This window comes from Lynx rufus, unplaced genomic scaffold (assembly GCF_022079265.1).
Source record: "Lynx rufus isolate CCGP_SWC_20201006 ecotype Redwood Valley unplaced genomic scaffold, mLynRuf1.p SCAF_55, whole genome shotgun sequence".
NCBI classification, from domain to species: Eukaryota; Metazoa; Chordata; class Mammalia; order Carnivora; family Felidae; genus Lynx; species Lynx rufus.
The window spans coordinates 567,407-705,474 of NW_025814873.1; the positions used below are offsets into that span (position 1 = coordinate 567,407).

The 138,068-nt window shown below is 64.9% G+C and overlaps 2 protein-coding genes across 16 annotated transcripts; both read right to left on the bottom strand.

Annotated features, from left to right (window-relative positions):
- Nucleotides 1–8,544: 8,544 nt before the first annotated feature.
- Nucleotides 8,545–87,482, bottom strand: FBRSL1 (fibrosin like 1). 15 transcript variants are annotated; one of them, XM_047101027.1, is made up of 21 exons: nt 87,122–87,480; nt 70,622–70,822; nt 56,536–56,640; nt 54,520–54,555; nt 39,856–39,885; nt 22,090–22,135; nt 19,272–19,593; nt 18,973–19,190; nt 18,212–18,280; nt 17,827–18,041; nt 16,999–17,049; nt 16,712–16,807; nt 16,109–16,177; nt 15,911–15,940; nt 15,636–15,707; nt 14,773–14,937; nt 14,567–14,699; nt 12,479–12,556; nt 12,192–12,275; nt 11,732–11,936; nt 8,545–10,856 (listed from the first exon to the last, which is right to left on the bottom strand). In XM_047101027.1, exons 1-21 carry the CDS (start codon nt 87,398–87,400, stop codon nt 9,884–9,886), a joined length of 3,477 nt encoding a protein of 1,158 aa, XP_046956983.1. In that variant the 5' UTR covers nt 87,401–87,480; the 3' UTR covers nt 8,545–9,883. The 15 variants fall into 15 exon arrangements, with proteins under 15 accessions (XP_046956983.1, XP_046956982.1, XP_046956981.1 ...); XM_047101026.1 differs by having other exon boundaries at nt 14,567–14,696; nt 18,973–19,193; XM_047101025.1 differs by having other exon boundaries at nt 18,973–19,193.
- A 19,586-nt stretch (nt 87,483–107,068) lies between these two features.
- On the bottom strand, nt 107,069–108,004 carry LOC124527808 (basic salivary proline-rich protein 3-like). Its single transcript, XM_047101049.1, has one exon. The coding sequence runs from the start codon at nt 108,002–108,004 to the stop codon at nt 107,069–107,071; it is 936 nt and encodes a 311-aa protein (XP_046957005.1).
- Nucleotides 108,005–138,068: the final 30,064 nt, after the last annotated feature.

Below are 138,068 nucleotides of genomic sequence, written 5' to 3' on the forward strand. Positions count from 1 at the left end.
CAGAGCATGAAGGGAGAGGGCCAGAGAGAGAGGGAGACACAGAATCCGAAGCAGGCTCCAGGCTTGAGCTGTCAGCACAGAGCCCGACGCGGGGCTCGAACTCACCGACAGTGAGATCAAGACCTGAGCGGAAGTGGGAGGCTTAACCGACTGAGACACCCAGGCGCCCCTGGAATTTAAAAATATCTTAAATGTATCAAACAACAGCAACAACAAAAAGGCACTGGTGGCGAAGACAATCAGTCTCAGCACTGTTTGTCCCCAAACCCACCAGACTTCAGGGGGCACGTGACACTGGTGCAGGTCAGGGCTTGGCCTTAGGTAGATTCGGGTCCACACAAGCCCGCTACCGTGTCCCGACCTCGCCCCACGCGGCCCTGCTCCCCCCACCCCTACCCGCACCCCCACCCGTGAGGCTCACACATGCACGGTACTCACCCCGTCCGTCCGCCCGCCGCCTTGGGAGCCAGGGCCCACCTCCCCCCACCTCTGCGTTGCGTCAATTGCGTCAAACACGGAGGGAGCCCGCCCACCTCTGAAACCGCTTTGCGGGCGGCCCGGAAGTGGGTGAGAGGCAGTCCCCAGGTGAGCTCGCTGTTCGCTGTTCGGAAGTCCCGGGTCTCTGCAGCGAACAAGGCTCCCAGGTGCCTGTCGTGGAGGGGTACCACGGTGCGCGCGCTGGCCTCGGTGCTTGCGAGGCTTCCAGATCCCTCCGCTCTGGCCTCCGGCAGAAGGGAGCCACGCCTTCGTGCGGACTGGCGCTTGCAAACAGGCAGGTGCCACGTCCCCCACCGGGCCATCCCTGCGAGCCGGCCTCTCCAGACCCTCGCCTGTGCGGCTGGAGCCTGCTCAGTAGGCGCCCCGTCGGCCCGCGGAGGGCAGCTGGGGGTATCGGTCTGTGGAGCGCGGGGGGGTCTGGGGCCACATGCACGGCCTGCAGGCTGGAGGGGCCACCACCCACACCTCTCTCTTGGATGCCCCTCTCAAGCGGCCAAGCGCAGTCCCAGCTTGGAACGGCCGCCTGAGGCTCCGGGCTTACCCTCCTCAAGGCTCCCAGGTGTGTCTTATCAAAGGACAGCACCGTCCGGGGGCTCAGGGCCACCCGGGCCAGACAGTCCCAGTTCCTCCAGCTCCGGCTGAAAGGGTAGCACACCCAGCTAGGCAGGTTGCACCCACCTGGGGCGCAAGCATGTAGGGCACGTGGACCCCCTACGGCCGAGCCTGGAGACGCGGCCACACCCCACCCTCGCCGCGCCCGCTGTCCTGGGCTCCCCTGACCCGGGCAGGGGCAGCTCGTGCAAGCGGGATACACACCCCGGCAGCCAGGGGAGCCCTGGCCCCCGGTGGAAATCCGGAAGAGCCGGAATCACCCAGCAGCCTCCACGATGAAAACGGGCACCCCCTCCACCCAAACGCTTTCTCAGGCGACGAAACGCCGCAGTCCGTGTCCCCTGCACCTGGCTGCCTGCCTGGGGGGTCCCGGGGTTACCAGGAATCGAGGCTCCCGGGCGTCTCTGGCTGGAAACCAGCCACCCCGGCCCCTCCGACCGAGGCAGCGCGCTCCCCCCCCCCCCCCGCCTTTACCTTTGGGGTGAAACAGGCACAACTGTGGAGCGGAGGGCGCGGAATCAGGCAGAGGCCTGGGACAGCCGGGCGCCCCTCCCCTCCCCAGACCTCTCCGCACGTTCGCTCCGTTCTAGGCACCCGCGGGGCTCGCACCTGCGCACCAGGCCCCCCTCCCGCGTGTGTGGAGCCGGGGCCCTCTGCCTGTGGAGCTCCGTCCGCACCAGAACCACCCGGACGGCCTTCCGGGGCCGGAGCCCTCCCCCCACAACATGTTTCTGAGGGGGCACTGAGCCCCCACGGTGGCGGCTGCCTGCCTGAAGGGGCCCGGGCTCCACCTCCTGCCCCCGCTTTGGGGCCCGGGACCCCCGCGCCTCCCGGCAGCCGGAACAAGTGTAGCGGGTCCCCAGTGGGCCTTCGGCTGAGCGTGCCCAGGGGGCCCCTCTCTCTCCTGCCGTGTCCCCCGCCCGCCTCCCGGCCTGTCGGGCTCAGGTCGGCCCCCAGGTTGTAGAGGGGTCACACCCCCAAATCCTGTCAGAGGCAGAGCTGGAAGCTGGGGACGGCCAGTCCCCTTTACGCTGGATGCCCGGTGGGCCCCGGGGCCTCCCAGATCACTGGAGCGCTATCCGGCCCGGGTTGGGGTCAGTCGGGGCCCGGGCTCTCCCTGCGAGTCCCCCGGTTCGGGTCCACGCCTCCCCCGTGGCCGGCGGTCCGCGCACACACAGCCGGCCCCCCGGTGTCGCGGCCCCTGCAGGCCTCTGTCCGCCAGCTCCCTCCCGGCCTGTCGTCTCGGGCAGAATTCAGGTTGGAGGGAGCCCGCTGCGCACCCCCTTCTGAGGCAGCAGCCCTCAGCTGCCCGCGGGCCCCCGGCCTTTCCTCGGGAGGCCCGATGGGCTCCCGGGTGTCCGTTCGCCGCCTGCCCGCAGCAGCCGGGCCTGGTCTGCGGGGCGATCCGAGTCCTCGCCCGGCTCCCCGCCCGCGTGCCCACTCGCGCGGCCGTCCTCACTGAGTCTGCCCTCCCTTGGTGCAGGCCCAGGCTCGGACACAGGCGGATGCTGCCACGAGCCCCCCAGCCGTTCCCACCGTCCCCCAGCCTGGCTGGACACGCCCTGTTCTGGGGCCTGGCTCCCCGACCCCCCTCCCCGGGCCCGCCCCCGCACAGTCAGCACCCTGGGAGCTGGCCCCGGGCCCAGCGGGGTCTGGCTTAACCTCCAGGACGCAGGGCCCACACCCCGAACGGCCTTCTGGGCTTCCTCGGACACCAAGGCCTGTCGGTCCCTGTGGGGACTGGGTCCCTCTGCGGGGTCTGGGCGCTTCTTCAGCGGTCGAGGCCTCCGGGAGTCTCTTCTCGGAGGGGACCCCCGACCTCCCATGGGGCCGTGCCACGGCCGTCCAGATTCCTCCAGGCGTGCCTTCAGGGCGGACACACACGTTTGTGGAGTTGGAGGCTGGAGCTGGGCAGAAGCCAGCGGCACCCACCTGCCCCCTCCTGGGTCCGGCGCCCCTGCAGCCGCCCCCTCGCAGGTGTCTGGGTCTGCCGGTCCCTGCGGGGCTCTGTCGGGCGGCCTGGGGAGCCTGGGCGGTCCGGGCCTGTGGAGCTAGGGCCCGGCCCCACACCCCCAGAGCCTCAAGCGTGCAGTGACCACACGCGGCTGGCATCTTTCGGGGGGGGGGGGCAAGCTCTCCACCGACGACCGTCACCCCCCACATGCACAGGCTGCCCGAAGGGGTGGACGTCTGTTACGGAGCTCGAGGCTCCCTGTGTCTCCTGGGGCCGGCCGCCCAGGCGCTGAGCCAGCGGGACACTCAAGTCCCCTTGCTCTGCCCTCGGGGGTGACGGGCCTGGCCGTGCTACCAAGGCCCCGGAAGAAGGCAGAGGCTGGTCCCCCCTCACCTGCTTGGGTCTGGCTCCCGACCCCGGCCCCACACCGTCCTCTCCCAGCTCCCGGCTGCCCAGACCGTCCACACCCCATCATCTGGCGTGGCCTTAGGAAACCCCGCACGCCCGTGGAAACAGGCCTTAACCCAAACGCCTGCACGGCCGAGACCGCACCAGCCAAGCCACGCGAGCACGTGCCACATCTGGCGAAGCCACGTCGACCTCGACAACACGGACTGAGGCCGCGAGCCGCCACCAGGGGGACCGAGGCCACGTCAGCCAGCTCCACGAGTACCGAGGCCACCCCGCTCTGGCCTCCGGACCCGGCTGCCCTATTCGGTTTAGACGGAGAGCCCCTCGGAGGAGGGGACCCGCCAGGATCCACCGACACCCGGGCCCGGCCGCGAGCGGGAGGCGCTGGGTGGGACGTGTGGGCGTGGGCGAGGGGCTTTGCGGGGAAGGTGGGGCGCGGCCCCCAGCCCCCGTGAGGAGAAGGGGACGGGGAAAGCCGGCCGCCCTCCGCACAGTGCTGCTGACAGAGGTCGCGCTGGCACGTTCGCGTTTCCGTGCTCAACAGCTCCGGCTTGAGCCAAGCGGATCCCACGACAGACATTCCCACAGGATGTGAGGCCAGGATGGAAGAGATGGAGGCGGGGGGCGGGCAGGAAGGGACCGCTCTGCTGAGACCGAGACCCCGGCTTGGGGAAGACGTCCCGCTTCTGGGAAGCCGGCGCTAGGGGGGCACAGGGTGTCCCCTCCTCTGCGAGCGCAGGATGGGCGGGGCGGGGTTGGGGGCGCGGGCGCTTCCGGGAACTTACCCCGCACGGTCTCTCCCCCCAGAATAAACCACTGAGGATTAACGAGAGGCATCAGCCCCCTGGTTCGCGTCCCCCAGCGCGGCTATCCCGAGGCGTCCGCTCTGGACCAGCTTGATATGACGCGGCGGGGGGCCCGGACGCTCCGGACACGGGGTGTCGCATCGGGAAAGAGAAGGGAACCAGAGCTCAGCAGAACCTCCTGGTCCTGCGGGACCCCCACCGGCCCTCGCCAGTGACCCCCCTCGCTCTGCAGCCCGGGCTCCTGACGGAGCAGAGGGGACGCTGGGCGGTGAACACGGGGCGACGACAGAGGAGCCTGGGACCAGGGCCTGACCCCCAGGAGACTGGTTCCTGTCGAAACCAGGGCCAGTGCCCGGCCGCACTCGCCCTGCCCTGCTCTCGGCTCTCGGCCTCCTGGGCTTTCGCCAGAGCACACGGCAAGCAGGGGGGCGTCCCCGCGTGTCAAGGCCAGGCCAGGGGAGAACGGCACAGACAGGCTGGCCGCCAGTGTCGGGGGCAAAAGTGCGCAGTCCTCAGAAAGGTTGCCAAACAGGCATCGTGTTAAGTAGCCATGTCGACACGGGAGAACTGAGTCCCAGTTTCCCCCTCTGGATTCAGAGACGTGGAGTAACTTGTTTGCTTAAAGTGGTCACGTGCACAACTTTTAAAACCATTTCTTTTTTTTTTTTAACGTTTATTTATTTTTGAGACAGAGAGACAGAGCATGAACGGGGGAGGGGCAGAGAGAGAGGGAGACACAGGATCCGAAGCAGGCTCCAGGCTCTGAGCTGTCCGCACAGAGCCCAACGCAGGGCTCGAACTCATGAACCGTGAGATCATGACCTGAGCCGAAGTCGGACGCTCAACGACTGAGCCACCCAGGCGCCCCTTAAAACCATTTTTTTTTTAATTTTTTTTTTCAACGTTTATTTATTTTTGGGACAGAGAGAGACAGAGCATGAACGGGGGAGGGACAGAGAGAGAGGGAGACACAGAATCGGAAACAGGCTCCAGGCTCTGAGCCATCAGCCCAGAGCCCGACGCGAGACTCGAACTCCCGGACCGCGAGATCGTGACCTGGCTGAAGTCGGACGCTTAACCGACTGCGCCACCCAGGCGCCCCCCTTAAAACCATTTCTAAAGTAAGAGTGCCTGAATCAAGGCAGTGATGTGGTGCCCGAGTGCACCCGAGGTCACTGTGACCGGTGTGGGTCATTTCATAAAAACGTGGACCAGTGAATCCAAGATGGACCGTGTTAGAAGGCCCACGTGTGGGGTCTCAAGTGCTCCCAGACTGAAGGAGGAACGTGCTCCAGCCCCGGACGTCAAAAATGCCGTGAGGCTACGCACCCGTGACTGATTTAAGCCTTTAAAAGGAAGCCAAAAGAAAAGAAAAGCTAGTAATTGGGTATCAAGCTCCAGCCACATCTGAACAGCGAATACCACCCTTGACCGTGGAGCTGGTCACTGCCCGCTGCCAGTGCTGTCCCGGAGGCCCCGGCTCACACGGCAGCACGGCGAGCACAGCGAGAAGCAGGCGCGGGGCTGTCCCTGTCCGAAGGTGACCTCTTCCCGGGAAGTAAGGAACCGGTAGGAGGGTTAGTAAACGGGAAAGGTCAGGAGAGGTCAGCTGTGCCGCCCCAATGGAAACCCCAGCCACAGGGGCTCCTGACGGCCAAGGTCACTTCCCGGCCACGCTGCACGCCCAGCGTGGCTCAGCCAATGCTGGGCTGTGCTCCCCTCGCCCACAGCGGCCACCCGTACGGCCCTGGCTGCAGAGGCAGGGGACCCACGCCGGTGGCTCGGTGCCTACTTCCACGGCAGGTGCACTGACCGGGGTGAGTCCCGCCCCTGGCTGCGAAGGGCCAGGAGTATCGTGCACCCAAAGGACCGGGGAGCTAGTGCTGATCCGCCACAGCAAGGCGTACCACAAATGTATGTGGCCAGGAGCAGTTCGGTGCAATCGCGAAAGCCAGTGCAAACCCACAACTTTATTAGAAGCCTAAAGAACACAGGACTACACGTGGCAAGAAGGTGCAAAACTTGGGGATTTAAAACCTTTACCAAACAACAGAAAAGGAAACCCAGTGAGTTGCGTGGTGGCTTGGGAGGAATCGACATTTAAAGGTGTCTGTTCTCCCCCCAAATTAATCTACGAATCCAGTGCTCTTCCAAAATAAAGTTCACAGGGAAAAAAACGAACAAAACCCCGAGAAGCTAACCCTAGAGTTCACGCGGAGAAGGGCCAGCAAGGAGGACGAAGTGCTCGCGGCACGCAGGTTCCCCCAAGACCGTCCGGGCCAGAGCGCTCCTGCACCTGCCATGCAGATGTCATCCTGGGTCTCCCCCCCGCTGCCCTCCTGACCTGCGGCCTTTCTGTCGGTTTACGGCCTTTCTCCCACCTGAGTTTTTCTCTAGTAGCTTCCAAAGAAAAGGCACGGGAATAAACAGCATGTCTGAAGATGCCTTTGTTCTTGACTGGCATTTGGCTGGGGTGTTCTTCCTACCACTTGTTTTCAATGCCCCAAGTCGTTAGGCCTTTTTTCCTGAACATTCTAAGAGTCGGGGATGGGCATCCCGGGAAAGCCTCTGTCTTATTTTTCCTCAATTTTTCAACTCACTGTCTTTTTGTTTTACCTTCTCGGAGATTTTACAAATTTTATAAACTCTTTTAACTCTTAGAGAGAACGTTTATCTGAAAACATTTATTTTTATGTTAAACACACTTCCTAGGAAGTGATGCTCCAGTGTGGACCCTGGGTCCCTGGAGTCTGGTGCTGCGTTACAGAGGACAGTCCCTTGTGGGTCACTCAAAGGATTACGGCCTTTGGTGGGGAGTGCTCCCCCAGGAGGTACCCACCAGAGTGCTCCCCAAGAGGTGCCCACCAGAGTGCTCCCAATGGGATGCTTCACCAGAGTGTTCCCAGGAAGTACCCACCACAGTGCTCCCAATGGGATGCTTCATCAGTGTTCCCAGGAGGTACCCACCACAGTGCTCCTGGGGGGTGCTTCATCAGTGTTCCCAGGAAATACCCACCAGTGCTCCAGGGGGATGCTTAATCAGAGTGCTCCCAGGAGGTATCCACCTCCCAGGGGGATGCTTCCCAGGGGTGCTCCCAGGGGGATGCTTCACCAGAGTGTTCCCAGGAGGTATCCACCACGGTGCTCCCAGGAAGTACCCACCACAGTGCTCCCAGGGGGATGCTTCACCAGAGTGCTCCCAGAGTGTATCCACCAGTGCTCCCCAGGGAGCAGAACCTCACTATGGATTTTGCTCCATCATGAGTCACCCTCCTCAAGGATAACACACCGTTAGAGAAAGTGACCCCTTGACGATGACATCCCTCAGGGCTGTTACATCCTGCCCCGGTGCAGATACCAACTCTCTCCCGCGGGTGCCATTCCACCAGGGGACCTTACCTGGGACGGGGTGAGCACCGGCCTACTCCCCTCACCCTACGGTTCAGTGCAGACTGTTTTGGCTTCTCACGCAAATGCTGCCATTTACGTGCCGTCCCGGGACCCGCAGGTGGTCCTAGTCAAGGGAAGAGCCTGAAACGCATCTCTGCTCAGACCCACCCATGAGTACGTCCCCAGAGCCCTGGGGGCCGGCGGGCCGGCCGCCCTGTGCATCTTCTCACTGCGCTGCTCGGCCTTGGCGGCGGTGTGGTTTAGCCCGGGCCGCTGGGCACAGCGGGCTCCGTGTGAGGCACCCCTGACTCTCCATGGCGGGGGGGGGGGGGGGGGGCGCCTCTTAGGCTCAGGGCACTTCCGGTCCTGGCTGCTCACCTAACAGGCAAATCCACTCAGGGGGCTCCGTCGGGGCCCCCACTTCTGGACCATGGACAGAGCAGGGGAAATGGCCCCCTGCCGTTCTCCCCCAGGGGGTGGAGGTGGCCAGTTCTGCCTCTGCCCCCTCCCTCCCTGAGCCCTCATTTCTCCACAGAAGGGTCACTCGGCTCTGAATGGTGCCGGGGCAGCGGGGACAAGGCCGGCCCTCCACGGAGGTGAGCCGCCACCCGGTGCGCAGAGAAGACTGAGCAGGCAGACGGGGCGGGACGGGACAAGGGACAGGTCCCAGGCAAAGGCCGGGAGGGCATCCCACAGCAGGAGTGGCCCTGGGGGAGCCAGTCCAGGTGAAGCCGGAGACGGGAAGGTCTAGAAGCCCACGAGGCGCTCCGCCCCTAGGCAGGGGTGACCGGCAATCCCGGGGCTCCGCCCAACGCACCCGGCAAAGACCCCCTACCTTCTCCAATGCCACACAAAACACCCAACCACCTCGTGATCGAAATCAAGACTGTATTTATCTTCATTGATTGACACGAGAACTGAATGTTTAAAGCAACCACAGTCCACAGTGGAAACGGGCTGAAAGTACAGAACGGAGCAAATGGCTGCGGACGTCGAACCGACAGGGCTCAAAAGTGCGGCGGACACACGTGTGGCCGCCGGGGAACAGAAAAGGGCGCTGAGGGCAGGGCGAGGCGGCGTTCGAGAGGTTATGAAAGCAAACCCGAAAGCAAAAGGAAATCATGCCAAGGCCTCGGTCGGGGCAGGGCCACGCTGAGAAACGTTTGCTGACGGCCTTTGCGCAGGAGAGAAAACACCAGTTACCGTTTCGTTTTATGATGAACCTTTTACTCTTCACTCCTAAAAGTCTGCTTGTCAGGTACAGATTCCGAAAACGCTGCGCAAACGAAACCAGGATCCACAGAAGTGTCCTGCGGCCAGAGCCGGCCAGTCCCAGGGAGGGCAGGGCCCCGGGGCTGGGGACCGGGGAGGCCGGCGTGGCGGCTCCGAGCCTCGTTCCCCGGACGGCGGCCCAGCCCCACCTCAGAGCGCTTGCATAGTTGAAGGGTCGGTGCTGCAGTTAAACTTGCGCGCGTTTCCAACCGACAGCGAGGGTTTTTTTTTTTTTGTGACCGTGTTAAACAAATAACCAGAGAGGTTTCTAGAAACTTTTTATAAAGTCTACCCAGGTTAAGAATTTAATAACGCCATATATTTATATTAACAGACTATTTACATATTTCATTTTTTTTTAAAAACCGAAAAAAATCCTCTTACGCTTCTGCATAATAAGGCAAAAAAAGTTTTGTACATTATTATTATCATTTTAATATATATCTGTAAGTTCGGTTCCCAGTACCAAGGGAGGGCCAGGGCCGGCCCTGAGTGGGGGGCCTCACAGTGCGCTGGACAAAATGACCGTGTTTTCTCCATAAATAAGACAAGATCCTGGGGCTCTAGAGAGGGGTCTGAGGCCTTTACATTGCAAATCCGAACTGAAGGTAAAAAAGCAAAAGTTTCCTGTTTTAAGTGTCTAAAGAGCACAAAATTGAAAAAAATACAAATCTATTAAAAACGCTTCTCACCTGTGGGAAAAGATGTACAAACTCGAATTCTCTTCCAGTGGCCTAACCTCAAGCTCGGAAAACGAAAGATCACCCCCAGCAAGGCTGTGGATGAAACTCCCCGACTCCGCGGGCTTCGAGCGGAAAGCGAATGTCACCCCAGGACTGACGGCGCTGTGCTTAGCTTCTAGAAACGTCCACGTAGAAAAGTTTACAGCAGTGCATTTGTGGGAGGGTCTCTGTACAGGCGGCGCGGGGTCCCGCGGGGACTACCGCGCCTCCACCTCCTGGGGGTTGCGGGACGGGGAGTAGTCGCGCGCCTCGGGCCCGTGGCCCCCCAGCGGCGTAGTCCTGCTCCGCGGCGGCGGCCCCGGGGGCGTGGGGGGCCCGCCCGCGGCCACCAGCGGGGGCGGCGCGCCGAGCGCGGCGGCGGCGGCGGCGGCGGCGGGCGGGGTCCGCGCCAGGAGCCCGTTGTGCAGCGCGGCGGCGGCGGGCCCGAGGCGCGGGTAGTGCAGGGCGCCCAGCGCGGGCAGCAGCGCGGCGCCGTCGGGCAGGTGCGGCGCGGCGCCCAGGTGCGCGGCCCGCGCGCGCTCCAGCTCCTCGCGGCGCGCCTCCCGCAGGCGCTCGGGGCTGTAGTCGTGCGGCTCGCGGTCGCGGTAGGGGCGCTCGGGGGGCTCGAACAGGGCGGTCGGGGCCGGGGCGGGGGCGGCGGCGGCGGCGGCGGCGGGCAGGGCGCGCCGGGGCAGCTCCAGGCCGCGGTAGGCGTCGCGCAGGGGCTCCCACGCGAAGCCCAGGCGCTCGCGGCCCGCGGGGCCGGGGCCGAGCTGCAGGGGCGCGGGGGCGGCGCGCGGGCGCTCGGGCGCGGGGTGCGGGCCGGCCCCGGGGGGCTCGGGCGCGTCGCCGTCTTCCCTGCGTTCCTCCTTGACTTTCACGTCGCCCTGGGGCCGCTCGGCCGGCGCCTCGGGCGGCTTCCCCGGCTCGCGGCCCAGGAGGCCGGCCAGGCGCAGGCTGTCGCCCAGGGCCGCCTTGCTGTAGGGAGACGGCGGGCGCGCGGCCGGCTTGGCGCCGTCCTCCCTGGCCGGTGAGCGGCTCTCCTTGACGCGGGGCTCGGCCTCGCGCTCGGCAGGGACCCCGGGCCGGCACGGCTCGCCCTGGCCGCGGAGCAGGAAGCTGCTGACCGGGTAGCCCACGGGAGCTGCGGGCGAGGCCCGGCTCAGCAGGCGCGTCTTCTCCAGGAGGTCCCTGGGAGTGAGGAGACAGACACCTCACTCAGGCTCGGCCCAGGAGGCGCTTTCAAGCTGTTTGCTCCCAGTTCCCACCCTCTAGGACCTCAAGATCCCTCGGGGTGAGTGTGTGGGGGTGGGAGGTCCCTTCAGCACCCTGTCAACACGTGGTAACAAACCCACACCCTCACGGAGGACACCCAACACCCCACGCCTCCCTCCCCTCGATAAACTGCTGGGAAGCCGGCTTTGCAGAGCTCTTCCCGCATACCCAGGCCGCTAGGCCCGCAGGGAGACCCTCAGTGAGGAAGTCGGGCCCAACCAAAGTCACTGGAAGGGTAGGACCCTGGAGTTCCGTCTTGGCCACGGCTGACCCTAGTTCTCCCTCACGAGGCCGAGTCCGGGGACAGGGAAGAGGTCACGGCTCTCAGGACTGGTGTATGAACTGTGGCCTTGGCTGGGGACGCTTCTCTGCTCTTGTCCCCTCGGCCAGCCGGCCACAGCTCAAAACCCCTCAGATTCCAGACTCTGCTGCTGACTCTGGACTAGGACCCCAGCCTAGTCCTGCTGCCCAGGGGCATCCTCCCGGCCAGAGGGTTCCCCCATGGGTGCTCCTCCCAGACCTGGCCCCCACGTGGATGATGCAAGTGCTTCCGTGGCCCTGCTAACCCGAGCTCCCTGCAGAGGGCCTACCGTGGTCAACAAGCCAAGTGTCCCGGCTGCTCCTTCCAGGGGTGGACCCTCCCCCCTCTGGACGGCCCCTGCCCACATCCTGCCCCATCTGGGGCTCTCCCCTGGCCCTGCCCAGCCCTGAGGGTGCAGCGAGGGGGGTCATCAGGGCAGAGCCCTGCAAAGCCGGCAGGAGGCCACAGGAGCCGGCTGGGTGCCACTCACCGCTCCCGCTCCTCCCTGCCCTTGTCTGGCTCCCGGTCGTGGTTGGTCAGGGCTGAGACCCGATCGGGGTCCACAGGCTTAGGCCACGGGGGCGGTGTGGGGAAGGAGGGAGGCGCCCGGTGCAGCCGGTTCCAGGCCTCGTGGGGGCTGGGCAGGCCGTGCAGTGCGGAGCTCTCCTTGGGGGCGAAGATGCCGCTGCCCTGAGCTGGAGGGGGGCGGGGTATGAGGCCGGGATAGCACTGCACCTCTGCCCAAGGAGCCCCATCCCTGCCCAGGGCACCCCGTGGAACCTCAGGGCTGCTGGGGGGGGGGGAAGCACTCCATTCCCACGTGCTGAAGGTGCACCCCAGGGGGACAGCCAGAGGGGACCAGTCAGCCAGGGGTCAGGGTGTGGCCCAAACCCACGAGGAGCTCCGGCGTGCACGCAAGTGAATGGGAAGCAAGCACGGGGGTCACTCACTCAGTGCGTGGCTCCCCAGGCCTCCGAAGGCATTGCTGCCCAGGCTCCCCAGGCCCCCGAAGGTGCCTGACCTGCCGAACGGGTCTGTGGGGACAGCGGGGCTCAGGCTTCTGCGTGGCTCATGCCAGAGCTCCCATGTGACTCATGTGCACCAGGGCCTGTGCTGTGAGTCCAGCAACTGCTACCTATACAATCTGAGGGTCACCTCCCCACCCACCGACATCCCCTGCCCCAGCCCTGAGGTCTGCAAAGACCCAGGCTGACTTCAGGGACCCGAGAGCACCTACCTGTCAGGTGACCAGAGGTCAGGAAGCTGCCGGGATGGGCCGAGGGTCCGAATGGGTTGGTGGTGGGGTGGGCTGCACCTGTGGGGCGGGATGGTGGAAACCTGATGTACCGGGGCCTGTTTGTGGCTCGTTCCCAAGGCGGGGCCACCCCAGCTTCCTCTGGGGATGTCCACACCTCCCACCGGAAGCACGCCGAAGGGGGCAGGTGGCAGTGGAGCCCCTGGGGAAAGGGGCACAGAGAGCCTTCAAGGCTGCCCCTGAAAACGCAGACGGGAACCTCCAACTAGGAGCTAATGTGTCATCGTAGCCACGCAAGTGTCCTGGTGCACAGCGGCCGGTGTCACGGCTGAAGACAGCAGCTCCTCCCGTGGGGTCCCCCGCCACAGCCCACAGGTGTCTGCTCTGCCACTCATCCGTGGCCCTGCCCTGGCTCTCCTGAGACCCCCTGACCCCACCCCAAGGGCAGCAAGTGGGGCGCGGGCCCCGAGAAGGGGCACTGGGTCAAGGGGCCCGGCCTTGCCGCTAGGGTGGGACACACGGCCTCTTTCTCGAGGGTGGGTTTCCGGCGAAGGCCAGTGATGAGGCCACGGGTCTCTCCGGCGTCCCCCGTCTTGGGAGACCCCCACAGGGGAGTGTTTATGTTTTTGCTGGGCTGCCGCAGGCACGGAGCTCCCCCACCAGAAAGCTAAACCCAGTCCTGAATGGCCCCCGGGCCAAAGAAACCAAACAGGAAATCAGGAAACGAGAAGTGGCTGGCCCAGGGCTAACGAAGACGAACACCAGCGTGGGGGTGAACCGTCGCCTGGAAAGAGCACGGGCAGCGAGAAAAGGCCACCAAGTCAACGGGCAGGCTTCCAACTCATGCTGTTTGGCGGGGGGCGGGGGGCGGGCAGAGGCAGAGAGGGAATCCCCCAGCCATAGCCTCCGGACGGCGCCCCTTGTGGGGGGCGTGTCCTGGGCATGTGGACCGCATAGCAGGGCTGCGGCGGGGCCGAATGGGGAGCCCAGGCTCCTGAGTACACCCAGCTCGCGTCCCGGGGGCTCCAGGGACTGAAGCCCAGACGGGGTCTGCAGAACACTAGTGCGTTGGAGCCAGGGGCCGAGACGAGCCACCATGCTTGTGCGGCCAGCCCGGGGGACCCTGCCGCGCCCGTCCACCCAGCCTGCTGACGGGCCCACCCTCACTGTCCACGCGTGTCCCGTGCGACCTGGCTGCGGGTGGAGGTGGGCCTGCGTGAAGACGGGGAGGGGGGAGGGGGTGGAGGAGGGTGGTCAGGGCGGACTCTCTGGACCGGCTGCCCGTCCCTGAGGAGGCACGAGAACCGCGTGGGAGCGCACACAGCCTGGGCCGAGGCAGCCGACCTGGGAAAGGCCTGCTCGTGAGGCCGGGAGCTCGGGTCTCAGGAGGGAGGTTTCTCTCCTTTCTCGGACAGGAGTCCCTCCTGAACCTCGCTCACTCGTGCAGACCCCGATTCACACGGAGCACTGCCCTCCTGGGAGTGTGGTTTGGGTGTGTGCGGGCCAAGGTGCCCACAAACACCCTGGGCTCTGGGTCCGTGGGCTCCCCTGTGAAGCACGTGTTGTCCCGGGACCCCACAGGACAGCGAGCCCTGCGCCTGGCTTCCGCTGATCTCGCCCCACATGCCTCTCCCCTTTGCCCACGTGCTGCGTCCCTCCCCTGTGACACGTGCTAGCTGTGGGGGTGACCTCTACTGAGGTGGAAGGGCTCCTCGTGACCCTCGAACCTAGGGGTGCTCCTGGGGCCCCAGCACAGCAGGCCAGTGCAAGGCGGACGCGGGAATTCTCGGGGCAGGGTCCTGCCGTTCTGAGGAAGGCGGTAGCCCTTCCTGAGAGGGAGGCGGGGCTGGGGGAGGGGCAGTCTGGGTGCCGGGAGGACCCCTGGCCCTCCTGGCCTCAGCAGGGACGAGGGAGAGCCTGGGCAAGCGGCAGAGACCGACGGACGGCAGGGTGGGGCAGACTTGCAGCGTCTAGAGGGGTCCTGCTCCGAGACCGGCCAGAGGGAACAGGCAAAAGCGCCCCTGCCCGCCGGACACCCCCTTTCCTCGTGCTCTGGACGGGGCGCCTTACCCGAGCCGGAGAAGAGGGGCCGGGCCAGCTCCTGCGGGTACTGCAATCCGGCAAACACGCCCGGGGCGGGGGGTCTGCTGGACAAGTCCAGCTTGGCGCCCACCTCCAGCTTGTGGGGCTCCAGCTGCACCTGCTGAAAGGGACAGAGCGTGTGCTGGGCCTGTGGCCTGGTCAGCCCCTGACCACCACCAAGCGTGTGACGCTACCTGGGCACTGGTCCCAGTGAGGCCTCGTGACTCAGCACGGAGTGCGGCCGTGACAACGCGTGCCGGGCGCAGGAGGTGTTTCGTGAACTGCTCTTTGGAAGCTGTGTGTTTTACGCTAAAGCGGATCTCGATTTGGATGTTGCCTTTTCGTTGGAAATACTTTACCTGGGTTAAGATTTTGCAAAGCTGAGCTGAAACGTACCTACGTTGTTTTAAATATGCTTAAAAGCTGCCCCGTGACTGAATTTGGCATCACTAGTAACATTTAAATTTATCTAAGTTAAACAAACCGAGAAAGCCCGCGCCTCAGCGCTGAAGGCCACACTAGGCACGGGGCCGGGTGAGCGCTTCCTGGTTCCGCTGTGGTCCCGCAGCCCCTGCGGCCCTGCCAGCCTCCGGCTCCCCATCGGGGCAGCGGGGGCACGCTCCGTGTGACGAGGGAGGGAACCCCAGCCCAGGCGGGGGCACCCCCACAGTGCTGCTGCGTGTGGAGGCCGCCCCGCCCCTTCCCCGCCCCTTCCCCGCCCCCAGGGTGACGCCAGGACACCTGCGGAGGGCAGCACCCGCGTCTGGTGGCAAGCTCCCGCCGACTTCTCGTAGCCCCCGGGACGTGATGGTTTTTGAAAGCCGTGCATGGAGGTGGCGTGTGTGACCAGAGATGTGTGGAGGTGGGGTGGGGATGGGGCGAGGCCCTTGGCTGCCCCCCTGCCCCGGTCTGGGTGGGGGCGGGTCCCCCAGCTGGCACCACCCACCCCTCCCTAACCGCAGCCTGGGGTCCTCCTGCGTGGTCCCCAGCCAGACAAGGGCGCATCAGGGACGCCCTGGCGCTCTGCCCGTCGGCAGCAGGGGCAGCTGGCGCTCACCTTCATCTTCTGCTGATGGCGATATATCTGCCAGGCGATCTGCACGTGCATGGCACACCACTTGCCGGGTTTCTGTGACGGGGCGGGCCACACACTCAGCTGCACAGCGGGGACCTCTTCACCCTGCCCCCCCCCACCCCCAGAGTCCTGCCGGCACAGGCACCCCTGTGGCCATGCAGGCGGAACCCAGGATCCTCCCCAGCTGCGAGCCTCCCCGAGACCCCTTCCTCCCAAGGAGGCGTGCACGTCCACGCAGACGTGTGCCACACACTCACCCTGACTGCCGTCCGGTACGGGTCAGACACCTACCGTCGAGAGAGAACAAAGAGTTAGGTCCAGGCTCTGGGGGTGGCCGGGTCCCAGGGCTGGCGGTGGGGGACGGACATGCCCCACAGCAGCCACCCCCTCCCCCAGCGAGGGGCACCGGGCCGGCTGGGGTGACCGCAGGGAGGGTCGGGCACTGCCGCACCTACCCCGGGGGCTTTCTGGAGGAGGGTGTGAACAGCACTGGCTCGACCCGTTACCTCGATTGGGTTTGAAGTCTGAAGGGAGAGAACGGGGTGTGAGACAGCTGCAGACCCCAGGTGCCCAAGTCCACCTTCCACACTGCCCGCCCCCCCCCCACCCCACAAGGGGAGGCCTGGGTTCCTACATCCTCAGCCCAAGGGCTTCTGCAAAGGTGGGAAGGGGATCCCGACACAGCCATGCCTGGGTTGGGGGGCTGAAACAGCCCGGCTTCAGGGAGGGTCAGAGAAGCGAGCCCAGTCCTGCCCGGGGCCTCCTGTGGCACGGACAGCCCCGTAGCGGCCACCCCACACGACCTCACCTCACGGTCCTCCTCACCCTGACCTTGAGCATGCCCAGCTGAGGAGTAAGCATGCGTGAAGCATGGCTCCCGCCGTCCCCTGGTGCCCCACCCTGCTGCCGTCTAGACCGGGGGTCCCGCCGCGGGGCTGCACAGACGCATCCCACCCGGAACGCTGGCTCACCCCCACACTAGGATCGCAGCATGTGACTGCGTGGCGGGGCCTCCCGCTGTGCCCTGAACCCTGTCCCACCCCAGGAGCAGCTGGTACCTTGGGCTGAAAAGCACCCTGTAGGGACCCAAAGGGGCCTGGGTGTGGGAGCAGGGTGGGCAGTCCGGGGATGGCAGAAGAGAAGGATGGGAAAAACTGCAAGAGAAAGACGGGAGCGTTCCGGGGGCCCCGCTAGGAGCACGCACATCCCGGGTGGGGGCTGTGGGGCCCGGCCCCCTGCACCCGGCAGAAGGTGCCCTGACAAGGCCTCTGGGTAGGCGTGGCTCCACCCTTCGCCCGCCCCCTCCAGCCCACGGACCAGTGCAGTGACCACGAAGGACACTCACGTTGGAATGTCGGAAGTAGGGGCTGTCCAGCTTGGGCGCGTATTTGTCAAACTGGAAGGGAAAGAGGTGGACGTGAGGCCTCCCGAGCCTGCCCTCACCCTCCACGGGGCCCAGCACCCGCGCCCCCGTGGGCCAGGCAGTGGCCCGGATGGCTGTCCTGCCTCCTGCAGCTGGTAGTCTGCGGCCAGCTGTCTCCCTGAGGGCATTTCCAACGGCCTTGAACTGGCCTCGGGCTCAGGTTCTCAAACCGGGTGGATCTAAGTAAGGGGCCCCTGTTCTAATGGTCCCACTGTGGGAGTTGCAAACTGGCCGGTCTGGACAGTCTGAATCTATTCCTGAAGCCCAGGAGGTGCTGCAGCCATGACGGGGGTCGGGGGGGGGGGCAGGGCCAGTGGTCAAGCAGTGAGACGCCCCCAGGCCCCCAGCAGAGCCTGGTGGGGGTAGACTCTGCCCCACACAGCAGCTGGCTCAAGAGAGGAGGCCCCAGGCCCCACGGGAGGGCATCCTGGTTCCCCGGCCCCTCAGCCCTCAGTCTCTGGACCTGCTGCAAACTGAGACTTGCAGACCCTGCGTGGGCACAACTGGCCCCAAGGCCACGTCACCTGTGTGGATGTGGGGCACCCGCCCAAGCCCAGGACAGGGAACCTCATGACATGACGTCACCCAGAGGGGGGCCAGAGGGAGGGGCCAGAGGCACAGATGGACGGCAAAGGCCGGCGTCGGCCCGCGTGCGTGCGGAGAGCGTCTGCGTGTGCCTGCTGTGTGTCCCGCCGCCCGGGCCGCCCCCGCCCGCCCGCCCGCGCGCGCGGGGGGGGGGGGCCTACGCACCGGCGGGGGTGCGGCGGGCTGCAGGAGCGGCGTCGGGGGCAGCCCCGCGGGGAAGGGGGCAAATGTGTGTTGGTGCTGGTGTGTGTGCTGGTGTGTGTGTTGGTGCTGGTGGAACTCCGCCCGCAGCAGAGCCCCCGGGCCCAGGGGGGCGCCGGGCCGCTCAGCGCTCTGGACCAGAAAACGCGCGTTCAGCTCTTGCCTGAGCAGCTCGTGATCTACAAGAGAAAAAGAGAGAGAGACGGAGAGGCACGTCGGCCGCGGGCTCCCGGCGGGGCGAGGCGGATAGTCACCTGGCACTCCCGGTTTCGGCAGGCCAAGCCGTGGTGGCCGCTCGCTAGGTGCGGGCCCCAGGGTGGAGGTAAGAGAGGTGCCTGTGACCAAGTACCAATCAGAATCCCCGAATGAGGCTGGCAATACATGATTGGCTGGCTGAATGAGATCAACAGGCTGGCATCTAAAGGCAAGAAAGAACACCGTGAGCCGCCGGGGGGGCCCCCAGAGCCGGCCACAGGGGAGCCCTGCCCCGCCGCCCCCACCCCCACCCCCCAGCCCAGCATCCTGGTCCCATTCCAGGGCACGGAGCTGCCCCAGACCTGAGTTGGGCCGCTCAGAATCATAAAAAGAACTTGGAAACAAGACCCATGGGAAAAGAAGTCTTCAATGACCCAAGGTTCGGCCTTGAAGGGGCGCCCTGCCGGAACCAAACGGGGAAGAGAGGCCAGAAGGCCGCGGTTCACCTGGAGACCCTCCTACTCCAGGACGCGCTCTACACGCCCCCCACAGACCCTGCCACACGAGGGACGAGCAGGTCCTGGAAGTCTCTATTGGCAGTGGAGCAGCTCCAGGCGCCCCTCCCCTTGACCGGGCCTGGCCAGGGCTCGGGGCGGAGCCGGGGGCTCCGGTGTGGCCGCGTGCACGACCCAGGTGCAGGCAGGACGCCGCGTCTGTACTGGGCGGTGGGGCCCCCTTGGGAAAGGCAGCCTGCGGGGCCCAGAGCCCTGCCATCTGTCCATGGGGTCCTTCAGCAGGTGCGGGGTGGGGCCTCAGGAGACGGCACCCGTTCCCCGGGGCGAGGCCTCCCCACCTGCCCAGAGGCCAGGATCAGAGTGGAGGGGGACAGCGACCCCGGCCCCGGCCAGCACCTACCGGCAGGGTGTCCTGGGATGACCAGGCTGTTGGCCGGCAGCGCCGGGGGCGGGGGCAGTGTCGGGGGGGCGGCGAACATGGCCGCCGCGTGGTGCTGGTGCTGGGCCTGCGAGCGGAGCGCCAAGTGTGAGGTAGACAGGTGGGGGCCCGGCCCGAGAGGCGACAGGGACGCGTGCTTCGCGAGCCCGAGGCTGGCGCTGCTGCTGGCGCTGCTGCTCCTGCTGCGGGGACGAGGGCTCAGTGGCTGCGCGCGGGGGGCCGCGCGACCCCGCCCCCGGCCCGCCCCCGGCCCCGCCCACCTGAGGCTGTGCAGGCCGTTGTGCGCGGCCTGGCCGGGGCCCGCGAAGGCGCCCAGGGGCAGAGGCACGTGCGTCGGGAGCGGGGCGCGGGGCTGCGGGGGCGCTGGCGGCGGCTGCGGGGTGAGGCGGGGCAGGGCGGGGGCTTCCTTCTTGACCGGCGGGCTGGCCGGGGCGTCCGGCGCGGGGCCGGCGCGGGGCGCGGGGCTGCGCACGGCAGGCAGGAAGGGCGGCGGCTCCGCGCTCAGCTCACGGCTGCGCTCCAGGCCTGAGACCTTGGGCGGCGCCCCGGCCTTGGCCTCGGCCTCCTCGCCCAGCGCGGGGCCTGCGGGAGAGAGGGCGGAGTGAGCTGGGCCCTCGCCCCGGCGCGCGGGGCTGCGGCTGGGGAGCTGGGGAGGAGGAGGGCTGCCCGCGCAGAGGGCCCGCAGCAATCCCTGCGCGGGCCTCACGACCCCACTTCACGGAAGGGAGACGAAGGGCAGCACAGGATCGGCCCCAGCAGAGCTCCGGCCCCGAACCTGTGCTTCCTGCCTCGGCTGCACCTTCACTTGTTGCCCTTGCGACCGAGCGACACGCATGCTAGTGGCCTTTTTTCTGGAACCACCCGGGTGACCCATAGCCTGAGCCCTCTCTAGGCCCATGACCTGGGGGGAGGAAGCTGCTGCACCCCCCCCCTCCCCAAACATCCGCTGTCCCTCATCACCTACCCGGGCAGGTCCACCTGAGTCCGCTCCCTGGGAACCCAGCGTTTGTGCTCAGGTGTGCTCATGACCTTGAACTGCCGCCTACTCACTCCAAACCCTCCTTTCCAGGCAGTGTCTCAGGTTACATGCCCCGGGGGCCCAGTAGGTTAAGAAATACCCTAAGCAGGTTAGACAGAGGGCATGTGTCCAGGCCAGAGGAGGCTCTGCCTCGAGGGGATGGCAGCCCAGTTTCCCAGGAGTGGAAATCAGGTCGCTGAGTGTGGTCACCCTGTTTGGGCTGCTGGCGGACCTCACGACCTCCAGGGGCCCATCCCCCCCGCAGCCACACGGCTGTGGGACCCAGGCCAGCAGCAAGACCCGAGGACTCTGCTGGAACTGCTGGGAAGTCTCTTCCCCGGCAGAAACAGGCGGCAGCAGGAAATGGCTCCTCCTGCATCTCCCTCCGGAGCCACCACCTCATCTGTTTGCTCAGGGGCAGAACCAGGGGGAGGCCACCGCCGCTAGCACTGCCATGAGAACGGGGAGGGAGCACTGCTGGCTTCAGCCCCATGGGTCACGGCACGGCCTCTGCCCACGCACAACAGCCTGCGGGGGCCGGCCCCTTGCACAGTGAGAGCAGCCACCGAAGAGGCAGGTGTGGGCCATGCAGACTGGCGGCCCCAACCCTCTGGCCCTCCTGGAGCCTCTCCCCTCGCTGGGAAAGCATGAGCAACTCTTGACCACCCCTGGTGTGCACCTGCCGAGGCCCCTCAAGGCCTCGACTGGTTTCCTGAGCTCTGCCTGCAGCAGTGAGGGACCTGGCAGTGGGCTGAACTGTGCCAAAAAGCTGTGTCCAAGCTGTAATCCCTACTACCTGTTGATGTGACTGAATTTGGAAAAAGGGTCTTTGCAGATGTCACCAAGCTAAGAATTCTGAGATGACATCAGTCTGGAATGGGGTGGGCTCTAAATCCAGGGATGAGGGCCCTTGTTAAGAGAAAAGGAGGCGGCAGCCAGGGAGGTGGGAGGGATACGGCCACAAGACCAGAGGACCCCCAGAAGTCGAAGAGGCAGGAAGGAACCTCAGAGTTTTCAGAGTGTGGCCTTGCCAACACCTTCACCTCAGACTTCTGGTCTCCAAACCTGTTGAGAGGGTAAGTGTCCGTCCATCTTGAGCCGCCCAGTTTGTGATCGTTTGTTGAAAAGGAGACAGTTCTGTGTTACCCCCCCCCCCCCCGTGTGAAATGCCAGCAGAGTGCCTTTCTCTCCCTGGACCTGTCTGGCATCCCCGACCCTGGATGCTTGGCTGAAATGCTCTGACTCGAGGACGAGCCTTCTCCACTTGAAAGCACGTGGAGGCTGTGCCGTGCTGCATGGGACCTGTTGCTGAGGACGCCCGTCTGCATGTGCCGCAAAGCCCGTCCTGTGCAGTCACATCTGGAGGCAGTCTTCCAAGCAAAAGGGCCCCCTCTCCGTGCTGGGTCCAGTGATTCCCCCCTGGGCCACAGCTGGTACTGGCAGGCTGGATTACACAGGCCCCTCCTGGCCTTGAATGGCTGGATGCTGGGGCGTTCACTCTCCGGAGCAGTGCTGCCCAGGACAGCTTTGGGGCACCATGAAATGCTGTGCACCTGTGCCACCCGCATGGGGGCTACCGGCCAGAGGAAGGGCTGCTGTGCAGGGAATCTAGTCACTTCATGTCAGTGTGAGTCACGTACACAGTGGTGGCGCTGGTGGCCAGCCTACACTGTGGCAGGGGTGCCTCAGCAGGCCCCAAACCGTGACCTGCCAGTTGTCCCCAGAACACCTGACCCCATGAGCCTGGGGGAGGGTCTGGGAACGTGCACTACTAACAGTCCCGGGGAAAGGGCAGGAACCCCACTTTGGGAACCACTCTTCCAGTGCTGGCCCTGATCCTGACTTCTGCTTTCCTTGTGGCTTTCGCTGGGGGGGCTGTAAATCATAGCACCTAACTCCTGCCTCAGGCTCTGCATCCCCAGAATCCGACCCACAATAGCGCCTAACCTGGAGCCCACTCTCTTGCCCTGAGGGGCCCACTGCCCCCTCCAATGAGGACTTCGGGAGTGTGTCCTGTCCCTTCCTAGAGGCCAGGAGGTGAAGCTAAGGAACGTGCTTACCTTTATCGGCTGCTGGGGCAAAGAGCTTCTCGGAGCCCACAGATGCCTGGAAGACAGAGAGGAGGATCAGAAACTAGAGGGGACTGAGGGCCCGGGGTGAACTAGGCTCCTACCCCTGCCCCCAGGAAACAGGCCTGGGCAGGTTTTGTGCCTGCGAGGGCTGGGAAGAACGTGTCCTCCTGTGTCCACAGCTTCCAGGTAGGAGGGCGAGTATGCCCAGGCCCAGCTTTGAGCAAGTGGGCACACAGGTCACTCAGCCTGTGAGCCAAGGACGCCCTGCTCAGCAGAGACGTGGGGGCTCAGGGTGGCCCTGCCAGTGGGGGGCTGGGACCTGGGACCTGGGCGTCTCTCGGCAGCGTTAGACCCAGGAACCCGATGACTCCGCCGGGCCTGGGCCTGGAGGAGGGAGCAGAGCCTGGGACCGAACGGGCCGCGGGACAAAATGCGGTCACAGTGTGGCCCAAGTCGCAGGTCTGGGGACCATGGCTGTGACGAGGTATCGGCTGTCCAGGGAGGAGCATTCCACTCCAAGTGGTTTCTGATGGACCCCGCCTATGAGCTTCTCCTCCTGGGGAGACACCCACATGCACGCAGGGTTGCAGGATATTGGGGTGAGGACGCGGTCCTGTGTGGAGAACTTTGCCACGGCTCATGGGAAGGAGCTCCGTTAAGACTGCCCTGACTAGGGGCGCCTGGGTGGCTCAGTCGGTTAAGCGTCCGACTTCGGCCCAGGTCACGATCTCGCGGTCCGTGAGCTCGAGCCCCGCGTCGGGCTCTGTGCTGACGGCTCGGAGCCTGGAGCCCGTTTCGGATTCTGTGTCTCCCTCTCTCTGACCCTCCCCCGCTCATGCTCCGTCTCTCTCTGTCTCAAAAATAAATAAACGTTAAAAAAAATTTTTTTTTAAAAAAGACTGCCCTGACTAGACCTTTTTTTGCTACTTGACTTTTTTTACAGATTTTATTTTTTTAAATCACGGATTTATTTATTTTGAGAGAGAGCGAGTGGGGGAGGGGAGAGAGAAAGAATCCCAAACAGGATTCAGCACAGAGCCTGACGCGGGGCTCAAACTCCCGAACCGTGAGGTCGAGACCCGAGCCGAAATCAAGAGTCAGATGCTTAACTGGCTGAGCCGCCCAGGCGCCCCTATCGACTTTATTTCGAAGTACTCTCTACACCCAACGTGGGACTCGAATTCACAACCCCGAGATCACCAGGAGTCGCATGCTCTTTCAACCAACTAGCCAGGCACCCCACTAGTCGCCTTTTTTAAAAAAAGCTTCACTGGTGGCGCGTCTGGCTGGCTCAGTTGGTTAAATGTCCGCCTCTTGATCTCATCTCGAGTCCCGATTTCAGAGTCAAAAATTAAGAAACAGCTTCACTGAGCTAAAACTCACGTGCCATACAATTTACCTGTCAAAGGTGACAATTCAGCGGTTTCAGTGTATTCACAGCACCGTCCCCTCGGTGAGGCTTAGGACATTTTCATCAGCCCAAAAGGAAACCTTGAGGTCTTCAGCCACCGCCCCAACCCGCGTGCCCCCTGGCTGCAGGACCACTGCCTCTCCAGCGTGCGCAGAGGCCCCGGGCCGCACTCCCACCGGCTGCTGTGGGTGGGTGTGGCCGGGCGGTGACACCGGAGGGCACGAGGCCAGCCGCTATGACAACCAGGGAACACCTGGTGCCGGGGAGCATGTAGAGAAACCAGGATCCCCGCACACACACTGCTGGGGGGGAAAGGAAAAGGTGCAGCCACCGTAGAGGACGGGACAGAGGCTCCTCGGGACGTGGAGCACGGAATTAGCACAGGGTACCGCGATCCCACTTCTGGATACGTACTCCCCCAAACCGAGAGCAGAGTCTTTCACAAATACTTGCACACGAGTATTCACAGCAGCCGACAAACGGCCCGGTGTCCATCAGCAGATGTATGGACACACGGAATGTGGGCCATTTGTGCACCAGCCCTAAAAAGGCAGGCAGTTCTAACACGTGCAGCAACAGCACGAACACCGTGGGATCTGCTCAGAGGACGCCAGATCCCGCTTATCCGAGGGGTCAGAGCCGCATGGAGTAACGGGGTTGCCGGGGGGGCCGGGGAGTCAACGTTTAGGAGAGACAGTGTCCGCTTTAAAGGTGACGAGAGTCCTGAGGTGGACGGTGGTGGAGGCCGTGCGGCAGCGTGAATGTGCTTTTAATGCCTCTGAACTGTGCACTTAAAAATGGTGAAGATGCCAAATTTTGTTATGTGTAATAAACACAAAATTTAAAAACCCACTAAGGGAGCTTTCTGGACCGATGAAAACGTTCTCTATCTCGCTGTGGTGGTGGAAACATAAACACGTGTATCTGTCAAAGTGCATTAAACCGTACATTTAAAATAGGAGTGCTTTGGGGCGCGTGCGGGGCTCAATCAGTTACGCACCCAACTTCAGCTCAGATCACGATCTCACGGTGTGTGGGTTTGAGACCCGCAACAGGCCCTGTGCCGACAGCTCAGAGCCTGGAGCCTGCTTCGGTTTGCGTCTCCCTCTCTCTCTGCCCCCTCCCCAACTCGTGCTCTCTCTCTTAAAGAGAAATAAACTTTAAAACATTTTTTATAACGTTTATTTTTGAGAGAGAGACAGAGCATGAGCAGGGGAGGGGCAGAGAAAGGGGGAGACACAGAATCCGAAGCAGGTTCCAGACTCTGAGCTGTCAGTACAGATCCCGATGCGGGGCTTGAACTCACGGACCGCAAGCCAAAGTTGGGACGCTCAGCCGACTGAGCCACCCAGGCGCCCCTCTTTCTTTTTCTTTTTCTTTTGAGAGAGACAGAGTGCAAGTGGGGAAGGGGCAGACAGAGGGAGAGAAAGGATCCCAAGCTGGCTCTGTGCTGCTGGAGCCCCACACGGGGCCTGACCTCACGAACCGCGAGATCACGACCTGAGCCAAAATCAAGAGTCGGACGCTCAACCGACTGAGCCACCCGGGCGCCCAAAGAGAAATAAACTTTTCAAAAAAATAAGAGCACCTCATGGCAGGTGAATTATGGTGCCGGACAGTCACAAGATGTGGCACTGACCCGAGAATAGGCCCACTGGTGGACAGAACAGAGACAAGAATCCAAAACAGACCCAGGCCCATGTGGGACCCAGGCCGGACGCTGCTCGTCTGTGGGGAAAGGGCACGTCGTTCAAACGGACGGTGTGTGACGGGAGCTTGCTGCTTGGGAAAAGGGGAAGCCGAGACCCCCGTCTCGCGCCCCCCCCCCCCCCGCCCAGACTGATCAGGGATGTAAACGTGAAACACGGAACGACAGATGCGAGATGAAACGTGTCGGCGCGACACTTCACGAGCACACCGGAAGGAGGTTAGCCCTTTCTAATCGTGTCCCGGTACCAGGAAGAAAAGAGAGCGGTGAGTGCAGCCCCCACAACACAGGCTGGCGTGCCAGGAGCTGGGCCCCTGCACCAGGACGCCTCACACCATGCACTGTCACGGAGCTCGCGGTGGCCAGGGAGAAGGCCCCCTGGCAGGTGGGCCCCCAAGGCAGCAGAGTCCCAGACGAGGAAGGTGGGTGCGGCCAGCAGTGCTGGGAAGGGTCCTTCCTGCCCGGCCCGCCAGACCACGGAGGCCGCGTGTGACCTCCTGACCCACTGCCAGCCCGGCGGGACGCGCCGCACTCACGCACGGGGGCACCATAGCCGTGACCTCCTTCCAAGTTTGTTTCCTTGCCAGCGTGCTTTTTCTAGCACATTCTACCTGGTGAGGCGTCCCCATGGGGGTGGGGAGTCCACCAGAGCTGGGGGGGCTGCAGGGGCAAGATGCTGCAGGCCGTCAGCCCTGGTGGGGAGGGGGCAGTGCAGCCCAGGAGACCGGCGGCGCCGGCCCCCAGCCCACCTGGGTCCTGGGACGGCTGCAAAGTGACGACGCCCCGGGACCAGGGCGAGGGCGGCTCACGCCAGGCCGCTTTATGGCAGGTGTGGCCCCACCTCTGCGCGTGCAGGCGTGAGGCCAGGTGCCCGATGCAGGGCCGGCCCAAAGACCCCCATTCGTCCTGAACCACGACCCAAGGAGGAGGTCCTGTAGGGCCACACAGCAGTGCTGGAGCGACAGCCGTCCCGCTGTGGCCCTTACCAGGGCCTGGGAACATGCTCACAAGCTGATTCCTCACCAAGCTAAGAGCACCTTCTATCATCAAGTCAGCCAGCACAAGTCACTCCCAGACTTCAACACTCGAGCGTCTGCCCCGAGACCTCACCCCGGGCCCCCTCCCTGATCTGGGACCCAACTGGCTGCACGGCCTGTTCTCTTCAGGCTCCGGCGGCGCCCCCTCCGCGGTGCCCAGAGCCAGCACAGGCCGGCTGACCAGGGGTCCCAGCCCGGGGTGGGGGTGGGGGGGTGGAGGAGAGCAAGTTCACTTAAGGCCGCACAGGTTCAGTTCAAGGCCTGGGGCTCGAGTACCCACCCCCAGGGCCAGGAGGTGGCGCACAGGCTCTGGGAAATTCAAGGGGAGCAGAGGCGAGGGGGCGGGGGGAGGGGGGAGGGCCTTCCCCACCACTCCCAACCCTGGATGCCAGCCTGGCAGAGGCAGGAAGGGAGGCCGCTGTCCTAGGTCCATCCGGTCCCCACACCCCCAACTGCCACAACGGACCCAAGTCAAAGTTTGCTGGGGGAAGTTGCGGGAACGGAGTCCCTGCAGGGATCCTGGGAAGGGGCCTGGACATCTGGCCAGGCACAGCCCTGCCCATCTGGGAAGGCTCTAAACAGACACGGCAGGCACGCTGGGCGCTCACAACCTCTGCAGGGCCGCGCGTGGCCCAGGTTCCAGCCCCCTTCCCAGGGCAGGCAAACAGGCGCGCGCTCCTGCCGGATCCCACCCAGCACACACTCCCTCCGTTCCTTCCCTTCCAGGAGGAGGGGGCTGGAGCTGGCCGGCTGACCCGAGGCGGGTGGGCAGCCCCCAGAGCCGTGCAAATAACTTCCCAAGGATTATCTACTGGGACGTGACCCAGGCAGCCACATCTTCTCCAAACCTGGCACTGAGCCAGTGTGGGGGTGGAAGGAAGGGGTCACTCAGGGCCACAATACAGGTGGGAGGTCTCCGGGTTGCAGGTTCAGGGTCTCGGCGGAGGGGGCACGCCCGTTAGGGTGAGTATCAAAACCCGGCACTAACTCCCCCTGGGTGCACAATCCCGGCCGCAGGCGGAGGTCACGGCGCGCTTTGTCTGCGAGGACCCGACCCCGCGGGGCAGCCTCGGCTCAGACACGCGGCACAGCCTCCGCCGGCCGCGCCCCGCCCCAGACAAAGAACTCCAACTCCGGGCAGGTGAGCGCGGAGGGCGCCGGGAACCGGGGTGGCCGGGACCCCGCCGGAGCGCAGACAAAAGCGCGCGTCCCCCACGACGCCCGGCCCCGCCTCCGCCGCGGGCCCCACCAGCCCCCCGCCAGCCAAGGCCCAGGACCCTCTGCGGGGATGCACCCCCTGCCCGCCTGCCGCCACGTGGGCCGCGGGGGCGCCGCCGGAGAGACACGGGGTCTCCGCGCGCCTGGCTCGCGGGAGAGACGGGGTGGGCAGAGCGCCGAGGGCCTCTCCTGGGCCCCCGCGCCTCTAGAGGGGGCGGTCGCTCTCCTGTCCCTGGCCCCCAAAGTCCAGAATCCCTCCCCGGAGCCACCAGCGCGCACTCACCGCGCGGGCGCCCCGGGTCAGAAGCGCTGTGCTGGCAGCTGCCGCTAGTCCTCAGGCCGGAGCCGGAGCCGGAGCCGGGCGGCATGGACGCGGGCGGCGGAGCGCGGGCCCCCGCCGCCTCTGCCCGTCGAGGTGGCCCCTCTCCCGGCGCGCCCTGCCTAGCCGGAGCCCGCGCCGGGGACGCGCATGTCCGCCGCGCCGCCTCGGCGCGCTCCGGGCGGCTCTCGGGGCGCGCTGGGCCCCCGGCGCCGTCGGGCGCGGCGCGGGCCGGAGAAGGCGGCGTTGGCGGCGTTGGCGGCGGGCGCACTGCTGGCGGGCGCGCAGGCGGCGGCGAGAGCGCGGGCGGGCGGGCGGGCGGGCGGGGCGGGACGGGGGCGGGGCTCGGGCAGGCCCGACTAATCCAGCCCCGAGGCGCGGATCTGCCCGCGCCGGGCCGTAGACCCGTCGGGGCCTCGCCGCTCCCTCTCCGCTTCTGGGTCCGCGCGCGCCGCGCCCGCTTTGCTGCGCACTTTATGGGCCCGACCCCTCCTACCCGCGGCAAGTTTTGCACGGCTTCTAAGCCCAGTTTACAAAGGGGGAAACTGAGTCACTGAGCCGCGAGGAAAGAGGACACAACGCGCACGGCCGTCCACGTGAGCCCCGCCGTCGCTGGGGCTCGGTTTCACCATCCTGCGAAACGGGGATGCACCGCGGGGAAGGATCCAAGCAGTTGCTTTACGTGCAAACGTCTGCTGCGCAGCACGCGCCGCCGGAGCCGCCTGGCCCCTCGGTGGGAGGAAGCCCACCTGTGATCAAGGCAGAACCACCGCTCCTGGCGACGCCCAGTAGGCGTGGGCCCTGACCCGGGCGCACCGGCGGGGTACAGCTTCCCAGCGCGAAGAGCGCTGTGAGGGAATCCACGCAAACCCACACGCTCGGGGACACCAGGAGATCAGCTCTGGTGGGACGTCCAAGGACGCCAAGATGCGGCTCAGAACTCGCAAACACCCGGCCCAGGCTGTGAGAATCAGCGTCTGAGTCCCGTGAGGGGGAGTGCTGCGTAGCCACTGGGAGACACCCTCGGTCACCAGCTCCAGGATCCTATGCGCTGGGGCCCGAGCTTTCCTTTCAGGAAGCGGCTAAATATCCACAGCGTGCACATTTAAATAGTGCGCGGGAAAGCTCCAAGGGTACAGAATAAATGGCTAACGGTGACACTCAGGTGGGGGCCGTAAGTCCTTTTGTTCTGTTTGGATTATTTACCAAATACATGTATTCCCTTCTCCCCGCAAATTAACGCCATTCCCCCGAAGTCCTGCTGGTTCCTGCCATAAAGCCAGCAAACACTGCTGCGGGTCAGACAGCGCGCTAAGTGCCTCGCAACTACGAAATCGCCAGGCCCTCATGCCTATACCCGTTAAGGACACCCCGTCATCCCCATTTTACCGATGAGAAAACCGGGGTAGAGACGTGAGGTGACCCACCCGAAGTCATGCTGCTGTTCGGGGGCAGAGCTGGGGTCTGGACCCCAGCAGTCTGCTTTCCATGGGTGTAGCCAAGACATTCTTTTCCTCTGGGAAGGCAGCAGGGGCCAGACCTGGTGGGAGAGTCAGGGGCGGGGCTCTGCCTCCCAGGTGGGGGTCTGCGGGCTTGTGTGCCTCTCGCCGGCCACACCGTGCCCCAGAGGGTTATGGGCCCCCGCTCAGCCCTGGCTCCAAGGCCTCTGGCAGTGGAGTGTCCCAATTTGCCTCTCCGTGTTCAGCAGCTAAAGAGCCCTGAGAGATGCCATGCCCTAACCCCATGAATCTGTGAACAGGTACCCACGTGACAGGGTGCAATTAAGGTTGCTAACCAGCTGACCTTGAGATGGGCAGATGATTTGGGGGTGGCGGTGTAATCACAGGGTCCTCACAAGTGGAGGGAGATGGGAAGATGCCACCCCAGTGGCTGTGAAGACTGAGGCAGGGCCAGGAGCCGGGAGTGTGGGTGCCATCCGCGGCCAGAAGAGGCAGGGAAGGGATCCTCCCCTGGAGCCGGAGGGACAAGCCCAGCCACACCTTGACTTAACCCCGTGACGTGTGTTGGAGCTCTGGTTTCCAGAACTGTGAGATAACCAGTCTGTGGGGTGTTCAGCCCCCAAGTGCAGGTAGCTTGTCCCTGCAGCCACAGGAAACCCTTAGGTTTGCGACCGAGACCCCGATGAGGGGATGGAATGCAGAAAGACGGGCCCTTGGGCCACAGAGAGCTGGTGCCCCCCGCAAGTCTGCATGTAAATGCCCATCGGCAGGCCTGGGTCCTGCTTACAGCCTAGCGGGAGCAGCTGGCAACGCTCAGGGAAATAGGCAAGATGATGCACACAGGGTGGGCAGGAAGGGCAAACGGGGCGGGGAGATAGATGGGTGTCCTCCTCCGAGTGGCTGTCAGGGAAGCCCCTGCAATCAGGGGCCTCTGAGCAGAGATGCGGGGGACCAAGCTGAGGGGAACCCTGGGGAAGAGCTCTTCTCGGGCAGCTAACAGCCAGTACTAAGGTCCTGAGGCAGGAACCACCTGGCAGGGCCTTGAGGGAGCAAGAGGAAGTGGTTCCAGGTTTTAGCGGGGGAGAGGGGGACGGGTGGAGGGGGAGCAAGGAGCCCAGCTGGGAGCTGCTGTGACAAGCCAGGTGGTATGGCGGCCGAAGGGAGTGGGTGGTGACGGGACTGTTCCATCAGAGGTGACGGGTGGCAGTGGTGACAGGAGCGTGGACCTCCGTGGGGCGAGGTTGGCCAGGGGCCTGCGTGGGGCCCTGCCCTGCCATCACTCTTGTCCACCAGGGGCTTGCTGCCGAGGCCCAGAGAGGCCTGCGTGGAAGCAGGAGGGGGAGGGGACGACAGCGCACACAGGCCTGCGTGGAGTCCCGGCTGCATCATTTCCTCGGGACCCTGGACAGGCCCCACCCTCCTGGAGGCAGACATATGCCAAGTCGGGTACTCCTCGCAGTCTGAGCACGAACCCTCGGGGCCCCCAGAGGTGTGTTCTGCCCTTGTGCCTCCTACAGCGGAGGGACCCAGGTGGCCGGACACCTTACCGCTGGTGGAGTCAGTGGGGGTGCAGAGAGCAGGTGGGGACCACGTGGCACTGTGGGGCCGGTTCAGGCACTGGCAGGAGAGCCGGGAGATGCGCTGTCCGAGGGGGAGCCCCGGGGTCTGGCCATCCGGCCGCTGCTGAGGTCTCAACAAGGTCCCCGCTCCTCTGTCCGGCCTGCCCAGCACAGCCCCAGGCCCCAGGCCCCAGGCCCCAGGAGAAGCCTGTCTTCCTATAAAATGTGGTCTTCGTTTCAAACATCGCCCCCCAGGCCGCCTCGGGCACTGAGTTATTCTTGAGAGCCGCCGCCCCCCCCCCCTCCAGTCTGGAGGTACAAGTGGCCTGAGAACCCAGGGCAGGTCTGGGTTCAGGAAGGAAGGCAGCTGCGACATGAAAGGTCTGACAAGGGGGGAAACCTAGAAGGAAACAGAGCGGCAGGTGACGGAGAGGCAGGGAGGCAGCGGCCAGACCTAATCAGACGTGACCCCCTCAGGGCTCACCCCGGGTTCAACAAGCAGCATCACACCCGCAGCTGTCGTCACAGGCAGCTCCAGGCAGTTCCTGGAGGGGGCACTGGGAGCCACATCAGCCCCGTGCAGGTGACAGCCACCACCACCCCTCCCCCCGCCCCCAGGCCACCTCCTGGGGGTAAGTGGCTGCTGAGGCTGCAGATAAAAAGGCGTGGGGCCCGTGACAGGGAGACCAATGACAGGGCCCTGGCTGGGGGGGGGGGGGGGGCCTCAGGGAGGGGGACAGGCTGGCCGGGCCTGAGTGCCCTCTCCTCCCTCCCTGGTCGTCCTGGCCATGTTGGGAGTGTGGCCTGGCACGGGAGAACCCCTGGGGGAGGACTGGAAGACCCCGCTGGGGGCGGGGGTGGCGTCCGGCGTTGGGAGAGAAAAGCCCACAAATCTCACCGACGGGCTGACAGAGGCTGAAATCAGACCCCGCTCAAACAGCGAGCTCTGCCTCCTTACTGACCGGGAGCTACCAGTCCAGTGCCAACAGCCACGGGGGAGTCCAGACGGTGCCAGCGACACGGCGTTTCAAAGAACCGAGACAACGCCCTCGGAAGGCCATGGAGGGCCTGCCAGCACCAGGAGAACGGCCTCCGGGACGCTGCCCGGAGCCACAAGGCTGTGAAGGCGCCCGGCCTGGGCGCAGGGGGCCCGGGCCGTCCGCCGTCCGAACACGGTGGCCGTGGCAGCCCTGTGGCTTGTGCTGTTCAGGAGGTGGACGCGAGGGACGGGGCAGCCCGCCGCACTGGCTGGACAGTGGCCCCACACGATACGCCCACCCAGAGCCTCAGAATGTGACCACGGTGGCATCAGGGTCTCTGCAGGGGTGATTAACATAAGGGTATCGAGATGAACTCTGGATCAGGGTGGCCCTAAATCCAAGGCCTCTGTCCCTCCAAGAGGAGAGACAAGGAGAAGCCATGTGACGACGGAGGCAGAGACGGGAGGGTGGAGCGGAGACCCCCGAGGCCGGAGGAGGCAGGAGGGACCCTCCCCTGGAGCCCCGAGGGTGCACATGCCCTGCCCACACCTGGATTCTGGACTTCTGGCCCCAGACCCGTGGGAGAGGGGCTGTTCACTGTCCCCCCACCCCCTCCGCTCCTGCACTGGCCACTGCCCTCGTCACCAGATGGCAGGGAGGCCTGGCTCTTCAGGCCTTCCCCTCTGGGGTTAGGGGGCTACAGGTCCCCGGGGGGGGGTGGGGCTGGGGGACCCCCAAGGGGCAGAGGACTGTGGTGGGGCCAGGGTGGGCGTGGGAGCTCCGACCACCCGAGGCCCCAGCAGGCGCAGGGCTCGATCCCCCGCTAACCCCTGCCTCATCTACCCCTCGGTCTGCAAGCTCTCCCTGCCTCTTCCAGAGCCCGGCCGGCTGACTTGCGCCCAGCCCACACCTGGCCAGGAAAGACCCTGGGGTTCCCACCGTGCCCCCACCTGAACTGGAGGTGAGCACCACCCACCCTAAAGCCTTCACCAGGCCTGTGAGGTCAGTGGGGCAGGTGGGGTGTGGAGGGACTCTGATCCCTCTGGGCACAGAGGGGAGCAGACCCACGGGCAGCGGCCAAACAGACAGATGGCCCCTCTCTCGGCCCCCCACCCCAGGCAGGCCCGGTATGACCCCCGGGATGGGGGGACGTGGGGGGTGCCCCAGGCCCCACACCTCCACGTCCTGCTTAGCTAGTTCTGGACGGGACAGAGGGACACACAGCCCCCACCATCTGGGCCTGTCACTCCACTGAGTTGGAAGGGGACAGGTTCCAGGCCGGCTCTGCACGCAAGCTGCGTGACCTCAGTACCTCTGCTCTCTGCTGAACACCGTGGGTCCCGGGGTCAGTGCTCGCCCCCACTTTCTGTCCCCGGAGAGCGGCTCCACACCCGCTGTGTCCTGCCGGCTCCAGCCGGGACCGTGTGTGCACCCACGGAGGGGCCCGGCGGGGCTGTGGGGGCGCGCTCCCTAGCGCTGGGGCCAGGCTGGCCCCGGTGGGGCGGCCCAGGGCGGCTGTCCCAGACCAGCAGGGCCCTGAGGCATCATCTGGCTGCAGGGGAAACCCGTCCTCCTCCCCAGCCTGTTCCCCCAGACCCTGTGTCACTCAGGCTCCTGTGAGGTGAGTGTTCATCACTTGCAACCCAAGGCATCCTGGTCTCCCTCACCTCCCTCACCCTGCCCTGCTTCTTCTGGGCCCCTGGTCGTAAAAGCACTGTCCACCCTGTGCTGTGGCCTGAGACCTGGGCATCGTACCCCAGTAGTAGGAGGAGAACGGCGGTCTCTATGACACCCGTGTCCTAATCCTCGGAGCCTGTGAACATGTCGGTCACCCTACAAGGCCACGGGGCTTTACACCCTGGGTTAAGGAGGATGCAAGCCCGGAGGACCCTGGCGAACCCAACCTGGTCACAAGGGTCCTTACAAGAGGGAGGAAGAGGAGGAGGAGGAGGAGGAGGAGGAGGAGGAGCGTCAGATCCGAGAAGACGTGACAACAGAGGTGGAGACCTGATGTGAGGAGCCGGCGGGGAGGCCACACGGCTGGAAAGGAGTCGTGTGCTCCCTGGAGCCTCCAGAAGGAGCCGCCTAGGCTGACGCTTCCGTTCTGGCCTTGTGAAACCCATTTCACACTCACTACCTCCACGACTATAAAGCTTGAGCTGTTTGAAGCCACCGAGTTTGTGACAAGTTGTCACAGCAGGTGCTAAGGTGACCCCCACCCCTGCAGCCAGAGCCCAGGCCACACCACCTCTGCCAGGACACCATGGCCTGACCACCCCGGGGGGGCCTCCGGTCCTGGTGGATCCTCACTCTGGGGGACCCGGGGCATATCACTGAGGCTTTCTGTCCCTCAGATGCCCTGCTCAGAACGGGTAACAGAGGGTTATCTGGGGCCAGGTGAGCTGATGGTCCTTGCTGGGACCTACACGCCACACCCAGTGCCTGCCTGGACCCTCAGTAAGCAAACGGCCCGAGACCCTGCCTTGGACAGACCCAGGAAAGACACTGTGGGCACAGCTCAGAGTAGGGGTTGGCTTCACTGCCCCCGCCCCCACCGCCACGGCATTCCCAGCACCCACACGGGGTGCAGGGGAGCACAGGCTCCCTGCACCGTCATCCCCACGGCAGCTGGCTGGGAGGCAGGACGGCAGCTGAGGGGGACAGGAGGGCCTCCTACGGACTCCTGGGCAGGTGTTCCCGGGAGCGGGTCTAGGAGAGCCACGTGGGGAAGCAGGGAGCTCCGAGGGCCAGGAGGCTTCCTGTAGGAGGGGCTGCAGGTGCTAGTTCGGGAGGCAGCTGGCCTGGGGGGCAAGTACAAGCGCCCCCGCCCCCGCCCCCACCAGAGGGGGGTGATCCCAGGACACGAGCGGGTGCCGCTCTGAGCACGGGCCCTCCTCCTCCCAGGATCCTTCGGGTTACGGGCCGGAGGGCAGGGGCCCCGCTATTTGGTCCACGGTGCCCTCTCCCTGCAGTTCACGGGGGCCCGGGAGGTGGACTTTGTGAGGCTCATCGCAGAGATGAAGCAGAGGTTCAGAGAGGACCCCAGTCAGCCACAGAGGAGCCTGGTCCAGAGCGTGTGCTCCCTGCAGACAGCACAGAAGGAGCGAGGCTGGCCCAGGGGCACAGATGCCCGCTTGGCTCATTTGGGGCAGCCCCCAACGTGCTGTGTACGGGCCAGATGCTCGCACCTATGCCTGGAACGCTCGCCTTCACCCGCCCCACACCACTGGCACCCACTTAGCAGAGAGGAAGTGAAGCCCGGAGGGTGCGGGCCGGCCGTACAGGTGCCGGCGGCCGCAGACGGCCCCTGCCCCCACCGGCCGGCCGGCCAGCTGCTCGGAGGCAGGCAGGGCCTGGCGCTGGGGGTGTGTCCTCACAGGGGATCTGGCAGGCCAGACAGACAGCCTGCCTACGAGGGAGCGCGCGGCCGCGGCCACCTGGGGGGGCCACTTGGGCAGACGGCAGCCAGTCCGGGCCCAGGAGGCTGCCTGGTGAGCCCCACGCAGTTTTTCACCCCATACTTTTCCAATAAAAAAGCGGTTAGACACCACCCACGGCCTTCTTCCCTGCCAGCAGCCGGCGCCCGCAGTAGGGCCGGGATGGGGTGCTCAGGGGCAGAGCCTGGCCTGTCAGGAGGGGTGGGGGTGGCCACCCGCAGGGGGAGGCGACGGGGAGGCCTTCCTCCAGGGATGCTGTTGGGCGGACACAGAGCCCAAGGCCAGGGGTGAAGCGGGGGATGGGTTGGCAGCAGCCCAGGGGACCAGTGAGGGAGGGGTGGCGGGGCCGACGGAAGGTGCGGGTGCATCTGACCTCAGACCCCGGCAGGTCTAGGAGGAGCAAACAGGCCGGCAGAGAGGGAGCCTGGCCCCGCTCGCTGCCCCGGCCGGGGGGTGACCTCCCTGGGTGCTGCCCACCGGCCACGCTTTCCTGGGCCCAGTGCGCGCATCCTGCCAGCGCGGACAGATCCAGGGCCCGAGCCGCACACTGTCGCCCTCCTGCCCAGGCTGCACGTGCAGCTGCCCCCCCCCCCAGCCCCAGAGCCGCGTCGGCGTCTTCTGCCCGCCACACGGCAAGCAGAGTGACAAGTGGAGCCCGTTCCGACGCTGTGTGGTACACGAGTGCCCCGGGGCTGAGCGAGTGTCTGGGAGGCACCCCGCGGCCAGGCCCCAGGTGGATGGCTCTGTCTCTCACTCCCGTGCTCTTACAGTCCTCTAAGATCAGGGCTCTGCCCTTCCAGATATACTGTGGGGACACCTGACCTTCCTCCCCTGACCAGCTCCTCCTGGAAGGGGCGAATGACCTCACCCTGCCGTGCGCCTGGAGACAGGTCGGGGCTGCAGAGGCAGGTGAGCTGGATTGGGGGGGGGGGTGGCGGGGGGGGGAGGAGCTGAGTGTGCAGGTGAGCTGGACCAGGGGGTGGGTGGGGGAGGAGCGTGCACCACACCCTCTGAGCTGCACCTGCCTCTTGACGGGCTGGGAGGAAGTTACCCATCACCCAGAAACCCAGCCTGGGTCAGCAAAGGAAGGCAGAAGGAAGTCGGGTCTCTCTTGCTACCCGAACTCACTACTCACCCCCCTAAACTCCAGAAGCAAGCGGTTTTGAGTAAGGGGGTGTCCTTGCCGTGGGGGAAACTAAGGGGTCTGCGCCGCAGGCAACACCCACCGGGCACGGTATCCCCGTGCAGCCCGGAGGGACAGGGACCTCTTGGGACAGTGGTTCCCCCTCAGCTTCCCACTATGATCTACACAACGGGCCCCTGTGAACTCACGCGCTCTCCCTCCCTCTCTCCCTCTGCTCCAGCCCCACCGGACATTCCGCACCAACACTCCCCGCCTCACCACGCAGGAGGCGATCAGTGCGGTGGGAGGCGAGCTGCGGGAGACGTGGCACCGCGGCCTTCACGGGCAAGGGGTCACTGTGAGGGGGAAAGCCGTATGTGAAGTCTGGCCAGGCCGACAGACAGTAGCCTGCTGAGCGCGGACAGCCCACGGCAGCCTGAGGGCCCAGCCTGCACTTTCAGGTGAGAGAGACCAAGTCCTCTACCAAATCGCTGTTAACTCCCGTTTCCACCACGGCAGCCACACGCGGGCCCTAACCAACGTGGGCCGTGTGGCTGAGCTGGCATGTGCACCTTGAGCGCCAGGACCGAGGGCTGGGAGGCTCCGGTGTGCGGGCGGTATGGGTCTCTGCGTCGGATGAGGGCAGACTTGGGAGGGGACCAAAGGGCCTGTGCTCTGTCCAGATGCGAGGCAGTGAGGGCGGGGGGAGGCGGGGCTGGACCTCTGCAGCACAGGTACAGTGGCCCAGCCGGTGCCGACCGGGCACGGCCCGCCCCAGGGGCAGAGAGGCAGAGATGCAGACACGCATCGGCGGTGGATGGCGAACCATTCCTCGGGGAGCCCTCGCTCCAGGCAGCCTCTCTGGGAAGCGATCCTGCAGCTTTAGGGCCCCGTCCGGGCCCTCACCCGCCCAGCCCGTGCAGAACCAGGGTCAGCTGTGTGGAGTCTCAGCCCTGGCTTGGGCCTCCCTCCCAAGCTGCGCGGGGACGCGGCCTACTGTCACAGACGATCCAGACACTCATGGGAGCGGCGAACCCGGGTGACCAGGGACCAACCTGAGCCCTTTCCCGGGCCCTCCAGCCGAGGGCTTGCTGAAACACGGTGGCTCACTCACTCTGAGTTAACGGACTCAGAGCTTGCCGTGGCCCAAGACAGGTGTCTCTACGACCCTGACACGGGCGGGGATGCTGGGGCGGGAGACGGGGGAGGCGGGGGGGGGGGGGGGCGGCCCTGCTTCCTCCTCTGGCCCCAGCCTCCCTGAAGCTGGGGACAAGGGGAGGCATGGCCCGCCACCTGACCTGCGATGGAGCCAGAGGCCGTCACACGCCGGGGCGGGATGTGTGGTCACATCACCCGTGCAGACCACGGCCATGGCTGGGGCCCAGCACGCAGCGGTGGGGGAGGCTGGCCCTGCCCATGGCCGCCATCCCCCTTCCTTCCCAGGACCCGCAGCTACGGGCCCCGGTCACAGCCCGAGGCGGGTCTGGGCCAAGTGACCACACCTCACACGGCAGAGACACGGGCCCCAACACAGACGCCAGCCAGCCCCTCCAGGCAGGGGGCCCTGGAACCCAGACTCTGGCCGTCCTGACACCCTCTAAGGGCAGCAGTTTACGAGGGGATCCGCAGGAAGACAAGAACCGTCAGCTCTGAGCCCTGCCCTGCTCCCGTCCGCGGTGCACCCCACTGCCCGCCCCGCACCTGCTCTCCCCCGCTCCCCGGCCGGGACCGGCCTGTGGGCTCCCTGCTGGATGTGAGTGCGGAGGAGGCCAAAGCTCCGGCCGCCTGCTACCCTCGGCCGTGGCCTGCCACCCGCTCCAGGGCACCGGCGGCCACGTCAGCAGTGACCTCTCATTCCTGGGGCGCGGTCTCCACCTCTTGTAGCAGGGCTGGACTCACAAGCAGAGAACAGGCAGGACCGGGCACGGCCAAGGGGCCAGGCCGAGCTCTGGAGGCCCCTAGGGGGCCAGGGTCGGCCCTGTGCTGCCGGAGGGAAGGAGGCAGCGGTTCTAGGAGGCGGGGTACCAACCGCAGCAGCGTCAGGGCTTGGACAGACGGAAGGAACCAGCGTGGGGGTAGCGGTTCGGTTTCTTCTGTGGAAACAGGCCAGGGGCCCTAATGGCGGCGGCCGGCGGCCTCTGGAACCCCCTCGAGCAGGCCCTGGCCTCAGAGAGAGCTGCCTGCAAGGTGTTTTTAGATCAAGGACAGGCCGAGGGCGACGTGGTGGCCCAGGCGCATAATCTAACTCAGGAGGTCTCGGAACGACTGTTCCCGTGGACGCACGCCCGTCCCAGGGCCCATGACAGCCACGGAAGTGCCTCAGGGGACCCCGACGGCGATGGCGTTCTTTCCCAGCTGCCCGGCCTCCGGCCACCTTCCCCCAACCATCCAGACCGCAGGGACAAGCCCACGTGGGACCTCCAGGCTGACTTGCCTCGGATGGCATGCCCTGGGACTCGGCCCTCACCCGTCCGCACCATTCCTCTCTCCACCCCCGCCCCCACCGCCGTGGTGACTCCTGGCCCTTGCTGTCCCCCTCCCAGGCTCCAAGGCTGGTCAGGGGTCCCCTGCAGGCCTGTCCTGCCAGGCGGCTTTCCAGTCCTTTGCACACTTGCTCACGTATTTGTCTCCCGAGAGGGGCCGTCTGGCTGTCCCCCCGGGACAGGCGGGGACACACCAGGTAAGCGGGAACCAAGGTCACACAGCACACAGACGTCCCGTGGGACTTTACCCCGTGTCATACAACTTGCCTCAGAGCCGGTGTTCAGGGGGCCCTTCGGCCCACCTGCCGAAAAGAGCGCTTGATCGCACCGTCCCGTGGCCTGGACGTCCGTCCCCCTTACCCGCTCAGCCCCTTGCTGCAGCCTGGTGCACGGCCATCACCTGCAGCCTCATCACCAGCTACGACTCTTCCCAGGTGGGCCGTTCACGTGTCCGGGAGGACTATGCACCCGGCCTGCCTGGGGTCCAGGCGTGTGACCCTTACCCTCCCTCTGCCTCGGTGTCCCCGGGTATCCGTCAGGGAGGCTCGGTGCCCTCTCCCTCTCCCGGGGCTGGGGGAGAGGCCCGCAGCGAGTGCAGGAGCCTGGGCCGGTGGGGGCCGGGGAGCATCTCTGCCCATAAGGCGCCCAGCTGCTGAGCTCAGGGCTCTGGGCGGCCTCTTTCCCTGCTGCCCACAAAACACCCCAGGGCCGGTAGATGACCAGGACCGAGGGCCCTAAGGAGGCCTGCGCTGTGGTTTCTCCAGCTGCATAAATCCTGAGTTAATGGGAATTTCATTGTTCCTGAAAAGGAGGGTAATTATGAGGTGCTAGCACACTGCTATTAACGGAAGTCTCTATTTTCTGGTGACGTTTACAGCCCCCAGCCTGGAAAGCTGGCCTCCCACCCTGCTCTGCCGCTGGCGGTCTCCATCCCAGGGAGCCCTGGGGGAGCCGGGGCCCGGACCTGTGTCCTCTGCACCCCTGTGGGTGGAGGTCTCAGGAGGGGGGGGGGGGCTTACCTTGTCGTCCCCTTCACTCTCGCTGTCACACTGCGGGGAGAGAGACAGAGGAGAGTCAGAGCCCCGCAGCACCCCTAGGCAGGGCGGGGGGGGGGGCTTGTGGGGAGAGGGGGCCTCGGTCAAGGGCTCTGCGGGGCCGGCCAGGCAGACCCCGGGGCCCAGAGTGAGCCGTGAACCCCCGGCCACACCTGGAGGAGCATCACCCCGTCCTGGGACAGAGCTGCTACCCTGCGACCCCCTCAGGCCTCCGCCCACATGCTGGTCTCCAGGCGGGAAGAGCTTGGTCTCCTGGGTGGCGGGCACAGGCCACACCCCACACGCCTCACGAGGCCCACGGACGGGGGTGGGGGCCCGGGGAAGGGATCGGGGGTGTCCTCCGGGCAAGGACACGGGAGCCTGGCCCGGCTTGAAGGGGCGGCAGGGAGGGCGAGGGGCTAGCGAGCCCGGACCCCTGGGACAGACAAGGGGGTCAGGACAGGCTGTGGCCACAGCACGGCCTGCGGGAGAGCCGCCGCAGACTGGGCATAAACCACTCCACGTGTCAGCTTGGCTGCTTTAAAGGAAGGCTGGCAATCATGCGAACAAGTCTTTGTTTTCCGTTTTCAGTACGCAGAGCTTTAAAAAGAAAGACTGCTCCTCTAGAAACCACAGCAATGCCCCCCTGCAAGAACATAAAGAAAAATAATCCCTTTCCAGCAACTGCAATTACGACACGTCCCGTCAGATGAATTATCCCGCTGAAGAGAAATCTCCGGGGGCCACGCAGGAGGGTGGGAGGGAGTCAGGGGTACGCACTGCTCGCGCGGTGCCCTCCACTTGGTTAGTGCAGGGAGGGGGCCGGGGTGAGGGCAGGGGTGCGCTCCACGACAAAGCTCACAGAGTTGCGCACGTGTGCCACTCGCTGCAGCCTAAAGTGACCCTGGGGGCTGGGCACGTTGGGGGGGATCTTCTGAGGCCACGAGCTTCCCACCCTCAGCCCCACGGACCCCCCCCCCCCCGCAGGGCCTGGACAGAGGCCCCCCGGCCCCCGGCATCGGGGGGAGGTCCTTTCACAGAAGGCACCGGTGGGCCCACAGTGTGCTGGCCACATGGCTACTAGAGGCCAGGGCAATCCTGCGTGGCCGGGTCCGGGGGTAGGGAGAGGGGAGAGGGGCTGAAACTCAGGAGGCATATGGGAAGGCGAGGAGGGGCTGGAACATTCCAGAACACGTGGAGTGTCACTGTGCAGTCCCAGTGAGCTGGGACTGAACTCTGCTGTGGGAGCCCTGGCCTAGAGACAGGGAAGGCCAGGGTCTCTGTGCTGGTAGAGAAGGGGTGGGGGCCAGAGGGTCGTGGCCTGTGGGAGGGGGCCCTGGAAGGGGGCCCGTGCACAGCTGGCGCAGAACAGCCACGCTGCTGGCAGAGCTGTGGGAGGCCCCCCGCCGGGCCTCTTCCTTCTCCGTTAGTGGCACCAAGCCCTTGGGCTGGACACCGCGGGCCCTTCACCCTGCCGGGAGGGCTGGGCCTCGTGTGCGGCCAGACCGCGTTGGGGCGCCCGGAACCCCCCAGGCCGGGCCGCCTCACACCTCTCCCCACGGCTTTTGGTGTCGCGATGAGAGCTTAATGGCCCGACAATCAAGGCGGGGTGAGGGTGCGTTGCGGCGAGTGCACGGATCCTATAATTAACCAAACAGCACACCCCTGTCAGCCAGCACAGGCCACGTCGTAAATGAATTCGCGTTATTAAGTCCTACTGAATTAATGTTTAACTGCAATAGAGTCGGAACTGAATGAGGCAATTAATCAGGGCAAGGAGGGAAAAAGAGCCACATCCGTCTTACAGGGGCCGCTTGAGCGAGGTGACCTTCACAGGGTTGGGCCGGGTGGCCCCAGCGTGGGTGGGGGTCGAGGCGGGGAGTCCACGGAGCACAGGACAGACTCCAGGCCCCGAGGAGACGTGCTGGCTATGGCTGGGAGGCCACAACACGGGCTCCGGAGCAGACGCCCGCTGGGACGCTGTACCACCACCTATGCTGTGCAGGCCTGGGCAAGTCCCTTGACCTGTGCCTCAGTCTGTGCTTCTGCAAAACACAGACAACGGCGCACCTACAGGGCTGTTGCGCAGGTTCCGTGAGTGAATCCGTGCAGAGCACTAGAACAGTGCTGGGTACGAAGCCAGCACGACATACGGCACGATGGTATCTTTATCACCATCACCACCATCGTCGCATCGTCACCACCAGCATCTTTGCCATCGCTATCATCCGCCTCAACCTCTTCCCTCACATCACCTGAACAGCCCTTGGAGGCGTCTAGCCCCCCAGAGGGTCTGGGCACAGACACCTGTCACCTGACAGTGCCCTGCTCCCCTACGAGCACCTGCTCAGGAGGTCTGGAGAACCTGGCCTCCATCACCAGGCCTTTCTTCCAGAAACCCGGGCAGTCGCTTGCTCGGGTGGGGCGGCTTGTCACCCTCCAGAATTGGGAGACGCAAATCAACACGGTCACTCGACAGGAACAGAAATGTGCCTTTTTCTCGTCTCAGTGCGAACGTAATTACCGCTTCACGGCGGAGCTTAGGGGAAGGCCGCTGGCCTTCCATTTCTCAAACAAAGGCACGAAAAATTCATGGGCGGGGAAACTTGACGCTGAGCCCCCGGCTCCCATCAGCTGCTCCAGCACCTGGGCCTGGCCCAGAGGTGCCCACGGGGAGTGGAGAGGAGAGAGGCGGGGAGCCGGGGCAGGGTCCCTCCTGCTCACGTGGGGCCCAGAGGCTGTCCTGGGCCCTGTCCTGGATGAGGATGCTGAAAGGCCTCCCCGCTCCAGCTTCCCACTCGGTGCCCCACTCTATCTTGCGAAGCAGGAGGCGTGTGGTGTGGTCCACGGTCTGGGGTACCGCCTCTGGAGGTCCAGCTTGCAGAGCTGCCCGGGGGCAAAGGAGAACCTTACTTCTCACCAGTCTGGGACTCACTCCGGAAGGGCACTGTCGCTCGCAAAGGCCCAAGCAGCTGCAAACCAGAAAAATCAGCAGGGTCCATGGTCTACGTGGGGGTGGAAGGCAACGGAACATTCTATGTAGCTCACTTGAGCGTGGAGGCAGAAACTCAAGACTGAGCTGCTGGACAGTTAGTGCTGACCCCACCTGGACCGGACCCATGCGCCCTGAGGTGTGCCCATGCACTTTCCATGTGCCCTGGGGACACCCGAGGAATCCTTGCTGTGGTCGTTCTCCTTGGGCGCGCCATCGTGGCTCACGCGTGCGTGTGCATGTTGCGACGCGTGTCAGGGTGTGCTCTGGGCCTCTGTCACATGAGCGCCTGGGCATCCTGTCCAATGGGTGTCCCACCGCACGCCACGTGTGCACCCAGGGGACCTGACAGAGCCACCTGTCCCCATGCGTGTGGCCGTGCCGACAGCTCGTCTGTGCTTAGGGCTCTCACCCTCCCGTAGCCCCTCACGGGTCTCACTGTGCCTGCTGGCACTGCTTCTGAAGAACCTGGGGGAGGGAGCGGCTGCCTTTCCGCCTGCGTGGGTGTCCCTCCTCCGTGGAGAAGGACATGAGGGTACTCCCTTCCATCGTGCTGCACGCACTCCACGGGGGTTCAGAACGCACGCCCAGTAAGCAGGGCAAGCTAAACAAGGGGCCGTGGACAGGTTGGGCACTGGGGCTGGGGCGCCCCAGTCATGTGAGTGAGCACCACCAATGCAGGGCCATGCCTCGGGACCCCATGGGCAGGCAAGGGTGCCAGGAGTGGGGTGGGGGCCGCAGTCTCCTCCGGGGCGGCCACAGGACCAGCTGGGTGACCGTCTCAAGTGCTGAATGGCACCGCAAGTGTGGGTCACACGACACAAGGTGGGAGCTGTCCAACCAGTGCTTGCCGTGGTATTAGCCTATTACACGGACAAGAAAGTGGAGGCTCAGAAGCTAAAGGGACTTGCTTGCAGTCGTGTGGCCCAGAGGCGGGAGCCAAGCACTAGGACCTGGGGGTCCGCTGGGCCGGCAGGACAGAGGCGGCCCTGCATCCCAGCAGCGGGAGGCCTGGGACGGTGTGGGGGGTGAGGTTGACGGCACATTTGCTCACTGAGGTCACTTCTGTACAACTCAAGCGCCACCACAGCCCCACCTGCGTACAGATGGGGAAACTGAGGCAGAGTAGGCGAGTGGGTGAGGGGGCTCTGGAACCCATGGTCTCCATCTGACCCCTCTGGTCAGGACCCCAAGCCGGGGACGCCCTCATGGCAGCTGGGACAGGGCTGGGTATCACACAGTATCACCCTGCAAAGGGCTCCGGGCCACTCTGGCCCAGAAAGTCACAGTGAGCCTGATTAATTATGCACGATAGCTGGATGGGGACCCTGAAAATCCCATTCTTGTTTACTCAGCTAATTCACTTTTATGAGTATTTAGGCTTTAAAGCAAAACAAAGCACTAATTACCCAATTAACGAGCAATTAAGTTACTGCAGCCTAATAGCCCGAGCGCGGACGGCCTCCACGGGCTGATGCTGAGCGAGACCCACTTAGCGGAGACGCGCGGCTGGAGCTGCGCAGGCGCGCGTGGGAGGGGGGAGGCGGGGCCACGTTCCCTGAGCAGGGGGGTCATCGAGGGCGGGGCTGCCTCCCCTGGGCCGCACCCCTAGGCAGCCCCGCGGCCCCTCACAGACAGGAGCAGTGGGAGGGAGCCCCAGGCTGTTCCCACCCAGGGAGTCTGCGTCTCGGGTGCAATGGGGAGCTCCGGGCGGCCTCCCATCTGGAGGCCTCCTCACGGGCAGCGGCGGGCAGTGGGCTCTTTGGGGCCCTGAGAGACAAGTGGGCTGGCGTTCTGTCTCCTGCTCCCAGGCCTCCTTGGAGACCTGGCTGGGAGCAGTCACCAAGGTGACAAGTGTGGGGCCTGGTGGCAGCCTGGGACCATCCCTGAGCCCCAAGTCTGAGCTGAGGCGGGAAACGCGGCAGCTTCTGAGTAGCCGACTGCACGAGCCCACATCAGCGAGGAAAGTCCGGGCCACAGGGCGCCAGGCAGATCCAGCACCCGGTCAGAGGGGAAGCCAGACCCCAAGCCTCTGAATCTCAAGAGGACCCGGGGCAACATTCTGATCCTTCCACTGCTTGGCCCATGACCCACCTGCTGCCCCTGGACAGAACCCAGACAGCGCAGGCCTGGAACAAATGCATGGATGGACGGATGCCCGGATGGACGGACGACTGAACGGAGGCATGACCTGGGCTCTGACCGCTGATGTCTGAACTGTCCTGTCCTCCTCCCGCTCCTGATGCAGGGTCTCAAGGGGATGGCACTCCTGAGGGATTCTGGGTTTCCCAGTGGGGGCCAACCTACAACACCACTGTGAAAAACGCAAATTACTTTTAATATTCCCTCGTTGCAGTTCCGTAAGATCTCGAGGAGAGCTGGGTGTTGTTTCGTGGGATAGCTTGTCTGAGATCGCCTACCAGGGCAGAGGATGCTCGGGTGGTGCCCCAGGGTGGTGGCAGCATGGGGGACACTGCTGCCTGTACGGACCGAGGCCTGGCGCCCCGGTTGCTGCCTGCTCTGGGTCGCCATCTCCCGTCGTAGCCGGGGTGGCCCTGTCCCTCTCGGGAGTCCGAGCCCCAACAGGGCCAAACCTGCCTGCCCGTGCATCCCGCTGCGCCCCGCACTGGGCTCTGTTCCCACCGGCAGCTCCTTCTCCCCACAGGTGTCGAGGGCCCCTTGCTAACCCTGCCTCCCCTACCTGCAGGCCACGCTGTGAGGGTAATAATGCACGTACGCGCATGCCTGCACACTCACGCTGACACACACACACACACACACACACACACACACGTCCCCGTGGAACGCCCTCCCCCAGTGTGCTCAGTGACACCTCTGGACCCCAGCCCGACAGCCCCTCCATGTTCTCTCCCCGTCCCGCTGTCCCATGGCCCCCATGAGAGCGGGGGTTCCTGGGCTTCCTCCAATCCCCTGACCACAGGGCCTGGAGCCCCCCCCCCCCCCGCCCGCACTAAGCGCTCAACAAACACCTGGGACAGCAAACAGCCCCACCTCACGATCAGGTCCCTGCTCACCTCTCCCGAGCCTCAAGGGGAAGGCGGGGACCCTCTGCTCCTGCCTCAGGGGCCTTGCCAGTCCCTCAGGTCCGTGTCTTCCTCCGTGCCCACGGCCGGCACAAACCCCCTCTTCCTGTCCCTCGTTAGCGGCTCCCCTGCCAGCCCTCGCGGGGCTGGCATCATTAACGAGCCCGTGTCAGAGGAGAATAAAAGATGGGCCACAGCCCCGCCGCACACGGCTGACCTTTCGCAGCGTCGACTGTATTAATATATTCTCGTGTTGTCAGACTCAAAGCGCTAACTGCCTCATGAATTATTTATCAACACAAAAAGTCTCAACCAGAACAGCGTTAACATTAATTCCTAACCTCCTGTGCCCTCGCAGCCCCGCGTGTCCCACATAATTGAATCTCCCAGAGGCCCGGCCTGTCGCCCTCCCTCCAGCCACGGCTCCCGCGCGTGTGGCCGCCGCCCGGAGGCGTCCTTGTGGGCCTGTGCAGAGAGTCTGTGTCCGGCCTCTGGGGGCAGGGCTGGGGCCTGGTCACGGGGCGGACGGGAGTCCCAGGACTCGGCACCAAACTGCCCCGGGGCAGTTATGCGCTCAGTGGCTCCGAGCAGGGTCCCGGGCAGAAGGCGGACCCTCCCGGGCACCCGCCTGGAGGCCGGACGCAGGAACGGGGAACCGAAGTGCAGGGCCTGGCAGAGGCGGGAAGCCACAGTGACCTACAGCTGAAGGGAGGGCAGGGGCTGCCCACACCCCAGGCCAGGCGGGCAGGGAGTGTGCCAGCCTCCCTGCCCCTCTGAGGTGTCCCGCGTGCTGGGGGGGGGGGGCGACGTAGGCAGGGCACAGGCACGGGGGCTGCAATGGCCCCCACAAGCCTTCCTGGAGTCCACACCATGTGTAGTCCCAGCCAAGAGGACACTGCAGAGTGACCATAGTGTCTGAGGCTCACAGTCCCCCGGCCAAATGTCCCCAAGTGGCCCGAGTGGGTGCCCTGGAGTCCACAAGGCAGCGAGGGGACAGCTGGAACATGTGTGGCCCGTGGTGGGGCCTTCCCTACAGAGAGCAGGTAGGAAGATAGACTCTGTGAGGCCTGGAGTTTTTGGGGACGGGGTGCAGGGGACACACGGGATGGCTTCTCCTGGCAGTCCCTGCAAACTGACCGGGGCAGGCCCCAATCCGTGGCCCACCCGTGTGCCAGACCCCCACCTGCCCAGTTAGGGGCGTTCTGTCAGCTGCTCCCCGAGGCCGGAGGGCTGGGCACCTGCCCTCAGGCGCTCCCCCTGTAGTGGGGCTGAAGCCTCTTTTATGCGCCTGTTGCCAGTTTGAAATATGACAACGGGGGAGGAAGTTTTAAAGACGTTTGGAAAACGTCACAGAGACAAGCCAGTTTCTCACAAACGTACGCTCTCCTGACACTAAATCCGGCCCCTGCTCTGACAGAAGCACGAGGGCCGTGACACAACTGTGTGACCCCCGAGGCACAGACAACTGTGCCCAGGGTTCCAGGCCCCCAGCTGGAGGGCCCTGATGCCTCCCAGAACCCAGTCCCCTCTTGCCGACAGCGCCCCACCCCTCATGCGGCCATCTGCCCAGAGAAGTGCCAACGGGCTGCACGTGTCTGGGCTGCTGGGACAAGCCTTGCCTGAAGCCGGCACCCCTTTTGGCCCCATGAGCCGGCTAGGCCCCCTCAGCTTCCACGTGGCCCTCTCCTTCTAGCTCTCTGTCCGGACCTTGACCTACCTTGCCCCCCGCCTGGCACCCCGTGCTTGCCCCTCTCTGAGTGAGGGGCTCCTGCCGGTGGCCAACACTGTGTGAAAGCCCCTGTCGGGTCTAGCTTTCTCCTGCCGTCTGCCCAGAAGGGCGGGCACCAGAGATCCGCTCTGCTTGCACCCTCGGTGCGGGTGAGCTCCCGGGGCCACCGTCGCGGACGCGCAGAGCTCCAGAACCGTGTGCACTCGGAGCTGGCACAGGAACAGCAAACACTTCCACTCTGTCTCCGTGGCCCTGTAGGCTACCGCCCCGGCCCTCTCCCAGAGAACACTGAGGCCCCCAGCCCCAGGGCAGCGTCACGCTCCTCCCCTGCAGCGCAGACCCTGGCCTGACCTTACCCAGCTGGCCCTTCCCTCTAGGACAGGGCTCTGTGGCGCTGTGGAGCGCGGGGAGGAATGCGAGCAGGGGCCGGCCCTGTCCCCCATCCCGGCGCGCAGGGGCCACACGCGACCCTTGCAGGCAGCTCTGGCGCGGCCCCAGCAGGACGGCAGGTGCTGGCGGCAGGTGCTGCCCACGGCACCAGGTCCCAGGGCTGGGGGCGGAGGCGCTCATGGCCGTCCTGGGCTGTGCTGCCCTGACCCGACGGTGACCGGCCAGCTCAGCGCACACGCAGCGCTGCTCTGTGAGTGGGGGGGGGCGGTGGTGGGGGTGGACGCTCCAGGGGGACTGTTCCTTCCCACCTCCAGCATCTGGCACGACAAAGGAGTGGGGGTGGGAAGTTTCTCTGTCCAGCAGGGTGAGTCTCCAGAAACCCGGGAAGGGGAGGGCATGCAACCCTGGTGTGCCTGGGGCACACCCTGCCCTGGCTAGGCTGACCTCACCTGGGACAGCAGAGCAAGGGGACCAGGCCCAGGCTACCTGCAGAAAACGGCCACAGAGAGACGAGGTACAGAAATGTGCCCACGTGACTGTCCAGGCAGGTAGGACCTGTCAGACACACACAGTTACCTTCAGAACCTGCTCACACAAGATAAAGTCAGAGATTGAGGACCCTCCCCCCTACCCGGGCACCCCTCCCCCTCTACCCCGGCACCCCCTCCGCCTGTATCTTTCCTAAGACCATTCGCCAGCAACTAAAGTACTGGGTAGGTCGCCTGTTCATCATTTCATCCTCTGTCCTGTCCTTGCCCTACCTGGGAGTGCACAGCACTTCACTGCCCTGCCCCCTTCCAGGAACATCCTGCTACCTGGCTCCGGGAGTGGGGCCTGCAGCCCTGGGGCACAGGAAGGGAGCTCGGGAGCAGAGGCCCCTAAGGCCACGCCCCTCCCGGTGCCCCATCCACAGACTGCACAGCAATAAAGGGCCAGCCTGGCTGTTCTGGGTCAAACCCTCATCAGCCTGCACATCAGGGTCAGCTTCCCTGGGAACACAATCTTGGAGGTACCCTAGGGCCACGTTCGGAATCTCACAACCAGCCTGAGAAAGTGGCCCTGCCCAGCTGGGGCTGATACCCCCTGACCCAGCCGGGCTGAAGCGCTGGGTGACAGGCGCCCGGGACACAGGGGCTCTTCACCCACCCACAGGGAGGGGCCTCCGTGTTCTGCCAGCTGGACACACGTGGGCCACGGCTGCACCCCAGGGCCCTAGGCGGTGGGCTGAGTGAATGAAGGGTGGGTAGACAGTGGATCCTCTGAAAAGAGACACCAGGCACTGGCTGGGGCTGCGTCACAGGGAAGGGCACTGTGCTCAGTGCACACCCCCACCGTCCCCGCCGTCCCCCGAGCAGCGGCTCAAGGACTGCCCTGTGCTCAGAGGTCGTTAGGAGAATGCAGCTCCCTGACTCCAGGGACAGGCTGACTGGTTTTTATTGCTTTTGTACAAATTACGGCCGCTCAGAAGTGGCCCAAGGAGCAGGGTAATGGATGTCGTAAACCTGCCTCGTGAAGACACAGCCCACGCTGTTCGGGGGCGGCCACTTCTGGGGAGCAAGCAGGTCTCAGGACGGCTTGGGACACCCCGGGCACCTCTCCGCCAGCTCCCCCAAAGAGGACAGCCGGCCGGGGTTCCGCTGCACGTGTCCACCCACCCTCCAGCCATCTGACACCTCACTGGGACCCAGGTCCACCCCATCTCGTGCTACACCCCACCTTTAACCACAGATGGCCCTGGCTCGAGGAGGCAGAGCCGGCGAGCGGCCTGCACGCACCCGTCAGTTACCTCGAGCTCTGTCCCTGGTCCCCGGGGGGGGGGCCACCTGCTTGGCCCCAGCAAGCACAGGGCCCACCTGGACTCGGCACCCGGAAGGCACGACGGAGGGCGGGACACCACGCACAGAGCCAGGAGCTACCACCACTGTCCCGGGAGGAAGTGGTGGCCCAAGGCCACGGGGGGACCCCACGCGTGTGCCGAATCACACACACGTGGCCCTCCGTGTGGCCCTGCTGCCGTTTTGGCCGGAGCTCGGGTCAGCCTCATTCACAGCCACACAGGGCCCGGCTCGCTGCAGGCACTCGCAGACGTCGGCTGCAGGCGCTAGCTGCCTCGTGCACGCACGCGCCTGTCTTCGCCGGCACAGACCTGCTGCGCCCCCGCCCCCCGGGGAAGGAGAGGCCGGGTCGGAACGGGTGAGGGGTGCGTGTGCCCATCAGCCCGTGTCCGCTCACAAGGCGTGGGCACCCTCCTGCCGAGGAAGGGGGCCTCGGACCTGCCCCTTGAGTCCAAGTGGCTCTCTGGTGACGAGAGAGGGTGTGGAAGCCACACCGCCGACACTGCCTCCTCCCGGCTCTCGCTAAGGCGCCCTAATGCTGTGAGGAGGCCGAACCGGCCCACGCAGGGGCCGCACAGGGAAGCCCACAGCGGGGGAGCGGAGGCCCAGGCAAGGGAGTGGTCTTTCCACGCTGAGCCCCTCCGGGCTTCCTCAGCAACTGACGGGCACCGGCCCGGCACCAGCTGGGGCCCTGCCAGGTGCTCTCAGGTCTGCCCGGCTGCCCAGGCACTGAGGTGAAGGGGACAGCCTGGGGCACAGCACAGTCCGAGCAGCCTCCCCCCACGGCCCGGCCCGGCCCGGCCCGTGGCAGGAGGTGCTGAGACCGGCGGACCGTAGCCCAACCAAAGTCTTACAGTCAGTTTCCAGAAATCCCCCCCCCCCCCGAGGCGATCAGGCCAAGCGGCTCGTTCCACCCTGCGTGAGGGGCTACTGCCCTGGCAGGTCTAGCAGGTGGGGCGCTACTCAACCCAGAGGAGCCGGCTCTCCCACACACACCCCTCCCCTCCCGGCTGCCTGGCCTGGCAGACACCCCTTCCTCCCCATCCTGCCCGGAGTCCAATTAGAGCCTCGCCTGGACCCTCCTGCGGGTGGGGACCCCTCCCGCAGCAGCTGCCGCCCCGCGCCCCTTCACACACAGAGGTGGGCCCCTCCCACGGCAGGGCCGTGGCCCCGGGGGCTCCCGGTGCCACCGGCGTGGTGCAGACGCCTCCCCTGCCGCACCACGTTCACCTTCCTACCGCCTTCGCACCGCTGCGCTCACGGCCTCCACCTGGGAGGGGTACTTATCTGCTCTGAATATTCACTGTTCTCTCCGCGGCACCGTGAGGCCCGCGGGGCAGGGACATTGGCCATTCGGTTCCTTCCCAGCACCAGTGACGGGTGCAGAACAGACTATAAGCGCCCGTCGAGGGGGGACAACGCGCAAGCACCTTGTGGGCCGGGAGAATCGCCCGAGCCCGAGGCCGACCCGAGGGCGGAACAGGCTTGCGAGCCCCAGCGGGCGGGGGGCGGGGCCGGCGAGCGAGGGGCGGGACGAGGTGCCGGGAAGGCGGCTCCCTCTTGATGGTGACAGACCGGAGCAGGACTGGCCCGCCGGCTGCGCTCCGCGTCTCGGCTGGGCCCCTCAGTGGGTACCTGGGGGGGCTCTCTGACCCCCCGCGCCTCAACGTCCTCACCTGGAGGTTGGGGGGGGGGTCATCGCCATGGCAACAACGTCCACCACGGAGAGACCTGAGACCTGCCTGGCTGACGGCCTCACCTGTCGGGGCTCTGCCAGGCCCCCCATACCTCTGTGAGCACAGACCCCTTCCAGAACATTCTGAGCACCGACCACCACACTCACTCGGGATGCAGAGGGCAGGGCCGGCCTCCCGGCCTCAGTAGCCATCTGGACCCTCGCTTCTCTCTAATAAAGGAAACCCCAAGTCCCTGCTGGGGAGGGAGATGGGTCATCATGCTCTCAGTTGCAAGCAGCCAAATTGAGAGAATTCCTTTCCAACTAATTTCATGGCACTAGCATCTGATGGTGAGCCGGGGAGGCTGCACCAAGCTTTCGGGACAGGAGCTGTTGAGGATGGGCAATAATTGGGGATTCGCTGGGGTAAGACCCTCACAGAATTAAGCCCCTTTAAGTCCAGTCTATAAGCACCTAGTGCAGGGACGCTGTCAGGGACGGGCAAAGACGGGCACGAGCCCTGCTGAGGCCCCAACTGCAGACACACCCGAGAGGCAGGGGCCACGGGTCACACACAGGCACGTGTGGCCCGCCTGCAGTCAGCCACACACAAATGGGACGCATCTGTGCCACACCTGGCACTTACACACGGCTCACGGAGAAACACGAGACACCTCTAGGTGCTGGTGTGCACAGCCCCACCACAGCCACACGGAGAGACCACCTGCCAGACACATGTCGACACACAGGGGGACGTGGCACACACCCTCCTCTCACCGAGAGCCACACGGAGCTGCACACAAGGCAAGGGCACGCAGAAGCCACACGACCTACCCACTGAAACGCCACGCACACGCCCGCACACGCTCAAGGGTCCGGGGTCGTCCCATGACACACACACCCTCACACGTATGCGCTCAAGTGCCCAGGGTCCCATGATGCACACACACAAGCTCAAGAGTCTAGGGTCCCATGGCACACACCCACACACACACACACGTGTCCAGGGGTCCCATGATGCTCATGCCCACACACACGCACACACTCAAGTGTCCAGGGTCCCATGACGAACACACCCGCACACGCACACGCCTAAGCGTCCAGGCTCCCATGGTGATGCCCAGCTCCAGAGGCAGGGCTGCAACCCCTCTGCCCAGTCCAGCTGGCCCAGCCCTCACACCCCTGGCGGGCATTGCCAGCACCACAGACAGCCCTGAGGGCCCGAGGCACGCAGAGATCTGGGTGCTGAACTCACTGTGTTTTCCAGGCCTGGGCCCGGCCACCCACCCGCCCCACTCTGCCTGCTCCTACTGGACGAGGGTCACCTGGGTCAGTTCCGGCTCCCCGGGGCCAGAGACACCTCTGCTTCGGGGAGGGTGGGGCCAACCACCCACACCCTGCAGGGCCCACAGGCACGTGCCAGGGCCTGGCGTGCACACATAGGAACCCCCACGGCCCCAGCAGCAGGCGGAGCCTGTCCCTGCCGCCACCTGTCACTCCCGTGCAACAGCCGTGCGGGGTTAAGTTGCAAGCAGCTGGCACCTTAATTATGGGTTCTTCTCCAGGAAACATTCAAAAAAGCTCTTTGGGGGGAAGACCGTGAATGACGCACGCAATCTGGGAGCAGAAGGGCTGTCCAGTGGCTTGGCAGGGAAGCTCAGGGCAGGGAGACCCCAGCAGCCCAGGGGGACTTGGACATAGAAGGAGGCTCCAAATGGGGCATCCCTGGGCCTGGCCTCTCTAGGGGGCCCTGTGGGACCAGCCCACATCCCTCACCTCACCTGCTGGTGGGCGTTCTGGCCCCTCACTCTCTCTGATCCCGACCACAGCACGTTACTGCCAGCTGCCCCCGTACCACAGGCCCACCGGCCCTGTCCCTCACCGGAGCCCAGTGCCTGCACAGCTCCTGGTCAGAGGCTGCGTGCTCAGCGTGGTCACCTCCGAGAGTGGCTGGGACGTGGGGACTGCCCAGGCCCGTGGGAGGAGGAGGCTGTCACCCGTGGCTGTGACTGGGGGCAAGGGAGTCACGACTGCCTGAGGAGGGCAGGGTTCCCCCAGAGAGACGCCCCTCTGGAGTCTGGATGCGACCACCACCCAGAAGCATACGGCCCTCATGGGCAAAGCTGGAAAGCACCACACCTGATCCGGGTCGGAACCCGAAGGCACAGCCGCCCGGGCGGCAGACCCTGAGTTGGACGGCCGGGGGTCAAGGGAGGGCCGGGGGTGCGGGGTGGCCCTGCCACACAGCGAGTCAGCGGGTTGATGACACCCTATAAAAAGCCGCTGTGATTTATGTAACCAGCCCAGCAGGCCCTGGAACTCTGGAACTCGCAGTAAATCAGGGGCTGCAGCGATGAGGCGGGCGGAGCCCCGGCCCCGCCCTCCAGTGAGCCCAAATGGCCGTAAATCTGCAGAAATGGCTTTTACGGAGCTCTGGGTTTTATGGTGTCATTAACGTTCCTCCTGACACTTAAGGGGAAATGAAATGAAGTCGTGAGGACCGGGCAGGGGCTGCTCCCCTGGACCAGGGGCAGAGTGGGGGTCGCCACACAGCTGGAGCCGTTCGGCAAGGCCAGCCCCTCCCGCCCTTGGCCCCGAGCAGAGCTAAGGCCAGAGGGCTGCCTGCCAGCACGGCTGTGCTGCGGGGAGTCGAGTCCCCGGGGGAGGGGGGAGCAGTCACTCAGGCCCCAGGGCCCTTCACTCCAACTGCTTCCTGGCAGGCCTCCAGAGGCAGGGTCTCCCCCGCCCCTACTCCCTGAGGAGGTCTCTCCAGGGCAGGGCCCTGAGCGGGCGCGATGTTCCCTCCCCATCTTGGCGGCTCTGGCCCCACCCCAGCCCGGTACCAAGTTACCCCCAGCCCCGCTGCAGGGCCAGGACCATCCTGACATCTCTCCAGCCCCGGGGGAAGCATTCGGGACAGTCGGGGGCTCCAGGGAGATGTGGCATGCGGGGCACAGACGGCAGAGGAGAGGCGACGGACTTACCGAGTAGCCCCGGCCGGAGACCGCCTGTGCAGAGCTCTGTGCGGAAGGAAGGACAGTCAGTGAGAGGGTCAGGGCCCCAGAACCGCTGCCTACCCACCCCCCCCCCAGGACCACTCCCTCCACCCAGGACCTGAGCCTTCGGAGCCCCCATCCCTGGGTGCAGACGCTGTGACTCCAAGCTGCAGGGGAGGGTAGAGCAGAGCATCACGGAGCCCCAGGGATTCCCCGCGTGCCCTCAGTGATGGGCTCCGCCCTCCGGCACATGTCCAAGAGGCCCCCCACCCCCTTTCACAGCTTGTAGCCTCGGGAATGCGGGGAGGCGGGCCCCTCCTGGGGCCCGGTCTGCAGCCCCACGACCCTGCGTCCAGGCTGGCCTGGTCCTTACCACCCCCAGCCTCCCAGGGTCCTGGCAAGGGAGCTGGACCGGTAGCCTCGGGGTCAGGGAAGTGAGAGTTCAGGACCAGCTGTGCCTGGAGGCCAGCGGCCACGCAGGGAGATCCCCGAGGGTGACCCCAACAGCACTTGAGGGAGCGTGGGGCAGCCGCGTGGGGAGGCGCGTTCCACGAGTACACAGGCTGGCAGGATGGGGGACAGGGCACAGGAGAGGGCGGGCCGGGCGGACGTGGGGGTAGGTGTAGCGCGTGCGCGAGGGGCGCGTGCGCGAGGGGCGCGTGCGCGAGGGGCGCGTGCGCGAGGGGCGCGTGCGCGAGGGGCGCGTGCGCGAGGGGCGCGTGCGCGAGGGGCGCGTGCGCGAGGGGCGCGTGCGCGGCAGGCCAGGCAGGCTGGCTGGAACCCGCACACCAGGGTCCAGAGCGCGCTGCGGGGGACGGGTGGGGGGGGATCTGGCTGCAGATTCCTCGGGGAGGGTGGGTGAACACGGGGGGGGAAGCGAGGTCCCCTCCTAGTGCAGCCCAGCCTGCACCGCTTTGCACAAAGCAGCCTCGGCTGGGGCTCTGGGACCCTTCCTAGCCCAGGCAGGCCCTTGCCAGGTCCTGGGGGAGGGCCACCCCCAAGCCCCGCTAACGGGGGCGGGGGCGGGCGGGGTGCTGTTGACTGCCCTGGAGCCCGTGCCCTCAGGGCCGCCCCTACTGTGCTCAGAATCCGTCTTCACTGGTCCCGCCAGCAATTAGAGTCCGAAGTAGGGCAGCCCTGGGCCCCAGACAATTACCAGCCTATTTTCCCATCTTGTGGCGACAAGCTTCTCAGAGCTGGGCAATTAGGCCCTCCTCCAGGCCTCCCCCTGCTGGCCGCGCCCCCCCACCCCCGCCCCTTTTGAGATGATAATGAGAGAGGCGAACTCCATTCAGTCACCCAGAAACCAGGCCCTGGCCGCCCCGCATCTGCAGCTGAGGGTCCAGGAAGACAAAGGCCTCTGGGAGGGGGAGGGGCTTCCTCCCGGGACCCCCATCCCCCTGTCCCCATCCCAGTTCCTGCTGTGCCCACCCACCCCCTCCTCCAGGTGGCTGTGGCCAGGGAGCCAGGGAGACCCAGGAGGGTGCCCAGACCCCTACTGCCTGCCGAGTCCCAAGTGCAATCTCTGCGTGTGGCCAGGGTCGCCCCCATATGTGCCTGAGGCCCGGGGACCTGTCCTCTGGGACACCGTCTGTCCCCCAGATCAGGCACTGAGTGTGCCTCCGCGGGCACCGTGCTCCCAGGGGGCCCGAGGCTGCCTCAGCACCAGAAGCATCTCCCACTGCTGTCCCCCCACAGACCCGCCTCCCTGCCCACCACCTGCCCAGCAGCACCTGCGGGAGAGGGCGGCCCCGCGGAAGAGGGGCCTCCCCTGCGGCTCCTGCTGGGGCCTAATCGGCGTTCCTCATTTAAACCCCTCCTAGTGGGGAAGTCCTAATTAGTGAGAAATCACGTTTTAATGAAGGCAAAATGCTAATTGCAAAGGCAAAGCCCTCTCGTGAGCCTCTCGGGGTCCTAAGCACGCAGCCTGCAGCGTCTGCTGAAGGTGGGGGGCACCCGAGAGACTCGGGAGCGAGCGGCTGAGCAAGTGGCTGGGGCACTCACGTCACTGAGCTGGTCCCGAGAACTGCTCCTCCGGGAGCTGGTGGCTTCGTGGAAGCTGTCATCCCCACTGTGGCGGTCGCCCCCTCTGGACGCTGTGGCCTTCATCTGGGGACAGGGAGAGGCAGGCTCAGCAAACACAGACCCACCCTCTGCCTGTGGGCTCCTCACCCCTGTCCTGCCCTGCTCACCCACACAGGGTCCCTGGCCACCACCCAGGGCGAGGGCAGCGGGGACAGAGCTAACCATTTACTACTCAGAATGGAGAGAAACACCCAGAAGAGCAAGCGCCAGCCCCGTCCCCTTTCCCGGAAACCGCGGGCCATCCTGCCCCATCTCACTACACCAGGGAGCTGGTCACCGGGCCTCCAGGACAGGCCAGGGCAGCTCACCCACCCTCTCTGCGCCCGCGCCCACCACGGCGGTCCCAGGGCACCACCAGCTGGGTGTGTGCGGGCCACGCCCCACCGCGGGACCCCGGCCGGGCCTAGACCTCCCTGCGCCTCAGGCAGACAGCACCCCGTGGCGGGACGGCTGCTTTGTCATACGCTGTCCAGCGTCCCCCCCCCCCCCCGCCCCGGCCTGTGGTGCTCAGCTCTCTGCTTCTCCCCCAGAAGCCCTGATGAGACGTTTGTGCCCACTTTACAGAGGACCGAACCAAGCCCCGAGAGGTTAAGGAGACCCGGAATTTTCGCTCCTATTTTTTTTTGCTTGGAAATAACGTCAAACCTCACAAAGCCGTGGCAATGAAGACATCACAGCCCCGACCCTGACCTCCTACAGCCCCGAACCACCTGGCCCAGCTTTCCTGGGCTCCTGACTGCCCTCTCAGCCTCCCTGACTCGCCAGCTGGGGTCTGCCGTCCCACCACCTCCCTACCCCTCCAGCCTCCCGGTTCTGGAACATCCCGGCAGCCCTGTCCTCTGTGTCAGTGTGTGGGACACACGCTGACCGCACCTCGTCTGCGTGCCTGGTGTCTCCTTGGAGACTCAGCTGGTGGTTCACCATCCAGCCGACCCCTCCCCCTGGTGCTGTTCAAGACCCTGTGGGACAGTGTGGGGACGCCGCAGGGCATGTGAATGTCCTACCCTCCTCTTTGCCTCCAGGCCTCCCAGCCCAGTACCGGCGCCCTCCAGGAGCCCTCAGAACCCGCCTCACGACCAGGGTCAGGGGGCCCTGGCCAGGATCCAGAGTCTGCAGCTGGCCCTCTCGTCTCAAGCACCCTCCAGCCTGGAGACCCCGACTGGGCCAAAGGTCAGGACGGGACTGCAAGGTGCACTGTCTATGCTCCGAAATATTCCTGAGTCCCAGGGAAGCTCCCTCAGGCCTGGGCCCCTCCTCCTGCAGACGCCACGCCAGGCTCAGCCTCTCTCAAGGCTTCTCCTCAGAGCCCTGGCTCCCCAGGGCCACCCCAGGTCCCACGATGGGGGAGCAGCCCCCCAAAGCCACAGGCCCCGTGCTGTTGGCCAACAGAGCGTGAATGACAAGACAGAACTAGTATCCACAAGCCACAGCCCGGGGCCCAGGCCCAGGCCCAGGGGAGGCCCAGCCTCGCCAGCAGCCTCCCACCCTCCTTCCCCGAGCCAGGCCGAGGGCAGGGTCCTAGCCCCACCCCAGGCACGAGCCCCCGCCTCCCCTGCTCCATCCTGCTCAGTGGGCAGTGAATGTACAGACCCTGGGCCAGAATGGCTTCTTCTGACTGTCGGCAAGCCTCAGTTTCCTCACCTGTGAAATGGGGAAGCCAACGGAGTCCCTCACACGTGCGGGGGAGGGCGGGGGTGGAGGGTGTGGGGGGTGGAGGAATCTGCCAGCCTGGGCCCAGGGCCAGCCCTGAGAAGCCACCAGGTGTCACTGTTGTCACCTGCAGGGCTCTAACTGCCCTGGACCCCAGGACAGACAGGGGACCCTCCTTTCTGCCTTGTTTGGGGGAGCCTCTCTAAGAAGCCAAGAGCCATAGTCCAGTGCTTCTCAAAGTGGGGTCCCTGGGCCTGCAGCATCAGCAACACCCGGGAACTTGTCAGGAACGCAAACACACATTTCCAGGTCCCACCCCAGACTTACTGAATCTGAAACGCAAACCGTGTGTCATCAGGCCCTGTGGGAGACTCTCATGGCCCTGATCATTAGTCATCACCCCCATGAGCCCGACACTCACTGCTGGGGGATAGCACTTCAGGTTAGCTCGGGTCAGGGTCCCTGCCCCAGAAGAGAAGAGCTGAACCCTAAGACACTACAGGGTCAGGAAAGGACCAACACAGGGCTGCCACGTACAGTTGTGAAGGCTGTTCACTGCACAAGCACAACTGGTTAGGGGAAAAGGGAAGGAGGGCCTACGTTACAACACATACGCAGCTGAAATTTCAGGAAGGAGGATCCTGAATTCTACTTCATACACTCATACAGACTGTCTCCTCTCTCAGCTGGGCCCTAGAAAGGGTGCCTCAACCAGACTCCTCAGTGGTACCCTGCAGGAGGGGCAGGCTGGGTCTGTCACCCTTCCTCAGGTGGCCAGTTTTAGTTCTGAAAGCCCCATTTCCCAGAAAATCCTGCAAAACTGAGTCCTGCATCCTGGGAACCACCCCAATCCCAGACACAGTGGGATGGCTGGTCACCTACTTGTGTCCCCAGGTCAGGACCCCAAATAGCCCAAGCTGCAGTCTGGCTGTCCTGTAGCCCTGTCTGCTTCCCTAGCTGCTCAGAAACACCACTGGCCAATCGTGCTAGGGGGTCAGGGTTGGCACACCTCTGTTTCCAGCTGGAGCTGGAGAGATGAGATCAGAGTCCCTGGGCCTTCAAGTCCATGTCCAGGGCCAGAGGGTGCCCTGATTGCCCTGGGAGAGTAGGTGAGAGCCCCTGTGCCTGTGCCCACCACTGGGCCTTGTGGTCCATCCACTCATCCATCCATCCACCCATCAGCCCATCCCCCACCTAACCATCAATGCACCACCCATCTACCCATCCATTCTCCATTCACTTATCCACCCACCCATCCACCCGTCCATCTGTCCATCCATCCATCCACCCGTCCATCCATCCGTCCGTCCATCCATCCACCCATCCATCTGTCCGTCCGTCCATCCACCCATCCGTCTGTCCGTCCGTCCATCCATCAGTCCATCCCCCATCTAGCCATCAATGCACCACCCATCTACCCAACCATTCTCCATTCACTCATCCATCCATCCATCCATCCATCCATCCATCCATCCACCTATCCATCCGTCCGTCCGTCCGTCCGTCCGTCCATCCATCCGTCCGTCCGTCCGTCCGTCCATCCACCCATCCATCCATCCATCCATCCATCCATCCATCCATCCGTCCATCCACCCATCCATCCATCCGTCCGTCCATCCATCTGTCCACCCATCCATCCATCGTCCGTCCATCCGTCCACCCATCCATCCGTCCACCCATCCATCCATCCGTCCGTCCACCTGTATGTCTGTCTGTCCACCCGTCCATCCACCCGTCCGTCCGTCCATCCATCCGTCCATCCACCCGCCCACCTACTCATCCATCCATCTACCCATTGATCCACTCATCCATCCACCCACCCACCCGATGCTTACTGGAGGCCTAGGAGCTGGCTCTGTTCTGGGCAGTGAACACATCAGGCACACCCCCACCTCCTGAAGCCTACAAAGTAGAGGCTGGCACATGGCTGGCAAACAGCCACAAGTACCAAAAACACAGCATTTTGAAAAAGGACAGGGTAGCCGGGGAGGGGACACCTGTAAAGGCGTCAGAAGGCTGATAGGAAAACTACGGGACGGCACCTCCTGGGGGAGGGGAGAGCCCCGACACGGGGCACCCGCAGCTTCTGTGTGTAAACACCCCATGGCTGGCTCGGCTGCCAACAGTCTGGAAACTGGCTTGCAAATCTAACAGCCCGCTCCTACACGGTGGTGTGCCACCAGAGCGTGCCCTCGGACTGGTGGGGCTGGGACTCTGCCTTCAGGCTGAGGGATACGTAGAAATAAGGCACTGCCCTCAGCCTGGCAGGGCCAGGTCACGGCTCTCAGAAGGGTGGGGAGAGGACAATTCCCTTAAACTAGCATGTTTAGGTCACTGCCATCAGACTAGTGGGGTGAGGGACACTACTCTCGGACTGGGGCGTACCAGGGGCACCTGGGATCCTGAGCTTTCTGGCAGTAACAACAAGGCCGTGGCAACTCACCCTTCCAAGACACCTCCCAGGCTGCCACCCCATCTTGTGCCCTCCCAGCTGTGTGCCTCCCCTGACCTCTCCCCGACAGGGCCCCCCAGCCCGGGCTCCACTGCACATCCCAGGAGCGAGTGTCCGCCTCCTGGGCCGGACGCAGACAGGCAACATGTGGTTCCACTTGGCGATCGGGCCACAGGGGTGTTAGGGGTGAGGGGTGAGTGGCCAGTCCAGAGGGTGCTGCTGAGAAAGGGCCCAAGGAATAGGACCCAGCAGTGCCACCGGGGAAACAGCAGACTGCCCATGGCTGGTGTGCCCCTCAGTCCCTGGACCTCACTGTCCCAGCTGCAAACCCACAGCTCTGCCCCGGAAGCCCCCTCCAGTGTCTCCAGGCCTGGTTGTCCCCCTGGGCCCCCCACCACTTGCTCGTCTCACCAGTAACAGGTACCCAGTTCCCTGCGGCTCAGTGGGGCCCCCTGACCCCGCAGAACCTGCACCCGCACCTCCCCTGCCATATAACCTGTGTTCCATTCAACGTGCCCACCCTCCAAGCTCCAGGGCCTAAACCCATGCCCAGCAGAGGCCTGTGCTCCCGGCCCAGTTCTTCGGTGAACGAGAAACTGCCAGGGAGCCCCGCCTTGGGGCAAGGTCACAGAGCAAGGCCAGCCCGGGGAGGCGCCCTTCATACAGACAGTGCAAGCACACTCGGTGCACGGGGTGGGAGCAGGCGAGCACTGGGGTGTGCGACCGAGCCCTTCCCCCCACCGACACACACACGCACACGGCTGCCTGCACACCCTCCACCCCCCCCCCCCCACACACACACACAGCCGCTGGCTCCACTGCTGTGCGCCTAAAACAGCCCTCTCAGAACGTGACAAACGAGTCATGGCTAAGCTTGGGTGTGTTCAGGCTGGTGTCCCCTGGAGGGTGGTCGCGGGGCCGGCCGAGACTCACAGGGGGAGTTCTTGGGGTTGCATGTGGGATCAGATGCAACCTGGTGCCTCCGCTGGCTATCACCTACTCGGGTGACAAGCTTGAGCCCTGCTTCTTCCAGAAATCCTTCCCAATACTCTGTCCGCTCCCGCATCAACCAGGCTGGGTGAGGGACCGTAAAGGCCCCAAGTGTCCCTCTGAAAGTGAAGCAGGACCGCGGCTGCCCTGTCTGTCTCCCTGCATCATGCTGAGTGTTCAGTGGGAAAGGCTGTCCTCTGTCCCCGATGACCACGCCCGGGGTCCGGCGCAGGGAAGGGGGCTCGGGCAGTGCAAGTGTCCCCATGCCCAGTGCCAGGGAGCAGGCTGCCGCTATCTGAGGCTGGTCACCCCTTCCGCTGTGCCAGGTTCTTCCACCGAGACTTGGGTGGGTAGATGGGTGGGTGATGGACGGGCCAACAGATGGACAGATGGCTAAGACGCACAACAGGTTATAAGGGATGCTGCTGAGGCCAACTCCCGGGTGACGTGTGGCCAGGAGGCCCTGGGGGACACAAGCTGCCTGTGAGCCCCGTCTGTGCCTGGGCGTGGTCTCCCTTGCCAGAGGGACAAGATGGGCAGCCATGTCTGGCCCCCAGAACGTATCAGAGTGGGTTCAGGAGTGGTGCCCCCAAGCTGGAGTGGGGTTCTCTGGGCTCGTTTTGGCTGGGCCACTGAGCCACTCGGATGTCGTCCCCGTCACCCGAAAGACTAAGGACTTGATTCAAGCCACCCAGAGCTTCCTGCACCCGCAGAAACCTCCCACCCATCCACTGCCCACTGGGGGCAGTGCATCAGCTCGTGCCCTGAGCTGCTCACAACCCCCGGAGCCCCCCTGCAGGACAGCCGGGCACTCGGGCCCTCCCCGGGCGGGCTGGGAGAGGCTCCCTGACCCCTGCCCTACAGGGGCCCCTTCTCCCGCTGCGGGCAGACGCGTCGGCACGTCGGAATCCCTCCGCCTGTTCCACACCTGTCTTCCCAACTGGAATGTAAGCTTCGTGAAGGTAGGGACCGTCTTCTGTCACGTTCGCCGCTACCCCCGATCCACCCCCCACACAGGGAGTGACAAGGGAGCTCACGCCGAATGCTGAGCCCTTCCCTCTGACGCAGGGCCAGGTGGGGCCGGGCGGGCCGGGTGCCTGCCACCCCGGGCCCCCCCGCGTCCCCTCCTCTGAGCTCACAGGAGCCCGGGGCTTGCGGCAGCCCCGCCCGAGCCTGCTGCTCCTGGGGAGGGACCCGAGGGGGTCCGGCAAGGAGGCCACAGAAGCCTTCTGTAAGAAAACCAGGCCAGCAGCAAAGACAGACCCAGCACGCGGCAGGCGTACGGACTTGCTTGCCGTCTCGCGTGCACGTGAGGCGCGTAGGGTTGCTGGCACCTCACCTTACAGAGGAGGAAACGGGCCCAGAGGCAGGGGCAGGCGGGGCTGGGGGTTGAGAAGGGTGACGGGGGGGGGGGGAGCGCTGAGCCCCCGCCGAGGGGCCGCACCTGTGCGCTGACGTGCGGACGGCGGCACAGCCCAGCCTGGGGACCGCGAGCGCCCCTGAGCCGCAAGCCAGCTGTGAGAATGAGTCGGGTGGGAACAACCACTTCCCCGAGTAGGAATCAGCCGTTCCCATCGGCTCGGGACCCGGCGCTGTTCTGAGACTTCACTGAATTAAGGCTCCGCTCCCGACCACCCTGAGGAAGCAGTGTCCTTACCCCACCACACGGGCGAGGAGACCCAGGCACCGAGGGGCGGAGTCAGCTGCCCAGAGTGCCAAGGAGGCCCCTGCCAGGACGCCAGTCCCCTGGCATGCAGTACTGACGTGACACGGACATGGGGAACAGCACAGACGGCCCATGTGGGGCATCCAGAACCCGCCTCCCTGAGCGCCTGCCTCTGCCAGGCTCGGGGTCACGGGGCCTGGCTGTGAGCTGAGGACAGGTGCACAGGGCACGAGGGGCCTGGAGGGGCCTGGAGCGGCAGGGAGGGCTCGCAGGGTGGACAGTGCAGCAGCTGAACGTGGACGGCAGTCAGTCAGAAACTAGGCGAGTCGGGGGAGGCGGGTGACTCAGGTCACCAGGAGTAGAGGGAACCTTCCAGAACACTCTCGGCAGGGGAAGGACATGCTCAGATGGGCTGCAGACGGCAGGGCGACGGGAGCCCGGGAACCCAGCAGTTGCCACCGCCGCGGTCTTGCAGAGGAGGGTCAAGGTCAAGGACACAGACTCCAGGGACGGAGTTGCCTGGGCTCCAACCCCGGCTGCCTGCTGTCCTGTTCGTCCTGGGCGCGTCAGCTGCTGCTTCTGGGGTCTGGCCTCAGCACATTCGTCTGAGACGCAGGGACAGCAACGCCCGCTACCTCCCAGGTGTGGCCAGCTACGTCAGCGGGTCAGGGGTGTTGGGCCTGGACGGCGGGGAGGCCAGCTTCTGTCAGGTGCCCAGGGGCCGTGGTGGCGGGCGGGGCGCGGTGACACCCGTGTTACGGACACGAGACCATTCAGCTCGTCGGCTTCGCCGTGGGTCCGCTGGGGAAGCCGTACGTTTCGGGAAGCGCGCACCTCCCCCCTGCTGACGACTCCCTAGGATGAGCGGTCCCCGTGCGTCCCTGGCGTGTCGGGGTCTCCTGTCTCAGGCCCGATCCTGGATGAGTCTGGGGTTCTTCATTCCTCATCAGTCCAGATCGGGGTCACTTCGGTGGCGCTTCCGGCCTGGTCATTCTCTCTGTTGTTCCCTGCGCCACTCCCCTTCTCGCACCCACCCTCTCCAGCTCCTCGTGGCCACCGGTCTCGGGCCCATCTCGTCCTCCAGCACAAGCACTGGGTCGCTCCGACACCGCTTAGTGCACGCTCCCCAGCTGATGATGCATCCTGACGGCCGTTCGCTTTGAATTATTTTCTCATGAAATCTCACGGACAGACATTCGGAAGGTAGAAGCAAGGACCGGCCTTGGGTGGGGGTGAGCGGCACAAGACGGCTCTCGCGCAGACGCCAGCTCACCCCTGGGACGGGGGGAGGTTCAGAGCTCGCGGGGAGGCTCTGGGCTGCCGCGCTCAGCCTTGCGGCCCAGTGCCGGGGATTCAAACCATGGGCTGGCTGAGCGTGAGCAATCCAGCAAGAGTCACGAGGGTGAGGAGAGAGACTCAGGGAGACAGGTCCCTGGGGACCCTCCCAGGCCAGGCCGCCCTCCACTCCCCCCAGGCCGGAAGCCACACGGTTACGGAGCGTGTGGACGCACCCGTCTGACCCGCGGAGGTCTATACCGGCAAGACCCACACCCCCTTCCCGAGACTTGCTACAGAGAGAGAGAAACAGCCCGCTGATAGTTTCGTTGACTGCACGTCGAAAAGATACCACTGAGAACACACCACGTTAAAGTACGTCATTTAGATGGGTTTTGTTCCTTCTCGAATTTTGACGTGGCCACCAGAGTGCTCCCGGCTGCGTGGTCCGGCCAGGGCCCCATCACGCAACGCTGCCGGTAGGCTCCACCCGCAGGACCAGACTTGCCTTTGAACAAGGCCGGGGGCCCCTCAAGTGTGGGGGCCCCAACCCAGGCCTGGGGCAGGCTTCTTGCCGAATCCCCCCGGCCAAGTGGGCGGCGGGACACGGACGCCACCTTCCTCAAGCTCCCTGGGTTCGGCACGCTGCCCGGATGGGTGGTGGTCCCCACAGCCTCAGGCCAGGGCAGGGGCGGCCTGGATGCACGCCGGCCCCTTCTAACGCAGTGAGTGAATGAGCCACAGGCCGCCCGGCTAGATCTGAGCTCCAGGGGGCAGGGCGGGTCTGCGTCGGACGGACGGACGGACGGACGCCTCTTCAGGGCCCGGAGCAGCACCTGGTAACGGAGGTGCGGGTGCAATCCTCACTCATCGAGCGGCGGGCCGGCCCAGGGCTCCTCCTCCCCGGGCGTCTGCGTGACGGGGCAGGACGTGTCGGGAGGGCTCGGGCAGCCACCTGAGCTGGGAGCCCGCTCGGAGAGCACCGCCACACTCAGACGGGGACACGGACGGACACACACACACGCACAGATGTGCGCGCGGGGCGGACGAGCTCTTCCAGGGGGCCCTGGACCGGGGCGACCCGGGCAAGCGCTGGATGAGGCCCACCGGGGGGTCCCCGTGCTCAGGAGGGCCCTCCCCTCCCTGCGAACCACCACCCCAGCCCCGCCACCGCTGCCCTTGCTCCCCGGGGCACAGCAGGGATGGGGTATGGTCTCCTCCCCAGCGCCCCATCCGCGGAGGCTGACGGGGAGGCGCGGGCTTGCAAGAGGCGGGCTGTGGGGCTTGGAGGAAGGCCCCCGCAAAGCACGGCGCCCAGCTCCGGTCCCCATCCGAGGGGTCCCCTGGAACCCACGGCACCCGAGGACTCGTCCCACCCCCCAAACGCCAGGCAGAGCTGCCCCACGCTCCCCACAACAGGGCGGGCCACACTTCTGGCCCTGGGGCCACATTCCGCTGGAGCCCAAGCCTCTCTCTACCCCAGGCCACGCAGGGGCCCATGCAGGTGTGTCCTTTGGCCAACGAGTGATTCGTAACATTAGAATGAGCTGCCGGTTCACGATCTCCAAACCCACAGAAAGACCCAGATTACCAGCTGCCAGACACATCCAAGGTGTGGCCACACAGGACCCTCATTTCCTCAGGGCGACGAGGGTGCCAACAGCCCCCCGCCCCAGGACACAGCCCACGTGGTGCAGCCCCCTCCCCCCCAGCACGTGGTCGTCTCCCCAGAATGCACTCCCCTCGGGGACCCGTCACTTTGAACCCAAAGCCGGCCGCGGCCACGGTGTGGGGTGGGGTGCCCTAGGGCCTTGCAGGGGCCCCTCTGGGTTCTCATGGGACAAGAGCTGCTTCCTCAGCACGTCCTCAGGCAAAGAAGAGCATGGGTCCGAGGGCGCCGTGGGTCACCCGTGGCGGCGTCGCTCCAGAGGGGAAGAAGTGGGCCCAGCCTAGGGGGGCTGTGGTCGCCTACCCTCTCCTGTGGACCAGCACCGTTTCCCCCACATAGGCACTCAAGTGCCAGGGCCAACACTCCCAGAGCGGAAAGGCCTAGAAGGTGGCGGCGGCACGGTTCACACCTGCCTGACCCCACCCACGAGCCTGCACAGAACCAACAGGGAAGATTCCAGCACTGCGGCCCTCAGGTCAGCAGGGCTCCGGGGCGGGGCGAGGGAGGGGCGGTACAGTCCACGACAAGCCTCCAAGGCCTCTTCTGCAGCCCCCAGATAAAGACCCCTTCTAGAGCAGGGACTCTGAGGAACACGAAATGGCGTGAGGGCCGGGCCGGCCACGGAGGCCTGGACAGCAATTAAGGCGAGCGCGGTGCCCCCCGCCCCCCCCCAAACACACATCACACAGCATGGCGAGCCGTGTCCAGGCCCTGCACCCCATCCCGGGCAGCCCCTCCCCGGGCAGCCCCTCCCCGGGCTGCTCTCCTGGTGCTCAGCAGGTGTGCAGTAAAGGGAGGCAAGTCCAGATGTGCAGAAAACCACTTGTGGGAATAAGTCAGTTCACGTATGACACACACTCACTGATGCTGTTATAAAAATAATGGCACGGCACTTTTTATTTTCTTTAATCAGAAAAATAAGCCCCGCGTTTCTGGGAGGGAGACCCGGGTGAGGACCAGATGCCTGAGGGCCCTGCTCTGGGCGGACGCCACACCCAGCCAGCCAGGACCCCAAAGGGCAAGAGGGGTGGGGCGGGGCACCTCCGAGGCCTTCGCAAACAGGATCAGCACGCGAGTGGCCGTCGCAGCCCCGTGAGACTGGGCACAGAGGAGGCTGGTGGGAGCACAGCCGGGCCACCCTCGGGGGGCTGATGCTCTCCAGAGAGGGCTGCGGTCCCCTCTCCCAGAGACCCTCAAATCCCGGAGAGTCAGAGCCGAGCCCTCGCCTCACGCCCAGGACTCCGGGAGCACCAGTGTGGGACTGCCCCGAGCCAGGGGTCTGGGGTGAGGAACGGGCGACCCCTGAGCACAGGTGTGGGGTGTGGGGTGGGCGGAGGGCAGGCAAAGCCCTGTAGCGTGAGGTCTGTCCCAAGAGGGAAGACCCCGGGGGGGCTGGCAGCTGACGGCTGCACAGGCCGAGCGGGAGGCCGGGAGGAGGCGCTCCGAGAACAGCCTGGGGCCCTCCTGCTCCAGAGCTGGGGGGGATGGGACACTCTGCCTCTGCTTCAGTGCTTGGCCTCCTTCAGTGGAGGCGGGGCGTGGGGGGGCCCTCCTTGTCACCACCAGTTCCTAAGTGGCCACAGACAGCCTGAGCGCCCTTGCGTCCGTCCCCTCCCTGCATTCACAGAACCCGGGAGGTGGACACACATCCCCACCCTGGGCTAGAGGGGAGGCGAGTGGGACCTGTGGCCGGGCCCCAGCGGAGCCCGCTTCCGGCCTAGGGGTGGGGGATGCGCGCTGGCCAGCTGGGTTGGGGCCCAAGGAGCGCCAGGCCTGCAGCTGGCAAGCCCCACGGCACGTATGCACACACACCACGTACATGCACGCACACGCTGCACACAAACACTTGAGGGGCAGCACACACCTGGGGCGGGTGTGCACAAAGACTCCGACACACAAGGACACGTGGGCACTTCGGAGGCACAGAGGCACCGAGACCCCCTGCGAGAAGCCTGAGCCCTCGGGGGGCAGCCGTGTTCGCTCTCTTAGGGGCGTGTACATCACAGGGTAGCGGGCACGATGGGGGCGGGTGTGGCGGGGGGGGGGCGGGGGGGAAGATGCTGGGGGTCCTCTCCCCTCCTCCTGGTGCAGGTGGGCCTCAGCCCAGTGGCGGCTCTGCAGGGGGCTGCCTCTGCTGAAACCTCAGTTTGCAACCACGAACGGCCCGGCCTGTCTGGCGAAGGCCTCTGGCCAGTCTTGGCAACATAGGTGCCCAGCACAGCCACACCCAGGGTGGTACAGAAACCGGGCATCAGGCTCCAGGGCTCACAGATGGGGCCTGGCGGGCCACCGCAGGGGTGGAGGACCGAGTCCGTCGTGACCTCAGGGGCCTGCAGGGCCGGCCCGCTGCCAGGAGTGAGAGCTGGGGCTGATGGGCCCGCACCAGGTCCAGCAGGGAGCGCCGCGGCTGGCTCAGGGGCCCCAGGAGGGGCCGGCGGGGCGGAGCAGGCCGGCCCAGGAGTGACGGGGGCTCAGGGATGGGGAGTAAAGGCTGGGGTTTGCAGGGCTGGCCGGGGCCCAGAAGTGACTGCAGGGGCTGGCACGGCTGCTTTGGGCCCAGGAGGGGCCGCTTTCGTCGGCAGGGCTGTTCTGGGCCCAGGAGTGGCCGCTTGGGCGGACGAGGCTGTTCTGGGCCCATGAGTGGCCGCTTTTGTTGGCACGGCTGTCCGGGGCCCAGCAGCGAAGGTTTCGGGGGGCCAGGGTGCTCTGGGGCCTCAACTAACTGCTGGGGCTGACTGAGGCCCAGCAGTGACCCCTGGGGGTGGCTGGGCTGGCCCAGGAGGGACCTCCGGGGCTGGCAGGGGGCTAGGAGCACCCGCCGGGGGCAGCAGCACTGGCCCGCAAGTGAGGCGGCGGGCCGGCGGCGTGGACGCAGCAGGAGGAGTGACTGTGGGGGCCGGCCCCGCTGTCCTGAGGACGCCCGGCTGGGCTGGCCGCGGAGACAGGGAGCCACCCATGACCGCAGGGGCCGGCAGCGGTGCCAGAGGGCCAGGAGGGACCGCAGCGGCCGGCAGAGGTGGCACGGGGCCAGCAGGGACCGCAGGGGCCGGCAGAGGTGGCACGGGGCCAGCAGGGACCGCAGGGGCCGACAGCGTTGCCTGGGGCTTAGGAGCCCCCAGCGCGGCCGGCAGGGCTGAGCCAGGAGTGACCGCTGGGGCCGGCAGTGCTCATCTGGGGCTGGAAGCAGCCGCTGGGGCCGGCAGGGCTGACCTGGGCCCAGAAGTGACCGCCGGGGCCGGCAGGGCTGTCTTGGGCCCAGAAGTGACCGCTGGGGCCAGCTGCGCTGACCCGGGAGTGGCGGCTGGGGCCGGCAGGGCTGCCCGGGGTCCGGGAGAGCCCGACGGGGCTGGCAGCGCTGACACGGGGCTGGGGGTGACCCCTGGGGCTGGCTGGGCTGGAGCTGCTGCTGGAGCTGGGCCGGGCCGTTCTGGTCCCAGTGGCTGGCTGGGAGCGGCCCCCCTTCTGGGGAGCACACCTGCTGGAAGAAAGAGCACGTGTCCACCCGGGCAGGCGTGCCTGCACACCCCCCGACCAGCCCGGGGCCCGGAGACATGCTGCCCCTCACCAGCAGCCCAATCCCCAAGGGAGCTGAAGGGGAGCGTGGAACAGCGAGAAGAACCCCTCTCTGAAAAGAAGGCGCAAACCAGCGAGTCCCCGAGGAGGAGAGCAGCTGCAGGACCGAGCCGGCAGCCGGGACACAGCCCCTGGTCCCAGGCTCCCCGTCCCATCCCGGCTGGGCTCTGGGGACAGCGAGGACGGCCCCTCCCGCCATGGGGGGAGGCCCCTGGGCGGGAGGGGCTGCGGAGGGGCTGCTCCCCGCACCTGGACCCCTGACCGCGAAGTCACGTGGCCCCCCCTCCCCCCACAGGTACGCTGCGCTCCACAGACGTCCGGCAGGCGGAGAGCACCCAGCACTGAACCTGGCCCCCCGCGCATTACAGACACGCCGGACACCCCGTGGTCGGCGGAGCCTGACAGACGCGATGGGGAAACGGGGCCGGCCTAGCAGCGGGTGCGCCCTCCTGCCCCGAGTGCACGCTCCCCCACCCCCAGTGCCTGCGCTCCCAGCCCGGCCTCTCCGGCTGGGACCCACCGGGGGCGGGTCTTCCGTCCGCTCGGGCCCCGGGCTCACGGTGAGCAGCTGCCTGGGGCCCCAGCCCACGTGTGCCCCGCACCCCCTGCCCAACAACGATGGAGCACGTTGCCAGGCGGGCCCGGATGCCGACGGTGGTGTCCAGGTGCTGGTGTGGCCCCGAGGGCACAGAGACCACGGTTCTGAGTGGGGGCGGGGCCCGGGGCTCACCTGCTTGGTGGGCTGCAGGGGGACCTTCTTCTTCCCCCGGTCGCAGGCAGGCTCCAGGTCCTGCTCAGGGCTGCCCATCTCCAGGGGCCGCCCGTTCTCGCTCGGTTCTGCAGACGGGCAGTTTTCTGACTCACGGGGCTTCTTGGCAAGGCGACGCTCCCACTTCTCCTTCCGCTCGTGTGGCTTCAGGGCCATGTCCTTCTGCGAGTGAAGAAGGACAAGGCCGGTTAATTGGCGGTGTCATCCCTCCAGTGACACCGTGTCGGGCCATGCTGTGCTGAGGGCGGGCCCCGGGTGTGTGACCGCACCTGCCTGAAGGCGCCAGGCTCCCCTGCTGGGATCACAGCTCGGGAGGAGGGGCGGACGGGGCGGGGGGGGGGGGGGGGGGGGGAGGGCGGGGGGGAACTTGGGTGGGCCTGTCAGGACAGGTGGGGGGCAGGGGGAGCCGCAACAAAGCTGCATAAGGGAGCAGGCTTCCCAAGGGGCACCACCTGGTCACGGGGGGGCCCTGATCCTTGGACCAGAACTGGGTGGGTGCCGGGACCGATGGCTGCACCGGCCCTGGTGAGGCGCAGCCCCCGCCCAGGGTGCCCTGGGTTCCGGAACTGCAGGCCGTGCCCACAGCACGTGACGACCGGCCCCTGGGGCAACCCGGGGATCTACCTGCCCACCCAGCTGCACGCAGCCTGGCACCCTGACATCACGGAGGCCCGTCTCAGGAAATCAGTCCCAGACTCGGCCGGGTGTACAGACCTCCGGGGACCCCAGGCCCCTCCCTAGAACGGGGACTTGTGCCCATCTCGTTCTTAGCTGCACCTGGTGCCCAAGGCAGGGCCCGGCACGCAGCGGGTATTTACTGAGCATGTGCCGTGCAGATGCCAACAACAGCAGCCGGCTCTCATGCCCCGCGGGGTCCCCGCACCACCGTGCACTGCTCCTGCTCTGCAGAGGTGGTCCCGCACCCAGCACACCTGCAGTCCGGCCAGTGAGCCCAGAGCCCAGGAGGGCCTGGCATTGCTTGGTGGTGGGCAGGTAGAGTGTCACCCACCACCCTCCTGCTTGGGTCCGTGGGGTGGGGTGGGAGGCACCGTCCCCACTGGGCTGCCGAAGAAGAGGGAGGGAACCGCAAAAAGGGAGCCGGAGGGTTGTGAAAGCATTCACCCCAGGGGGAGGGGAAGAGAGCCCGGATGAAAGTGATGCCCGTGGCGGAGAGGCTCCCCCACGTCCCAGGTGACACCCTCACGTCCCCACAGGAAATGCTTCCTGAGGCCTCTGCTCTCGGGTGGGCACCCGGCCACCGCCAGGCCTCAGAGGCCTCAGCCCACCCGGGTAGGTGGCAGCAAGAACCAAATTCCCAGTCTGTTGGCGGTGCCCTGGCCTGGCGATGGAGACAGGGACACGCTGTTCCTCGTCCGGCGAGGTCCTCCGACCCAGCGCCAGCGGCCCCACCAGGCTGGGCGGACTAGAACCGTCTGTCCGGGCACGGAAGCTCCCATGACTGTCCCGCCCCATGTGACTCCACAGCCTGGGCCGAGAGCAACCACGCACATGTGGGGGCGGCAGACTCCCCCTCACGTAGGGTGGGACGCCCCACGCCCCCAGGACTCTCCTGAGGGGCCCGAAATCACAGTCACACGGAGGGAGGACAGCCCCTCAAAGCCTCTCACCTCTGAACTGACGCTAAAGGCCGAGCGTGCACCCTCCTGCGCCCTTCCCCGCTCCCTAGGGCCAAGGGGCAACGGGAAGGGAGAGGGAGACCAAGCTGGCACCCGTCCTGGGACACCTCTCGGTCAGGGACTGTCCCTCGCTGAAGCTCTGCCCTAAGTCTGATGCCCACCTTCGCCCAGCCTATAGGGCTCTGCCCAGAGCTCCGCGGGCTTGTGCCACAGCAGCGGGTGGACCCTCACTTCCCAGACGGGACAGACCCTTTCCCAGGCCCGCCCTCTGGAATCTCAGACCCCAGGGACACCGCGGGTCGCTGGCGTGTCTATAGCCTGTCCTGGAGTCCTGGTCACAAGTCCTCGTGCCCCTCTGAAGCTCTTGGCGCCCCTGCTTATCTCAGCACACAGGGGCCACTCCCCCACACCCCAACATGGCGGCCCTGCTCACACCGAGACCTCCGCGCTCCCCCCCTACCCGTGGGTATCAGGCGGACTCTGGACTCCGTGCCCCCCCCCACATCTGCATACACAAAGCCGGTGCTCAGCACTGACTATGCCAGTCCAGGCACCAGTGACCAGCTCAGAAGGGAGTTGGCCCAAAGGGACAGGAGGGCAACCCAAGCAGGGGAGCTGAAGGGAGGGGCCCACTTGAGAGCTGCTTAGGGAGGACCCGTGGGAGCCGCCCAGAGAGGAGCAGCCAGTGCAAAGGCCCTGAGGTGGCAAGGAGCTCCATGCTCCCTCTCTCGTGCCTGCCTCCCTGGCTCACACAGCCACAGGCGTCCCTGGGGAAGAAAACCGAGGCAGTCCCTCCAGGGACGGGAAGGTCTCGGTAAAGACCGCAGCCCGCTCTCCACGTGCAAGGCTCTGAACAGTCACGGGCTCCTGGTGCCCCCACAACACACGAGTGCCGTGCCTCCTTCCAGATAGTCTCGCTCCAACTCGTAGCTTTCAGCCTCCTGCCCCGGGTCGCCGTTGCTGCTAACAGGCCGTTCCCTCCCACACAGGCCCTAGAGAGCAGCGAGGCCCCCACCGGACGCTGCCAGTCAACTGCAGGTGCCAGAGCCTCAGAACCTCACCGCCCCTGCCTCGGACACCCTGCCCGGCCCCAGCCTCCCATCGCGGGACAGAGGGTGGGCCCAGCAGGCTGGGTCAGAGCCCGCAATGCTGCAGGGGCGTATCGGCCAGGGCTTTCCGGAGAAACAGAGCGGCAGGGCACGTGTACGTGGGGAGCCTCGCTAGGGGGAGCCGGCTACACAACTGTGGGGGCCCGGATGCCCCGAGGTCTGGTGTGGATTCCCTCCCCGGGGCCGGAGAAAACCCCTGTCCCGGCTCGAGGCAGCAGGAAAAGCCGGGCCTTTCTGTTCGGTTCAGGCCCTCGGTCGATCAGATGGGACGCACACACACGGGGCAGGGTTCCCGGATGTACATGCTAGCCTCGTCCAGAGACACCCTCACCGAACGTCCGGGCCCCTGGGGGATGCTGACCACGACAGGGCAGGTGCGGACACAACCCCAAGTGTGTGTGGACACGACGAGGAGGGCGGGAGTCAGAGGCATGCCACCACGCACGCACACGCGCAATGCTCACACAGGCGCACACTCGCACAGCCCGGGGGAGTCCCCGAGCAGGACGGGGGGGGCGGGGGTCTCTGCCAGGCCCGCCCTGTGCCGTAGCCCCACTGGATGGGCTCCGGGGCCCCACCCCAAGCTCTCCACGCCCGGGTGTGCGCACACCACGCGCCCGCCATGTGCCACCCACACCTCCGTACCGCCGCAGAGAGCAGCCGGCCCCCCCCACCCCCCGCCCCAGTCCCGGGGGCCGCCTCCTCCTGCCAGAAGTGGGCATCCTGCCACTGCGTGACTCCACACGGCCACACGGCGCGCTCCTGAGTCACGGTGAGGTGAGTCCCCGCAGCCGCTTGTTCTGACGGAAGGAGCAGGAACGGCTTCTAGGACCTTCCCACCAGGTAAGCCCACAGACACGGTTTCTGGCCCGGGGGCCAGCCTCTGAAGCCGCCCCCCCCCCCCCGTTGGAGCCCTGGGCAGAGAACAGGCCGGCCACGGGGCACGCCATCGGCACGAGCAGAGCCCGGCACGCGTTAACGTCTCACTACGGACCACGGAACCCGTGGGAACGGCCTGCCCCTCGGGGACACTGGGCTGGGCTGGGATCCGTCTTTCTAAGGAGCACTTGTAATCAAAACAGACACAACAGGGAGCGCCTGGGTGGCGCAGTCGGTTGAGCGTCCGACTTCAGCCAGGTCACGATCTCGCGGTCCGTGAGTTCGAGCCCCGCGTCGGGCTCTGGGCTGATGGCTCGGAGCCTGGAGCCTGTTTCCGATTCTGTGTCTCCCTCTCTCTCTGCCCCTCCCCCGTTCATGCTCTGTCTCTCTCTGTCCCAAAAATAAATAAAAAACGTTGAAAAAAAATTAAAACAAAAACAGACACAACAGGATAGATGGACGGAAGGGCAGACGCGCTGCAGAGCACGTGTGGTGAACCGTCAACCGCAGAGCGGGCCGTGGGCTCCACGAAGGCCTCCGTCTAGGCCCTGCCTCCGCCCCTCTGTGGGTTCCGGAATGGCCTCGGGGCAACTCCAGGCCACCTCTCCAGACACACCCAGTCACCACATCTCTCACGCATCGGTCGGCCACAAGCCATTCAACGCCTCACACCTTCTGTAAACCCGCTATGACGCTGCTTGTGTCTTCTGAACGACAAACCGGGAAACTGAACTGTCAGAACCCTTGAAGTACCAGTGACGGGGCCTCCCCCCCACCTGGACTTGGTCCAGCTCCATCCCGCCCACAGCCCGACACCCTCGCTTTCCTGGGCTGGAGGCCACGGGCCAGTGGGGGCAGGTGAGGCCCTCGGGCAGGAGCTCCGGTGTCCGGAAGAGCACGGGAGCCGGGACGGCGCCTAGCCGGGGCCCCGCAGAGGGCGAGCCGGCAGGCGGCAGGCCCCGGCGACACCACAGGCTCCCTCCCGGCTCCAGCAGGCAAGAGGCCCGGTGCCGCACCGGGATCCAGAGGCGGCCGCTCCCCACCCAGCCACCGCCCTGAGAGTGGCCCCAGGCATCTCTGAGCTGTGCGTCCTGGGGGCTCCCAGCCACAGGGCTCAACAGACCCTGCCTCGGGGCACTGCTGCGACGTCTGGCTGGCCCTTTCCCGGCACCACCGCCAGGCCGGGGCTGGCCCTCCCTCGCCATGCTGACCCCGGCCCCGCGCGAGGCTGGGCCAGTTCCGGAGGCTCGCCCAAGCCCGGGTGCACGCTGCCAGAGTTCTGCGCCCCCCGAGCCTGCTCTGGTGGTAGTGCTGCCCCTGGTCCCAATCGCGGGGCCCCCCTCATCACCCGACTGGGGCAGCTGTGCCCGGACTGTGCCGACCGCCCTGGGCGGGGCCAAGGCGTCACAGCGACGACGGCCCCACCGGGGGCCAGGGCACGTCCACAAGCAGAGAGACCCTCTGGAGAGATCCGCAGGGAGGGAGGCCAAGGCGAGCAGTGGGCTGGCGTCTGAGCCACGGGACACGCGGTGCGCTGCTCGGGGACCCACGCCACGCACCCGGAGGAGCGGAGCGCGCGCCCTGCCGAGGCCGCAGCGACGGTTTGGGGCGAGCGGGGACCACCTCCAGCGGTCAGGGTCAGGGCCGGGTCATGTGTTCACGGGCTGCCTTCCGCCCACGGACCCGTCTGTGAGCCGCACGGACAGAAGGGCAGATGCGGCCAAACACGGCGGTCCCCCACCCTCGAGGCCTGAGGCGACGGCCCCACGGCGATGCTCCCAGCGCCCCCAGCAGCAGCGAGGCCCCCGGTCCCCCCCGGGCCACGAGGGGGTAGGGGTGCTCGGTGACGTGAGACCAGTGATTAGATTTTCGTGTAGCAATTTTACGGCACTGTTTTTAGCTCCCCTAACCGTTCTCACTATGCAGTACCCGTAAGATCTCTGACTGCACTTCGGTAAACCGACCACGCACAGACACGAGTCATTATAGCCGGCAAACACAGACCCAGATTCTCTCTCACAGAGGGCTGAGGCTGCCAGTTCCGACGTGGGCCGGGCCCCTCCAGCTCCCAGACCCAGCAGCAAAGGCATGGTGCCGGAGCCAGGTGGGCGCCCCCTCCGCTCCCGGAGCTGCGCTGGGGCCTCTCCCCTGGCACCTGGGTCTGATCCCCAGGGTCACAGAGAACCCACCCTTCATTGCCAAGCACGGGCACCCCCTCGGTGGAGTGGAAGGCCTGGCCCACCTGGGACTCACCCTCCCCGGCCCACCTCCCCACCTCCCCACCCTGCCTGGCCGAGGCTGCTGGTCTCCCAGAACCTCTGGGACTCAGGGCCTCCAGCAGACCTTGCTGGCTCACAGTTCTGTCAGCAGCTCTTCCTTGTTCCAAAAGCTCAGGCCGAATTCCGCCCACTGCTCACCTGGCAGGCCGTCATCCCTAACCTGGAAGCCCTTCGGCACACATGCGCCCCAGGGCCTTGGCACAGCTGTTCCCTCCACCCTGGCGTCTATGTGGCTCACTCTCCTTCACCTGTTAAGTTCTGAATCAAACTTCTCCACCCGCCCACAAGTAAAACCCACGCCCTGCCTGCTTTCGGAGCCATGAGTCCCCCTCTCTGGCCCCAGGGCAGAGACCACAGTACAGGTGTCTCCTTCCATGTGGTCAAGAGAGCGCATGGTTCAGTGCAGGGTCTCTACCCAAGAAGGACCACCTTCCTCCCCCACCTCAGCTACCAAGGAGGCAGCTTGTCTACTGCCCCCGCCCCCCGCCCCGCGCCCCCCCCCCCCCGAGTTGACCAACCATCCCTGCTGTCTGGGACCGAGAGGGTTCCCTGGATGTGGGACTCACAGTGCTAAAACCGGGGAGGTCCCAAAGAAACGGGAGGCCCCGTGAACCGGAACAGCAGCACCCTCCTATTACAGACCACCTTCAGCAGAGTCACAAAGAACTGGAAGACAGGAGGGGGTGACAGGGTCCCTCTGCCGGGCCCACCGTCCCGCCCCAGGCCCCCCGCGTCCAGGTGCAGCAAGGCCTGGGGCACCGCTGACACCGTCCAGACTCAAAGGCCGACGGAGATGGCCTGGAAGTCCCTGCGGGCAGCGGCCTCCACCCTGGCATGGGGACCTCGGGCTCTGATGCTGGGACGGCACTCCTCCCTGACCCGTCCCCTCCTCGGTGCACACCCACACCAGATGGACAGCGCTCCCTGCCTGAGAGGCCCCTCAACCCACCGGTGCCGTGGCTACTCGAGTGTAACCCTGCCCTCGAGGACCGTCCCCTGCAGGCCTCACAGACACCTCGGCTGCTCCAGAACCTTCCAGAGCCTGCCTCGTGAGCCTTGGTCCCTCTGGGTCAGTCTCCTGCTGGCTCACAGCACTCCTCCTCGGCACCCTGCTTCCAGGCGCCGCTCACAGGGTGTCCTACACGCTGGGACACCCGGCGAGGCAGAGAGCCGGGAGCTGGGAGTCGGGCCAGCAGGGGCAGGACAGCTGCCTGCAGAACCACTGCAGCCTGCCCTGCACTCTAGTGGGGACCCCCCACCTCAGGCTCTGTGAAAACACTCAATCCTTCCCGTGTCTGTCCAGCGCCCATCAGCCATCACACACTGCGTGGTTGTTGGGGCAGAGGAGACCCACCCCGTGGCCAGGGACAAATGGATCAGATGCTGATGGCGACAGGCACTCTGATCGAGGCATGGAGGTGGAGGAGGGTGGCGGGCACAGAGCCCGAAGCAAAGAGGGACCCGGATAACGGACAGGCAGACCCCGCTCCGGGCCACCCGCCCAGGTCTGCACCTGAACACCACAGACGCACCCTCCCCCACGGCCCCGCACGCACACCCTGCTGCAACCCCACACTGTGACCCTGTGCCGACCCCCCAGGCCGCCATCTAACCCACATTCGACTGATTTTTGTGTTCACAACCGCTGTCCCGGCAACCGGGTCTGGAGGTCAGTCTCTGGCCAAGTTCCTCCCCAGCCCTCCACACACAGACAGCACGCCGTGCACCAGCCCACGACTGCCGGAGCCGGCCCCAGGCTCTCTGCCCTGCGAGCCCCCCTCAGTCTCTGGGACCTGCTCAGCTGTCACACACGGTGGGGGCTGCCCAGGGAGGCCAAAGCCAGGGCCACTGTTGCTGAAGTGTCTCCTGCCTCTGTTTTGTCCTGTGGTGGGGGACAAAGAGAACAGACCTCAGGGGCAGCTCAGAGAAGGGCTCTGGAGAGGGGACAGGGAGGGGCTCAGGACCATATGGGAAAAACTTTTAGCTCATCACCCCCACTTTCCAGATGAGGAAAACAAGGCCCAGAGCAGGCAGGGGGCTACCTAGGGGCCACACGGTGAGAAAGAGAACTGAATTTAAACCGGGCATCTGGACTGGGCTCACTCAGTGGGTGGGGGACAGGGGAGGAGTCAGAGGAAGCACCCTGAACTTGCTCCTGGGAGATGGGCCCGAGCATAGCATGTGCAAAGGCCCTGAGGCAGAAGTGTGTGGGGCCCCAGGTGAGGGGGTGGGCAGGGCCGAGCCTCACGGAGAATGTGGGTTCATTCCATGGATGACAGACAGGGGCCTGCCCTTAGAGGATCTGGGACAGGCAGAGAGATGACCTCAGGAGCAAGGGGCCCCTGGCTTTATCCAGGAGACGATCTACCATGAATTCCTGACAAATCCCCACTGGGGCTACAGACGGAACCAGGTGCTGAGGGGGAGGCATGCAGCGTGTGGAACAGCACTGGCTGAGGGCTAGCCAGAGGCCTGTCAGGGTCTGACAACCAGTACGTGGCTTTGGGGCAAGGGGCCAGAGGGGACAGCTGCAATGGGTAAGGTCAGAGAGCTGAAGGGTCATGGCAGATCCCGAGGGTCCCTGTGGGGGCTGTAGGTCTGAGGGGTGGGAGCCCTAGGGCCACATGAACAGCCTTCCCCAAGGCTGGGGAGTGTTTGCGGGGGGGGGGGGGGGGAGGTGCTGGCCACCCAAGGCAGCACGGCACCCGTGGCCTCCAACCCCAGCCCCCCTGAGGTGCACACACCCGTGCCCCATGCCTGGTTTCAATCCCATGCCGGCTGCAGACTGACTCCCCTTGCCTCGGCGTCCTTGTCTATACAGCGGCGACAGCACGGCTCCTGCTGGAGGAGCTGCAGGGAGGTGAAATGAGCGAACGCCTCATCTGGTGCAGAGGAGACACGGCACTCTGCCCTGACCTCGGCCCTGGTCACCGTCCTCCTGACCCTCGTGACTTTCAGCATGGCTGCACCTCAGGCGGGGCTCTGGCCTCCTGCTCCTCCCTGGCAACGGGGTACAGGCGGCAGCCTTCCGGCAGGGCCACCCACGTGCCCACACGATGGCTGCCCTGCCTCTCCGACCACCTGCTGACACCCCGCTCTCACCAGAGCGCCCGCCTTCGTCCAGGGCCCACGGGCACCTGCGGCTCGGTCAGAGCGTCTGCGGCTCCGGCCAGCCGCGTGGAGTCCAGGGAGCGGCCCGCCCCGAACAGCTGCTCCGAGAAAACAGCAGAGCCGGGGCCCCCGCAGCGCCTCGCTCGGCTGGAGTCTACGCTGGGCTGCCGGGAGGGTGTGGGGAGGGACGTGGATGTGCCCCCCTGGCCTTTCTGCAGGGGGATCCTTCTCCCCGCGCACACACCACTCACGTGCTGGGCTGGGCAGCAGAGCAGGGTCCTGGTACACAGTCCTGGGGGGCTGAACAAGGCCGGTAAGTCGCTGGTCGGTTTCCTTTCTTTAGCCGCTCGGGTGAACCAGGGCACCAGAACAGGCTCCACGTGGAACCAGATGCCACACCTGCCCAGAGTCCCCGGAGCACTCAATTCCATGTGGGTTTCAGATTCCGGATCCCAAGGGAGAAAGTGCCTCGGGTGTCCTTGGGACCCCAGCCCGGCCGCCCCATCAACCTTCTCTAGGCATCCCAACCTGGTTGTGACTACGTCAGGGCACCCTGGTCAGGCCTGTGCCCGACGCAGCTACTCTTCCACCAGGGGCCATAAACACAAGCCTGGTGCCTCAGTTTCCCCCTCAGTTTCCCTAAAGGGCCGACCACGGCCCCCGCCTCTGGGAGCTCCGTGAAGGGCATGCGAACCACAGCGGTCAAGGCCGGGACGATGGTGGCTCCCGTGTACGCCCTGCCCAGTCACTGTGCAGCTGCTGCCTCTCGGGCTGCCCCAAGAACACGCCAATGCCCAAGCCCACGGTGGGAGCAGTTTCCGGACTCTGGTGTCCTTCCTCCAGAAAGCAGCCACTGCCCTCCCGAACAGAACGCAGGGGGACAGGGCCTGAGGTCTCACACCTGCCAGCTCACAGACAGCCCTTCTCAGGAGCTCCTGTCCCATGCCAGCCTGCTCCGGGGGTTGGGGGTGGAGTGCCCTGCTGACCCTGTTTCCGGCAAGCTGGTCCCACAGGGCCCTTACCCATCATCACCTGCTTCCCCATCCCAAAGGGAGCTGACACGGGTCTCGACCCAGCCACCAGCAAACGAGGCTGGAAAGCCGGGACCCCAAGTGTTCTTTCCAGGTGTGGGAGGAGTTGATGATTCTCATGCCACTCTGTTCCGGAGCACGAGGCAAGATGCAGCGGGCACGAGACCACATGGCAAGGCACTCAGGGACAGCCTGCCGTCACGGGGCCAGAGAAGGAAGACAATCATCACACGGAAGGGTGAGTACAGCACACGGATCACTTCTGGTGTGAGCGCAGACCCCTCCCGGGCGGGACACAGCAGCCCAGCCGGAAAGGACGGGGCTCCCACGCGGTGCGGTGCCGTGGAGGTGCTGACAGACGCCACAGGGCAGGAAGGGAGATAGCAGGGATGGCTGCCTCAGTGGCCAGAGGGAAACCTAGACGCTCTGCCGGGAAACTGTCAGAACCGAGAAGGAAATTCTACAAAGTGCCCAGGTACAAACACTGAAGCAGCCAATCAGAAAGCAGAACCACCCAGGCCCGAGGCAGGACAAGTCAGCAAATGCACAGACCCTCCGCAGGAAGAGGCCCGTACCACGGTCAAGGACAACGGCCTCCCACGTATCAAAAGGAACAGAGCACCGCCACAGCCCCCCCCCCCCCGCCCCAGGTCTAGGAGGTCTCTCAGGAAACAAGCACACGGGAGGTTCTGGGTGGGGGACACCTGAGTCTGCAGGGCGGGGGGGGGGGGGGGGGGGACAGACGGTAAGCCGGGAGGGGCTGGGGCAGCCTGGACGCAGGAGTTGAAGACGCCCTGCCAGGGAAGGGGGTATGTGTTCGGACAGTGAGTCACCCCTGACAACTGGGGAAAGAATCTTCTGGGCAGGGGACAGAGCAGACAACAAAGGCCAGAAGTGTGCCAATGTGTGTGTCTGAGGATTCTCGGGGGGTGGGGGGAGGGGGGTCAGGAGTGAGGGGCTGGCTGGGGTGGGGTGTGGAGGGGCCCCAGTAGGGGCAAGGTTACTGAATTAGAAGCTTAGAGCAGAGAAGCTGATGGGCCCAAGAGGCCAGGGGGGCGGTGGCGACAGGGGCCAGCTCTGTGAGCTCATGAGCATCTGCTGCCTGCTGGGGCGGGGGTGGGGGTGACCATCTTGCAGCAGGCCCAGGACAATGGATGGAGGGGGTGAGGCCCTGTCCTAGAGCTCCAGGACGGGGTTTCCCTACGTGTAGGCCTGTCCTCTGCTCTGTCCACGCCACAGAGCTGCTGCCCCAGACGGGGTCTGGAGCACACAGACGTGCACAGGGATTTACACACGTGCCCAGGCAAGGACACACCCCAGACGTGCGTATCCACATGTGCGCGTGCACACACACGAATATACCTCGGATGTGGACACACCACACACACGCACGTGCCGTGGACCTGAAACTCTGTCTAGAAGCTCAGAGCGAGGGCAGAGGGAAAGTGGGCTGTGGCCTGCCGCAGGGGTGCCCCCACGGCCCGTGCTGCCCCTCGCGGCCAAGCCCACTGGCTGGAAGGGGAGGCTCCACCTCCCGGTGTAGCGCGGCTTCTTCCGGGCACTCGAGGTCAGCCGCCTCTGCCGCCATCGGTCCCGTGCGGGGCCACAGTGTGGGCAGGACAGGGAAACTGAGGCCCAAGACCCTCACCTGTGCCCAGGGGTGGCAGGGACAGCGAGCTACACAGGGCCACCACGTGTCAGGAGGACCACGGCCACCTCCGCCGCGCTATGCCACCGTGCGTGAGCGTTCACCCTATGGCCTCACCGCCCACGACAGGAGTGCGGCGAGGAGTGGACCCCTCCCAGCCCGTGCGCAGTCAAAGGCTCTGCAGACCGTCGATGCCCACGGAGCTCAGACGGGGCGGCCCTTCCCCAGAGGTCAGGCAGCGGACCCAGGGCGGCGTGGGCACCTACTGCCACTCCTGCAGCCCGGAAAGGCCATCCCTTTAGAAGTCACTGCCCTCTCTGCTCGAGCTCAGATTCATCCCAAAGAACGTCTAGAAGACGCAACACAAGTTTCGGTCGAGACTCAGGAGGTGTCTGTGGTCTGGTGCTATGCTGGGCAGATCCCAGATGAGAGCTCGGCCACCCTGGGCTTCAGTCTCCGCATCTACGGAGGGCTGTGTGAGGACAGCGCCCTCGGCCGTCCGCGTCACCGCCGCTCCCGTGACACACCTTCCTACAACAGGGCGCTGACCCACAGGACAGGAGAGCCCAGTCCACGCTCCCACCCCACGCCCAGCACACTGCTGCTGTCCAGGCAAGGCAGCGGGTGTCCACGCGGGCAGAGCAGGCCACGCCACGGCTCCACTTGCACCCAGCCGGGGGGGGGGGGGGGGGTCCCACCTTGGCGGGAGCAGCCCCTCCCCCACAGCAGTGGCCCTCAGGAGGACGGGGGAGCAACCCAATGCTGGCCCAAGCAGGTCCCAGGCTTGGGGCTGTGCCTGTGTCCCGTGACTGCAGGCAAAATGCTCCCCCTCTCTGGGCCTCGGTTTCCCCATCTGGAGAGTAGGAGGCAGCCTGGAGGAGGTGCTCTGGCTGGTGGGCATGGACACTCCTCTCAGCACCAACTCTCCTTTGTCCCCCTTATTGGAGGGACGGGCCGGGCGCGGCACATGGCCCCCTAGATCAAGGCCCCCACCTGCGGGACCAACAGCGTGGGCTTTTGCACACGGACAGCGGGGCCACATCCTGACCCCCCGCACTCCTGGCCCTTAGCAACCAGACCTAGCATGACTGTGTGCCCCTCGCCCCGGGGGACACTGAACCCACCTTGCAGAGAGATCACTACCACGGAGCCCCCTGCACGTGGCCTAGGGGAGTTTTGGCACACCGCACACCCCTCCCACGGGGCCACCGCCCATCAGGACTGAGGCAGCCTCCCCTGCCCGCCTCGAAGCCAGTGGCCCCAGCATCCTAAGGCTGGGAGAACTTGGTTATTTCTGGCAGAAATGCACAGCACACCCCTGGACAGCACTGGGAGCCGGGCAACCAGGCCAGGACCGCCTGCCCGCACAGCCATTCACCTGCTGATCTGGCCACAGGGAGGCCGGGGCAGGCTTTCTCAGCCCAGCTCTGTGTACGGCTGGTCGGGTTACCTAGACAAGGCGTAGTGATCGGTGGGGAAAACAGAATTAGAGAAAGGAAGTCACCTGTTAACCACAGCTAGAACTTTGGGTGTTTTCCTTTTCGTCTTTACTCTCGGGTACGTACCTCTTAGACACACACGCAGGAGTGGTGAATAACCCTTTCTGTCTAGCAAAAAGGAAGGGATGTAAGAGTACACATCTGCGTGGGTACATCTACACAACATGCTCTGGAAAGGCCAGGAGCTGGTGAGAATAGTTACTGCGGACGTCTAGGCCGGGGCTGAGAATTTTCTCAGGACAACCCCTTTCACTGATACCGACCTTTGAACCAGGGGCAAGTGTCTTGCTGTCTGAAATCACATTAACAAAGAATCACACAGGTGCCAAACCAGAAGGGTGGTTTCCGCCGGGTGCCAGCGGTACACGGCTTTCTCGAGAGCTGGGCACCGACAGGGTGTGGAGGGAAGGGCCGGCGCACAGGCACCCCGAGGAAGGTGCTGGCAGGCGCACGGCAGGTCTGCAAAGTCAATCTCCCAGGGGACCTAGGGGCTGGTACCACGTGACCTGTGGCCTAAGAGTTGCCTTTTGCATTAGGGAGGAAGACCAGGCAGAGCGTTTCAATTCTGCCCTGGCCTGTCTGTCCTCCAAGGGCCTTCCCATCACCTCTGGAGACAGAGATGTCACAGGAACCAGGATGGCAGGAAACATCTATCTGTCCCCAATGTTCCTGGCTGGTGAGAGCAAAGACAGCTTCTGTCCCGCTACCAAACCACAAGACCCCTGTTCCACCACCACCTGCTTCCTGCTCCCACCCTGTTAAACAGAGAATCAGAAAGTTGACGAAGGACGAGGGCTCAGGAGTGCACACCCTGGACTCGGACACCGAGCTCCGGCCATCCAGCCCCGGACTCCTGTGGGGACAACACGGTGAGCCAGACGGGGCCCGGGAGCCCTCTCCTCAGCCAACAACACTACTGCCCCACGCGTGTGGCCACGGCATCTCACAGAAGTGGCTTACGATCCTCGGCCACACGGGGTAAGGACTCGTCCTCCCTTAGGGGCAAACACAGGTGTGTATGGGGGGGGGGGGTGCTGGAAGGGTGGGGCCAGGGGCTCGGCTGGGGCTTGCGGGGGCAGGGCAGGCCGCACCCTCAGGACAAAAGAAAGGAGGACTCCTGGACATTGGCACTCTCCAAACGTCCTGGGCAGGTCTACCCGACATTTGGTCGTTCGTGCCCCGGGGGTTGGCAGCTTGACGTTCACGGCACTGGGCCTCAGTGTCCCCAACTGTACCATGGAGTTCGGGGACAGACTCAGAACGGTGTCCGCTCGGATACGTGTTCGCTGTGTGCTAGTCACTCAATGTGCTTACGAGTTATCTGAACTCTGGGGAAAACCACTACGCTTCAGCAAGAAAAGAGCCCGAACAACAGAACCCATCTAGAAGCTGTGACTTGTGCAGAAGCCCCGTACTTTCCAAGGCAGGCGGATCCCTCCCTGGCTCAGCAGGGCAGAAAAAGGGGCCTGCTGACGTGGCTGTAGGAACGCCAAGCCGAAGGCAGGCTCAGGCCCTCTGTGCCCTGACCGGGACGGGTCTGGGCCCCCAAACCCACGGCCACACGTCCAGTGTTCCTGATGCCAGAGGGGTAGGAACAGCCAAAGCCGCCGCGGGCAGCGCGTGCAACTGGCGGGCTTACGTCAGCGGGGTGCAGGGGGGCCTCTGGCGCAGCCTTCCTGCTCTCGCTCCTTCACTCCGCGACGTGCACGGGGCAGGGGAACTCACGAGCGACACACAAGACACACGTGCTGCCTGCTCTCTTCCGGCCTACAAGTTCTGGTGGGGAGAGAGCCAACACGGAGAGCGAGTAAATCACCGGACGGCTTCAGACAGAGAGTGGCCACTGAAGGAAGGAAAGTGGGAGGTCGACAGGGCAGAGGTGGGGGAGGAGGGATGCCCCTTCAGAAGGTCGGTGGGGGGGGGGGGGGGGTCTCTCCAGGTGACATCTACGCTGAGACATGAAGGCTCCTGAAGACCTCGGCAGAGGGGACAGCAGGAACGGGGGCCCCGAGGCAGCAGAACCTCACAGGGGCTAACAAGCTGGTTCGAGAGGACGTGGGGTGGGAGAGGCCAACTGGATGGTTGCGGAGCCTCGGGGACCAGTTAGGGTTTTGCTTGTTCCCCACCTGGCGGGGCAGGTACATGTGCAGAAGGTGGCTGGCGTGAGCACTCTCAGAAACCACAGGACACAACTTGGCCACCCCTTCTCAGTTCGGAGCTGTGGCATGTGCCACCCCCCCAAAAAGCGTCTTAGCTGGGGACCCCTTGATCCGGGAATGATGTCAGGCCCCCTAGGGATGCGGGGGGGGGGGGGGGTGTGCTGCGTGGTGGGTGTAAATGCCCCGCCTTTGTGCATCCACCTGCCCAGACAGAAAGCAGCAAACCTGTCCCTGGGCCACCTCTCCTTGGCGGCCAGCCCCTGACACTCAGACTGTCCACAGACCTGGAGGACCTTAGGGACAGGGTGCGCTGCAGGGGCCTGCAAGGTAGACCCATCCCCTCTCCCAAAGCTCAGCCTCTGACTGGGGATCCCAGGCCACTGGCCCCAAGGCCCAGGAAAAGGAAGGGGGCTGTGAACTGAGCCATCTCTGGGACCCCAAACGCAGCAGATGCCGGCCTTCCCAAATAAGAGCTGCATGGGGCCCCTGCAGGGTGTGGGGCTGGCCAGCACGCCTACATCGCTCTAGGAGACAGGGGCTCCCCACTCGCCCCCCTCGCCAGATCTCTGACAGTCAGCATTCATGTCCTTCTCCACTCACCTGGGTCCATGCAAGAAAGGCAGTATTTGCTGAACAAATAACTCGGAGGATAACTCGGCCATACAAGCAATATTTTTTGCCACCCTATTTACCAGCCGGTGAAGACACAACCGGGAGGGAGGTCTTAGATATTACCCCTCCCCCTCCGTCTAAACAAAAACCTCCAGGAGGACGAAAGGAACAGGAAGAACCTCAAAGTATCCATTCCACGACTGCCTTCACCACCGCCAGCAGCGCTCCCCTCCCCGGCACGTCCTGAGCCGGATGAAGTGAGATTTTGGAAAAAGAAACAGCTGAAAACAGGCGAGTGTGCAACCAGACGGCCTTCGGTTTGGACAGTGTAATTTAGACACTCTTCTCGCTCGCAGCTCCAGACACGAACACCCGCTGCATCCACCGCAGGCGGCCGGGCCCTCCCGGAGCCACCTGCGAGGCGCGCGGGCCCCGGGCGGCCCCGCGGGGTGGGTGTGCCGCCGCCCCAGGCGCGCCCCGCCCGCCGCCCCACCTACCTCCAAGGCCTCCAGCGTGCTGAAGCTGGCGATGGCGAAGCCGTCGATGACCTCCTCCTCCTGCGAGCTGGACTCGCGGCGGCGGCGGCGCGGGGGGCGCACGGCGGCGGCGCGGGGCGGGGGCGCGCGGGGCAGGCCCGCGTTCTCCTTGCCAGGCCCGGGCTCGGTCTCGTCGCCCGACGACGCGCTCTGGTCACGGGCGTCGCGGGCCGCCTCCCGGCGCCGGCCGCGGTCCCGCTGCGCGCGCGAGCGCCGGCTCTGGCGGACCTTGGCCTCCATGGTGCGCGGTGACCTTGCGGCCGCGCCGTCGGGCTCCCGCGCTCCCGCTGCCGCTGCCGCTGCGCTACGCGGCGCCGCCGGGCTCGGTGCGGGCCGCGCGGGCTCGGGCCCTGGGCGGCGGCGGGCGGCGGGCCGGGCCGGGCATGCCGCGCGGGGTTCCTCAGCCCCGGGCCCGGCGCGGCCTGGGAGCCCCGGCGCGGGCGGCCGCGCGCATCGGCGGGGCGGCCGGCGCTCAGCGGCCCTCGGCCGCGGCCCCGGGGGCGCGCCTCATGCGCGGCGGGCGGCGACGGCGGCGGGCGGAGCGCGGGCGGGGCGGGTCCCGAGCTGAGGCGCCGTGGCTCGTGAGGCTGAGGCGGCGGCGGCGGCGGCGGCGGCAGCGGCAGCGGCGGCGGAGCCTGGAGCAGATAACAACTGACGTACTTCCGCCCGGCAGCCAGCGCCAGAGGAAGTGGGCGCTCCGGCGGAGCCCAGAGCCGGCCCCGCCCCGGCCCCGCCCCGACCGCGCCCCGGCCCCGCCCCCCCTCGGCGCGCCGCGGGCCCTACCGCGCCAAGGCTCCGCCCCAGGCGCCGTCCGCCCCGCCCAGGCCGGCCCGCCCCGCCCCCTTCGCCCGAGGCCCCTCCCCTTCATGCCCCGCCCCGCCCTTTCAAGCTCCGCCTCTCGGGGAGGGAGCTGGGAGGCCCCGCCTCTTCCCGCCCCTACGCCTGCACCTGGACTGGCGCGTCTTCACGTGGGAGGTGCCGGGTCCAGGGGGTCTCCGCGCCTCTCCAGGCTGGGTCTCGTGCCGGAAAAGTGGGGCCTCTCCAGCCAAACCAGACACGTGGGCCGATGGGGCAAGCTCACCGTCACACCCGGGCTGAGGGCTGTGGTGGGGTGCGAAGCATGGGGCTTCTTAGTCCCCGCTCCCGATGGGGAGGGCATCATCAATGCCACTGCTGATGTGGGGGCGGGGGTGGGGTATTACTGGAGGAGTTCTCGCAGACCCTAGAAGTCCTGCCCACGTGTGTAGGGATGTGCGTGGAAGGGGAACGGACCGCCGCGGCCCAGAGAGCGAGTGTGCGAAGGCCCAGTGCACGTTTCCCAGCCTTCCGCTACTCCGTCCCCCAGTCTAAGCCGCCTCTCCGTGTGCCCCCTGCCCCTCTCCCTGGGGGTCTCCTGCAGGCTCTCAGCTCCAGGTAGCCTCCAGTGCTCCCCGCCTAGGTGGAGCCCTGACTTCCTGTTGCGGTTCTAGGTCAGGCTGCTCAGACTTTACAGTAAGGCGGCTCTCCCAAGGCCAGAGGAACCCAGAATGTACCCGTAGAGACTGCCTCACTGATGCCACAGGGCTGCCTGGTTTGCATAGAGATAGCAGTTTGGGCCGCAGGGGTTGGGTGCTACGGCGGAGCAGGAACTGAGGGGAAGGGACGGCTGAAGAGTTGAAAGCTACATAGGACGGTGAGCTTCCTCTTTCCCCAACAAGAGACCGCCTGGGGTGAGGAGGGACAGGCAGGTGGGGAGAGGCCGTCCGTTTTCTTCAAGCGTAAGCTCATTAATTCATTCAGCACATATTTACCAAATGCACTACGTCCAGTCCAGGCACCAGCACCGTCTGTGATGCTGTGACGGAGGCGACAGATGGCCCTTTCAGAAGTGGGAGGGAACATGAGCACCGAGCCAAATAAGATAATATCTGATGATAACATGAAGAAAACTGAATAGGGAGCTGTCATAGGAAGTGAGTATTGGGTGGTCCCAGAATGCCTCCGAGTGAGGATCTGAGCTGAGACCTGCAAGATGGGAAGGAGCTGACTGGCCGTGCACAGAACTGGGGAACCATGTTTCCCTGCAGAGAGCACAGCCTCTGCAAAGGCACTGAGGCGGGGAAGCATTTGCTGGTGTGCGTGGAGAGTGAAGGAAACACAATGGATGAGCTCTGGAAGGTGCCCCTTTGCTTGATGAGGAAGCGCTGCCCTGGGCAAGGCTGGAGGGATGTTCTACTGTCCTCCCCTACAGGAGCTTGGGCTTTCAGTCTGTTTGATCCCGACATGGGGGGGAGGGGCAGGGAGGTGTGTGGTCTGGGGGCCCTGTTGGCCGGGCTGTCCCTGGGGGCAGTTGGGAAGGCAGCTGCACATACTCTGGGTGCAGGGTCAGGACTCTCAGGCCCCTGAACTGGCAGCCTCCAATCCACCCCGGCCCCTCCCCTCCCCCCTCCTAACCTTCCTAGGGTGGGGGCAGGGCTCCCCTTCCCTTCTTCGCATTCCGGGTTTTGTTATGAAAACTCTGAATTCCATCAGCATCATCCCTAGTGATTTGTAAGAACCTCATCAGGAAGACAGAAATGGAACCCGAATGTCTGTTTCTTCTTCCTTAGTTCCCCCCGAAGACAGAAGACCAGAAAATGTGGGTGTGGGAGGGTGTCCCAGGATAGCGCTTTAGGATTTCATTTGGATACAGGCCTTTGGGTCCATGGCCTGTTCCAAGGGCTCCATACCTGCTCTGGAGGGTACAGAGACCCACGTACACCCAGCCTGGCGCTTTCTATGGGACCTCTCCCGTCTCCCCTTCCCCACCCTCCTAGAATGAGGCTGCGCTGGGGAGGGCAGGCCTAGAAGCAGACTGGGTGAACAATCTCACTCCTCTGGCCCGGGGTCCCTGCTCTCTGAACAGGGCGGGCGGTGATGACCCTGCTCCCTGCAGAGGGTTGTCTGCGGGTTCAGAGAGCTCCCCAGCTCTGAAGCTGTCAACCACGTGGGCCTGGGAGACTCCGGGCCCCAGAGTTCCAGGGTATCCGGTCCCACGTGGGGCTTGAGAATCTGCAGTGGGCAGGTCTGGGGAGCACACTTGGGGAAACACAGGTTTCCGCACCACCGCAGCACCTGGCACATAGTAGGGCTTGCACATGAGCGCCGCCCCTTGTTCATGTGAAGCCACCAGCGTCCCTGAGGACGGGATCCTGGAACTCACCCCCTGCCCCCACCTCCCCCAGGCCATCCCCACCAGGGCCGGGCTCTTGATGACCGTGATAGCCTGCATCTTCTTTCTGCCCTAGTTCTGGGCATCTCGCTGGCTCCCTCCCAGGCCCCTGGGGCTCGGCTTCTGCCCTACTGCCAGCCCAGGTCCCTGCTGTCCCTTCGTCGCGTCCCTGAGGACCGTCCTTCCCAGTGCAATAAGGGCAGAGGGGTCCTCCCCTCCCCGCAGGCAGGAACGCTGTCTCCACCGCCACCACCCCTCCACCCCTCCACCCCCTCTGCCCTAGGAGCGCTGGCCCAGCACTGCGGCCCCGAAGCCCAGCCCTCACCTGGTCACTGCACGTGGCACTGCGCCCTCCCCAGCAGAGCTCCGGGAGGCATTGCCGACAAGTAGCTCCTTCCAGGACGGCCCGGCCGCGTCAGCCCCATCAATCTTCGCGGTTGGGTTTTGCTTCAGAGTCACTGCTCCTCTGTAAGGCTGGGAGCAAAGTTAATTGACATGAAATTGTATTCAAAATTCAATTTGCTCTCACAGATCCGATTCAGGCCCTATAAATCACCAGAGCCAGCTGCTCCTTTGGGGTTCAGACATGCTTTTTGCTTGCAGGGTGACAGCTGGAAAACGTGTTCTGGCTAACAGGCTGGCCCCTGGTGCCGCATCTGTGAACCAGAGGTTTGGTCCGCCCTGCAGAGCCTTCCCGGTATGCGTCCCACCTCCTTCAGGTCATGGCACGGCAGTGTATTTGAGACCCTTTCTGTGGCTGCAGTCTCGGTTGGGGGGGGGGGGTTAGCTCATTGAGATGCCCCTCGTCCCCTAGCCATTCCCCTCTGTCTCCTAGCCGTCCCCTAGCCAAGGGTGGGCAGATACGACAGCTCCTCTGAGAAAACTGCAGAACACACACTGCTCAGAAAGCCCTAGGACTTGAAAACATCAACATGTTTTTCTTGCTCCCGGGGCTGTAGGTTGACCTGAGGGGCTCTGCTCCAGGCCGTGGGTCGGGTTCAGACCCCCAAGGGTCTCTCTCCTCTCTCTCCCTGTCTCTCTCTCTCTGGGACCCAGGTGGCAAGAGATGAGCTACGTGGGTCATTCTCTTTGCCAAACCCGCAGGGCCAAGCAAACCACACAGATACCCTGAAAGCCTCTTCTCTAAGCCTGGCATCTTGTCTGTTCATATACGATGCCAAGCAAGTCAGGTGGCCGAGACCGTCCCACACGGTCGGTCGGAAGCCCCGTGCCTGCCGCTGACGGGGGGCGGGGGGGGGCTGGTAATGCAGAGTCACGTGGCAGGGAATGGGTGTGGCTCTGTGACAGAGGAAGTAAACATTTGGGGACTATTTTCCCATTTGTCACAGCCTGTTCCTGGAATCCCAATCTGTCTTGAGCCCTGTATTCAAGAGACTGAACTTTGGGGTGCACCCGTCCCAAATGCTCCCCTTCCCCTAATTCCTGCTCCTCAGGACCTGCTCTGTGGTCGGTTTCTGAGGCTGCTCCTGCCCTGGGGGCTCCCCATATCCTGCCCCTCCCCCCCCCATCCACACCCTCCGTCACCGGTCCTGACACCGCTTTCCCTCCCGGAGGCCAGTGGCCGGCTTCCCGCTGAGCAGGGAGCCCCGCGTGAGACACCACCGGCATGTCCTGGCAGGCAGAAGCGAAAGCAGGGCCGACTCACCCCAGAGGGCCCGCAAGGCACCCAGGTTTGCCCCAGTCGCACACGGAGCTGGGATCCACGGTGCCCTGCCCCCAAGCTGGCCAGGGCAGCTCCAGGCCTGCAGCCAGAGGGCTCCCGTCCACCTCCTGCCACCTCTCGGTCCCCATGAGGTGAGGGCTCTGCGGGGCAGTTGTCATGTGGGTGGAGGCGGCTTGGGTTTGTCTGGAGTATTTTCACAGTGGCTGCCGGCCACCCTGGAGACAGGCCCACGCCCAGCCTCCTGTCCCCACCGCCTGGTCCCTCTGTCATAGCAGGCCGGGAACCCAGTCCCACAGACGGTACCCCCGAGGCCTCTCCAGCACGAGTGCCCTCTCCTGCTCTCCTCTGTGAGCGCGTCTGTTCCAGAAGAGCAGCCTTGGGCCCGACTCGGTGCCAGCGCACAGCGGGGGCCGTAAGCAAAGTGTGCTTTGAGCGGTCATCGCGGCTCTCTGGCCGTCCTTGGACGGTGCTTTCCAGCCGGCCTTGCCCTGGGCCAGGCGAGAGAGGTTCCTGGGAGGAAGCAGTGTCTGCAGGGGGTGTTTGCAGGGCAGGGAGGTCCCCGCCTGCGTGGTCTGAGTGGTGCTGACAGCAGGCTGGGCCTGTGAGAGGCAGGAGAGGGACGGACGCCCTGGACTCACCGGGCTCTGACCGTGGAAGTCGACAGAAAACCCAAACCCGAACTGGCTGAGTCCACAGTGGTGCTTCAGAGTATACCTGGGCCATAAGTAGGACCGGCTCAAGAGACTGGCTTTGCCGGGGAGGTGAGGGCTGCCGTGGCGTCGGCCTGCCAAGTTCAAGGTCAATGGTCACAGTTTTTTCAGACCCTTCAGAGGGAGCCCGGCCTGGCTGACACCTTGATCTAGGACCTCCATCTCCAGAACCGTGACAGAGCAGGTGTCTCTCGTTCTAAGCCACCCAGTCTGCGGCCACGGGAGATGACCGCAGGCCTGTACCTGCCTGGCGCCCCCACCTGGGCCTGGCCACGCCTTGCCTTGGTCCGTGGCAGGGATAGAAGCAGCTGTGTGCCCACTCTGAGCCCAGACTTGAGAGACCTTGTGTTCCTGCCTGTTGTCCTGTGCCTCTGCCACAGCCTTGAGGAGGGTGTGACCAGGCTGGCCCGCTGGTCCCAGACACCAGGGACTAATGCTGTGGTCACGGTGCCCAGGCCTCACCCTGGAGTGAGTCCAGTTGACATGAATGGGCGCAGCCCACCTTCAGAAATATGAACCATAGACATGGGTTGTCCAAAGCTGCCAGGATCCTGGGGTGCTTGTTACTCAGCACTTTTGTGGGCTTGCTGACAGGTGCAGGTGGGGGTGAGGCATGGAGGGGCCGGGCAGCCATGTGGGGAAAGACCTTGCGTAGCTCCTCCAAGGTGGCCGGGTGCCTTTGGGCATAGACTGTGCTGAGCCCACCTCTCGGGGACCGAAACGTTTCTGCTCTGCCAGCCTAGGCTATAGGGACAAGCCAGCCATGGGTGACTTTCAGAACATCTATGTTGTGCCACGGAGGGAGTGGCGATCTCAAGAGAGGCAGACCTGGCCCCCCAGGCCCTGCGATTGGCCGAGGCAAGTACTTAGCAGATCATTGCACTCCAAGTTACCGATTCCTTTCATCTTTCAGCTTCCGCAGGGCAGAGGTGACAAAGCCACCTTTGCCTTTGTGGAAGTGAGCGAGGAAGCACAAACCCGTCTTCCAGGGAGTGCGACCGTGAGGGAGAACATGACGTGGACGGCAGCTGGGCGGGACTGTGGGGCCGTGTGGCCGTGTGACAATAATGACGCTGATGATACTGACGGCTATCAGTTGCTGGGAACTTATTATTACCAGATGTGATTCCAAACACTTCCTTATGTTAACTCTTTTAACCTTTACGAGACTTTTAGTTGGTAGGTCGTGGTGTTAACTGATTCTTAGTAAGCAATTCTTCATAGTCTCCTACCAGAAAAGTTGCGTGTTACCCATGCAACAAGCAAGAAACAGAACATTGCTCCCGGCACTGGCTTTGCTTTTCTTACTTGCTGCTTTACGGATACAACATGGCTGCTGCAGCACCAGTCATCATGTCCGCACTCCAAAGGCCTACGCAGAGAGGAAAGCAAACTGGGTGCCAGTGCCAGGAGTTCTCATGGATCAGAACGTAGTCTCGTGGACATTAATTGTTGTAAAGGGGGCTGGGAAAATGAAAATCTGGCAAGGGGCGGGGTGGGGGAGGACTTTACTATGTCTGCCTTAAACCAAGTGTGATTCGTCATAAGGCCAAAGGAAGACGGCCATCTTTCCTGTGGTCAAGGGGTTTCTGCCTCTGAGGGAACACATGGGGCTAGGGGAGCAGGGGAGAGCAGGGTGTGTATGGCTGTTTGGGGACAGGGCGCACTGCCCCATCATGCTGATTTGGTAACAGCGCCCTCATTTTCCTCTGGCGTCACTCTCTCCTACACCCATTTGGTGAAATTAGGGGGGTGTTAATTCCATCCTGGCTCCAGGTGTAAGCTCATCACTCAGTTTTGCCGGTGGAAAAATCCCATTTCCTTGTCCCCAGTGATGGGTCCAGGCGTGGGCGGCCATCCTCGGAAGGGACGATCGCTCTTTCCGTCAGGGTTCGGAGGCAGGTGGGTGTCAGCTGGGGCTTCTGGCTGCCACGTTGCCATCACGAGGGGAGGAGTGCCTACTCCGGAAGGGATCCCACACGGAGCACAGCTGAGCAAGGAGACGGAGGGAACTACGTCCTGAAGGCGCTTTTAACTTCTGGATCCCGCTGTGCCTGAGGCCAGAACATCCCATGGGCTTTACAGACACACGACTCAATACATTCCCTTTTCGTTCAGGCCAGTTTATGTTGAGTTTTCCACCACGAGCACAGCACGGTGCTGTCTGAGACGACCCTGTCGCCCGTCAGAAGGCCCTGCAAGCCACAGGGCCCGGGTGGGGGGTGGGGGGTGGGGGGTGGGGCCCGGGTTTTCTAGTTCCTGTGCCTCAGGCGTGATGCTCCTCCCCAGGCCCCTGACTGCCCTCAGGCAGGGCCGCTGCTCTGGCCCCAGGGAGTGGGCACCTGCAGCTGTCAGGCACCAGGCTGGCTTTTGTTTCTTTGTTTATCCGGCCAATGCTTCCTGAGCTCGGTGGGGCTTCTGAGGTCCGGCAGGACAGCATTTGTATTTGCCAGCTCTTTCTTTCCCAGACGCCCAGCCTCGGCGTGGGCGAGGGACGTGGGTGTGAGGGCACCTCGGGCTGCCGGCGTCAGGGCTCCTTGCTAGCTGTTTCCTGCTTCACGGCTCACCTAATGCAGCTGCGAGGGGCCGGGCTTCGCCGTGGCCACCTGCTCTGGTGGCCTGGGTGACAGTGTACCCCTCGCCTGGCGGGGGCGGGGGGTGGGGAGGCGATGGGGCTCTGCTCCACGCGGTGATTCAGGGGTCCGGGCACACGGAGCGTCTGCCACGGCCCCAGCTGTGAAAGGGAGGCCAGAGGGAGCCCCCCGATGTGCGATGCCTGGTCCCCGAGGTGACAGGTGACAGAGCAGCCACAGGAGCCCCCCAGATACAAGAGGAAGCCGGGAACCGGGGGGCCGGCGGCTACCTCTGCAGCAGCGGGTGACGGTGCTGGTGTGTGGACGGCCCCGATGCACACCAGTTGCTGCTCCTGTCTTTGTCAGTTGCCAGACTCACACTCGGAGGCTCTGTTTTCTGGGCCCTCGGAGATCAGGCAAGGCCTGAGCTTCAGGGTGGTTCAGGTCAGCGTTCCCCCTGAACACCCCCTCTGCGCTGGGCCCTCTGTGGGAGACACCGGACACCGTCCCCGCCTGGGACACGGAGTCTCCGTTTCAAAGCTTCCGAACCTGATCTGATTTCCGCCGCAGGCTCGCCTGTTTGGTGGGAGGGGGTCGCTCGCCAAGGTGCTTGAACGCCCGCGGGCAGATGGGACCTTCCTCTGCCGCAGTCCCCACCCCTCCCTCTTCCCCTCCCCCCGTGTGCCTGGCCTGCCTGTCTCCTGTCCGTCTGCACAGGCGTCTGTGGTGCTGGATCCCTTACCTGCCTGTTCAGTTACTCTCCAGGCCTCGTTTCAGGTATTCCCAGAGAGTTCCCCAAACCATGACTTAGCCTGCTCCGAGATGACCTTTAGAGATTCAGGCTGAGGATCGTCACTCGGGATACAGGCTGGAGCCTAAGTGCTCGGCATGCCCGGAGCTGTGCAGAGCACCACCAGCGTGGGCGCAATGCTGGCCCCGCTCAGGAGCCTGGCCACCGCGTGACCACCCGGTGCCAGCCCCCCCCCCTTTTACCTCACTCTTCAGGCCTTGCCTGGCTCAGCTTTCCCAGTCTTACCTGCCCTCTGTAGAGGCTCGTGGCAATTGCATAGGGCCCTTCCTGTTGGGAAGGACATAAACCCAACTCAACCAGCTTAGGTAACAGGGAGAGACTTGATTCATGTGGCCGTAGAGCGTAAACCCAGCCTGACCCAGGGGTTCAAATGGTGCCAGCAGGACCCCGCCCGCCTCCATCCGTCCTACTGTCCTCTGTGTCGGCCCTGTTCTTAGCCAGGCTCACACCTGGGGTGGCAACGCGGCCCTCACCCGAAGCTCCGGGATCACACTCTCTCAGGGCAGTGACTCCAGCAAGACAGTCCTACTAAAATCCCAGGGTTCCCTCTGATTGGACTGACTTGGGCTTCGTGCCCATCCTGGATCAAACACTGATAGGGAGATGATGATGATAACAGTAAGAGTTAGCAGTTTTTAGTGTTTATCAAGTGCAAAGGTACCATGTTTCCATCTAGACGTTTGTCACAACAGCCCAATTACATCAATTTTTTTAATCCTCGTTTTCTACGTGAAGAAACTGGAGCAAATGAGTTCGAATAACTTGATTCCTCCTCCACACGGGCCTCCAGCCCTGATGTCAAGTAACCGTCCTGTACCGCCCGGGGAGAGTCAGAGGAGCACGTTGGAAACATGAGAGCTAGGACGAGCCCTTGCTGGGGGGTCCGTATGTTGGCTTCAGGCTCACCTACTCTAGAGTATCACTTCTCTTGATGTCACGTGATGTGGAGACCGGAGGACTTGGCTCACATAAGGCAGTTGGGGGCGGTGGTAGAATTGTCCTCCAACAGGGCAAACTGGATATGGAGCGGCCCCTTCCCCGTCCCTTGAGCCCCCCCTCCGGACGCCCGCACCAGAGGAGGAAGTGCTGAGGTGTGGGAGAGCCCCTAGCCAGGCTCCCAGACCGTCTCCCACATGAGACTCCCACAGGCTGGGCCCAGGCAGAAGCCAGCCCGGGAAACTCCACGGCAGGGTCAGGACGAGGCGAGGAGTGAATTCCGGGGCAGACAGCGGGGCCAAGACGGAGCGTGAGGGTGGTCACCACGAAGAACTTCCCGGCGGGTTACGCACGGAGACGGCGCCGTTCTCGCCCCGGCGGGGCCGGAGGCTCAGACTTCTGCTAAACAGGTAGGTGTTCAGCCCTCCTTGGTCATCTGTGCGTCCTGACACTTTTCTAAGGTGGAGAGAGGCTGGCGTCACAAGGAAGGGCTTTCGAGGTCCTGACAGCCCGGAAGTGGAGAACTCTCAGAGTAGGGGCGATGCGGCATCAGTCCCCATGGCAAAGGAGACCAAGGCCCCCAGGGGGGCACTTATTCAGAGTCTCCCAGGGCGGCGGGGGGGGGGGGGCGGGGATCCAGGATACAGCTCACCTGCACGGATCTTTTTGGAGCCAAATGGCATTAGTGAGGACTCGGTGAAAAACCCAAGCCCATCAGATGTGAGTGAAAACACAACTATGTTAGCTAGCACAGGCAAATGGGAATGTCCGGGAGGCTGGCTTCAGGTAGGGCTTAATCCGGAGGTCAGCCTGGGCCGACATGTCCGGATCTCCCTGGCTCTGTGCTCAGCTGTTCCTTCCTGACTGTTTGCACTGACCCGGGGGCATTGCTGGCTTGACTGAGGTTACCTGCCCGTACCTGGGCCATCCAGGTCACGAATGGGGGAGACACAGGCCCCCACTGACTTACCAGACCTGGCTTTGGCCATGGTGAGGGTAGGGCCCCTGAGACTGTACTTGCGGGGGGGTGGGGTGCTCCTCAAAGCGGGCTGAGGGGCCTTTAGCCAATGCGGGAGGGAGGCAGCAGGCAGAAAGAGCCCCTGTCCCCCACAAAGAGGCTACCGTGCCCCCAACAAACGCGGGGACGGAGCCCCGTCTGCCCCTCCCAGGGGAGGCTCCCGGCCGGAGCGGGTTCCCTGCCGCACGCACGCCCTGGGGGCTGGGCCAGCAGCCCGGCCTGGCCGCAGGGGGGGTCAGGCTGCCAGACAGCCCCCGCGCCCCGAGCTTTTCCACGGCAACGGCTGCACCAGCCGACCACTCGGTTCGGCAGTCACTTTATGAGCCTCTCGGAGTAGGCCACACCCCACGTCCCGGAGAGGACAGCGGGCGCCAGGCCGGGGGCGCGTCCACCGTGACTCCACGGAGGGCCGGGCAGGGCTGGGACAGGCTGAAGCTCGTTCCTCGCGGACACCTAGGTTCTCCCGGGCGGCCGAGCACGACTGAGGTCAGGCCTGACGTTTTGCGGGTGGATGACCTCAAGCACTAGCGGTCTGGGTGTTGGGCTCCTCATCTGTAGAACACGAAGAATCACGCCCACGCCCTAGGGTGAGGGACACGGCCAGGTGTGGCGATGGAAGCGTCGCCGGGCTCCTCCACTGGGCGCCTTGAGGACAGGCAGGAAGATGCGGGCGCCCGGAGACGACCGAAGTCAGGGACTCGGGTCTAAGAGAGGAGGCGTGTTGGGGAGAAGCAAAGCAAACCGAGGCCTCCCTTCTTCCTAATTGATCCAGCAGGTCTCGGTCTCCTCGGGACGGAGCCGGGAGCACCGCCCCGGGTGAGTGCAACGGGCCGGGGGCAGGGAGGGACTCCTGACGGTTGTCGAAGGTGTGGCGCTGCCGGTGGGACCCCTACAGGTTACCGGCAGTGGGCCCGGATTCGCTGTGAAGGCACGTGGCAAACTCTAGGCTGACCACCAAAAATTTTTTCCAGGAGATGTTGTTGATATGCTTGAAAGGGACACAGGTGTGTTTGGGGTGCCGGGGGCCCCGGGGCGGCACCACCCTGGGGGGGCCGGCACACGAGGGACAGGGCCGTGGACGCTGGAGCAGAGACACGGGAGCAGGGAGGGAAGGACGGGGGGACGGGGCTGCAGCCGGTCCAGGGAACAAACACCTTCTGTCCCTGTCCTGCCTGCACTGCCACCAGGGCAGGGGCCCCCGACTCAGCTCGTCAGCTCTGGGGCCGAGCAGGACGGTGAGGCTGGAGGCTGGGACGTCCAGACAGAAGTTCCAGGACAAGTACAGGCGAGTGGCCTGCGCCTGTCCTGAGCCCTCGGGGAGGCTGGACCTGTCCTTGGAGGCTGTTCTCTGTGGGTCTGGGTCTAGCCCCTGGGGTGTTCAGTTACCGCCCTTGTAACCGCCTTGGACAGATTGTCTGCCCGCCCCCCCCCCCAGCAGCGTTGAGCTCTGTCTCCCACCCCTACCCCCGGGGGGAACGATGGTGAGCTCTCTCCCGTCCCCCCCCACCCCGACCCCGCCCTGGGAACGGCGGTGTGCAAACAGCCAGCCCCGAAAATTTGATAAAATTTACGAACCGATGTTACTCACCTGAAAACTCCAATCGCTCTCCATCCACGACGGCCTTGGGCCGACAGACGGCAGGCCCGCTGCCCCGGGCCCCTCCGGGGGCTGTGGGCGGTGCTGGGGCGACTCCTGGCACCAGTGGCTACGGCAGTCGGGCCCAAGGGCCTGCGCCGATTCCCGGTCCCAGGTGCCCCTCGGGGGCTGTCAGAGGGTGAATCCAGGGAGCACCTACCTGCTGCTCCAGCAAGAGCGGTTTTGGAATGGCCCTGGGGGCCCCGGGGGGTTGTGTACCCTCACAGTTTACGTGGGTGGCCTGGGCTGCTTAAGGGCTCCACAGGCTGTGTCCTTCCAGGCGCTCTGGGGGGGGGGGCGCTGTGGCCAGAGAGGGACATCGGTCGGCTCGCGGAGGGGCTTGGAGAGCAAGTGCTGTGTGGCTCCATGCAGGGTGGCCGCTGGGGGATGGGCGCATGGTGGGATCAGGCTGGACCGTAGGGGGCAGAGCTCTGAAGTGCAGGGCACGGTGTTGGGACCTGAGGGAACGGACCGTGTGAGGTGAGGCGTGTAGAGAGCATGAGTGGATAGTATGTGGGGAGGGTATGGCGGACGTGGAAGGTATGGGTGGACAGTCCAGCGCCCCGTGTGATCTGAGTCAAGGTCAGACCCACGTGTGACGGGGCCCTCAACCCCTCGGAGGCCCCCTGCCACATGCTCAGGATCCGGACGAAGCAGAAGCAGGGTGTCCCTGCGGCCTGGGGGGGACCCGATGTCTGCACAGACCTGACGAAATGTGACATCTGGCTCACACCCGTGACCAAAGCTTTTCTGGGGGGGGGGGGTTGGGCACGGGCAGAGCGGGTTCAGCCCAGCTCCAGCCTCGCTCTCTGTTGTTGAGACCTGACAGCTTTCCTAGAATCTGGAAGCCCCCCCCCCCGCCCCCGTTTCTCTCCTACCCTCACATCCAACCAGGCCACTCACTGATCGGTCCGTGCTCCGGGCCAGGGTGGGGACCGGAGTGGGGCCTCCTGATTCCCCAGGGCTGTGCTGCACGCTCACTGGTTGCCCGGACATGGCTGGAGCCCCTGCCGAAGGCCCGCGTTCTGGGCCCGGGACGCAGCTGCACCAGCCGGCCTGCTGGGTGTCACGTCAGGTGCCACGGAGAGAAATAAGGCGGGAGGGGTAGGGGGCGAGCGTGCAGGGAAGGGCCCGCTGGGAGGCACCTCGCCTGGAGCAGGTGAGGCCGTGAGCTGGGGCGCCTCGTGTCTGCTGCTCTGCGCCGGGACCGCGGTTACCCCGGCCGTCCTAGAACTCGGCCTGCATCGCGGCACAGACTTGCCCAGGCCTCCCACGCGCAGACGGCCGGCCGGGGGCTGCCGAGTCTCCAGCGTGGAGGGAACCAAGTCCTATAAACAAGCAAAGGCAAGAGGCCCGGTGGGAAGCCGGTGCCCGCCCAGAGGGGAGGCGTGGCCGGAGACCCGTCCTTGACCTGCCGTGCACATCGGCACCCCCCTCCAGGCGAGGCGCTGGCCTCTGCCGCCGAGCTGGCTGTGGACCAGAGGACAGACGCGCAGGAAGGCCTTAAGGGTTTCCTATTGGCCTAAGCTACCCGGAAGGACTGGCCAGCTCTCAAGCCGGGGGCGCCGGGGGAGAGGCGGGTTTGGGGCGCTACGTTTGTGTCCTGGGGCCACAGTAACAAAGCGCCACCAGCCGCGTGGCTTCAAACAAGAGACGTGTGGTGTCTCAGTTCTGGAGGCCAGACATCCGAGATCAATGTGTCCTCGGGGCCGGGCTCCCTCCGGAGAGCCCCGGGGAGGGTCCTTCTTGCCCCGTCCAACTTCTGTCGTATCCCCCGGGTCTCTGACCTGCGCCCAGCTCAGCTTCCCCGTCCGTGCAGCCCTGTGGCCCCCCCACCCCCCCTCCCGAGGGATCACAGGCTCTGGAGTGTGTGTGCGGTGTGGGCGTCCCCGGGTTTGAATAGGAGGGTTAAGGCCACCTCCGCCCCCACATGGACTTTGTTCAGGAGGAAATGTCTAACACCACGTGGTCACTGGAGTAACAATGACAGCCTCTGCGGCTCGCGCACTCTGGGCGCCTTATCCAGTGACCTCCCTGGGGCGCGAGACCACCGAGGAGGCGTCACCGTGCCCGGCTTCCCGTGAAAGCGGACGGTCGGAGCCCGGATCACTCAGCTGCAAGTCATGCTGCTGAGGTTCAGCGGCCCGTGCTCCCCCTTCCAGGCCATTCTGCACGAAGACGGAACAGCAGCCAGAGAGGCACTTGGCAGAGGCCGCGGGCTCGGAGGGCGGGGGCAGGAGGCCAGCCGCCCTGGGTCGCGTCGACTGTGGCTCCCAGCCACACCAGCTGTGGCGTGAGGAGAGGGCAGCGGCACTTCCTCTGCCCGCGACGGGGCTTGTCTACACGGCCACGGGGAGGCCTGGGCACCACAGCCGCCTGAGGCCAGGTCACCTGCTCATCCCTGCATCCGCTCATGAGCGAGGCTGACGGTGCGTGTGCTGTGGGTCAGGCCCCGTTCTGGGCGCTGGTAACCAGCAGAGGCCAAGACGTGAGGGGCCCTGCCCGGCGTGGGGCGACTGTCTCCAAGAATGTCCAGCCGGACGCATCAGAGGGAGACACAGGGCCCCCTGCTGAGGCTTCGCAAGGCCAGGGACACTGCAGCCTCTGTGGGAGATGCGATGGGGCCAGGCGGGGCTGGGTTGCAGGCCCCCAGGAGCTCCTTCACCTGGGCACCCGGGGGCTGGGAGCGAGAGAGGAAGGCGAGGCTGAGGGCAGACAGGGGAGGAGCTGGGGAGCACAGGCTGCAGGGGACAGTCTGGTGGCCTGGATTCCGCCCGCTGGTGGGGCCCCGGCCGGCCGGGCAAGAACTTAGCTGCCCTCACGCTGCAGACTCTCAACATCCGTTCAGGTTCCACTGATCGGCGGGGGGGGGGAGGGGGGCGGGAGAGTTTTATTTTTTCCCAACACTTCGTCATGAAAGCTTTCAAACACAGAAGCCGAAGGAACGTCCGGGGCAGATCGGCGTGCCCGCCACCCACGCCCCCTCCCTCCGGGCAGCCGGGACAGGCGGCCCAGACAAGTGTCCACAGCCCCGGGGGCGAAGAGCCCAGGAGTTTCCTTCCCCTCCTTGTTTCGGGGCCGGAAGCTGAGATCCTGGTGTCACAGGCCGCTGCCCCCCCCCCCCGGCCGCTGGCGTCCTTGTCCCGTGGCCGCGGCCCACCTCTGCCTCGACGTCAGGTGCCCTCCGCCTCTGTGTCCCTGGATTTGGGGCCCACCCTAATCTGGGCTCATAACATAATCGCATCACAAAGACCCTTTTTCCAGATGAAGTCCATGCGCCCCATGGACACCTCTTTTGGGGCCACCAAACGGTCAGCAAGGGCTGGGCCCGGGGGAGGCGGGGCCCTTAGCCCACGAGTAATGACTCACTAAACACCGAGCCTGCCGGGAGGTGCTGGTGCATGCCGGGCTTTAGGCGCACACTGGTCACCACTGCAAATCAAGACGTGGGCCTTAGGACGTGCGGGGGGTAGGCTGAGGGCTGCGGATGTCGGGGCGACCCGGTGCTCGCCTTGCTCCTCGGCACCGCTCATTTCCGAGCACACACATACGCGGACGATGAAGGTAATTAAACGAAGATGAAAATTTAATTTAAAGCCTGACCTACAAACAAGAGAGGCCCGGTGTCCCCCGAAAGTCAGTCCTGGGGGGCGGCTGGGGGCAGGTGCAGGAGGCGCTGAGGAGGCGGTTCTCTGCGGCGGGGCTCCCCGGGTTTGCTGTGTGGGGCGCTGGGCCCCAGAAGGGCCGGGATTGAGGGCTGGCTCTGCCTTTGCCTCCCTGATTCCTTCTCGTCCCGGCCGCTACCTCTGGCCAGGGGGTGCCAGGCGGCTCCCCAGCTCTCTGAACAGACACGGCCCTGTATGTCCCCGGGCTGTCCACGTGCCCCCCCACCCCCACCCCAGCAGAGCCAGCAGGGCTCTTGGCTGGGGAGACAAGGCTGGGGACACAGAGAAAACCGAGGGAGGTTCCCGTGTCCACGAGGGCACAGGGCATGGAGCCCACGGACCACTGGGACACGGGCCTCAGGCGACGTTCTCACCCGAAACGATGCTCCGGGGCACGGAGAGAGGGAGCAGTCCCCGTCCCTGCCGCCTACCTAATCAGCACGGACTTGTGGCTCGGAGCGGCGCGTCTGGGGTCAGACGTCCGAGGCCCACGCGTGGGCCGGGCTGGTCCCTCCGGAGGCTCTGGGGGGAGCGCACCCCCCGCCCCGTGTGCTTTCTGGGTGCTGCCCTCATCCTCGGCTCTGCATCACCCCAGCCTCTGCTGCGGCCTCGACCCCTTCCGGGCCTCACCCTCCCACCGCCGACGGTAAGGGCCCTCTGGGCGACTGGGCCCTTCCCCCGGTCATCCAGGACAGTCTCCCGCTGAGGAACCTTAGTTTAACAATCTCCTCAAAGGCCCTTCGCCTGACAATCTGACGTATTCACGTTATAAGCACACAGAGCAGGACCTGGTGTCCCTGGGACTCTTCTGCCCACCACACCTGAGTGACACAGAGCCTCACTGGACATTGAAACACGTGCATTTTAGGGGCGCCTGGGTGGCGCGGTCGGTTGAGCCTCCAACTTCGGCTCAGGCCGTGATCTCGTGGTTTGCGAGTTCGAGCCCCACGTCTGGCTCTGTGCTGACGGCTCGGAGCCTGGAGCCTACTTCGGATTCTGTGTCTCCCTCTCTCTCTGCCCCTCCCCTGCTCATGCTCTGTCTTTCTCTGTCACAAAAATAAAGAAAAACATTTTTTTAAAAAAAGAAAAAACCACGTGCATTTTAGCAGTATGTTTGGCAGACTTTCGACGTGTTCTGGGGTGAGCTGCAGCCGCTGAGGCCGGCGGGAGGGAGGCGCGGCCCCGCCCTGTGCCAGTCATGAAGGCGGTGGGGGGGTGGGTCCCCCAGAGAGAGACCCAAGGGCCGTGCCAACAACGTCGTTTCCCACCTTGAGGACAGGTGGCGCCGTGCTGCGCGTGGCCTCGGATGAGTTAGTGACCGCCCTGTGTCCCCGATTCCTCACCAGGAACAGTCTGCCTCGGAAGGGGAGCGAGGGCTGAGGCGGGGTGACACTGGCACGTCGACAGAGCCCCCCCACCCGTGTGCTCTCCTCCCGTCCGCGTGCAGTGGAACCTGGCGGGCTCGTGCCCTGGCCGGAGCAGCCCCTCGACGCCTCCTCTCCTAGGACATCCACGCTCAGGGCCAGCCACCCTGCTGAGAGGAAGCCCCAGCAGCCCACGTGGGGAGAGGCCACGGGGGTGGGGGAGGAACCAAGCCCTCGGCCCCCAGCCACTCACCGCGGACGTGCACCCTCAGCCTGGCCAAGCTCCTCTGGTGACCGAGTCCCGGGCAGAGACGTGCGGGTTCACGAGCGAAAGAAATGAGTGTGGCGGACTGAGCCTCCGGGTTTCGGGGTGGCTGGTCTAGCGGCGGCAGAAAAGCGACGCACCACGGAGCACGGAGCACGGTGTGAGCACGAGGTCAGTGCTCGCAAACGTTGGCCGCTCTGGTCGGGAGGCCCCGGGGTCACTACCGTCCCAGGGGTCCCGTGACACCACACGACGCTTCCTGGAGGCGGGAGCAAGCGCCGCCTGCCGCCAGCGTCCTGGGGGTCCTGGACCGGGCGAAGGCGTGCAGAGGCGCCTCCGACACGCGGAACCGGGGGGCTCGAGGGACGTTGTCTTCCGGGCGCCTCGTGTCCGACTTCCTTGGGGCGCCGTGTCTCCCTTCTGCGACGGTCTACTCTCCCGGGCCCCCCGCCCCCCAGGGCCCTCGGATGGAGGGGAGAAGGGCTTCCTGTGGCCCCCGCCTCTGCAGCAGAGCCCCGCACGGCCCTGGGCCTGTGGACGGCGTGGACACCTGCCAGCACGTCAGGTCGGTGCAGGGGTCTCTGCGGGGGTGACCGTGCCGCCAGGGACACTTTGGTTTTCACATCAGGCGTCTTTCTCCCCCTCTGGGCTCCTCCGCCTCCCCGAGAGGCCTCTTGCGAAGACAGTGGTCCCACCCGCTCATCCGGGATAATCCTGTTTTAAGGTCAGCTGATTATCGGCTTTAATTCCATCTGCAGCCTTAATCCCCCTGCCGTGTAACCTAATATATTCATAAATTCTGGGATCAGTGTGGCAGCCAGGCCTCGGCTTAACTTGATCACATCAGCAGAGACTTCTTCCAAATAAGGTTGCATTCAGGTGCTGGGGGTGAGGGCTTGGGCACATTGTTTTGGGGGCTGTCACCCCCCCCCCCCGACGAGAGCTTAGGTGAGCGTATGACACGCCGTGAGCTCAGTGTGCGCTGGGTGGCCCGGCGGGGCACGCGCATGGGCCTGGGGCCAGCCTCCTCACCCTCCGAGAGCCACCTCACCTGTCTCTGGTGTCTCTGCACGGACCAGGAAGGAAGCCTCCCAGCATGACGGCTGTAAGCCTGACCCGGCTGCCAGCTCACAGCCGTCGAGGGGCCCCTCCCGCCCCCGCCGTCTCTCGCTCTCCAGCCCGCTAACCCGATGGCTTCTGCGGCAGCCGCCTCTGGGCTCCCCAAGGACAGGAGGGTTGTTGAGGCCCCTGAGATCTGGGCCAGGAGCTCGTGTGGCATCCCTCCCCACGTCCTAATGGTCAAGGCTGGACACAAGGCGGGCCCTGATCTGGGCTGGGGCACGTGGACCCCAGCTGACGGGGAGACGGCAAAGTTGCACTGGGAGGGGCCTGAGCCCAGGGGACAGCGGGGCCTGGCGGGTCTCGCCTCGCCCCGCACCCAGCAGGGCCTGCGTGTGGGCCCTTGTTCTGAACTTTAGGAAGCTCTGCTCCTGGCTGACCTCATAGCCCACCCCAGTCTGCTGGGTGTGCGCCTGCACACGCGTGCTCACGCACTCACACACAGACCCAGGACTTTCCTTATAAAGCTGTAACCCTAAGACTTCAAACACCCATGTTTATTCCAAATACAGAGCTCTCCTGCCCAGGCCATCTGCCTGCGTGCTGGTATAATGCTCAGGGCAGCAAGTCTTCAGCAACCCTCCTGGTGCCCCCTTCATGCCTGGCCCCTGGGGATCCCTGGTCTCTGCATGGGGGCCCTGGGCATCCCTGGTCTTCTCAGGGGGCCCTTGGACACCCCTCGTCTCCACCGGGGGCCCCTGGGCATCCCGGGTCTCTGCCAGGGGGCCCTGGATACCCCTGGTCTCTGCCGGGGGGCCCTGGGCATCCCTGGTCTCCGCCGGGGCCCCCTGGACACCCCTGGTCTCCGCCGGGGGCCCCTGGGCATCCCGGGTCTCTGCTGGGAGCCCCTGGACAACCCTCGTCTCCGCCGGGGGGCCTGGGCATCCCTGGTCTCCACCGGGGGGCCCTGGGCATCCTGGGTCTCTGCTGGGGGCCCCTAGGCACCCCTGGTCTCCGGCGGGGGCCCCTGGACACCCCTGGTCTCCGCCTGGGGGGCCTGGGCATCCTGGGTCTCTGCCGGGGGCCCCTGGACACCCCTGGTCTCCGCCGGGGGGGCCCTGGGCATCCCGGGTCTCTGCTGGGAGCCCCTGGACACCCCTCCTCTCCGCCGGGGGGCCCTGGGCATCCCAGGTCTCTGCCAGGGCCCCCTGGACAACCCTGGTCTCCGCCGGGGGGCCCTGGACACCTCTGGTCTCTGCCAGGGGCCCCTGGGCATCCCGGGTCTCCGCCGGGGGCCCCTGGACATCCCTGGTCTCCGCCGGGGCCCCTGGGCATCCTGGGTCTCTGCCGGGGGGCCCTGGGCATCCCTGGTCTCTGCCGGGGGGCCCTGGGCATCCCAGGTCTCTGCCGGGGCCCCCTGGACACCCCTGGTCTCCGCCAGGGGCCCCTGGGCATCCCGGGTCTCCGCCGGGGGCCCCTGGATACTCCCGGTCTTTGCCGGGGGGCCCTGGGCATCCCAGGTCTCTGCCAGGGCCCCCTGGACAACCCTGGTCTCCGCCGGGGGGCCCTGGGCATCCCAGGTCCCCGCCGGGGGCCCCTGGACACCCCTGGTCTCTGCCAGGGGCCCCTGGGCATCCCGGGTCTCCGCCGGGGGCCCCTGGACATCCCTGGTCTCCGCCGGGGCCCCTGGGCATCCTGGGTCTCTGCCGGGGGGCCCTGGGCATCCCTGGTCTCTGCCGGGGGGCCCTGGGCATCCCAGGTCTCTGCTGGGGCCCCCTGGACACCCCTGGTCTCTGCCAGGGGCCCCTGGGCATCCCGGGTCTCCGCCGGGGGCCCCTGGATACTCCCGGTCTTTGCCGGGGGGCCCTGGGCATCCCAGGTCTCTGCCGGGGCCCCCCGGACACCCCTGGTCTCTGCCGGGGCCCCTGGGCATTCCTGGTCTCTGCTGGGGTCCCCTAGGCACCCCTGGTCTCTGCAGGGGGCCCCTGGGCATCCCTGGCCTCTTCCCTGTGGCCTTGGAGCAGAGAGAAGGCAGGGCCCTACACCAGTCAGCAGCTCTCCTGTCTGAGCAGCCCCAGGCCCCTGGAGACCCCTGCCCCACCTGCTCCCCGAGGCAGCGCTGCCCAGACCCTTGTCTCCCACCACCGGCCTCCGCTGTCACGAAGGGGCCAGGGTCTCCGGCTTCCCCAGGGACCCTCCCGGGACACTGGCCACCCATCTGCAGCTAGCGCTCTCCTGGCCCTGCACACACCTGTATCTGCGGGGAGGAGCCCTGGGTGGCCTCAGCCCTCTCCCACTGTCCCTGTGAAGCTGGGCTTTCCAGACCCGCTCCCACCTCAGGCTTCTCACCCCTGTCCCTCAGAGAAGGGTAAGTGCCTTCAGGGGCAGGCAGGGGTGAGGAGGGGGCTCCCCGGCAGTGGGAAGGAAGCCGAGATCGGACGTGGGTCGTGGGTCCCGTGCAGATCTGGGGACCCCTCCACACCGCACACCCTCTCCCAGAAGAAAAGCCGCAGTCCTCAGGAACGTCTCTGGAGGCCCGCCCCCGGGCCCCGGGCCCCCACGCTGTGGGCCGGATGTCTCCTTAACGCTTCCCACGCAGGCCAAGGATGGGGGCCCCTGACCACCGGGGCTGGGCGCCCGCTCGCCCTCACCCGGGGCCGCTGCCTGCAGGCTGGGGGCAGGGCCAGGCCGGGTGGGGCGCCCCCACGCCTGGCCGTCCAGGGCCCGTGGCGAACCGGCCCCGGGTCTCCCTGGCTTCACCAAACCCCCCTTTGGGGGAGTAACAGGGCCTGCTCAGCTCAGCCGCACTCATTGCAGATGAACGCACTTCCTGAGTCACCGCGGGGATTCGGGGACTCAGTTCAGTGCCCGTCCTCTTGCTGCTGGCTGGTGAGAGGCCGGTCGGTCGGGAACCTGGCTGCTGGGGCCAGCCCTCCCTGGAGCCCCCAGCCCTCCACACAGGACCCCGAGATGTCGGTGGGGCACACGGTTGGCCCCGCCGTGCCAGGATCTGGGCCCACGCAAGAGATGAGGCCGTCCCTCAGGGGTTATGACCCAGGCGGAGGCCACCGTCAGCAAGACGGGGCCTCGTGGCCCGGGGGAGCCAAGCCGTGTGTCGTGTGGTGGCTGGTGCCTCGTTAGGGGCCTGCGAGGCTTCAGGGGTGAGCAGGGGAGGTGACCCGGGAAGGATTCCTGGGGGAGGGGCCGTGTTAGGACTGGGGGCTGAGGAGCGGCCTGAGGCCAGGGGCCGGAAGTGGGTCTTCGCAGATGCCAGTTAACATGAGGTCGCATGGGATCAGGGTGGGCCCTGAATCCAGGCACCGGGGTCTTTGTAAGGGGAGGAGGGACGCGACGAGGCTGCGAGAAGAGGGCCCTCCGGAGTCCCCAGACGGTTACCGAGCCCACAGGTGAAAACTTAAGTGAGTCAGGGCGCCTCCCATGGAGACAACAAGCAGGTGTCCGTCCCGTGCAAGAGCGTGCCGTGTAGCTCTCGTGGAGGGAGTGGCTGGGGGGGACCCCTCAGAGGCGGCGCTGGGGACCCCGAGCCCGGGCCTCGGTCCCTCCCTCCATGCTCCGTACCTGCTCCCCGAGGGCCTCAGTAGCTGGGGGGCTGCAGCCCTGGAAACCTTTTCCGGGGACCCGAGGGTCTCGGGGAGGGGCTGGAGGGACCAGCGGCCGTGGACATCTTGTCTGGGGACCCCCGGGCCTGACCTCCAAAGCCGTCCATCTGTCCTCCGTGTGCCTTGGGCTGCCCAGGTGGCCCTGCCTGGCCTCCGCCTGTCCCTGGGGGCCAGCGTGCTCAGTGGCCCAGCGCCCCGTGGATGATCCCACCCTGCTCCCTGCCTTCACTGATGTCACAGGGTCACCCGGTGGGGGGGGGGGCGGGTGTGCAGCGGCCTCTAGGCTCCCCCTGCCACGTTCATTCCCCTCCCACTACCCTGGCTTTCTCTGTCCCTCCCATTTAAGAGTATGTTCAGGCTGCGTGCCGTAGAAAATCAATGAAATCCTGTAGAAACCCCCAGAGACCACACACTGGGAAATGCTCTCTATTCAGACACTTGGAGACCAGGGAGCGGATGTGGTCCTGGAGCCAGGAGGGGTAGGGGCAGGCCCCGGAGCCTCCCGGGGAGGGGCGGCCATGGCCCTGCAGGCTGGCCCCAGGGCGAGGTCAGGATGCCTCCCTGCCCCCGCTGCCCACCCCCCAGGTTCACCCTCCTCCCCTCTGGCCCCAGGGCGAGGTCAGGATGCCCCCCCCCGCCCCTCCCAGTCTCACTCTCCTCCCCACTGGCCTCTTGGGGGGGGGGGACACAGGCCTTGGGGGCTGGGCTCCCAGGGGCAATGAGGCCTGGCCCAGCTCCTGGGGGCCTCCCCCCCGGGGTGGTCTGATTACCCCCGCACTGCAGGCCTTCGGTACCCTCCCTGCCAGGAGGTGTCCAGGCAGTGGGGTGGGGGCTCAGAACCTCTTACATCAGCCCATTCGGGTGGCCTGCTTTGAAAATCCAGCCTTCCTGGTGGCTAGTTGTCCCTCCTGGGGGGTACTGGTGCTGCTCCAAGCTGGGTAGACGCAGGTCGTGTGTACTTTGGGCGTCTTGCCCGGTGTTTGATCGATGCGTGCTCAGCAGCGGACGCCGTGAGGGAGCCTCGTGGCCTCTGACGCCAGGCTCCGCTGCTCCCACGCAGGCCGGTCTGCCTTCCTGGCCACCCCTGCCCTCTGGGGCCAGCAGCGTGTGGTGGATGCCAGGGTGCCGGAACGTCGCCAGGGCAGATGGGGCACCCCACGTCCAGCGGGGCTGAGCAGCTGGGCCAGCGGGTTCAGGCGTCTTTCCAGGAGGAGATCAGTCCCTCTGGGGCTCTGGCGGACCGTACTTGTCCTGGGGGGTTTAGGACAAGAGGAGCGTTTATTGGCTGTTTCTAGGGCCTGTGGCTCTGGGTGGTGGGTGGGCCGGCTGCATGGGCACCTGCAGGGAGACCCAGTCTGTGCCCTTCTGTGCACTGTGGCTGTGAGACAGGAGTGTGATGGCTGGGGACTCGGTGAGCGCTGGAGGACCCTGTATGGGAGCCACCGCTGGGATCCCACGTCAGTCTGGAGCCTCTGGGGTTCGGAGAGACCTGGTACCACAGGCAGAGGGCACCCTGTCTGGGGATGGGCAGGGGATGGGGGGGCACTGAGCATGTTGGTGGGCATGCAGGGGGGGACTGGCAGGGGATGGGGGGGCACTGAGCATGTTGGTGGGCATGCAGGGGGGACTGGCAGGGGACAGGGGGGCATTGAGGGTGTTGGTGGGCATGCAGGGGGGGACTGGCAGGGGACGGGGGGGCATTGAGGGTGTTGGTGGGCATTCAGGGGGCACGGCTCGCTGACAGGACTCACCGCCCCCTGCTGTGCCTCCCAGTGTGCAGGGCCATCCTGACAGCCACCCAGCAGGCTCCAGGGTCCGCTGGGGACAACAGCACAGCAGGTTTGACCGGGGCCCTCATGGGCTGGGGGGCCATATCTTGCTGTCTTCTCCCGACCCGCCTCCCTCCCTAGGAGCAGCTGTCTACGGCCTCAGATCCTGACCCACCGGACACAGGCCAGCCCCTGGGACAGCCTGAAGTCCCGCGCGTGGCTCACCCGTCAGTGCCCGGCCCGGTATGGGTCGGTGGCCAAGGGGTGTCCGGACGACAAGACTGAGCCGGGATGCCAGCCAGGACTTCTGCAGACCCCCGGTGATGGGGTGCGGGCTTGTCACCTGCTGAGCCCTCCACCTCTCCAGCTCCTCACATGCCCCCCACAAAGCCCACAAATGGCCCTCTGCAGACAGGACAGCAGCACAGAGCCTGGGGGATCCCCACCCACGGAGGCAGCCGATTTCGCACCCGAGACAGACAGCGAAGTGAATGCATATTTCACACGAGTCAGAAATGGAGTGGTCCTGGTGACCCCCCCAACTTTGCAGGTGACAGGGAAGGAGTTATGCTGTCTCCTCCACGTGCGCACCAGGATCAGGTCAGTGGGGGCACCGAGGTCGCGGGTATGGGGTCTGCGCTTGCGCTGTTCTGACCCCAGGAGGGCCTGGAGAGTGTCTGGGCTCTGGGGACGCACAGACCCTTACGGGCCAGGAGACGGGACCTTCCTGGTAGAATGGGCAGGAGCAGGGCAGCCCCTGTGTCCCCAACAATGATTAGTGTCATGAAGTGTGGCCAGACGGAGCCTGGAGCAGCCTCCCCGAGCTGGGCTCGCGCTCGCCTGGGCACGTCCCACGGGGCACAGCTCCCAGGTCCCCGCTCCCCCGTGTGCAGGGGCAGCCCCCATTGGCCCTATTTCAGGGTCGACGGTGGTGACCCTCCGGCATCCTCTGGGTCCCTCGACACCTGTTTCAAGCACCCGCCTGGATCACGGGTCCCGCTACCACGAATGACCCTCGCCTCCTGTCCCCAGGCTGCACCCCATCGGCCTGGCCTCGGGGCTCCTACTCTGGCTTGCTGCCGCTCCTGTGTCCTGACACCCTGCGTCTGCTTTGCTGAAAATCGGCGACTCTGGTTAAATCCAGGTCTCTTTCTGTTCTTGGCCTCTTTTGGCTGAGTCACTGCAGGGAAACAGGAGTGATGTGCCAACTGGGCTCGCTTTAGGCTCACGGCCACAGAGCTCCAGGCAGCTCTCTGGGCTGCGGGCTGTGTTGGAGGCCGGCTCTCCTCTCGCCTGAACGCCCCCCTCCCCGCCCCCGCCGACTTGAGACCTCGCTTCCTGTTTCACAAGAGCAGAAGCTGCTGAAAGAGGGCTTTCCCAGCCCTGCAGCCAACGGCCTTGTGACCTGTGCCCGTGAACCCCGGCCCCTTGGGGGGATGGGCCGGCAGCAGCTCCGGGAGGCCCTGGCCCCCACACACCCCCTCCAGCTGCCGCGCATTTCCAGGTCGAGGTGCACCTGTGGTCTCCTGCCGCGGCCTCTCAGGGCACAGCCTCCCCTCGCTCACTCCCTTGCGACCACAGGGTCTTTGCACTGCCGTTCCTTGGCTCCATCCTTCATCCAAACCCTCTCTCCGAAGCCACGGCCCGAGAGCCCTGCACCGGCACCAGCCTGTCCCGAAGGGGAGCTCGCCGTACTTGAATGCTCCCTGGCCGAAGTCGTGACCACCGCACCGATTTTCTCCTGGGGTTTGTTTTGTGACGAGGTCGATGGGACAGAGGAGCGTGTGCCCAGCCTTCCCGGCACAGGCTCTCCCCCACCATCTCCCCTGCCAGACCCTGGCTGGCCGCCCCAACGGGGGCCTGGGCGAGGGCAGAGGGGTCAGGGCAAGGGTCAGGGTCAGGACTGGGGGCTCCCCCTGCAGGGCAGGGTGTCAGCAGGAGGTTGTGACTCGGTGCCGGATTCGGGAACCACACGTGTCCCGGTGCGGAGATTTAATTCCTTAAGGGTCACCCACCCGTTCTGGGTGGTGGTGTGGGTGTGTGGGGGAGGTGCCTAATCCGACTCCCCCTATTCCTGCCCCAGCCATCAGACTCTCGGGGCACCTGGCGATTGTCCGGTCCCAGGGCTGGCCCACGTCGAAAGGGCTGGGCTCTGGGCGCCCGGGAGGGGCCACGCGGGTCCCACAGAAACCCCCAGGCCTGGGATTCTCCCTCTCGTCAGCTGGGCACCGGGGGCCTCGCTGTCCTGAGGGCGGAGGGACCGTCCTCCCGGACGAGCCGATTCCCAGGGGCAGCAGACAGCCTGCCTGAGGGGCTCCCGCGGCGTGCAAACCACCCGGCCCGGGGCAGCCTCCGGCCCAGCCTCCTCCACCCCGGCCTCCTGGCCTCCTGGCCCCGAATGCCCCCCGTGGCCTGGCTGCCCCACCTCTGGGCCCCCGGGGAACACCCTCTCCTCAGAGGCAGCCGGGCCCTGACCTGCCGGCCTGGCCCAACCTCACATTTCCTATCAAATCTCGCTGTTTGGCAACAGCCCCCGGAGAGCAGCCTGACGATAGGCTCCAAGCTTTGGGGGACCCGTTCCTCCTGTGACTTTCCCCGTGGCAGGTCGAGGCACCCCCGGGGACCAGCCGCACGACGCGGAGCACGCGGTTTCGGTGACGCTGGCTGTGAATCAGAGGCTCTGCCGCGTGCATTTGAAACTGGCGTCACAGGGTGTAACGGAACAGCACAGTTCGTGCTTATAATTTCGATTTTATTTAGTTAGAACGGCATCAGATACCGAGTGGAAAACCCTCTGTGAGCAGAAAGGGACGGAGGGAGGAAGGCTGTGGGAGAAAAAAACCCCTCTCATTTGGTGCCTGTAACGGCACCGTTTCCACGTTTCGAGTTTTGCACCGGGCCCCACAGATTACACGGCCAGTCCACGGCACTGCGTTCGGTGCCCGGTGGGCGTTGCCGTGGTGATGGTGCGGCTTCCGTGTGGGCACTGGGTGCTGCTGCCAATGGCACGGCGTGGGCAGTGCTGAGCAGAGCCGGCGTCTGAGGGGTTTTCAGGGAAAGGACTCGGGAGGACCTCTCGCCTCTGGCCCGTGTGCGTCTGGGCTCACGGCTGTCTTCAGGGGCCGTGACGAGGTCCCTCTCGCTTCCCGCCGCTGTATCTCCCAGGCTACCAGCAGGAAACAGGCTTCACATAAAGGAATCTCATACACGAAAATTTGCAGACGTGCGGGCAAGGCCGAGGGACCCCCAGAGACAGGCAAGAGCCGGGAGCCTCACCTCTCCTGAAGCGACAGGCAGGGAGCACTCCCTCCTCCAGCCCCCTGTGGGCTGGGGACCCGGGAGGGGACGCCCACCAAGACTGGGCGGTCAGCACAGGAGCCGGTGGGCAGGGGGGCCGGGAGATGCGGCCGTAAAGCGTTTCCCGAACAGCAAGGTGGCCTAAGGTGGAGAAGGGCTTGGGCAGTAGGGTGGGTCCCATGTTGACCAGCCACACGCCAGCCCATCCAGGAAGGACCCATCCCAGCATCTCTGCACAGCCTGCAGCTTTGGGGGCAAAACCCGGAATACGTCTGGGGAAGACACCCTCAGAAAGTGCTCTCCGAATACCCCAACCACAGCACTAGATCCTATCTGCCTTTGGGGGAGTGGGGGTCACCGCTTGGGAGGAGGGCAGACAGAGGTGCCCCACGACCTCAGGTCAGCTTCCGGGAGTCCCCCGCCCGATGCCTTGCCAGCTTGGAGCTGGGCCCCCACCCTGAGACCTCAGGAAGCCACCTGCCCCCCCCCCCCCCCCCCCCCCGCCGTGTCGTGCCACCAGGCTGAGGACTGTTAATCACTCCGTTAATGACTCAGCCCTCAGGGTTCCCCCGGCTCTGCCAGCTCCTCCTCAAGGCAGGACCACAGCTCAGCAGTGTAACACGGAAAATGTGGCAAATCACTATTGTTCACGATGGTAAACCCACCCCTGCAGTGACAGCGCCGGTTATCAAGTTACTCCGAAGGGCAGCACATAGTGGGGAGTGTTTGCTGGTGAACAGGGCTGCTGTCACCGCCATCCGGGGGCTGGGGCAGGACGCTGCGGACAGGACAAGGGAGCCCTCTGGAAGATGCTGTAACCCGCACGTGCTCCGGAGGCTTCTCTGGAGGGTTCTCTATTTCCTCTCCTTCTCTCCTCCAGCCAGAGCTTCCCCGTAGAGGCAGATGCCTCTGGAGGAGGGGAGGCCAGGAAAGCCGGGGGGGGGGGGGGGGACCTGTGCAGGGGGACTTGTGGGTTCTGGCAGGCCCTGGGGGCAGCACAGATCGGCCACCCCTCCCCCACCCCGGGAGAAGCCTCCGCCCCGGACTCCAGGAGCCCGCAGGACGGGACCTGCCCCGACCCTGGACCTCGGAAGACCCGCCCCAGGCAGGCCTTCCTCTTGTGCACACGAGCGTGCCCATGTGTGGGTAATGTGCCCGAGCGCACGGCTGCACACACGCGGGGCCCGGCCCCCGGCTGCCGCGGGGCTCTGTCTGGGCCCAGACTGAACAACCGTACTCTGTTCAGTGGAGGTGGGGGCAGGTCGCGAGGCGGGGCCTCCTCTTAAAGGCCTTTGGCGAGGCGCCCAACATCAGGGAGGAAGTGAGGCTCTGAGGCTCTGAGGCCTTGCTCTGGAAGAAAAGCCCCCAAACAGCTGCAGCCCAGCCCCCTGGGCCCCACTTGGCAACGTCTCCCGGCGGGTGGGGGGCGGCCTCTGAGCTGCTGGCTCTGGAAACGCAGGTGGCGGCCGAGGGCCCTCCGTGCGCCCGGGAAGCGGAGGCCCCGGGGGCCGCCTGCCCGAGGGGCCGAGCCTCCCCGCTGGGACACGGGCTCCGTGTAGGGCATCGGGAAACCGGGCAGCCTGCGCCCCGTGCGCTGGTCCGGGGCGTGGCTCCCCCACTGGTGGCGGGACCCAGGCGCTGTGCCCACCGGCATGAGAACAGCTCCATCTACCCCCCACCCCCACCCCACCCGAGGACGAAGGTGCTTTCACAGCAGCAGGTGGGACTGTCTGTCGTTGCTGCTTCAAAGTCCACACCTTCGTCTTGCCGGAGTCGAGTGGCAGGGTCCTCGTGGGCACGGGACGAGTGGCAGAGCAGGCTCACGAGGCCCCCCTTACCGGTGTGCGCATCCCGGCCGCCGCTCTGGAGCCAGAGCCGCAAATCAAGGGCTCGCTCTCCCTGGAGGCTCCGGGACAGTTGCTCCCGTCCCTCCCGGCTCCCGGTGCTACGGTGGCCTTGCTGTCCCCCGCGTGTAGACGCCTCCCTCCACCTCTGCCTCTGGCTTCGTGCGGTGGCTCCTCTGTGCTTCTGTTTCCTCCTCCGGTAAGACGCCGCTCGCTCGCTCGCTCGCTCGTCCCATTCAGGGCCCACCCTCATCCAGATGACCTCATCTTAACCAGTCGCATCTGCAAAATCTCCCAGATAATGTCACGGTCTGGGACCCCAGGGGACACGCATGTTGGGGAGACACCATCCGACCCGACTCAGGACACACATCCATACTTACCCGCGCGGCGCTCCGTGGGACGGGCGCAGACGTGGAAGACGCGCGCAGAGGGGCAGCGACTTGCCCAAGGCCCCTCGGGGGCAGACACTCTCCCGTTACCCCCGGCTGCACCACGAACCACCGAGCTGGTGGCGCAGAACCACGAGCGCGCTGACTTGTATCATGAACTTGGGCCGGGCCGGCGGGGGGCGGGGAGCTGCTGCGTGCTGGGGTCAAGCTCCTCTCTCGGGGGCAGCTGGCTGTCAGAGCGGCCTCAGCAGGACGCTGGCCTCTCCCCGTGGAGAGGCGGTTCCCAGCACAAGCGTCCGTGGCACAGAGAGAAAAGCAGGTGGAGACTGGCCGTTGTTCCAGGTGCGCCCAGGTGTGAGCAGGTGTGCTGGGTGCCAGGCCCAGGAATACGTGGACGTCAGCCTGTCTTGCCTCAGGCCCCTGCTGCCCGAAGTCTGGTGTGGGAGGTCTCTAACCAAGCGCCCACACGGAGCGCAGAGGACCCTCCAAATCCTTGGCATCCAGCCCAGAGCCAGGGCTCAGAGGCGGGGGTGGGCGGGACGGTCCCACACTGCCACCTGGTGGTCGCCGCCCCAGCACAGGGGGATTCCGGGTCCCCGGTCCAGAGCACGCCTGTGGCTTCTCCAGGCCCAGGGTGTGGACTGGACAAGCCCTGCTCTGGGGGTCTCAGGACCCCCCAGGCTCCTTCACTTTCTGTTTCCTCCTGCGCTGGGCACTGTCACCCAGGAGCTGTAGGGAAGAATTCGGGAGCCTCTGTAGGCACCCAGACCCCCAAACAGGGAAGAAGCCCCACAGAGGAAGGGCTGACGTCCCTGCTGCCACAGCTTGGGGGCCCCCCGCCTCTCCAGGCCGCCTTTCCCTTCCTGACGGGCGGTGGATGGGCCGACTCTTCACGCAGGGTGCAGAGGTCAGCAGCCGCTTGCCAACAGGACAGACCAGGGGCCAGGCCGGGCGGGGCAGGGTGGGCGGCTGGGCATGCGTCCACGAACAGGTGCTAATGGCTTCAGGATGCGTTTCCAACCTTGCCCAGCGGGAGTTTCCTGCCATGCTCGACCTCCTCGACCTCCTCCCGTCATGACCCCACGTGCCCCCCACGCCCCCATTCACTCCCATCCTGGGACTCGGGACGTGACTGGCACACAGGCCAGTCTCCCCCCGGGACTTTGACTCTGGGGAGGGGGAGGCTCATTACAAGTCAGTCTGGGGGGCAAGTGCCCTGAGACGTGACCGGGAGGCTTTGGGCGGGCGGTCCAGGAAGGAGGTGACCAGTGAGGGAGAGCAGGCCTGCAGAACAGGGAGGTGGGGAGGGGCCGGCGGGCACACGGGCGCCAAGGACAAAAGGCTTTCCTCCTGGGTGACGGCCCTCAGGGACTGCTGCTCCGGCCGAGGGCTGCTTCTGCTTTTCTGGGCCTCCGGAGAACAGAGAGGGTGCTGTGGTGCCTCAGTTTCCCTGCAATCTCGTCTTTGGAGTCAGGTGTTTGTGTCTCTACTCGGCGCTCAGTCCGGGACTATTTTGCAAGGAAGGTACGGAAGGAAGCCGGTTGTCGGCCCCAGATCCCCTCCCGGTCACGGTCACGGTCACGGGCAGAGCAGGATGGCCGCCGTGTCCGGGTGAACAGAGGGCAGGGACCTAGTCTCTGGCACCCCACCCCCACCATTGCCCTGAGCAGTGGGATATTGTCCCTAACCTGATTACTGGCCCTGCCACTGCCTCCAGTCTTAAAGAGGATTAAATGGGAGGGTTGGCGGGTTCAGGGACCCGGGCGCCTCCGAGGCAAAGCGGCTGCAATCACGCAGCGATTGGCTAGTTTAGTTGCAGGGACTGTGGCCTGGAGGTCAGGGACAGGTCAGGGACGGCTTGCAGTTAACAGGCGTCGGGTGGGCGTCTGCCCTGGGGTGTCTGCGCTGGGGGCTCTGGGTCTTGGGTTTTTACCCCCTCCCTCCTCACCTCCCTCTCCTGCTGAGGGGCCCCATGTGGGTGGGGCTGGTCAGCCCCATCTGAGGTCGGCACGGCCCCATCACTAGGCCGAAAACCAAGGCGTCTCTCTTGGTCCCTTGGCCCAAAGATCCTGTTTTTTCCAGCATTTTCAAAAAGGGTGCAAATCCAGGGGCGCCTGGGTGGTTCAGTCGGTTAAGCATCCACACTCTTGGTTTGGGCTCAGGTCGTGATCTCTCAGTTCGTGCGTGGGTTTGAGCCCCGCACCAGGCCCTGCACTGTCGGCACAGTCTGCTTGGGATTCTCTCTCCGTCTCTGTCAAAAATAAATAAACATTAAAGAGAAAACAGGGGGGCAGGGGCGCCTGCGTGGCTTAGTCGGTTGAGCGTCTGACTTCAGCTCAGGTCGTGATCTCAGTCCGTGAGTCCCAGCCCCGCGTTTGGCTCTGTGCCCACACCTCGGAGCCTGGAGCTGCTTCGGATTCTGTGTCTCCCTCTCTCTGCTGCTCCCCCGCTCACACTCTGTCTCTCTCTCTCCCTCTAAAAATGAATAAATATTAAAAAAAAAAAAAAGTGTGCAAATCCAGCCTCTTCCCAGGACACCCACCGGCCCCCAGGCTCCTGCTGCCTGGGCCTGGCTGGTGCTGGTCCCCGAGTGGGGCTGGGACTCGCCCCCGATGAGCAGAAGGCAAACGCGATGGGAGTCACGTTAGGGTATGAAGACTCTGGCTTCTGTCTGTCTGTCCCTCCCGCTCTGCTTCCTCCGTCTGATGGAGCCGGCAGCCGCCGCCTTGACAGAGGCCCCCGGGAGAGGCCCTCAGACAGGGGACCGAGGATGGTGTCCGGCTGAATCCTGCTTCGAGGCCTGTGCGTAAGCTCGCGTGGGGGCCCCCCCGGTGGAGTCTTCGGACGGGCCTCGGCCCCGCCGACGCCAGCTGCGGCCCGTGAGGGACCCTGAGCCAGAGGAGCCGGTAGTCCCAGCAGATACAGGCACGGGAGCTGCTGGTCTGAGGTCACTTGCTACACAGCAATGGACAGCTTCCAGACACAACTACTCACTTCTCACACAGCCCAGTGCCCGTTCACACCCCAGCAAAGTCCTTCCTGCCGCCGCCTCTGGCTTGCTTGCCCCCCGGTGCCCCTTCTCCTCCAGCCACGCCATGCCTTCTGGTCTTTCGACCTTCCAAGTGCTTCTGTCTCAGGGCCTTGGCACTGGCTGTTCCCTCTGCCTGGGATGCTTTTCCCCGAGATGTGCGAGTAGCTGGCTCCCTCTCCCCCTCCGGGCCATCACCGCCTTCCTTCCCCTGCGTATCGGTCCCCATGGCATCCGTCGGCACCCGCGCTGCCTTCTGCCTCCCCGCCCTGTGTCGGGATGGCAGGCGGTTCTCCGTGCGTGCCCAGTCCCCCCGCGGCTGCACCCGACCAGGGTCAGCAGACGCTCAGTAAATGTCTGTTGAATGAACAGGGAGACAGAGGCTGAATCCAGTCAGCCCAGCAGAAACCAACTTCTGGGGCTCGGCTGACATCAGGTGTTCCACATGCATTTACTTTTTGTCTTGAGAGAAAGAAAGAGAGAGTGGGAGAAGGAGAGAGAGAGAAAGAGAAAATCTCTGCTGTCAGTACAGAGCCTGACGCAGGGCTCGAACCCACGACCCTGAGACACGACCTGGGCCTAAATCAAGAGTAGGACGCTCAACCAACTGAGCCACCCAAGGCGCCCGCACACGTATTTATTGGGTTCAGTCTCCGTGTCCTATGGGATGCAGACGGGGGTTCGAAATTCTGAGCATATTGGAGGAAACTTAATCCACAGGCCTACCCTGCGTGTTTCTGCTCCCATGACGTCCCGGGGAGGAACCGGAAGGAAGGAGGGGGCCGGACCCCGTGGCACCTGGACACCCGCACCAACTGGGTGGTCGGAGCCCTTGCAGCCTGTGACCGAGGCGGCCGCCTCCTGGCGGGTCTTCTGCGTCCCTCGCGCTGTCCTGTGCGGAAGGGAGCCCTTTGCAACAAGCATCCCAGCCCTCCCTCCCTACCTTCTCCGCAGAAAATCACGATGTGCTGACAGGAGCGGCTGCCTGCCTGGCCCCTGAGCGCACGAGCCCCCCAGGGCCCGCCGTGCTAGAGTGAGAAGCAGCCCCTGCCGTGCCAGGTCACCTATGTGCGGGGGTCACTCGGTGCCGCGGGGCGCAGGCCGCCCTGCCCGCCGCGAGAACCGCGTGGCAGGGGCCCACGTGCAGGGAGGAAGCCAGGCCGCAGGCCCGGCACGACGGCAGCCCTTGGGAAAAGCGGGGAGGAAGGTGCCCGCGGCCGTCGCCTGCGTCGGCCAAGACGCGAGGAGGAGCCACACCAGACGGGAGCTGCCCGTGTGGAGCGAGAGCGAGAGAGGACGAGGCTCCAAACGTTGTCCCGCCCAACACCGGGACGCTGGCAGATTTCCAGATTCCCCGAGTCCGGCCAGATCCGACAGGGTGTGGGTGGCCCCCTGGACGCAGCGGCTGGCCCACGTGCATTCTGGGACGCCGGAGGCGCCAGCAGCACGTTGCGGGTGACACGGAGCGGGCGGAGGAATCCACCTCAGATGAGAGGTGTCCCTCGTAGGCCCGGAAAGGGGCCTCCCGAGCAGGCGTCCCCCAGAGGCCCCGGCTCGGTAGGGCTGAAATACGGGGCCGACCCGCCGGGGAGACAGGAGGGACGGTGAGCAGAATTAAGTGATCTGGAAGGCACACCCGTGAGCCTTCCCAGCCGTGCACAGAGAACCTGGCCTGCTGTTCCAGACCTGCTTTGGCCAGTGACCTTTAAAGGCCATTTCGCGGGGTTTCCTGTGCTGGTGGCCGAGAGGTATGTCAGCCGGGGTTCCCAGTGCCCACCCCCCCCCCCCCCGTCCCGTGAACTCTGCTGCCCCACCCTGGACACCCAGGGAGTGAGGGTGCACCTTTGACGTGTGGGATCATGGTGGCGGTGGCTTGAGGCACAGCCCAGCCCAGCGGGACTGGGGCGCTTCCCAAGCGTGAGTGGGGTCGGCCTCTCGAGACTGCTTTGGAGACAGTGGGCACAGGGCTGTTTCTCGGGAAGGCTCAGAACTCCTTACTCCTACATCCTTCAGACACAACGAAGGCAGATGGGGCCTGGGGGATGGGCACGGGGGATTGGGGTGGGACCCGGCGGAGGGGGTTTGACGGGACGGGGCAAGACAGGGCAGGGTGGGGCGGGGAGAGGCAGGAGCGAGGGTTCCAGGTTGCGAGAGTCCCCTGGGCTCTGTCCCGAGGGAGAAGCAAGTCCTCTTTTGAGCCTGTCCTGGGTCCAGGCTGATGAATGCGGAGACGTGAAGCACCCCCCCCCGCCCCCGCCTCCCTGCCCCAGGCTGGGGGAGGTGAGACCCCACAGCCCACCAGCCGCCCGGGACCGGCAGCCCAAGGGCCTGCTTCCGGAGCCCCCAGAAGCCCCAGTGACCCCACGCTTGGAGACGTTGCCGGGAGCCTTGATTCTGCTTACATTACAAGCGCAAGGTGTTTATGATGTTACTAGGAACAACGATGCCGTTTTGCGTGCGCGGAGGAAGCCTGCGCCCCAGGATGGTTCACCGGTCTGTTCGCACACAATTTCCACACACCTCTAAAGATTACCATTTTAACAGCTTCTGGTATAGACAGCAAGAGGCAGTTACATTCAACAGGGCACAAATCCAATTCCCTCTGCGCTCAATTTTACCGGGCTGCAGAATCAATTTGAGCCTGTCAGGGTCTTATTCCGGAGTCTACCCATGCCGGCTCTTTTCCTCATCTCCCTGCCTGTCTCTCCTCTCTCAGGAACTGGTCCTGCAGAGGAAGATGTGCTGATACAAAGTAACAGCCTTTATCTCTTTACAACGAAATCTAATTAGGTGTAAAGGGGACACCGAGCTGGGACCAGCAGGCCTGAGGCCTGGAGGATGCTCCTGGGGGCTGCCCACCCCAGGCCACTGCCACCTCTCCAGCCGCCCCAGTCAGGAGGAGGTCTCTCCGGGGTCTTCTGGGGGGTCAGCAGCGTCTGAGGCCTCGGCCCCCCGGATCTGCCACGTGGATTTTTGTCCTTGGTCAGAGGAAGCTTCTGCTGCAGTGCTAATGACACAGAGGCACAGCCACACGTCCCCGAGATGTACGTATGTCATTGCCCCCATTTTATTTATTTTATTTACCTATGGGAAACGGGCACAGAGAGGGTGAGTAACTTGCCCCGGGTCACACAGCGAGCGTCAGAGCCGAGCGGTGCTCACCCAGAGGCAGTTTGGAGTCTCGTTAGCTCCTGGGGGCACCATGCCGTCCTGTCTCGTGCTGTGGCCCGTGGACAGCCCTTGCATTTACCCGGCCGTATCTGTCCTGTCTTCTGCTAACAGCTCCAGTGTCCCCATTTAGAGCCACCTCTGCCCTCTGGGCCAGTCATGCCCGGAGGGGACACACCCTGGTCCTGCTCTGCTGACTGGGTCGCGCCTCAGAGCTGGCGGTCGCCCTCCCCCGTCTGGAGCCCACGATCCAAGCGGCACCGACCAAAGTCGGGCCTGGGGCTCTGGCTGGGGCTGACAGGAGGGGCCCCTGGGCAGCAGGCAGGGGGGATCGGTGTGGCAGGGGGGGCTGCCCGGGGTCCCCCGTGTAACTCCTGCTTCAGCACCTGCATGACTTAGTGCTTCACAGCCTGCTACTCTGTGCACGTGCCAGCGTGGGTGCGTGTGTGTGCACGTATGTGTGCACCAGTGTCTGGGTGCGAGTGGCGCTGGGCGGGCAGGACGTTCGGGGTGGGTCCTTCACGTGCGCCCACCAGACTGTGCGCGGAGCTGGAGCGCTCCAAGTGATCACCTCCGAGTTAGCCCCCCATAGAGCCGCTCCGGGAAGACCCCAGGGCGGCCGTCTGCAGCACCCCACCGCCCGCCCACCCAGGCTCCCGAGATGTCTCGCCAGTCTCCCACTTAGGATCTGGCCAGAGTCGAGGGTGCTGAGGGACCCCTTAGGAGATGTGGTTGCACTCACCTCCCTGAGCCCGTTGATTTCCTCCCTCATGTCTGTTTACAGGAAAGCTGAGCCAGAAGGAGCTTCCTGGCGAGTAACCGTGTCTGGAGAGCTCGCCAAACAGAACCCAGCCCTCCGGAAGCCTGGTCGGTCGTGTTACCGCCGCATCCCAGGCATGTAGGGAAAACCTGTGAGTCTAGGGGAGGGACAGTGGGGAGGGTTCCAGGTCAGCCTGGGGCCCTGGGTCCTGGCACGTTCAGCCTCTCAGGACACAGTCCCCTAAACAAAGGAAGGTGCGGGAGTGACACTGTGGCAACTCAGAAGGTCTGGCAGCTTCCTGCCTACCCTCTTGGGAGCCCTGAATTGGCATGTAAGAAGTTCAGCTGCCCAGACTATGGTGAGGCAGGTGGGGGACCACGTGGAGGGGCCACGTGGGGAGGCCACGGCAGGGAGGCCAACAGGGGCTGCCTCTTGCTTTGTTTGGGACCCTCGGCAGAGAACCAGCCAGGGGCTGGGGGCAAGCCGACCAGGAGGGGAGCCGGGCAGGCCCACTCTCTCCTGGGCGCTGTTCCAAAAAGCTCGGTGGTTCACAGAGGCCGCCCGGAGTTGGGCACAGCTAGCGAGCTCGGGGCCACAGGCGGGTCCGGACCCCCGGCCAGGGGCGTCCACGCGCGGACCGCGGCAGCCGGAGACCGGGCGGCCCTCTGCCCCCACTAACTGCGACTTCACAAAGTTATTTAATTTTCGGGGGCTGTTCCTCTTCTGCGAAGTGTTGAGAACGACGGGACCCCCTCGTCGGCCTCTCCGCCTGCACACTTAACCCCGGGCACACGGGCCAGACTCAGGAGGTGTCAGCTGCTACTCCCGTCACTGGGAAAGACCATCGTCCCGGTGCAGGAGGGTAACGATGTGTCCCCAGAACGGGACAGGGGACGGACCTTCTCGTACTGAAGAGTCCTTAGTGATTTTATAACACGTGTGGGTTTTATTCCTGATGTTTCACGCGGCGGGGAGCTGCTGGGACACTGGGGCCTCGGTGGACACTGCCCCACCGGAGACGCGCAGTGTGCCAATGGGGCGGCGGGGCGGCGTCCCCGTGCGGGGCGGGGCCTGGGGGGGCGGGGCGTCAGGGCGTCCCCGTGTGGGGCGGGGCATAGGGGGGCGGGGGCGGCACCGCGCCCCGTGCGGGGCGGGGCGGGGCCTGGGAGGGGCGGGGCGGCATGGCGTCCCCGTGTGGGGCGGGGCTTGGGAAGGGCGGGGCCTGGGAGGGGCGGGGCGGCACAGAGTCCCCGGAAGGAGGCTTGCTTGTTCCCGGCCGGGCGGAGGCCCACGTGTCGCGCGACCTCCTCAGCTTTCCGCCTGGGGTCAGCTTCCGGTGGGGATGCATTAACCGCCCCCCCAACTCCCCAGCCCGAGTCGTCCCAGCGGCCGGCTCTGTGCAGCCACGTCAAGACCCATTGACGTACTGTCCCCGTCGCTTCCCGTCTGTCCTCTCCCAGCGCTTCAGACCACGCGGTTGCCACGGCGGTGACATGACCCATAATAGTCCCTGCCTCCTCCAGTAAATGAAGGAAGGGACAGAGGTTTCCCACGGAGCGGGCAGGTGAGGGAGGGGCGGGGAGAGCGCGCCACCAGCCTCACGACCCCCCTCACGGGAGCGCAGCCCCCCTGCGGCCACCGCACCTCAGTCTGCACGCTGCTCCCACGGCCGCGTCCGCTGCTGCGAAACGTGGGCGGCACACAGTTTGCGGGTACGAGATGCAGAAGTCTCGCGGGAAGGCCGCTCTGCCGGCGGGTTCTCCAGACGCTCATTGTGACCGCCGGGCAGCCCCATCAGCTGGGACGGGCGGCGGCTGTGCTGCCAGCGCGCGCTTGGCGGCGCTTCTGTTCCAGTTGGGGGGCGAGAAGGCGGGGGTCACGGCGCAGCGCTCACGCGCTCACACGCGTGGCACCGGGGAGGCCCCTCCTTTCCCTGATGGCCCTCGAGGGAGGGCAGCACGAGGGCCGAGGAGGCCGGCTCAGCCCTCGCGCCGTCTCTCTCCTTCCCGCTCTCCGGCCCTGGCTCTTGTCCCCTGCCTCCATTTCAGGATGGGGTGCCCCGGCCTCGGTACCGGCCGCCTGTGCTCCTCCACGACTGATGGGGCTTTAGGGCCCAGGACGAGGTCAACCAGAGGTCGGGCAGGGCCCTGGGAGGGAGTCACTGCCCGAGGCCATGACCAGTGAGGCTCAGGTGTACTGACGGGAATCCGAGGTGGACAAGAGCTGAGAGAGGCAGACCCTCGGACCATCTAGGCCTCTTGGTGCAGGACTGTGGGGAGTCCTCCCAGGGCAGTGGGGAGGGCGTGGGGACCGCAGGATTGGGAAGCGGCCAGAACCCAGGCAGAGAGCAGGAGGCGGTGACACCTGGTGGCGTGTATGCCCCATGGGGCAGTGGGGGGCAGCGGGGGCAGCTCGAGGGGCTCAGGGGCAGAGCGAGCGGGAGGGAGGCTGCAGGGAAGGTCAGGAGCCTAGACGGCCCCTCACCTGCTGCCAAGGACTGTCCCTCTCCTGGCTCGGGGGTCACAGACCATGTCTCTTCCTGCCTGTGGGGTCAGCAAGCAGGATGGGGACCGTGGAGGGGGGCCAGCCTCCTGTCACTGTGGCCGGACCTCTTGGGCTGGACTCTGCTTGTGTACGGACACGGACCTGCTGCTCTTGGAGGGTGTCCTGGACCCCCGCCTTCCTCGCCGTGCCCGCAGCCTGGCCCACTTCCTATCTCAGGGCTTCCACTCTCCCCGGGGTGTCCCCGCTGTGAGAGGTCCTCTCCTGTCTCTACCCGCACTGCCCTTTCTCCGGGAAGGCCAGATGCAGCCTTGCCTCCTACAGGCAGTATTCCAGGACTGCCCCAATTGTTGCCTTCTCTCCTTCCTTCTCTTCTAGGACACCTGCTCAGGCCCGGCTGACCGCACGCTTCCCGTGGGGACCCGGCTGGGCTCTCCATTTCAGGGGTGCTGCAGTGGGCTGAATAGCATACCCCCAAATTCATGTCACCTGGAACCTCAGAAGATGGTTTTAGTTGGAAATAGGTCTTTGCAGATGCAATTAGTTAAGATGGAATGGGCCCTGATTCAATGACTGGGTCCTTACAAGAAAAGACCCACAGACAGGACACATGGGGAGCGGGCCACAAGGCAATGGAGGCAGAGAGGGGAGGGACACCAAGGACGGGCCACAACAGGGGCTGAGAGAGGCTGGGAGCAGGTGAGAGGGGGTGAGGGGCTGGGAGCGGGTGGGAACCGGCTGGAAGCGAGGGGGGGATGCTGGGAGGGGCTGGGAGCGATTGGGAGGAGCTGGGAACGGGTGGGAGGGGCTGGGAGCGATTGGGAGGAGCTGGGAGCGGGTGGGAGGGGCTGGGAGTGGGTGGGAGGACAAGGAGGGGCTGGAAGCGGGGCGGGGAATGCTGGGCGGGGCTGGAAGCAGGTGGGTAGGTGGCGACGGGCTGGAAGCGAGGGGGGTTGCCTGGAAGGGGCCGAAAGGGGCTGGGAGGTCTGGGAGGGTCGGGAGGGGACCGAGCTTCCATCAGAGCTCCAGAAGGAGCGAGCCCTGCCGGCGCTTTGATGTTGGGCTCTGTAGTCTCTGCCCCACAAGGCACTTGTCCCAGCCCAGCGAGACTGCACAGATTAGGCGAGCCGGTTGGGGCCGCGAGTGGTGAAGTGCTGGCTCCCAGGGGACCGTGGGGACAATGACCCCTCCCCCCCGCGCGCGCGCGCAGGCTCGGCTAGTGCCGGCTGCGGCTTTCTCCCTGGTGGTCCTGCGAGCGCGGACCGTGCAGTGCGGGCACGAGGGTCGCTGGCACTGCGGTAGGTAGGGTGTTGGGGGGTGAAAAGAAAGTCTTAGGTCTTTTTAAATGTATATCCATTCTACTTGGAACTCGAGCTCAATTTTAAACTTTTACTACTTTTTAAATTTACAAGCTTTTTTTTTTCTTTTTTTTTTTTAATTTCAGAGAGAGCGTGTGCAAGCAGGGGAGAGGCAGAAAATCACAAGGAGGCACCACGTTCACCTCGGAGCCGACGCGGGGCTCAACCCCACAACCCTGGGATCATGACCTCAGCTGAAACCAAGAGTCAGAGGCTCTGGACTCCTGGGTGACTCGGCTGAGGAACAGACTCTTGATTTCCGCTCAGGTTATGATCTCGTGGTTCATGAGATCGAGCCCCATTCGAGCTCAGCTCTGCTGAGTGTGGAGCCTGCTTAGGATTCTCTCTCTCCCTTTCTGTCTGCCTCTCCCCTGCTTGTGTGCTCTCTCTCTTTCTCTCAAAATAAATAAACAAACAAACAAAAAAGACTCAGTAGACTGAGCCACGCAGGAGCCCCTGGGAATGGGTTTTTAAAATATGGAGGGAATGCGTTCCTCTCATGTTGTTTGCGAAATGCAAGGCAAGGATTCTGTTCTGCTAATTTTGCTGTGCCACTGAACAGAGTGGGTCCTGAAGGATGGTGGTCGGCAGGCCAGGCGCTTCCGTCACCCGTTCCGGGCCCTCCCTGGTGTGGCCCCTTCCACTGAGGCGGTTGTGAGGCAGCTCTGTGTTTCCACTTTACATCAGCGTCCCCGCTGCTCTTGCAAACACGAGCTCAGCGCTCGCGGTCTTAACACACCCCGGACCGAGCTCCTGCACATCCCTCAGAACCCCTTGCTCCCCACCCTCCCCATCTCAGGAAATGGCTCCCCAAGGTGTGGGTTGGGTCATCCTTGATTCTGTCTTGTCTCACCTTCTGTGTCTCATCGTCAGAAAATCCTGTCGGGTCTATTTGCAAAGTATACTCAGAGCCAGACCAAGGGGCACCCCTCCACTATGGCCCCTTGGTGATGAGAGGGAGGGGAGGCGGGCTGGGAGGGGGAAGGGAAGGGGCAGGCCAGTGGGACGTCTGTCCGTGCTCCTCTCCTGCCTCCCGTGTCCCCTCCCCATGTCCGGTCCCCCGTGCTGGCCTGGATGCAGCCATAGCCCTGCACACCTAGCACAGCGACATGCCCTGCAAACCCCCAGGGGTGAAGCAGTTCGGCCGGGAACCTCCGCCACCTGCTGGCAGGCATCCAGCTTCACCAGCTTACGTGACTAGATCACCCTGGATGTTATCTGACCCGGTGTCAGCCAGCGGCCGAGGGTCATGGCCTCCGGGACATGTGGGCGGGCTGCCTGCCCCTGGCCCGTAGTGTTCCTCCCCTCCCTGAGGTCACCTGCCCACCCTACAGGCCGAGAGGGCATTCCTGGAACGGGCTGCAGGCTGGGAGGGGACAGGAGCGGGCTGCTAAGGGTCACCCAAGGTTCACGGTCAGAACAGGAGCAGGGAGTGCTTGCCGCAAGCGCTTATTAAGCACCTACTGTGTGCCAGGCACTGTTCTTGGTGCCCTCTGCCGTAGATTCCAGGCGGGAGCAAATGTGAAAACGAGATAACCCATCATCGGAAAGTGTCACTGGGCCCAACGCCCAGATGGCTACTCCCTGGGCTGACGGCTGGGAGCTCCTCGGGGCCTGGCTTCAGGGGGGCACCTTCACGTGGAAGGCTCATCCCAGCCGCCCTAGGTTGCCCCCTAAGTTGTCGGGCCGGTCTGACCTTTTAGAGGGCAGACCAAACGCACACCCCAGCCAGCGTGCAGACGGGCTTTGCAGCCGCGGCTTGGACCTGGCCCCAGAGGGGGCACAGTGTGAGCTGTCCGCCCTCTTCACGGCCCCTAGGCTGCCTTGATGACGTCCTCTTGAAAATGCAGTACAAAAAATAAAAATAAAAAAAAAAGAAAATGCAGTACCTAGACTTGGTTTAAAACATTTTCTTTAAAGCAATACAAAAGAGGAAACGATGAAAATAGCCCGTTTTCCCTGCCGATGCCTGGCCCCCTGCATGGAGATGACCACCATGTCCAGATTCACGAGGACAGTGGACCTTTTGCAGCCCACACCAGGTCCACGTGGAACGTCTACCCCCTCGTGGGCTTCGGGAGGCTCGCGGGTGACGGGGCCTGGCAGGTGCTTGCAGAGGCTTCTGCCCGCTCCAGGGCTGCGAGGGTGTGGACTCATCGCAGGGCCTGTGGTGTAGATGCCACTGGCCCCTGCCCGCAGAGGAGGTCGTGGGGCCGGAGCAGCTGATGAGCCCCCGTGGTCACGCAGCCCGCGGGAGGCAGAGCAGGGATGTGAGGGTCTGCAGCCCCGGGGGAGGCTCTGGCTCCGGACACTCCCCGGGTGCACGTCGGATGCTCCGCGGGCTGGGGCTCTCTCGCCTGCTGTGCCCAGACACAGACGACGCACCTGCTGGCCAGCAGCTCACGGGTCCTGCCCCCCCGGCCTCCTCTGCCCGCCCAGGGCTGCCCCAGAGCACCTGCCTCTGTCCTTGTCTCTCCTCTGCGGGCTGCGAGGACAGGCCTGCAGGTTGGCAAACTCGGAGCGTGGGCCCGGTTCACGGCCTGGGCACCTGGCGGGCGCCAGTGGACGCCAGTGCTCAGTGGGCCCACAGCACCCAGTTTTCACGCCTGGTCCCGACTGGATTAACAGAGGGAACCGGGGGCTCCCCCTCCCATGTCCACCTGACAAGGCGCACCAGACTGGGCTCCAGTCTGAACGGCTCACTTCACGAGGACGGGGCAGGTAGCCCACGGGGCTTAGGGGAGCAGACGGCCCGCCCCACAGGAAGCGCTTGCTGACAGCGTAGGGCCCCCGTGTGCCCCTGGAGGCGGGGCCCGTCAGACCTCCAGCTCCAGGCCAGCAGTAACCAAGCCCCGCGGGTGCGCCCCCGCGGGCGCCCGACGCGGTGCCTGCCCCCGGGGCGCCAGCACACCGCACGGCCAAGCGTGACACCTAGCGGACAGACGGGACATGGCTCTTAGTGGTCTGGCAGGCGGGGCTGAGCCTCAATCCTGGGAGGAGCCTCAGCCTGGGAGGACCCTCAGCCTGGGAGGAGCCTTAGTCCTGGGAGGAGCCTCAGCCTGGGAGGAGCCTCAATCCTGGGAGGAGCCTCAGCCTGGGAGGAGCCTTAGTCCTGGGAGGAGCCTCAGCCTGGGAGGAGCCTCAGCCTGGGAGGAGCCTTAGTCCTGGGAGGAGCCTCAGCCTGGGAGGAGCCTCAATCCTGGGAGGAGCCTCAGCCTGGGAGGAGCCTCAGCCTGGGAGGAGCCTTAGTCCTGGGAGGAGCCTCAGCCTGGGAGGAGCCTCAGCCTGGGAGGAGCCTTAGTCCTGGGAGGAGCCTCAGTACTGGCAGGAGACACAGTCCTGGGAGGAGCCTCAGCCTGGGAGGAGCCTCAGCCTGGGAGGAGCCTTAGTCCTGGGAGGAGCCTCAGCCTGGGAGGAGCCTCAGCCTGGGAGGAGCCTTAGTCCTGGGAGGACCCCCAGTCTGGGAGGAGCCTCAGCCTGGGAGGAGCCTCAGTCCTGGGAGGAACCTTAGTCCTGGGAGGAGCCTCAGCCTGGGAGGAGCCGCAGCCTGGGAGGAGCCTTAGTCCTGGGAGGAGCCTGGGAGGAGCACTCAGCCTGGGAGGACTCTTAGTCCTGGGAGGAGCCTCAGTCCTGGCAGGAGTCACAGTCCTGGGAGGATCCCCCAGACTGGGAAGACCCTCAGTCCCGGGAGGAGCACTCAGCCTGGGAGGACCCTCAGCCTGGGAGGAACCTTAGTCCTGGGAGGACCCCCAGTCTGGGAGGAGCCTCAGCCTGGGAGGAGCCTCAGCCTGACAGAACCTCACTCCTGGGAGGAGCCTCAGCCTGGGAGGAACCTTAGTCCTGGGAGGAGCACTCAGCCTGGGAGGACTCTTAGTCCTGGGAGGAGCCTCAGTCCTGGCAGGAGACACAGTCCTGAGAGGACCCTCAGCCTGGGAGGACCCTCAGCCTGGGAGGAGTCACAGTCCTGGGAGGATCCCCCAGACTGGGAAGACCCTCAGTCCCGGGAGGAGCATTCAGCCTGGGAGGAGCCTCAATCCTGGGTGGACCCTCAGTCTGGGAGGAGCTTCAGCCTGACCGTGTCCAAGGGTTCATGCCTCTCACAGAACCATCTATTTGTTGGGGGATGAGACATGGGAAGATAGGCTGCATATGTTAGAAGCAACCATCACAGGCTTCGGGATTCACCTTTCCTTGGGGAGAAATCGTGGAAGCCTGGCCACTTGGGAGACTGAGTCCTGTCCCCAGACCCACGGACACTCGGCTGCGCTCTTCACCCAGGGTGTGCGTGCCCTGGCCTGAAGATGGGGGGGGGGGTTGAGACCCTCACCCAGGGTGTGGGGGCTGTTCCAGGGGTTCATCCAGGTGGGTCAGGGCTGGCAGGAGGGGCATCCCCAGGCTGGGATGCATGGCTTGCTCTGTGTTGCCAGGAGGTGTCTGAGGAGACTTTCCCAGCCTCCAGCCCCAGACGGGCTCCCGCTCAGGTCATCACCAGACGCCGGCAGCCTGTTCTTCCCCTGTCCTTCCCGCCTGGTCTGTTCCTGTTTCCACCCGGGTCTTGAATGGATGTGTCAGAGCTGCGTTCAGCCCACCCTGTGCCTTCTCCAGGTGATGCACCTGTGGGGTGGAGAGCCACCTTCTCACTGCAGCTCTGGGACCCGGGTGAGCTACCAGCCCCTTTGGAGGCCCTACGGCCGCCACGCCCCTTTGGAGGCGCGGCGGAGGTCATGGGCCCTGTGAAGGCCCTGGAGTCACAGCCCTCAGCCCCTCCACTTGAGTGTGGGCTGACTGGGTGAGTCACTTCTGACAGAAGAGGAGGCCTAGCCCTGGGGTCAAGGTCACGTTGTCAGCATGCCCCAGTGAGAAGGTGCTTTAGTTCTGCTCAGTTATCCCCAAATGCACACCGCAGAGAATCACGAGGGAGCATCGGAGCAGCCCAAATAGACTGAGGGTGGTCCGGAAATGCCTGGCCAGTATTGTTCAAAGCTGTCAAGGTGAGGGCAGAGCACGGGACCTGAGCCTGGGTGTGAGGGGGTGCACTGGGCCCTGGGCACAGGACGGGCGTGGAGATGTGGCCTCCACTCTAGGGAACGGCAGTCACCGCTGTCACTTACTGTTTTGACCATGAACTGTGGGAAGTGAGGTGTGAACCTACACACAGGTAAGGCGTCCAAAAGAGGCAGGCGGGGTTCCAGGTCCTGCGGAGCAGGGGCGGGGCTCCCAGGGCCTGCAGAACCACACATGGCCACTAGATGGCAACAGCGCCCCACAGCCTGGACTACCTCCCAGCCATGACCTTGCCCGCAGGTCAGGGCCCGGTGGGGTGGCGGGCTGGCCTGCCCTCCAAGCCACACACAGCGGGTCGGGCGACTGTGAAGGGCAGGCTTTGATCTGGAGTGCAGCGGGAGGCACCGGGAGGGCCTCTTCATACGAAAACCTGTGCTTTTCAGGGTCAGCGGCACAGGCCTTTCTCTCTTTCTGTCTCTGTCCCACTGTCTCTCTGTCTCTGTCTCTGTCTCTTGATCTCCTGACCCCCTTTTCCAGACCGGGGTCAGACTGGGTTCGAGCCCCAGGTCCCCCACTTTGGGCCCTGGGTCCTTGTCTCCAAGCTCAGTGTTGGGATGTGCCGGGCACTGCCCTCAGCCCCGACTCCGATCAGACTCCTTGACTAGATGAGACAGCAGGCTAACCTCCCTCCCGATGCCCCCTGACCTCCTGCCTGATGTTCCCCAGCCTCCTGCCCGATGCCCCTGATCTCCCTCCTGATGTCCCCTGACCTCCCACCAATGCTCCCTGACCTCCAGCCTGATGCCCTCTGACCTCCAGCTCGATGCCCCCTGACCTCTGGCTGACAAAGCCAGCCAGCAAAGCCCAGGTCCTGACCAGGTGGTCTTCCCAGCAGAGCTGACACCCTCGTCCACACCAGCTTCCCACAAAGCTGGACGCCAGTCTGCGGGCAGATCTGGGCACCCCATCCTGATTCAGGAGCGGCGGGCTCTGGGCAGCCCTTTCATTTTGTTTGTAATTGAAGCTGCTGTCTTAAAATTACTGGCCTCTTCCCCCACATAGGCAGAGATTATCTTAAAGTGGATTTTTTTCCCCTGAGAGGTCGCTTGATTTGCTGTGTATGTGTGTAGGTGTGCATGTGTATGTATGTGTATATGCATGTGTACCAGGCAAACACATGTGTGTTTGTGTGTACATTTGTGTGTGCATGCATGCATGTGTATGTGTGTGGTGCATGTCTATTGTGTGCATATGTGTGTATGTGTGTGCATGCATTTGTGCGCACGTGTATATATGTGCACGCGCGCACACATGTACATACATGCATATGTGCACAGAGATACATGCACATGGGTGTACAAGCGTAGGTGTGCATGCATGTGTGTATAGGTATATATGCATATATGTGCACACACGTGTGTGTGCATGTACATGTCTATGTGTGCGCACCTGTGTACATGTATATGTGTGCGTGCATACCTGTACCTGTGCACATGCATGTGCATATGTGTGTATGTGTATATGTGTGCGTGTGTACCTGCACCTGTGTGCATGCATGTGTGTTTGGGGTACCATATGGGGAGTCATGACCTAGTTTTGGAATCTGGGGGTTGGGAGAGAACCCATATACACACATGTACACGTCTTGAAGGGCTGCACCACCTCCTCTGCTGCTCTTGCTCATGTCAAAGGACACCCACCTCTCCTCCCCAGGAAGCCACCTGTCATCTCTGCTCCCCCCAGGACACGGGGGTTGTGAGGTCCACTTCCCACCACATGACCCCTCCTCTTCAGCACTTTCTCTGAGCCTGCAGGGTCCTGCGGTTCGGGGTCTATGGACCGGGGAGCTGGTGGGCCAGTCGAGGGGAGAGACAGTGGGCATGGCAGGTGTCAAGCAAACCTTTGGGGATGCCGATCACGCATGTACCTGGTGTTCTAGGACGGTGGAATCCGTGTGAGTGGGAGCAGGTGGGTGGGGCCCCGCGTGAGGGGGATTTGTGGGGGTTTGTCCAGCTGTCCACCCCCAGGCCGGAGTGGGGGTGGCACCTCTCATGATTGTCACGTGCTCTCCCTGACAGTGAGCACCTCCCATCTCCCGGACGAGGGAGGCAGACACAGGGGCCGATAACAGGGCTGCGGCGGGACCGGCTCATGGGGTGTGGGGTGCGGCTGGAGGTTGGCGCCCGGGAGCGGCAGAGCGGGGCCCACGGCACCCTCCTGCTCACCCTGTCTGAGGCCCGGCTTCCGCGCCGCTGGGTTCCCCCCCCCACGGCCTAAGTCTGTAACCTTGCTGGTTTTACTTAGGCCCCTGGCAGTGGGGACAGTCCTGTCTGACAGGCCTCCGAGCCTCCTCCGTGCTGTGGTTTGGGGCCTACGTGGGTCGGCAGGTCTGTGCACCTGCAGCCGGTCCTGTGCCCTCTGAGCTTCCTGGGTCAGTATCTGGATAGGTCTCTCCCATGCACGCGTGCGGCTGGTGTGGGGCCACCCCCTCGTCCCCTTGGGCAGGGGACCCCTTGGAAAGGGGGTAGGTTCTGCCAGAGGCTGTGGTCTGGGCACGCCCCGGGCCGCACCGGCCTGTTCTCCAGCTCTCCGGGCCAGCCGGGAGCTCTCTCTTGGCACACAGGCAGGAAGTCCTGAGGCCACAGAGCTTTTGTGAGCCACAAGGGACAGAAATACAACTCAGAGCAGCTTAAGAATCGGGCAGTAAAAGCTCACCTCATTTGCACAGGTAGCTGAAGCCCCAGGCCCCCCTGTGACTGGTTCCAGGCCCTCCGAGGATGTCAAAAGACGCTGCTCTCTTCCTAGGTTGGTTTCCTTCTCCAGCGAACTTTGAAGCGGGGGTTCAGTTGGCCCCCAGCCCCCCATCTGCACACCCCGCCAGGTGACAGCTCAGCGGAGGGGGCTCCCTGTTTTCATGGTGTCCAAGAGATCTCCAGGGCATCCTACAGGGCCCGAACAACCGTCCTGCCCACCCCTAAATCAACGCTGTGATTTTGCTTGGTCTCACCTGGCCCCTAGGGAGCTGGTGTCCCAGGAATGGGGGGGGAGGGACACTAGGTGGGCAAAGGAGAAGAGCCAGGTGCAAGCCACCCACTGTGGCCGGCTGCCCCTGGGCTTAGCGTCAGGCTAAGGCCAGCCTGGCCCGCCACATTGGGAGAGCTTTGTCAAAGGCGGGAAACAACATCCTCTGTGGTCAGAATGTGTTTTCCACTCCGTAGACAGCAATTAGCTAATTCGGGAGAGGGCTGCCCCGGGGGAGAGGGCTCCCTCGGTTGTGGGGCTGCACCAGAGGAAGGATGCGGAAAGGACTGCCACCCAAATGGCATCTGAGGACTCTGAGGCTGGAAGGGGCTGGGGGGCTGGGGGCTGGCTGGGCTCGGAGGGGATACGACTCACACTTTTGTGGCTTCTCTGGGTTCCCCACCACCTTCATGCACACCAGTTCAGCCCCGCTCCAGCACGGAGACCCCCTCCTGCGGGGTCTGGTCTGTGGTGGTCTGAATGTGCCCGCCCAAATTCGTACCGATGAGTCTTAGCGCCTGGAGGTGATGCTCTTTGGAGGTGGGGTCCCCGGGACGTGTCGCGGCCTGGAGAGTGGAGCCCCGTGCAGGGAATCAGCGCCCTTTTCAAGGAGGCTGCACAGTGCTCCCCGCCTCTGCCCTGTGAGGGCACAGCGAGGGGTCCTGGCTGTGGCCCACAGGAAGGTCTCCAGAGGGTGACCACGCTGGCACCTGATCCTGGACCTTCTGTCCTCCAGAATGAAGAGAAATCCATGTCTGTTGCTGATGAGGCCCCCACTCACAGTCTGCGGTGTTCTGTTACGGCAGCGGGACGGACAAACCTGGTCTGGGCTCGCTTTCTGCTCCGTGAACAGTGACCCCTCCGTCGTCTGACATGGTCTCTGATACCCGTCTCCCCTCCTCCGCTGTTGCGGCGTTGTGACTTCAGCCAGGCACGTGGCCCCTGTGGGAAGGACAGGCTTCCCAGCCTCCCCCCCACCTACACACACAGCTAGGCGTGGCCAGGTGATTCGGCTCAAGCCCGGTGGTTCCAGGTGGGGCCCGGTTCCTCCTGTCCCTCCGCATTCTGGGACTAGACGTGGTAGCAGCCCCTCGGGGTTCTGCTGCGTCTGATACCACGTGGGGGGGAGCCGGTGCCCAGAGGGAGGACTCACAGGAGTGGGCACCAGGCAGCAGCCCAGGGCCCTGACCCTGCAGCCAGACCCAGGTGTGAGCGAATCTGACAGCTGATCCCCCACGAGGGGCCGACGAGTGAGCAGGTGTGGACGACATTCTCTGTCCCTCGCACTCAGGATGAGGGCGCGTGGCTCTGGCCTGTCCCGCTCGTCTCTGCTGTGACTGTGGAGAGGGGAGCCCGTGCAGGGGGGCGGTGGTTATCTGCGCTCACCGGGAGCCTCGTTTTTCGCCACGGCTGGCGTTTTCCTCCACTCTGAACACGGAAATTGATGTCACTTTGTGTTTTCTGTCGTTGAAAAGGGGGCTCATTTGGATAATGCATTTCACTCTGAAATACCAAAAGGCAAAAACCGGGGAATAAAGAAATAACGACTGCAGCTTTCTGAGCAAGAAGGGGAATTTCTCAGAAGCGAAACCCCGGTGCTGCGAGCCTCTGACAGCCTCCTTTGGCGGCGCTCTGTTGGTCTCTCCCGAGTTTTGGGAAAGCAATTTGTCATGTTTTCCCCAAGTCTGCTTTTGTTCTCCTCAAAGGATTCGGAATGAATTAGCAGCCTGGAGAACCCCTGGGGCGGATGCTCCAATACGTGACTTTTGTGAATTGGGAGGTGGTCCCGGTGGTGAGCTGTCTCACGAGAAGGGGCAGGGCCGGGAGGGGGGCGGGGTGTCACGGGAGGGGCCGGGCTGAGCAAGGGGCGGGGTCTCACGGGGAGGGGCCGGGCTGAGCAAGGGGCGGGGTCTCACGGGGAGGGGCAGAGGTGGGGGGCGGGGTGTCAAGGGGAGGGGCCGGGCGGGGCCTCACGGGGCTGGGCTGGGCCGGGGGCGGGGTCTCAAGGGGCGGGGCAGAGCTGGGGGGGGCTGCGTGTCAGTGGGAGGGGCCGGGCTGGACGGGGGGAGGGGTTTACGGGGAGGGGCAGAGCTAGGGGGCGGGGTGTCAGGGGGAGGGGCAGAGCTGGGCAGGGGGCGGAGTCTCACTGGGACGGACACAGCTGAGCAGGGCGGTGGGAGGTCTCAAGGGGAGGGGGAGAGCTGAGAGGGGAGCGGGGTCTCACGGGGAGGGGG

Bases quoted from the DNA above. Each gene is read 5' to 3' on its own strand.
- FBRSL1 (XM_047101025.1), bottom strand. From the start codon at position 87,400: ATGGAGGCCAAGGTCCGCCAGAGCCGGCGCTCGCGCGCGCAGCGGGAC. The intron at 39,886-54,519 runs GTAAGTCCGTCG...CTCTCCCCGCAG, and splicing joins TCTCCGGCCGGGGCTACTCG to TGTGACAGCGAGAGTGAAGG. The intron at 19,594-22,089 runs GTAAGCACGTTC...TCTCTCCCGCAG, and splicing joins TGCCCCAGCAGCCGATAAAG to GCCCCGCGCTGGGCGAGGAG.
- LOC124527808 (XM_047101049.1), bottom strand. From the start codon at position 108,004: ATGCCCAGGGGCCCCGGCAGAGACCAGGGGTGTCCGGGGGGCCCCGGC.